This window comes from Equus asinus, chromosome 21 (assembly GCF_041296235.1).
Source record: "Equus asinus isolate D_3611 breed Donkey chromosome 21, EquAss-T2T_v2, whole genome shotgun sequence".
Lineage (NCBI taxonomy): Eukaryota > Metazoa > Chordata > Mammalia > Perissodactyla > Equidae > Equus > Equus asinus.
The window spans coordinates 58,415,074-58,557,641 of record NC_091810.1 but is presented as its reverse complement, the minus strand read 5'-3'; the positions used below and the strand labels follow the sequence as shown (position 1 = coordinate 58,557,641).

The following is a 142,568-nucleotide window of genomic DNA, read 5'->3' as shown; positions in this document are numbered from 1 at the left end:
CATACATGTGCCAGTTTATCTGTAAGATAAACTTTGGAAATAGAATTGCTGGATCAAAGAGCAAATAGATTTATAATTTTGGAAGATGTGGCCAAATTGCCTCCCTTAGGGATTGTATTGATTTCACCCCCCAACAACACATGGCAGTGCCCGTTTGCCTACAGTGCTGCCAATTCAGTCTTGTCATAAAAGAGTTTTCGGTTCTTTGACCATCAGAGAGGTGAAAAATGGTATCTCTGTGTAGGTTTACTTTGCATGTCTCTCATGAATGAAGTTGAGCATCTTTTCTTATGTTGAAGAGCTACTTGAATTTTTTTTCCTGTGAAGTTGTTTTCATGTCCTTTGCCCATTTTTCTGTTGGATTGGTTATCTAGTTCTTAGCACATCTTTTTGTTGTTGGTGCCGTCGAGTCGATTCCCACTCCTAGAGACCCTGTGTACAGCAGGGCAGAACTCTGCCCGGGCTCTTGCGCCATGCTCTCATTTTTCAGCGGTGTATCAGATAATGCTCTGCTGCTCTTCTTAGGGTTTTCATGGCCAGTTTTCTCGGGAGTGAGTGGCCAGGTCCTTCCTCCTAGTCTGTCTAATCTGGAAGCTCTGCTGACACCTGTCCACCACGGGTGACCCTGCTGGTATTTGAAATACCAATGATATAGCTTTCAGCATCACTGCAACACACAGCCACCACAGTATGACAACCAACAGATGGGTGATGTGGTTCCCAGACCGGGAAATGAACCCAGGCCACAGTGGTAAGAGCACCAAATCTTAACCACTAGACAACCAGCAACTCTTTATATATTAGGATAATTATCTCTTGGTTGTTAAATTAATTGCAAATGTGCTTCTCAGAGTTTTGTTTGTTTTTGACTTGTGTGTGGGTGATGGTTGATGTTGCCATACATGGGTTTTTGTTTTTTATGCCATCGAATTTCTCCATCTCTTCTATTGCTTCTAGATTTTGAGTCAGTTTAAAAGGCCTTCCTTATTCCACGATTATGAATTACTTCACCTGTGTTTTCGTCCAATTCTTGTAGGATTTCAGTTTTCTTACATAAAAATATTTGAAGTTTATCTAGGTACATCGCATGGCATTTATATCTAACTTTAGTTTTTTTCCAGATGACTCTCCAGTTGTTTTAACACCATTTTTTTAGAAGTCCATCTTTACCTCTCTGATTTGAAGCACCAGCTCTATCATATGCTGAATGCGTATGCACATTTAGATCTATTTCTGGGCATTTTCTTTTATTCCATTGGTTAGCAGGTCTGTTCATGAGCCAGTAACACACAGTTTTAATTATTCCAGCTTTCTAATATCATTAATATCTGGAATTGTTGGTCCCCTCTCATTGTTCTTCTATTTCAGTTTCCATGGCTATTCTTTCTTGTTCTTTTTTGATATGTACCTTAGAATTAGCTTTTAAGGTTCCAGGAAGCAAAATTGTTAATATTTTTATTGGGATCATTTTACATTTGTAGATTAACTTGGGGAGAATTGGTGTATTTATGAGACTGAGTCTTCCTGCTAAGCATCTGCTGTGTCTTTCCATTTGCTCAAGTCTTCTTTTGAGTATGCCATATGTGTTTTAATATGTTTGACATATGGATTTTGTACACTGCAAAAATGACCACAATTCTCCACCCCTCCCTGTACCCCTGCCCTCTGCAATGTGACTTTCCAGCTCCTTCCATCAAGAGATGGAGTCATTTCCTGACTTGTTGATTTTAACCAGTAGAATGTGGGGGAGGTGACACTGTGCCAGTTGTAAACCCAGGCCTCAAGAGGCCTTGTGCACTTCTGCTCTCGCTCTTGGAACCCTGTCCAGCCGCCACATGAGCAAGCTCAGGCTAGCCTGCTAGTGGGTGAGAGACGTGTGGCCTAGTTGCCCACATTTCCCCAGCTCAGAGAAGCAGAAGCCAGCCTCCAGAAGCGGAGCCCCCTAGCTACTGATAGCTGACCACAAATATGTGAGTGAGCCCAGGTGAGCCCAGAAGGACCACCCAGCTGAGCCCAGCCCAGTAACTGACCAACAGAATTGTCAGCTAAGTGAGCTTAGTAGTTTCAAGCCGCTAAGATCTGAAGTAGTTTGTAACAAGGCAAAAACTACCTGGTGCACATTATTCTTTTTAAGCTTATTTCTAACTGTTGTATCTTTTTACTATTGTAAAAGAGGGGTTTTGTGGCAGAACAGACCAACTATCCTCTAAGCCCATTTCCTCTTCCTCCTGGGCACACTCCTGTCTTCCCTGCAGTTGTGTTAAATGTGACTGCGCCCTAACCAGCAGTACGTGGGAGAAAGTGAACAGCCTCTGCCAGACTAGTCCATGTGAACCTCCTTGCCATCCTCTGCCCTGTCGCTTCCTCTGCTCTGTGGCTGGATGTGAGTGTCCAGAGCAGCCGTGGAAGCCACTTGGAAGATGACAGAGCCACCATCCTCCTGGCTCCCTGAATAACTGCATGGAACAGATTTCCCTGCTCTCCATTCCTGGTCCCCACCACCCCATGATTATGAGTGAGAAATAAACTTCAACTGTGTTGAGCCATGGAAATTTTTTTTTCCTTAATACAGGTTTTTTTCCCCCATCATATCTTAAAAAAAAACAAAACAGCTCTATCAAGATATAATTCACATACCATAAAATTCATTCTTTTAAAATGTACAATTCAGGGGTTTTAATATATTTACAGAACTGTGTAACCATCACTGCTGTGTAATTTTAGAACATTTTCATCACCTCAAAAAGAAATCCTTGGGGCCGGCCCTGTGGCCGAGTGCTTAAGTTCATGCACTCCACTTCAGCGGCCCAGGGTTTCACGGGTTCGGATCCTGGGCGTGGACATGGTACCACTCATCAGGCCATGCTAAGGCCGTGTCCCACATAGCACAACCAGAGGCACTCACAACTAGAATATAGAACTATGTCCTGGGGGTGCTTTGAGGAGGAGGAGAAGAAGAAGAAGAAGAAGAAAGAAGATTGGCAACAGATGTTAGCTCAGGTGCCAATCTTTGAAAAAAAAAAAAAGAAATCCCATATTCAATAGCAGTCATTCCATATTCCCCCTCTCCCAGCCCTGGCAACCAAAATCTACTCTATCTCTATGGATTTACCTATTCTGGACATTTCATATAAATGAATTTATATAATACGTGGTGTTTTTTGACAAGGTTCTTTCACTTAGCGTGTTTTCAGAGTTCATCCATGTCTTAGCATGTATCAGTACTTCATTCCTTTTTATAATAAGCTCGATAATATTTCATTGTATGGATAATACTACATTTTGTTCATCCGTCCTCAGTTGATGGATATTTGGGTGGTTCCACTTTTTGGCTGTTAGGAGTAGTGCTGCTATGAACATTCATGTATGTTACAGACTGAATTGTGTCTCCCTAAAAAAACCATGTTGAAGCCCCAACCCCCAAATGTGACTATTTGGAGTTGGGGCTTTTGGGGAAGTAATTAAGGTTAAATGAGATCATAAGGGTGGAGCCCTCCTCCAGTAGGACTGGTGTCCTTAGAAGAAGAGGAAGAGACACCAGAACTCTCTCCCCTCTCTTCCTGAGTGTGCACAGAGGAAAGGCCATGTGAGGACACAGCGAGAAGGCAGCCATCTGCAAGCCAAGAAGAGAGGTCTCACCAGAAGCTGAGTTTGCTGGCACGTTGATCTTGGACTTCCAGCCTCCAGAACTGTGAGAAAATAAATATTCATCGTTTAAGCCACCCAGTCTGTGGTATTTTGTTATGGCAGCCCAAGCAGACTAACATAGTGTACATGTTTTTGTGTGGACTTGTTTGCATTTCTATTCATTTCATTTCACTTCTGTTGGGTATGGAATTGATGAGTCATGTGGTAACTCCACGTTCAACATTTTGATGAACTAACAGACTTTTCCAAAGCAACTATACCATTTTACATTCCCACTAGTGGCATATGAGGGTTCCAATTTCTCCATGTCCTTGCCAACATTTGTTTTTAACTATCTCTTTGCTTATAGGTTATAGCTATCCTGGTGGGTGTGAAATGGTATCTTATGGTGGTTTTGATTTGCATCTTTCCAATGACTCATGGTGTTGAGTATCTTTGACCATTTGTATATCTTCTTTGGAGAAATGTCTATTCAGACCCTTTACCTATTTTGAAACTGCATTATTTGTCTTTATTATTGAGTTGTAAAAGTTCTTTACATATTCTGGATACAAATCTCTTATCATGTATATGATTTCAAAACTTTTTCCCATTCTGTGGAATGTGTTTTCACTTTCTTGATGGTCTTTTGAAACAAAAGTTTTTAATTTTGATAAAGTATAATTAATCTATTCTTTTCTTTTGTTCCTTGTACTTTTGGTATAGTATTTTTTAGGTTTTGGTGTTAGTTTTATATTTATTTTATAAACAGAATTGGAAAATTTTTCTTCTTTTAGGTGCTCTGGAACAATTTAAATAGTATTAGAAGTATTTGTCCTTTAAAGGTTTGGTAGAATTTTTCTGTGAAACCATTTGGGCCTGATGCTTTTGGTGATATGGGGTAGCTCCAGTCTTCCTTCTTAGCAGGAATTGCCAATTTTCAGTTGTTAAATACATCGTGGAATGTTTGGTTGCAATTTTCGTGTGTTTTGTAAAGGCAACATATTTTTCTGATGAGTTTTTATTTTCTGTAGGTAAGTTTACTGCTCCTTTCCACCTTTTTCCTAATAGTATCTTTAAAAAAAAACAGTATTATTGTGTACAATTTATGTATGAAAAGAAGCATCCATTAAAATGTACAGTTCTATGCATTTGACAGAGGCAGACCTAGACCTGTGAAACCACCACCACAATCAACATACAGACTCTTTGCATCACCCTCAACAGGTTTTTTGTGCCCCTTTGCAGTCTGTCCCTTCCTCCCTGCTGGACGTGGGAAACCACTGATCTGCTTTTTCACAACAGGTGGATCTGCATTTTCTAACATGTTATACAAATGGCATCATGGAATATGGACTCTTTTGTGTCTAATTCCTTTGCTCAGCGTGATCAGTTGAGATTCATCCGCGTTGGTGTGTGTATCAGTAGTTAGGTGTTTTACTGCTCTGTAGTACTCTGTGACGTATATACCACAACTTATCTCTTCACCTGCTTAGGGACAGCTGAATTGATTCCAGTTTTTGTTATTACAAATAAGACTGCTGTGAACATTTGTGTACACATCTTTCTATGGACTTACGCTTTCATTTCTTTTGGCTGGATACTTTGAAATAGAATGGCAGTGTCGCATGGTTATCTAATAGCATCTTGGTATGGATTCTGAGCCTGGGTTTTTTAAACTTATAGTTGAAAGGCTTGGATTTTATCAAATCAGCTATTTGCATGAGGGTCTTGTAGGAAAGAGGAGGGTAGGGAGAGGGGTCCGGGTAACCTTCCAGGGCTTGTAATCCAAGGACTCCCTGGTCTGATAGCCAAGAACTTTTCCCACAGACACAGCACGTCTCTGTAGCCACACCTCTTCTACCTCCCCAAACCCAGTGAGTTTGGGAGGGCCTCTAATCCAACCCCACACTCCCCAGGTCCCTTCCTGGTCACTGAACCAAGTGACACCTTGCTTCCTTCCAGGGTGACCTCTTACATTAAGGCTTGTTTTTGTTGGTGCTTTCTGAGAATTGCTAGCTCTGGGCCACTCTGGCCAATTTCCATGGCTTCTCTTTCCCTCTTACCCAGCAGTCATGCCTGTTCAATCTGGAGTTCCTGCTTGAGGTTGGGGGTGGGGGCGTTTCTCCTTCCACTGGGGGTATCCAGGATCTGCCACCACTGTGCACCTGCTGGCTTTGCAGTACTCAGCCTGCCTGAGGCTCTGTTCCATCTTGTCTCTTGTTGTCCTTGTAGGACTCAGGGTGGAGTTCATGTTCATGAGAATGGGCTGACAGTGACTTCTCCTGTCCTGATGTGGGTCAAGGTAAGCACAGGGAGTCCTGTCCCTCTCCCGTCCCCAGCAGACCTGGATCACTGGAAATTTTCTAGGAAGCCTGAACATGGCAGCTCATGAGACATCTCTTGAGACCAGGTCCTCATGGGGAAGTGGAGTCTGCATAGTTCCTAGGGCCGGACTCAGCCTCAGCTGGTGTCACTGCTCCTGAGCTGAGAGGATTCACAAAGGGCTTCCAGGTCCAGAGCCATAGCAGCTGGAAAGCCCTGCCAGTAACCATCTTTAAAATACCACAGAGCAAACCTTTCCCAGATACTCTGCAGTCAGGCCCTGTGGCCACCCTTGTACCCTGAGATCCAAATACAGCCCTAGGGGTCTTAGTGCTCAGCCCCAGAACCTTCATTCAGCTCCAGGGGCAGAGACACTCAGAATGGTGGCATATGACCTGACCAGTCAGGCTGAGACCAATCTGAAGCCAGGCCTGTCTGCTCAGGACCAACAAGAGAGGAAGATGCCTATTACCAAATCTAGGTGACCCATGGGGCCATAGGATCAGGGGTGTAGACAACACAGACAGGCATGAGAGGGCCAGAGGCTGCCTCCTATGCCACACGGGACCCAAGATCCTGAAACTAGAGGTCAGCCAAAGGTAGCACTTAATGTGTCTGCCAAAAGCTTTTCCAGTCCTCCAGTAACTGCTTAACAATTCCCTGTCTTTCTGTTAAGGTAACTAGTGTGATTTCTTTTTTGTCAGCCTGACCCTGACTCATACTGGAGGAATGGGGTAAAGGATGAATTTCCACCAGACAGGCTGGCCAGAATGTACTTGATAGGGCTGAGCTATACCAAGGGGAAGTAGTGGTGGGGATAGGGATGATAGGCACGAGTTGGTGTCTAGAGTCCCAGTGATGACATCAAGTGCTTCTGATAAGACAAAGCCTTAATTCTGGGGAGGTAGCAAGTGGGTAGAGAGCCAGACTTGGTATTGGGGCCAGGGTGATTTCTGATCCTCAGCAGCCCCCCAGGACTGGACCTGTCCTAGCTTTGCCATTCCCTGCTGCAGCTGTGCGCCTCTCCTCGCCTGAGGTTTGGCAGCAGAGCCAAGTTGGCAGCCACAGCCAAGGCTGTGAAAGGTGCCCTCCTAGCATAGGGTGGGGATGGCGGCTCAGGCCAAAGTTCCAGTGGCTTCTTTACCCTCAAGAAAAACCCAACCTGCGATGACTCTAATTCCTGATGTGAAATCCTAGAGGAAGTATCAAGCTCTGCTGGGCAGCACCATCCATCCCACCCATGGGGTCTTGCTAGAAAGGAGATTCCAACCAGATGGTGGAGGGTGGAATGAGGGGTTGGTACAAATGGCCACCATTTCTACCTGCTCCCTCCAACCTTGCACTCTTGGACACAGGGAGTCTAGGCCTGGATCCCCCTTCTGATGGGAGCCCTCTGCTTCACTCTTCATTTCTCCACTGCAGTGAAGTCATGTCACTAATATAGTGCGTTGGAAATGCAAAGAAAAGAAACCAAAATTTGAGTCACCTTGTTTTTGCTCTTCCTGAGTGCTTGGAAGTCACAAATTGGAGAAGCAAAGTTTGAGCATTGATGGTTTATGATTCTATTTATTTAAAATATATTTAGCATAGTTCACCTTTGCGTTTGATTGATGCCTGCCTGTTTAGTAAATGTATTCTGATGCTTACAAATCCCCAGCATCAGTTCCTCTTTCTCACCTCCGCCATAATGGCAAGCACTTACATTGCAATTTCAAGGCTTGTTTGCCTAATTCAGTGGTTCATCACAGTCACGGTGGATCCTGTTTTTCTTCCCAGGCTTTGGATATCATCTTGGAGAAGATGAAGACTTCGGGCTTTGACTTCTCTCAAGTCCTCGCCTTGTCTGGGGCAGGCCAGGTGTGTTTGCAGCAGCATCCATCCACCACATGAGGGCAGCTGTCTCGCGCAGTGGTGCCGGTGCTGAGGAGACGGCTCCCCTGGAGGGAAGGTGCTCGCTCTTGAGAACCACTGCACACATTCTGTTAGTAAAAATCGCTGCAGCCGTTTGACCTTGGAGGATGTATAGCTTGGCTCCTTGCAAAAAGATCTGAGACAGTTCTTACAATTAAGCACCGTGCAAATAGGACACTGGGTGAGGAGAGACTGGATAGAGGTCATCTAAGGGGATGGAGGAAGCATCTGACATGAATTTATTATGATTGTTTGGGGGCACTAAAATTGTTTTCTATTTCATGGAAGTAAAAGCAAAGTCAAAAATTATACTAATAATGATAGTAGATTTAGTAGTATAGATATTAGTAATAATAATAACAAAGAACATTGACTGAGCCTACTTAGTGTATGCCACTATCTAACTTAATCCTTATAACGATTCTACGAGGTGGTATCGTGGAGTGGTTAGCACAGGGGTTCTGGTCAGGCTGCCTGGTTTGATCCCCAGCCCTGCCATTTACAAGCAGTGGCCTGGGCTCATCATCCAGATTTCTCTTACCTCCATACCTTCATCTGCCATAGGGTCAATGTGAGTGTTAAATACGTAGAACAGTGCATAAAATTTTATTTAAGTTTTAGCTACGGTTTTTATTATCATTGCCATTTACATGGGGAAACTGAGGCACAGAGACATGATGTCACTTGCCCAAGGTCACATAGCTGCTAGGAGGGAGAGTCAGGACCCAAGTGCAGTCTCGTCCTCTGAATCACTTTGCTCCATGCTGGATTAGTTCATTTTCACATCCTTGTTAGAGAGCACTTGCTAATTTTTCTGGAGATGCCTCTTCTTCCCCTGACCTAACAGGAATTTATTGCTCCTGTCCTTGGTAAACTGGACAGATTCCCTGGGGGATCTTTTCCGCTTCTCTCACCTGAACCCTAGGCCTAGACATCCTCTCCCTCCTAGGCATTGCCCCCCTGTCCCTATGGCCCAGCGTCCCATGAACACCTCAAACTTATGTCCCAGACTGAGCGCTCTGTCTACCCCCAGAGCTCCTCCTCCTTGGCTTCCCTTTCTTGGGGCATTCTCTCTATCCACCCAGGACCACGACCCAAGCGTCATTCTTGACTCTTCCGTCTTCCATCCCCTCATCCATCTAGGGGTTCCCCACGTTGATTTGTACATGACAATGCATCTACCATCTCTTCTCCACCTCTGTTTCTGTTGCCCCAGGCCTAGTACCCATCATTTTCCTCTGGACTCTGCTACAGCCTCCTTGCCTCCAGCCTACTTCTCCATGACTCCCACAGGCTCTTTCATACTTTCATCCCTGGCCACGTCACTCCCCTGCTAATCTAGAGTTCCCACCATCTCCAATATAAACCCCAACCTTCTAAGCATGGATGTCAAGGCCCTGGTGCTCAGGCTGCCACCACCCACTCCAGCCCCATCACCTACCTCCTGCCCCAGCCTCAGGCCTGCTGCTTAGAATACCACCCTTCCTTGTACCTGCCAGACACCTCAGGTTACTGTCTGCATGGAGTGCCCACACACTCAACTCTGGGATCCTTTCCTGATCATCACTTCCACCTCTCCATCTATACCCCGAGCTGGTTAGATGCCCATCCTCTGTGTTCCCACGGCCCTGTCACTGCACCTCCAGGGTTTTGTAATTATACATTTGTGTCTTTTTCCCTGACTCAATTCCAATATCCTGCAGAATAGGGACAAGACTGCCTTATTCATCTGTCCCATGCCTGTCATGATCTAGGTGCTAAATAAATGTTGTTGAATGAATGAATAAGTGACTGAATGAGTGAATTTCAGGTAATATTATGAGTAATATATTTAAATGCTATTTTACAAAGGCACCAAAATCCAGACCAATAATTGTTTCTTGGACCCTTACTCCAAGTTTTGCGGTGGACAGGGCAGAGTTCCTCCCCATTCTGTAGAAATGAGACCCAAGTCTGATAAAGGTGATGAGCTCTGTGACTGAGAAGTGGTAGAGGCAGGCTTGGAGCCCAGTTCTTTGGCCTGTGGTCTAGGGTCTTTCTGGGTCTCCAGGAGGCTGTGACACCATTGTGTGACCACGTGAACATGTGCTTGGGTTTTTCCTTGACAGCAACACGGAAGTGTATACTGGAAGACTGGGGCCAGCCAGGTGCTGACAAGCCTGTCACCAAACCTCCCGTTGCATGAGCAGCTGCAGGTAACTGGGCATGCTGCAGGAGTCAGGGAAACTTCTGTAGACGGGGGACAAGGGCTCCGAGCCCTGTGGGCCCTGAAGTCTGGGGCTTTTTTGCATTGTCAGGTGTGTAGGCAGGTGGCTTGGGCAGTAGTCCTGTAAGCATGGTCTGCGCTGCCTCCCTGTGATGGACTTACCTGGTGTCTAGACAGAGGGCTAACAGTCCTTATCACACGGATCCCCTCCTGCCCAGCATGACTCGGGCAGGTTCTGCCCTCACGAATCTCCCCCTGGGACATGATGCCTCCCAGGGATGCTGGGAAGCCAGGCTCTGGTCTCTCCTTTTCTCCTGGGCTCTAGATGGCCCAGCAGAGCTTCCCTTTGCTGCAGCTGTCTTCCTTCCATGCCCATCTGTAGTGTCACCTGCAGTGCTCCGGCCCCCTCACCAGAACCTTCAACCTCGACCTTTCTGGGGAGACACCCCACTGAGCCAGGCCGAGGTTTGGGCATGCAGAGCTTGTCCATGCATCTCCCAAGGTCACATCTAAGAAAGAGGCGCTCACACCTGCTGTGATGGGCGGTGTCACCGCCAGTGCTGGGGTGGCCCCCAGAATCAGCAGGCAGAGCTCAAGCCTGCGCCTTTGTCTCTTCTCTCCAGGCCTGTTTCTCCATCAGTGACTGCCCAGTGTGGATGGACTCCAGCACCACAGCCCAGTGCCGCCAGCTGGAGGCCGCTGTGGGTGGGGCCCAGGCTCTCAGCTGCCTCACTGGGTCCCGCGCCTATGAGGTGGGCAGCGCCCGCCATGGGCTGGGGACTGGGGCACGTCCGGGGAGGAAGGTCTGGTTGCTGTCTCTGGTCCCTTCTCCTGGGTGTCTAGGAGGACACAGCTGGTGACCTACCCCTATGGGGATCGCATGAAGCTGGTTGGAGCCCAGGACTAGGCACTCTGGCCCCAGGTTCTGATCAAGGCCATCCTGCCTCCCTGTGCCACCCATCGAGCAAGGGCAGGCCTCCTCTTGTGTGTTCCCAGGTCGGAGCTGAGGTGTGAACACGACTGTGCTCCTCGCATCAAACTGCTATGTGTGGGGGTAATGATGGCACCTCGATTTCAGCCTCTCTAAGCTGGGGGTAAAAATAGGACTGACATTTTGCATAGCTTTGAAGCTGAAAGGAGTCAATGCATGTAAGACACTTAGTGCAGCTCCTGGCAAAGTTTTAAAAAAAAGAAAAGAGTGCCTCTTTCCTGCTGGCTTCAGCCACGGTCCCAGGGGTGGCTGTGACTGGCCCAGCTCGGGTTGTGCAACTCCTCACTGGAGTGGAGGTTTGGGGGATAGGGCCAACCCTACTTGGGCCACCTGAGGTAAGAAGAGTGTGGGTGAGGAAAGTGCCCGAGGCCCCTCACGGGTGCCCTTGTCGGTCACTGACGGCGCTGTGTGAGGAGCAGGGCTTGTTCAGGAGTGTTCGGGAGGTAGCAAACATCCCCAGATTGGAGGCTTTTTAAAAGCTTTCATTATACTAACTAATACCTAAAGTGTGCCACACTAAAGCCACTTTAGGGAATTGATCATTCCACTTACCATTTGGGTTTTTTACAATTTTCACTCTTTTTCCAGCGTTTTACAGGAAACCAAATCGCAAAGATTTACCAGCAGAACCCTGAGGCCTACTCACACACAGAGGTTGGTTAAACTTTCCCATTTGGTTAAAAGGCACAGGTGAATTCCTTTTATAATGCTTACTTTTAGCAAAAATACGTCTCGTATGCGTTGGCTAAAAACATTGATTAGCAGACGTTAAAAATGATATATTCAGTTTTCTTATTTTCTCCTTGTTAGGTTATTTCCAAAGAGGAGGGAAGGAGTGGAATTGTGGGAAAAAGAAGTCAGGGGCTTTCCTGTTCAGAAGGGGATGGAGGTCAGGATCAGGGTGGGAGCAGCGGGGACTGGGGTCTTCCTGGGTCCCCCAGAGAGGGAGATCTGGCTGCCCGTTAGGCTCTGTCCACTTGGTTTCCTGTATGGTTAATGCACATGGCTACCAGGCACTTGATTGGCATGGGGTCATTGTTTTCTTTGGAGATGTGGAAATCTGGACCGACGTGTCCCTAGCTGTGGCCCTTCAATCAGAGCCTGCGTCCCAGGAACGCAGATTCCTTCCTCGATCCACCATTGCTGAAAGCCAGCACTTAATGCCTCCTGAGAAGCAGCTTGACACCCTGGCTAGTGATTTTTATCTCAGAATAATTAGAAAATGATCAGCGCATGTTAAACCAAAGTGCCTTTTTAATCTTGGAAGTTAACATGCAGTTTATATTGAATGATTCAAGATTCCAGATTACTCTGCAGCAGTAGCCATTAACGTCAGTTTTGGGGGCCAAGGACAATGAAAAACTCACTCCACATTCTGTGTGTGCAACAGAGGTGGCCTGAGGGGCACAGGAAGTGATGGCATTTTCTCCCCTGTCCAAGGGCCATGATTCCCATGTGGACGCACAGACCCTCGGGCTGACATTTGAAATCCGTTATCAGTTCCCCCAGCTCATGTCTGGGGTCTCTGGCTTCCGAGGAGCCAGCTTTCATTTACATTCTTCTGAACCCTCGAGAGTATCTTTGTCGGTTCTGAGTCCTGTGGCCACACATCCCTCTTCCTTTGTGACTGGTTATAAAGACCACAGAAATAGAGGAAGGAAGTCAGGGCACCCCAGCGTGTGGAGTCCGGGTGGAAGACTCACTTTCCTAAGCATGAGTTTTTCACAGGGCTGCTTGTTTTTTGTCTTAGTTGAAATTGCAGTTTTATGGCCCGTCAGAAACTGCAGAGTGAGGTGCTCTCCCAGAGAGTCGGTTCTTGGTATTCCAGCTGCTCAGAATGCTCTTACTGGGGACACTCAGTCCCTGGCATTATGGGGGCATCTTGCTCCAAGTTTCCACTTCCCTCCCCAATTTAAAAGTCTTCTCGTGTTGTGTGTATGTGTCCAAAGTATTCAGTTCTTAGGATACACGGAAGTGAGTCATATCTCACTGTATTTCTTTCTTTTACAGAGAATTTCTTTGGTCAGTAGTTTTGCTGCCTCCCTCTTCCTTGGCTCTTACTCCCCAATTGACTACAGTGATGGTGAGCCTTCAGAATCCTGGGTGTGTGCCTGTAAAGCGGGTCTGTGGGCCTGTGGGTGTGCGAGCAGTGTGAGCCTCATCCACCCTGGGTGGGTGCCAGTCTTCCAGCTCTATCATCTGTTGCCTAAAAGGGAGCGTATTAGTTATCTTTTGCTGTGTAACAAGTGACCCCAACGCTTAGCAGCTGAAGACCACAAATGTTCATTATCTCACAGGGTTTCTGAAGGTCAGTAATCTGGGAGTAGCTTAGCCGGGTGTTCTGGCTCAGGATCTCTCATGAGTTGACAGGCAAGCTGGCAACCAGGACTGCAGTCATCTGAAGGCTCAACTGAGGCTTGAGGATCCACTTCCAGAGCTGGATGCCTCAGGTCCTCACCATGTGGGCCTCCTGTGGGACTGTTAATGACAATGCAGCTGGGTTTCCCCCAAGCGAGGGATGAGAGAAGGAGAGAGTGGCTAAGAAGAGCCTGCAGAGTCTTTTACACCCTAATCTTGAAGGTAACATACCATCACTGCTGCTCCATCCTACCGGTCACACCAAGCTAGCTAAATACAGGGAGGCAGGGACCTCACAAGGTGTGAACACCAGGACTCAGGGATGCGCAGGGGCCATCTTGGAGCCTGGCTCCCACAAGGAGTTATTTATTGAAGTTCTTGTTCACATTTGAGGAACTCATGAGAGTTGTGAGCTTCTGGAATCCAAACCCTGTCAGAAATAAACGTGAACGATCCCAGTGAGGAAGGAAAGCTGGGAGGAGGTTGCTGAAGGAACTCTTGGATGAGGCTAGTCTAAAAGGTTTTTGAGTAGAAGAGGAGAGCAGAGGGCAGAGCAAGAGCCCAGACCTGTGAAAGTGGCTTCAGAGAAGGGTCTTGGAATGTTCTGGGGCTCCTGGGAATTCACCTGAAGTTTTTGAGTGCTACTGTATGCCAGACGTTATTCTAGTTTTCAGGGAGAGAAAGTAAGGTGACTAAGGAGTGGTCCCCAAGTTTCACTCAAGGTCTAGAGAAGAAAGGTTTCCTACAGCTAGCTCCGAAGAACTCAGACTAGCAGAACCCTAAACCTGGAATCGCCTGTGTCTACCCCGGGGCAGTTAAGTGCTGCTGGGGAAAGTCCCACCGCCACTCCAGTAGGCATTCCAGAGGTTCACGTTCTTTAGCCTCAGCTGGGCCCTCCACTCCGCTCCCCTCAGTCTCAACTGAGAAGTCACCTCCTAAGTTACCAGCTGTCTAGCCTCCTCACATGGGCACGTGACTCCATCAGCGTCCCAGCCCAGCTCTGTCTGCTTCCACCTTGGCCCAGTGGAGGAGGAGGCCCCCCACCTGTGCTCTGAGTTCTCTCCCCTTTCCCATTCTCAGGAAAACCTTGCGAGAAGTGGATCGTCACAGGAAAGACTTAGCGAGCTGATCTTAGTGAGGAGCATGAGGAGGTTTAGAGGCATCTGTGGGCTTGCCTTGAAAAGTGAGATGTGATTGGGAAGTCCCTGAGGGCTGACCCATATCAGCACCAGGGCTGCCTCCAAGTAAACACCTTGAACCCCCGGGGACACGAAGAGCTGGTCCTAGTCAAGATAGTTCCCCCACTTCCAGGCCTTAGACAGCAGATTTCCAGACTAGCTGTGATGTTTGAGCCTGTGGGGAGTATTTAGAGGAGGTGGTGGGGCCATGTGTTTCCAAGGGCCCTGCCAGCCTCTGGTTCTCAGGTTCCAGAATGACCGAGGCACATTGTACACATTGCATTGGGAAAGAGCTCCAGGTACAAGTTTGCTGCAAGAGAATGATCTGCTCTCTGCCAGATTTTTGATTTTTACAAAAAGTCCCTTTTCAAGATGTTTCTGTTTCTTGTTTTCTTGCTTCCTTAGGTTCTGGAATGAATTTGTTGCAGATCCAGGACAAAGTCTGGTCACAGGCTTGCCTTGGTGCCTGTGCACCTCATTTAGAGGAAAAGCTTGGCTCACCAGTACCATCATGCTCAGTTGTGGTAGGTCCCTTTCCAGTGATGTGGCTCATTTAAGAGTCAACAGCTACTAGGGAAGCAGTGCAGTACACACACACACACACATATGCTCACACTCATTCATCCATTTACACATGGGATTTTCAGTCTAGTATAAGACAAGTCTTTGATGTAGTCAAAGCAAAATGTCTGGATCAGTGCCTTGCACTTAGTAGGCACTGGGGTACGTATATAGCTTACTGCCTCATGGCAGGGGGTGGGCGGGGACTTTGGAAGATTCCACTAGAAATTTATTAGAATAGGAAAAACACTGAAGTCGTAAGTTCTGGGTGATTGCACACCCTAAATAAAAATGCACAGAATGTTAAAATTTTAGGGCTAGGGACGACCACCGAAGCTTGAAGCAGGCAGTCTGGAGGAAGTACAAAGAAATACCAGCGAGCCTGGCAGGCACAGGCCCTGGCGCCAGACTGCTTGGGGTGGAATCCTGGTTCTACCACTAACCGGCTCTGTGACTTTCACCTGTGCCTCAGTTTCCTCATCATTTCCATTGCTCCTGGAACAATGGGAGCATTAATGCTTTCTATCTCATTGGGATGTTCTACAGAATAAATGAATTCATATATTTAAAGTGCTTAAGAGAGTGCCCGGTCCCACAGTAATATTAAAAACGTCTAACTATCGGCCTGGTGCTCCCATTCAGAATAGACACTGGCTCTGAACGACCTGGTTTCCCCTTGTTGACTGGATAAGTTCTTGGCTGTTCTGTGGGGGAAATGGAGTAGAGAGAGACCAGAGCCCTGCCCTCAGGGCCCTTTGGTGGGGAGCACATGCCACACAGCCAGAACAACCAGCAATCCTGGGTCGGACAGAGTGTTGGCTGTGAAGCAAGAAGGGTCCCTGAGGCCTGGGGAGAGTCGTGGAGCTGGGAGGGCTGGGCCAGGAGGAGGACCTGGCTATGGCGAGTAGTCCCTTTTGGGAGTCCCAGCCACTGAAGCACTTTTCTGAGGTCAACACTGACATGCTGAAAACAGCCTTTGTCACCATGAGCAGAACCTCAGAGCCACACCATCATCTTCCAGAGTGTGCCCGGAAGTCAGCTCACAGAGCTGGAGGAAGGGCGTCCTTAAGGGAAGAGAAGTTTGCTCTCTGGCCCTGGAGTCCCCTCCCCTACACTGCTTTTTTTGGTTTATTTTCCTTGGAGCGTTGATGTCTGCGCTTGCGTGTCCCATTTCTCTTAATCCAATTGCTGGGCTGATACAGTGTGCCTGTCAGGCACTGTCTGCTTCCGTGAGTTTGCAGACTGGTGTCCTCTTGTTATTTATGTGTTTATTTTTAATGCTATATCCAGAATTTGGAGGTCACAAAGCAAGTTCAGGTTGAGGATTGCTTTGTTCTAGCTGCCTTGAATCTCAGAAGCTAGTGGTCTTTGAGGTGGTGGGCGAGCTCATGTTTGCGGTTTCAAATCTGTGCTGGGCTCCTCTGGCGTTTTGTAAACAGCAGGGACCTCCCTGGTTTGCGACAGGGCGTGCTGGGACTCCAGGCTCAGTGACCTGGAGCTGGCGGCATTCCCGTGGCTGGCTGTGCCGGGCAGGAGGTTTGCCTCAGCAGTGTGTGCTTGCTTTTTCTCTTCAGGGAGCCGTTTCTTCCTACTATGTCCAGCGCTATGGATTTCCTCCAGGATGCAAAGTGGTGGCCTTCACTGGGGACAACCCAGGTGAGTAGCTTGAGAATTTCACTCCCTGAGCAGCCTGATGTGGCCCATGCTGGACATTTGAAGATGCCAGTCTGGCCTCTTGGTGAAGCCCGTCCGTGGCGGGGCCCCTCCTCCTGGCTGCCTGCCCCACTGAAATCAGACTCCTCGCACCTGCCCCACCTCGGCCCTGACTGCCCTTGGGAGCCACTGAGGACTGCCCTCCAGGTGAAAACTGATCAGCGATTAAGGAAGGCAGTTGTGCCCACCCCTCCTTAACTGCCTTTTCTCTTCCGAGCTAAACAGCTCAGTTCCTCTGTCCCTTCTCCTAGAACACAGTTTTGAGTCTCCACCCGGTCATTTGATCTGTAGGTATAACATTCCTCATCCACATGCCTTATCCCCTTCCCTGGCCTCTCCTCTTCCTCCTTCTGCTTTAGGGGTTCCTGAGGCTCGAGCCTGGATGGGCCATCAGGTCTCTGAAGAAAGGCCTGGTGGCCACGCTGATACCCCCAGGCTGCTGCGCCTGGACCCCACCCTGCAGCCCCTTTCCTAATGAGCCACCAATCAGGGTTGCCAGATACAGTAGCTACAAATATGGGACACACGGCGAAATTTGAACTTCACAGGAATGATGAATAATTATGTAGTGTAAGTGTGTCCCATGCAATATTTATGAATTTCAGCTAACAGATGATTTTTCAGTGTATGTCCCAAATATTGTTTCTCTGAAATTCAGATTTAGCTGAGCGTCCTGTAGTTTGTCTGGCAACTCTACCCTAAACTGCCATCCTAAGCAGCGGTCTCTACCCCAAGGCAGAGAATCTCAGGGGCGTGTAAGAGGTTCGGGCTGCTGCAGGGGTGGAGTCCGGGTCTGTGCCGTTGGGAGGCTACCTTCCTGTCTGAACCATCCTGCTTCTCTCTGTGGGCAGGGAACGTGGGACTCTCTTTCTTCTATTTACCCCTCCTTTTAAAAACATTTATTTTTGGTTATTTTGTGACTTCAGCCTTTCTTCCACTTTCCACATCCATTAGCCTCCCTGTACTTACCTCCTATTGGAGGGCATGAACATCAAAAATAAGTCAATGAGAGAGAGAGATGCATGTGTCTAGGAGTGGAGTTGTCTGCCTAGAAATGGAGCTGAAGGTCTTTGTTAAGACTCATCCATCATCATCATCATCATTATAATGATGATGGTGACTATTATACTCTGTATTTTCTGCAGTGTCTATGTATACCTTTGTGACCAGGGAGAAACATTTAAGTCGCTGCTTCTATCCCTGCCACCACTTCGAATAATGCTCGTGGTGTTCCTAGGTCTGCTTTGGGCCTGTCTGCTTTGGAGCTGAGGGCACGGTTAGGACTTCCCTGGCACACCTGTGGTTGCATCAGTGTCCTGGCTGTGACCCCTCCCTCCTGGGATGGCCTGGCTCTGGCATCTTGAGGGAACCCCCAGGAGCCGGACGAGGGCCCTCTCTGTCCCTGACAGTTTCTCTAGACTGTCACGCAGAGCCCTGTTGTCAAAGCCCAAACCCAAACACAGAGCAGGTTTGGGAGGAGGGTCCCCAGTGATCCTGGGCCAGAGGTGAAAGGGAGATGGGGACTGCTGGACACATGGCCAGGTTTCAGCATGGCAAGATATGCAGCCCATTGCTCTGTCGCCTGGGTGCCTGCATTTGAGAGACAGCTCCAGCGTGCATGTTCTGGTGCCCCAGGCTCCCAGGAGACCCTCAGGCACCAGTTCCTGTCAGCCCTAATGACTGGGAGGTCCAGCTTCCCTCAGAAAAGAATAATCAGTGTAAAAACACCAATTCAGGAAAATTTCAACATTTTGTGGGCTACGTCTGTCTTCCTTTCAAAATGAAAATAACTTTGTTAAATCTCATTAGGAAAACGTCTCTTCTTACCTACTCCATCAACTAGAAGAATGTCAGGGAGAATAGTGGGCCTGCTTTTTAACCACTGAACTGTGAGCTTCTGGGTGTGTTTGAGCAGGAACAACAAGGAAGCAGCTTTCTAATCCTTTCTCTTGGACTTTGGTTTCAGGCTGAGTGTTGGATATACCAGGCAGGTAGCCCTCAGCTGGTCCCTCCCTAAGTCTGACCTTCAGTTTGCTGCTGCCTTAAATAATGCATTAGTTTCTCCTTCATTAAAACAAGAGCAATAACAAGCACACAGACTAACGAAGCCTCATCATGCTTTTTTTCTTATTCACAAGGGATACTTCAGAAAAAAATTTTAAATACTGACAAACTAAAAGACGGTTATAAAAAACCATCCATAATCCCTTAACCCAGAAAGAGCTACAGTTACAATTTTGATGGCTCTTCTTCCAGCTCTCTTTCTGTGCTCATAAATAAACATGTTTTATTTTAACCAACCCAGGCAGTATTTTTGTACAGCATCATTTTAATGGTTGTCTAGGGTTCACTTGTCCCAGCATTTTTGCTTCCAGTCTCCTGTGGATGGAGGTTAGCATGGCTTCCATGTTTGGACGATGCAAACAGTGTTGAGATGCACATCGTGTCTTGTCCCTTGTTCCTGTAGGATGATTACCAGAGTTAGGATTCCTGGAGCCAGGGCTCTGATACACACTGCTGATTGTACCTCACCAGCAATGTCAGTACACCTGTTTTTGCCCACACTTCTTCTGCTCAGTCATTCATTCATTCACTCGATGTTTAGTGAGCATCTGCTGTATGCTAGGCCTTCTTTCAGTTCCAGAGGACCTCAGTGAACAAGGCAGATAAAGGTCGCTGTTGTGGGCCTGACGTCTCAGGGGCACAGACAGCCAACATAACCTCGTCCCTTCCATTCCGCTGGGGTGGAGGGCAGCCCCTCACTCCTGCCTCGCCTTTGTCTTTCTCTACCATGTGCATCCTGCTGTCTTAGCTTGGCCCCCTTGGTTCTCTGCACTCCTGGGAGTGTCTGACGGTAGGGAGTTTGGACCCCTTTAGGAGAGGCTTCCCAGTCCAAATCAGAGGTCCTGACCATAGGGACCCCATCTTCTCACCCCTGGGACTTTCCCTTGGGGCCTCCTGAGCCTCAGCTTACCCTGTTCCTGCCTCTAACCTAATATGTGGGTGGGGGTGAGAGGTGGGGGTTGCGCTGCCATCTAGAGGGTGACTGTGGTTTGCTTTGTGGTTGCCATGTGACCTCCACCTAACCAGAGGCTCCCTTCAATTCTCAGCGTCGCTGGCAGGCATGAGGCTGGAGGAAGGTGACATTGCGGTAAGGAGACTTCTCACACTCACAGATGGAGTCAGCTCTCTCTGCCCTGAGGACAAGGGTCCTGGGTCTTGGCAGCATCTTTGCTGCCTATCAGAGGGTCTGCTGGTCCCAAAAGGCAGCTGAGGGAGAGGATAGGGAGACCCAGGCCCCAAGACCTGCCCACATCTGCTCTCTTAGAAGGTCACTTGCCTTTGCTGAGCAAGCAGGTTCCCTGCCTGCCTTGACAGTGGCCAGTCTTGGTGGGTACAGTGGCAGAAGGGTCAGACATTGGGCCAGAGGATTGTGAAGTCCTCAGATAAATAAAGAAGACATAACCCATACCCTGCTGGGTCTAGTGGGAAAGTCATTTGGGGAACCAGTTGTCACCTAAACCATTAGTTAGGTGCAGTTTTGGTAAGTTCTAGAAAATCGGCCCACAGGATCCATGAGAGCCTGAATCCCAGGAGCTGACTTTGGACTCCTCTGGTGTAAGAGGGTCAGAAGAGCTTTCTCCGAGGAAGTGGCATTTAATCTGGAGGTCTGCAGCATGAGGAGTGAAGCAATGGAGGTCTGGGTGGGTGGAGCGGGGCAGAGACTGAGGCCTCACCTCTGCCCGTCTCTCCCCAGGTCAGCCTAGGCACCAGCGATACCCTGTTTCTCTGGCTCCAGGAGCCCACGCCCGCCCTGGAAGGCCACATCTTCTGCAACCCGGTTGACACCCAGCACTACATGGCGCTCCTATGGTAGGCTAGGTGGGGAGGAGGAGGTGCAGGCACATCTGGCACCATCTGGAGCACCCTGTCATTCCACCACTCAGGATCTTGTGGGCGGCTGAGACCCCATGGACTCATTGGGTCTTGCTGACCACAGAGCTGGGTGAGGAAGAACCCAGGAACTGGAATTCCCCCCAAACCCAGATCCAAATCACATCCCCAACGCCTATATCCTCTGTGGCCTGGGGCAGGCCCCATAGCGTATCTGAACCACACTTTGCTCATAAAGTTGAGAGAATAAGAGATTTACTTTATAGTGTTGTTGTCACATGTCTGGCACATGGTAGATAGACCTTCAACAAATTGGAGTAAGCACGTCTTGCTTCCTGACAGTTCTCATGGAAGGGGTGTGCTCTGTGTCCTGACCACAGGCCTTTGGAGACCTACTGGAAGCTACTGAGGGTGGTTTCTGAGCCTCCAAGCCCCAGGAACCATTGGAGGATATATAGGTCTAGTAAATACCAGCCCCCTTCCATTGTCCAGGTGGTACAGTGTGTAGAAACCACAGCTCCTTGTCTCTCCCTGGGGCTCCTTTGTGGTAACCTTCTCTGTAAACAGTGCCCAAGACAAGTGCGTTTTGCAGTGACTCCCAGGCATGTGTGCTGGGTCTGATACCTGAGGGAGAACCTCAGATCCCTGCCGTGCACTGGCTGGGGGTTGTGGTCCAGCCTGACCTGCAGCCTCTCTAAAAGGGACTCTTCACCGAAACACGTGGATCCAGTCAGCAAGCAGTGGGTCCCTCTCTCAGCATTGTGTGCACTTCTGCAGCTTTAAAAATGGCTCCCTCATGAGAGAGAAGATCCGCGATGAGTCGGCTTCCCGTTCCTGGAGCGAGTTCTCTAAGGCACTGCAGTCCACAGAGATGGGGAACGGTGGAAACCTCGGTAGGCTGTTTGGTGATGCCCAGGCCTGTGGAGTGGCAGCAGCTGCTGGTGAGAGGGACAAGGCCGAGGGTCCCATGAGTAGAGGCTGAGGGCTGTGGAGAAGCCAAAGGGAGCCCTGTCTGTCTACACTGCTGCTCCATGGGCCTTATAAACTAGTGTGAGACGCCATGATCTGAGTGAGGTCAGGCCAAGAGGCTGCTCTTGACTGCTGCTCCAAGTGGAAGATCAGGCCAGAGTTGCATCTTCTGTTCCCTTCGAAGCCCCTGGTGATAACATCAGAGATGGCAGTCACAGCACCTACTTTACCCTGGTGAATCCCCATATGCAGCTTTCTGCCCCGGACACAGAGTTCTGTTAGGAAAAGTGCCCAGCATCGGGGGCAGGCCTTGGTGAGCAGGGAGGGGGTGCACCTCCCTTGATCAAACCCGTGCTGGTATGTAAGGGTTAGTTTGGTGGCTGCCTCCTAGCCTGGGCTGCCAGGTGAGGCTAGGAAGAGTTCTCTCTAGGAAAATCTAGCCCAAGCTTTCAGGTGCTGCTGGAGAAAAGGAACTGAGAGTATTCACAGGTCTCATGGCAGACAAGAGGGGCCCTGGGGACAGGGATATGGGGTCATTTCACCCAGCTCTTTTCTAAGTCTTTGAGAAGCTTATCTTTTATTTTTGACCACTGACAGCTAATCTCTTCCTGGTCTTATTTCAGGTTTTTATTTTGACGTAATGGAGATCACCCCTGAAATTGTTGGACGTCATAGGTTTAGTGCAGAAAACCGTGAGGTATGTGTGTTACTGGTATTGGAGCTGCATTGGCTCCATTTTTGAGGATTAAATTTAACAATTGCCTATCAAATTATGCTACTTTTAGGGATCTCATTTATTCACTCTGCCATTGATAAAACAAACACTTTTGATGTGCCAGGGTGCATTTTAGATGCTGGGGAATCAGCAGGATCTGAGATAGGCACCATCCTTTCTCACAGAGAGAAGTCAGAACACCTACGGGTTCTCCCTGAGCTAACGTGCTCACAGTGACTGCCACTGAGCGTCACAGAGCCTGTTTCCTTGGCGAGCTTTATCCTACACCTCCTGAAACTCACAGATCTCCAGATCATGAATTTCTTCCCGATTGATAAAGGCTCTGGGATGGGAGGCACTCACATTTGCCAGTATTTATTGAGTGCTGTTTAGTTCTAGGCACTCTTTTGGTGGTTTTCTGTATCTTCCTCATTTACTTCTCAAAGCAACTCTGTGATGTAGGTATTGTCGTCCTCTTAATAGATGGAGAAATTGAGACCTAGAGAGGCTAAATAATGCACCAGAGTCACGAGGGCCTAGGTGGTGAAGGGGGTCAAGCCCAGTCTTCTCTGGCCCTAAGCCGCTATTTTATTTCCCCTCCACCATGTGACCTTTCCCAGGAGGTACTCGTTTCACACCCGCTGCTTTGATTGACTTTTCTGTGAAATAGTTATCAGAGAGTCATCACCACATTTTGGATTGGATCTGAGAGATGTTTCTGACCCTAATAAATGTGTGGGCAACTTCAGTAAGTCACTCTGTCTAGTAACTGTACCAGTTAGAGTTGGCATTTGATTATATGGCTGATGATGACATTAGATATTGGATTATAAATGGAAAGCTTTATATAAAGTGTAGGGGGTTCATCTTGGTCTTCTGATGGAGGATCAATTTGGTTTCTGTTGTCACAGAAGATATGCCTGTTCTCTTTTACATAAACCCATCTAGGTTTGTCAAGGAGAAGGTAGTTTTGTTCATTCGTTCCTTTGATCAACAGATATGTATGATTGGTGCCAGGCATTGGGGACACATGTGGTCCCCACTCCACGGAGCTCATTGTCTAGGAGGGAGATGGGCAGTGAACAAGTGAATGAACACACATACGATTACAGTGTGTGATGTGGCTAGGAAGGGAAAGAACAAAGCGCCAGAGAAGAAGTGGGGGGTGGGCTGGGGGACTTGCCCTAGATGGGGTTACCAGATGTGGCCCCCCTGAGGAGGTGGCCTTGAGATCGAGACTTGAAGGATGAGAAGGATCCCACCATGGGAAGAGTGGGTAGACTTCCAGGCAGAGGGAGCAGGTTGAGGATATGAAAGTAGGTGTGTCACGTTGGAGTAGTTCTTGAGAGAGGGAGTGACAGCATCCATCACTGGTCTCAGGGGCTGGAGAAACAGGCAAGGGTAGAGTTGATCCCCGTCATTGTCAGCCTGAAGGACACTCCATGGTTGGGGGTTCTCAGCATAAGCTCCTGGCTGTCACTGAGTGAGTATCCATGACATAGACTAGGCTCCGTTGTCTGATTCAAATATTATAACCCTAAAACACAGGTACCACTATCACCTCAGTTTTCTTAACAAAGAAAATGAGGTTCAGCAAGATTTAGGTAACTTATTCAAGGTTGCAGAACTGAATAGCTGAAGGCAGAACTTGAACCCTCAGCAGCCTGAGACTGAGCTCTCTGATGCTCTGACTCCCCACAGTGATCCACACGTGAGGCTGTGAGCATGTGTATGTGAGTTGTGTGTTTATGTGAGTGTGTATGACAGACAAGAGCCCAGCTATGCATGAGCTCCATTAGAGGCCTGAGTCATGAGTTCCCAATCTGGGCTGTTGTTTAAAAAGACAACACACACACAAATGCACACACACACATACACACAACAGACACATGCGTGAATGGACAATGAAAGTTCTTCACTCTGTGCCCACTTTCTTCTGGAGACAGGTGTCAGCATTCCCCTGGGATGTGGAGATTCGAGCACTGATCGAAGGACAGTTCATGGCCAAGAGGATTCATGCCGAGGGCCTGGGGTATCGAGTCAGTAAGTGAGCTGCCGGTGGGCTGTGTTCTGGGGTGGGAGCCCTCACATCTTGAGGTGCGTGAGATCCTTCAGGCTGGGCCTAGTGGGGCATTATCCGTTAAGGCTGCATTACTGGGGCCCCGTGCAGGAGGGAGATGGAGGCTGGCCCCTGGTGATGAGGCGAGAAAGTGAGTTGAAGGGTCACTTGTGGGCAAGCATAGCCCAGGAGCAGGTTGTTCCTGCTTCTCTGCTCTGTCCCAGGAGCCTGATCTCCTGACCAAGAACTGTAGGACTTAGAGATCTGTCTGTAACCCTAACCTCCAACCTGCAGACTAAATGTCCCAAGCTCTGGCCATGTCTAAGGACATGGGCAGTGCCGGTAGGAAAGGTCTGGGCTGGGGCCATGACTGGACCTTGGCCTTCTGGCCTGGCCAGCCCCCATCTACCTGGGGGATAGAGTTCTGGACATTTCAGTGTGGACAGGGAAGAGTGGGGATGTAGAGCCACTGTCAAAGCTGAGAGGTCTGGAATGGAGGGGCAGAACCAGGGCCGGGAGGTGCTTAGGGGGAGAAGGGGATTTCTAAGAGCTTGAGCTCTGGGATGGGCAGCTTTAGGAGGTCCGTGAGTTCCTCTTACAGATGATGTTGGAATGGTCTGGGGGGTCTGCAGGGAGGTTGGAGTTCAGGTTTCTAAGATGTGTTTGTCCCTTTGGGCCAGAGCAGTTGTCACTAGAGAAGGTAGAAACCCCTGAAGCCTCTTTGCTTGAGGGCCTCCTCATGATACTTTCAGGACCACCCAGGTTCTATATAGGGTATGTTTCATGTCTTTGGACCAACCAAGGAAAAGGATACTACAAAAGTGAGCATTAGGGGGGCCGGCCCAGTGGTGCAGTGGTTAAGTTCACACACTCTGCTTTGGTGGCCTGGGTTTCACAGGTTAGGATCCTGGGCGCTGACCTATGCACCACTCGTTAAGCCGTGCTGAGGCAGCCTCCCACATACAAAATAGAGGAAGGTTGGCTATAGCTGTTAGCTCAGGCCAATCTTCCTCACCAAAAAAAATCGCATTGGGTAAACCTTTTTGAAAACCTGTTAGGCAGCAGGTACTAAAACTACATGCACACTTACCCAGCAATCTCACTGCTCAGGGAACGCATAACAGAAGTATGCATACATGTCCTCTAAAGACGTGCGAGAGAACACTCATCATGGCGTTGTGCCCAGTAGCTCCACACTGGGAACAGCCCAAGGCCCACTGATAGTAGATAGGATAAATGCATTGTGGGGCGTTCATGCAACCTGATACTACACAGAAATGAAAACGAACCAGCCCCTACCACTCGCAACAAAATGGATGTATCTTACAAATGTAACTTTGAGCCAAACACAAAAGTACGTATGGCAGGATTCCGTGTACATCAAATTCAAGAACAGACGAAACTATTTCCTGTTGTTGGAAGTCAGGACAGTTAACTGTTGCCTTTCAGGAGGGGACCTGAGAGGGCCTCTGGGGTGCTGACGATGTTCTGTTTCCTGGGTTACACAGGTGTTTAGTTTGTGAAAATTTGTCAAGCTGTCAGCTTACGATGTGTATGTATGTTTTTCAGGATGTGTGTGCTCAAGAAAAATTTTTAAATAAATAAAATGAGCTTTATAAGAATTCTCATTCCTCTCCATCCCACCACTCAAAGTGTAAAAAAATTCCCCAGGGGCCGGCCTGGTGGTGCAGCAGTTAAGTTCGCACACTCTGCTTCGGTGGCCTGGGGTTCGCTGGTTCAGATCCCGGGTGCGGACCTACACACTGCCTTTCAAGCCATGCTGTGGCAGGCGTCCCACATATAAGGTAGAGGAAGATGGGCACGGATGTTAGCTCAGGGCCAGCCTTCCTCAGCAAAAAGAGGAGGATTGGCTGCAGATGTTAGCTGAGGGCTGATCTTCCTCAAAAAAAACAAAAAACACGCAAGAAAAATTCCCCAAAGGTCTCCAAAGACTTCAGAGTTCTCCAAGAAACGCAGTTGGGTGTGCAGGGCAGGGATGGTGCTGAGGTCGGCCCTGAGTGCCTGGTATGAAGGGGCCTCCAGCCATCAGGAGGGGACACCCTAGGGGACGGCTGTCCCTGACAGCCCCCTGTGTAGGCAGAGGCAGTGAGAACAGAGAGGCCCTCCTGGGCTCGGAGGGGCAATGTGATTATGTCATCATTCCCAGCCTCTAAAGTATTTCTCATGCAAAACAGCATAAAGTTACTTGTCCTCTTAGCAAGCTTAAAGGCAGAATCAAACCTGTCTTGCCAGCTTGAAGTAAGACTGGTGATCATGATAATAATAGCTGCCAACATTTATTGAGTGCCTATTGTGTGCCCAGCCTGGTTCCTAAGCACTTCATCCTTATTAACAACAGTGCCTCTGAGATGGGTACTGGTATTACTGCTGCTTCACAAAGTAGGAAACCAAGACCCAAAGTGTTAAGTCACTTGCTTGAGGCTGGCAGAGCTTCTGAACCAAGCCAGTCTGGCTCCAGACTCTGGGTTCTTAACCACCAGGCTACATCTGCTTTATGTAAGGAGTGATTGCTCTCTCAGTGTTTAGACACCATGAGACACATGCACCAGCTGGGCTGGGCTAAAGCCATGGTCCGTCTCAGCTTGTATTTCTATGTATATTTCATTTTGTTTGTGTTGATTTGTAAAATCAGTAAAACCTTATGATATCAAGTTTGGAAAATAAAGAGAAGAAACCTACATGTACTTATAATCCCATCTCCGCTCCCCAACCACTCGTACCATCTGGGAGTTCATCCAGTCTCCTTTACGAGCTTATTTTTGCATAACCATAGTCCTATTTCCTTTGTACATACAAACCCAAAAGTTCGTCAAAAGTCTTCTTAGGGACTGGCCTGGTGATGCAGCAGTTAAGTTCGCATGTTCTGCTTTGGCAGCCAGGGATTTGCCTGTTCGGATCCTGGGTGCATACCTACACACTGCTTGTCAAGCCATGCTGTGGCAGGCGTCCCACATACAAAGTAGAGGAAGATGGCCGTGGATGTTAGCTCAGGGCCAGTCTTCCTCAGCAAAAAGAGGAGGATTGGCAGCAGATGTTAGCTCAGGGCTAATCTTCCTCAAAAAAAAATTTTCTTTGTGGTGCTTCACTTCATGCCCAGCTGACTTTCTCTACAGTTGGACACAGAGGATGTCTTTGATTTTCCAACGTGGAATCACACTAGAACATCCTCCCATGTCCTCGATCGTTTCCTTAGGGGGCTGACATTCCTTCCCCTTTTCCAGTCCAGACACTCTCTTAAAGGCCAAGGGTGAAGATGGGGCAGGCTGGGAGGCAGCTGCAGGGGCTTACAACATTTATTTGTTTTTAAATACTCGTGTAGTAAAGGACTGCCTTTTTGTTGTGAAAGAGTAATGCAATACAGAAATAGACAGATCTAAGCACTGTGAGACTCCGGAGGTCTCCCTCTGCTTTCCTGCCCTGCCCCTGGCCTCTGCATCGCCACTTACACAGTAGCCAGCCGTGGAGGGGTAGGCAGGACTGGTCTGCATTTGGGGCTCCTCCAGGTTCAGGTCCACTGCACTAGCCAAAACACAGTTGCTAAATGTTTGAGAGGTTTCTGTCTCTCATGCCAAAGTTTCCTGGCCTCTAGAGTCTTAACTCCACCTGTCTTACACTACCTGGGTAAGTCAGGTAGTATAGGGCTCATCTCATCCCCGGATTTAATTTATTTAGAATTCTTTGCATTCACAGCTTTTTGATAACTTTAAATAAGAATGTTTGTTTGTTTGTTGATTCAGCATTCTCTCACTGTTAGAGCATAAGGGATGTTCTTTCTTGACTATCTCCATTTTAAGTGGAGGTGGAACTATATGTTTATTATTTTTTATTGTGAAAAATATCATGCATACTGTCGAGTCTATGCATCATACAGCTAATTGTAAAACATACTAGTAAGTCAAACACCTGTTTCTTGAGCACTTTGGTTAAGAAATAGAACATTTGCCAGACCTTAGAATTGCGAGCCCATCTTCAATTGCAGGCCCATCTGACCCTAGAGGTAATTTCTCTCCTGATTTTTGTATTGTCATTCTCCTGAGGTTCTTTATGGTTTTCCTAGTTATGTATGCATCCCTAAAATTACCTCATTTTGTTTGCCTGCATGTGAACTTCATGATATATGGAATTATACTGTATGTGTTCTTATGTGACTTGCTTCTATAACAGTGTTATGTTTATGAATCCATCATGTGAATTAGTGTGGCTGTTAGCTCTTAACTCCACAGCACTATGGTATTCCATCACAAGATTATACTACGACTTATTTATCCATCCTTCTGTGATACACATTTGGTCTTTCCAGGTCACTATTATGAATAATGCTGCTATGAACAATCTTGTAAATGTCCTTGGCTGATTTTTCTTAATTTCATCTCTTTTCCTTTTAACAAACATTGGTAGTAAACTGACAATCTGAGTACAGATTCTATTTTTAGAATTTTTCGTGTTTGTCTAGCACGATGTTCAATTTTTTAAATCAAATACCTTTAGGTAGGGCCTGCTCACTTGGGTGCCACGACGTCACCCTCTGTTGTCATACACTAGCCTGGTCCACTCAGTTACACTGTCCTCCTCACCCCTGAAGGCATCTCCATTGTTGACACCTGGGCCTAAAGGCTCTACTTCTTTTTCTAGTAATTACCCTTAAAATTTTAACATAGATACTAAAATGTATAGTTTTTGATCAACATTTAGAATTTGTGTCCTGTTCAGTAATTATATTTTCCACCAGAACAACACATTACGTTCCCTCTCTTCTCTCCTTTCTTCACCTCCCTTTTTCTGGTTCCAGAATGTTACTGATTTGTGTGCATTTAACATCAATAATTATGTAAATTACACATTTGGCTGGTTCCTTTGATCAGTACTTTTTATTATGTCATGCATCTAACTTTTTTTGAATTTGTATTTCATCTTTCACCTCAGAACATCCTTGGCTAATTCTTTCATGTAGAGATGGGAGAGTGTAGAGGAAAGACCTCTGACTGTATGAAAATATTTTTGTTTTGCCTTCACACTTAAAGGCTCTTATAAAGGAAATTATAGAGATAAAAATATCTGAGTTGAAAAATATTATTTCAGAACTTTGAAAATAATGTTCATTGTTTTCTGACTTTTAATGTTGCCAATGAGAAGCCTGATGCCCATCAGAATGATTTTTTTTCTCCATAGAATCTTCTAGAATCTTCTCTTTCTCCTTAGAATTCTAAAATTTCTTGATTAATATCTAGGCATAGGCCTTATTCATTCATTGTGCTGAGCACTCATTGGCCTCTTTCATCTGGGGGAATTTATTACATTATGTCTTCCCCTCTATTTTCTCTGTTCTTTTTGCTAGAGTTCATATAGATTGGTGGTTTTCAACAAGGGCAATTTTGCCCCCGAGAGGATATTTGATAGTATTTGGAGACGTTTTTGGTTGTCCTAAGTGGGGAGAGCTACTGGCATCTGGTGGGTAGAGGCCAGGGATGCTGTTAAACACCCTACGATGCACAGGACAATCCTCCACAACAAAGAATTGTCTGGCTCAAAGTGTCAATTGTATACCGAGGTTGAGAAATTCTGTATTAAACCAGATGTTGGCCCTCTGGTCCTAATTTCACTGTGCTTTATTTCATCATGGAACTTGTCACCATCACGTCCTGTTTTGTTAATTTATCTGTGTGTTGATTGTCTGTCACTCCCCAACTAGAATATGAGCTGTCTGAGAGCAAGCATCACAGCTATCTTGTTAAACCACCTCCTGCCAGTGCTTAAACTGCTTCCGGGATATAGCTGGACTCTCCCTAAGTCTTTGTAGAATGAATAAATGTTAAATGGAGAGTGATCACTATGTCTTCTAACTTAATTCTGTCTCTTTGTTTATCACTTTAAGTGGTAGGGAATTTCCTGGATTGTATCTTTCAGATTATTAGTCAGATTTTGCCAAGTTTAGTCTACTGTTTAGCCTTTCCATTTATTTATATATATTCTTTGTAATCATAGATTGTTATTTCTTGTGTCTTGGTTCTTTTTCATAATGGTTTATTCTTGTTTTATTGAACTCTGTACATCTGAGGATAAATCTTAAAATTTTTCAAATTTGTTCCCTGATTTCTTTTTCTTAGCTATTCTGTTTGTTTACATTGATCCTTCTCTTTCATGCTCTTGGTTTTTCTCAGTTATCTTGGCTGTGAGTTCATAGTGCTGAATGAATAACTGGGTCTCCTAGTGTAGACAGCAACTCTCGGTGTCCTTTTCAGGTGCAAGGTCTCTTCTCCCAGTGGGCCTCCCCACACCTGCTCCAGCAGAAGGGCTGCTTGGAGAGGCTGCCTAAGTAGATGGGAGACAACAGAGAGATGTAACTTGAGGCCTGTGAGCACTGTACAAGCTTTTAAGCTGGAGACCTCCTACAAAGTCTCTCCAGATGCCAAAATCAGCAGGATTTTGTTCTAGTTGGAAGATGAACCCAGCTTATTTATCTGATGGGCGGAGTTACCTTCCAAGTCTGCGTCTTTCCGTGTCTGCCATGGCAGTTCAGTGTGACTTCAAGTTCTACTTCTCTCTCAGGCCCTCCAGGTGTCCTCCCCAGTTAGTAGCTCACTTTTACTAGAGGGTAGGTCTTTAGCTTGAGGTCAGATGCTGCTTCTGCTCAGTGTGAGGGGGTGGAGAGAAGAGGCTGAGAGTCTTAGGATCCTGAAGTCATTAGGTTACTCTCAGCAGCAATACGTGAGGGTTCCCACATCCCCATCAACACTTACCATCAAGCACCTTTGAATCTTTTGCTTATCTGGTGGGTGTAAACTGGTATCTCAGTGTTGGTTTAATCTGTGTTTCTTTTTTTAATAATGAGTTTGAACAGCTCTTTGTAACTTTGGTTTTTTTCCTTTGTGAATTGGCTGTTTATATCCTTTCCCATTTTCCCATATTGGATTTCTTATTGATTTGCAGGAGTTTATTGCACACTTCGAATATTAGATCCTTGTCAGTTTTCTGTGTTGTAAGCATTTTCTATCAGTTTGTCTGTTAACCTTATTTATAGTGTCAGCAACTGAACAGAATTTTGATTAAGTTAAATTCACCAATTTTTCAGCTTCAATTTTATGCCTTTGAGATATTATGTGAGAGGTTTTCCCCTATTCCAGTGTCACAGCAATTTTGTTTTACATTTTCTATTCTTACTGTAACTTCTCTGTTTAGGACTTTGATCCATCTTGAGTCCCCCTTTGTGAATGGTGTAAATTGGGATCCAGTTTAATTTTTGCCCCCATGGTGACCCAGTTCTGTTTTCCCCCATTACTTGTGGTGCCCTCTTTATTGTTTATCAAGTTCCTATATATACCTGGGTCTCTCTCTGCACCCCCTTTTTCACTCCGTGGGTTTATTTGTCTGTTCTTGGGACAACCTGTATTGCTATGACTTTGCAGTATGTCTGTGTTAGTCTACTAGGGCTGACGAACCAAGTACCACAGACCGGGTGGATCAAACAACAGAAACTTATTTTCTCACACTCATGGAGGCTGGGAGTCTGAGATCAAGGTATCAGCAGGGTTGGTTTCTCCTGAGGCCTCTGTCCTTGGCTTGTAGGTGCCTGTCTTCTCCCTGTGTCCTCACATGGTCTTCACTCTGTGTGTCCTAATTTACTCTTCTTAGAAGAGCACCAGCCATATGGTATTAGAGCCCACTCTAATGACCTCATTTGAAGTTAATTACCTCTTTAAAGAGGTATCTATCTTTACCTCCAAATACGGTCATGTTCTGAGGTACTAGGGGTTAGAACTGCAACATATGAATTTTTGAGGGACATAGTTCAGCCCATAGCAATGTATTAATAATATGTAGTATAGCAATTTACCCCTTCCTACTTTTCTTTTTTTAATATTGTCTTAGCTGCTTATGGGTCTTTATTTTTCTGTAAATATTTTATAATACGTTGGTTCAGTACTGTAAAAATCCAGTTGGAATTTTTATTTAGGTTGCATTGAATTTATAAGTTAATTTGAAAAAATTGACACTTTTATAATGTTAATTCATACTCATCCAAAACTATGGAATATCTTTTAATTTATTTAGATATTCTTTTTTGTATTTTAATAACAGTTTCAATTTCTTCCTTTGAAAAAAATGAATTTTTTTGAATTCAAAAACCTTTGAATTCAAATTCACATTTTTTGCTAAGGTATTTCCTGGCTACATTACATTTCTGGTTACCGTTGTGAATGGTAACTTGTTTTCTATCATATTTACAAGTCGATTATTGCTAGAAATGCTGTTGATTATTGTAAGTTGATTTTCTGTCTGGAAACTTTATTAAACTTTCATTAGTTTGCCTATTTTTAATTTTTCTAAGTAGATGGCTCATTGTCTGTAAATGATGGTAAAGTTTTATCTTTTCTTTCAGTCTTTATACATTTTCTTATTTTTGTTACCTTGTAGCATTGACTAGTATAACTAGTACTATGTAACAGTGTATTAAATAGTATGACTCTTTGTTTTGTTCCTAGTATTAGTTATCTATTGCTGTGTAACAAATTACCTCAAAACTCAGCAGCTTAAAACAACAGTGAACATTTATTATCTTACACAGTTTCTATGGGTCAAGAATTTGGGATTAGCAAAGTTCGGTGGTTCTGACTGAGGTCTCTCCTGAGACTGAGGTCAATATGTCATCTGAAAGCTTGACGAAGACTGCAGGATCTGCTTCCAAGGTGGGCCAGTTCACATGGCGATTAGCAAGAGGCCTCAGTTCCTCACCTTGTAGGCCTCTCCACAGGACCACTTGAGTGTCTTCATGACATGGCAGTTGGCTGCCCCCAAAGTGAGTGGTCCAAGATAGAGTGATCTACAACAGAGCAAGGCGGAAGCCTCAATGTCTTTTATGACCTAGTCTTGGAAATCACACTCCATCATTTATACAATATCCTACTGCTATCGAGTAAGCCCAATTGAATGTGAAGGGGAACTGCATGAAGGTATGAATATCGGAAGTCAGGGGTCATTTGGAGGCCATTTTTAGGGTCTGGGAGGAACACCAGTCTTAAAGAGAATGCTTCTAAATGTTTCTCTTCAGAATGATGTTCATTGTAAATTTTGGATATATGGCCTTTATCAATTTAAGTAAATTCCCTTTTATTCCTGGTTTGTTGAGAGATTTTGTTGTTTAATGATTTATAAAAAGTGAAGACAGTAAGAGGTGGGTGGGGCAGCAGCTTTACAGAAGATTACATGTGACAAGGCTGCATGGACAGAGCCAGCTTTGAGTCTCTCCCCCAGTCCCAATGATAAGCAAGAGGCGTTGGCCCAACACAAGCCCTCTGTGGCTGAAGAACTCTGGAAAACAGCCTTTACTGCCTTGGGAGACTTGTCACAGCTGTTTTTTTCTGTTTTCTTGCAGTGCCCAAGACAAAGATTTTGGCCACTGGAGGGGCATCTCACAACAGAGACATCTTACAGGTAAGTGCTTGTAGCAGGCCCTGCACTAGGGCCTCCTACACGTCTATTACTTCTAAGAGCCAGACACTCAGCAATAAGGATTGCCTATGTTACCACTCCTGAAGAGATGGGGGGCTCACAGCTCACACTCTCCCGGGAAGCCAGCTCTATTGCCTTACAGCTCACGCTGTGAGCAGGTTCTCTCTTATACTTAGGTGAAATCCACTGCCCTGTATAACTCCACTCTCTGATACCAGCACTGGTAGGAAAGTGCCTGTCCTACCACATGGCAAACCTTCTGACATCTAATGCCAGCATTCTTGTCTACCTCAAGGTTTCTCCCTTCCAATGTAAACATCTCTAATTTTCCGTTTCTCTTGTAATAGAGTTTCTAGACTTTGTCACTGTCTTTCTAGTCCTCTGTTATGCTGGAAATATATGACCAAAGGTGGAGTCAACCTGCAGATGTCTGACAATGAGGCTATCACATCGTGAGGCTGTCAGTATTTTATTGGAGTACTGAGCATTTTTGGATATAGCCTCATGCTGTCTTAGCTGTTTGAGTAACTGCATCAGCTGTTGACTTGTAGTATACCTGACTTAGGTAAGATTCTATAGAAGCAGAGCCTGAAATGGGAATTTTTATACAAGTGATTTCTTGGAGAGTGCTGCCAGGAGAAATGGATGCAGGTAGGTCAGGGGAAGAAGGAAAAACAAGGATGTGGTTTTAGCTGGAGTCAGCTTCAGTTCCATCCCATGGGGATATCTGGAACATGAACTATACCACAGGCTTGGTTCCACGTTGAGTAAGGGGGCCAACTGGCTGCCCTGGGGAGAGGTGAGAATAACTTCATGTGAGAGGCAGCCTCTGTTCATCCAAGAGCAATTCTTTTGAGGAAGGGCATCTGTGAGCCATCAGCAATACTCACAGCATCTGGGGGAGGGGCGCACACTGGTTCAATGAAGGGGATCCAGATGGAGCATCAATGGCATCTAGTACTACACTACCTCTGGTCAACTAAGACTCCCAAATCTTTTCCATGTGACCTCCTCTTAGTACAGGTCCTCCATTCTAAATTCATGCAAATCATTTTTGGAACCTAAATGGAAAAGTTTATTTTTATCCCCATAAAACATGCCTTTGTTAGTTTGGGTTTGTTTGGGCTTGTTATATTAGTCTGATACCCAGCCATCTCCACTCTGACCCTTTGCTAAACATACTTCCTAAGTCTTCCTCCTTGTCTGTGATAAAATGGTTAAACAGTGCAGGGACAAGTTGGAGAGCTGTGGCCCTCCACTAGAGACTTCTCCCAGGTCATCCTGACCCTATTATCACCGGGGTGGCATGGCCAAGTGTATTTCCTTTAAGGCAGTAGAGGTGAAATGGAAGGCATCAGGAGACATACGAAGAAGGAGCCTGGAAAATGCATGCCAAAATGTCCGTGTTCCCTCTGAGGAAACTCTATTCTTTCCAGGTGCTTGCAGATGTGTTTGGTGCCCCAGTGTATGTCATAGACACCGCCAACTCAGCCTGTGTGGGCTCTGCATACCGAGCATTTCATGGTAGGTCGATGGATGGGGGACAGATGCCTCTGGAAGAGGTTGGAGCACTGGCTGGGCTGAGGAGGCTAAAAGGGGAGATTGGGATGTTCCCATTCTTTAGGGCCATTGGAGTCTTGGGGACATTAGCTTTATTTTTCTCCAACCCAAATCCTCTGTTCCTTTATTCTCTGCTTAAAGTGGGGAAAGAGAGACAGGGTCCTAATTGAATGAGGCCTGGTCAGACTGAGGCGTAGCACAGGGACATTTTGAAAGGACACAGGGAGTGCTTGAGGGCACACAGGCATGGGTCTGGACAGCTGGTGGGCAGGAGAGATGGATGACGTCCAGAGCCATCTTTTCAGCAAGAACAGGAAGTTGAGACAAAGGCGAAGGCTTCAGAGCCAAGCAGTCCAGGACCTTGGACAGCTCCATGGGGGGCCCATTGCTCTCAAGGAGGCCTCGCTGAAACTCCGGATAACACAGGAATCTCCCCCATCTAGGCGAGTTCTGGCCGGAGCAGCACATGCCCACAAGGTCGTTCTTCCTCCTACTGTTCTCTGCCTGTTCAGGCTGCTCCTTCGGCTGCCTGTGTACATCCAGGGCTTTGTCTTTTCCCTCTAGCAGTTCCATTCTTCATGCGTTTACTCTTAACTTTTTAACACACTTATTTAAACTTATATTTTTCTATCAACATTGAGAATTAATTAAGGACCATAGCCTTCTCTTAATAATTAACCTCTTACTCTTTTATTCCCCTCTCTCTCCACCCTCTCCACCTCACCCCACCTCACTGCCACCTCCTGGATCACCTCCAAGATCATTGGGCAAGATTGTTGCGTTTTCAGTTAAACTTTACATCATATTGGCTTTTATTTGCATTTACCGATGAGATTTTCTTTCTTTCTTTTTTTGAGTCCCTGCAGTTTGTTTCTCCTTCTTCATTTCTATGCTAGTTTTGCTGGAATATACAACCTAAGTAAGTTTTTAAGAGAGAATTCAGTAGGTGATCATTTTCTGAGGCCTTATATGTGCAGTGAGGGCTTTGTTCCACCCTCCCAAAGAATGCTACCTTGGCTGAGCAAAGGACTCTAAGTTCAAAATACTTTTTCTCAGAACTTCAGAAGCACTGTTCCATAATCTTCCAGCCTTCAGTGTTGCCCATGAGAAGCCTGGGATCTGCTTCCTATTCCTCCTTCTGCTGAAGCAGGAAAGCAATGACCCTTTAGGGACGCCACTGCTCTGCTGCACTGCGTTTCTTTTTTATTTTCCCTTTTCTGTGCCTATTTAGTTGTCAGAGGTTGCCTGCGGTACTGCCCTGCTCTGCCTTAGAAAACCAAAGCCTGGGCTAAGCCCTAGCACAACAGTTCCCACCCCGAGGCGTGTCAGCCACTTTATTTGGAGATCTGGGGATAAATCTCACACGCAGCCAGTCTGTGGATGAGTGAAGAGAGGACTATGTCTTTTGATTGGGTCTTCTGCTGGCCACCCCTCCCCTCACCCCAGCCGTTCATCCAACAGCTCTGAACTGGGATATTCCATCGTTCAGTTAGAAAACTGGGCCCCACATCTTCAGGGGGCCCTCCTTCACTCTTGGTGGTGTTGCATTTCCCTGTCAATCTGATGCTAATCCTTAAATTGCCTGGAAATTCCTCACTGTTTCTTGTCTACCTCTGGCAAGCTTTCCTCTTTTCCAGCCCTGCCACTCATTTGCTTGGTGTTTATTGAGTGCTTCCTTTATGTAGGCAGTGTGCTAGGCACCAGGGCTCTGCTGGAGACTCAGTCCCTGGCCTCACAGAGCTTCTGGCTCAGCAAGGAAGGGACCTTAAACCAATCTGTGGCCAGAAATTGTGAGAAGTCCCCTGAGGAAAGCAGATGGTACTTAGGGCTGGAGGGTTAGGGAGCCTCCTGAACAAGTGATATTCTTAGCTTCAGCTTATCTGAGGAGAATAGAATAGGTATGTGAAGGGAGGGGAGAAGAGCATTCTACATAGTGAAAAGGCTCTGAGGCAGAAGGAATTGTAAGAATCCCAGGGTGACTTGAATGCGGTGAGTGACAGGGCGAGTGGAGCAACGTGAGGGAGGAGCGGCAGGCGGACTCTCCCGTTCTGTCAGATGTCAGGCGTTAGCCTCTGGTTCTGTGACAGGCACTATCACAGCAAGCGAGACAGACGAGGCTTGCACTTGAAATTTTTCTTTCTCTGTCTTTTTTTTTTTAACGTTTTATTGAGGCACAATTTATGTGACATAAAAATCACCCAATTTTATGTGTGCAATTCAGTAATTTTTAGTAAATTTACTGAGTTGTGCAGCCATCACCATGGTCCACTTTTAGAACATTATGTCGCCCCAGAGATAAAATGCTGTTTCCAGTTAATGTCCTGCATAATGTGCACTGATATGAAATGAGCCTTTCCTTCTAGGCCTTGCAGGTGAAACAGATGTCCCCTTTTCAGAGGTTGTGAAGTTAGCCCCAAATCCCAGATTAGCTGCTACCCCAACCCCAGGAGCTTCTCAGGTAAGAGACCATCAGAATTTAGTCATAGCATTTGCATTGTGAAAACCAACTAGGTTCTTTTTTCCAAAAGGTAAGTTTTTCTTTGTTACCTACCTTGAAGTTGATGTGCTCAACTAAAGGGGAAATTCTACTTTTTTTTTTAATTGTCAAGGAAGCAGAGGAAAAGAAGCCAGGTTGTCAACTGAGATTCACAGGTCCTGCTGATTTTATAGCCCCAGGGGTCAGATAGATTGCTGGGCATATCTTCATTGCTCCGAATGCCTCAGGGTGGGCCCTTCCATTTCACCCAGTTACAGAAGCCACTGAAACACTCTTCACCTAAGCACAAGACGTGCTGGGTTTCTAGCACTCAGATTGGAAGTCTGGATCCAAGACAGTTGTTCAGTCACTCGGGCCAGGAAGTACCTATGATGTCAGATCCTACTTATTACGGGTTGGATTTCCCAGAAAGCAGCCTCTGAGATGTGGATTAGGATGCAGGAGATTTATTAGAGGGCGCTTTTGGGATCTACATATGTGGAAGGAAAAAGGAGGAGGCAGGACTGAGCACAGGAGGAGGTGACCTGCAGTGTAATCTCACTGGAGCCCTCAGCCCATCCTGCAGGAAGTTCTTAAGCTGGGATGACCCTTTAGAGTTTTACCCTGTTGGGTGAGGGGGCCAGGCCTTTACACCATGGGGTACCATGTCAATCAGTCATTGTATGCAGGTCACATCAGGATGGGGTAAGGCAGCTCTCCTTTAGCTGAAACAATCCCCAAAGAGGGCTGTCAGCTGAGGGCTGGGAGAATAAGTTCTTCCTTTCTGAAAGGCAGTCTGGGTGGTATGCCACACATCCACTACACCACTCTTCCTGTTTGTGGAAGGTTCTTGCAGCCCAGGCGCAGAGGCAGCACAGACAGAGCGCTTTATTACTCACAGTACAGCAGGCAGCATGAGCTTCATGCTTGCATCGGTTTTCCTTGGCCCTGAAGTGCATGGGATGATGTGGAGTGGGCCCAGGTAGATATGTGCACACGCTATGTCTGTGTCACAACTGAGGGACCCCGGGCTTAGGAAACCCCCAGCCTTATAAAGGAGCTGCAAACCTGCCCAACTTTTGCCCCCAAAGGAGATATTATCTTTATTATCCTGGTCAGCAAACAAATTTTCTCTCTGCCCCAGAGGGCAACACTCTCTCTGTCTTCCAAGACTGTTTGCTATAAAAACATCCTTAAAAAGATAGTCTGGAACTAAAGCTGTCACCAGAGGTATAGAAACACCATGGAGAATTATCTCCCAGCATATCTTGGAGCAGAAGCTCATGCTTTCCAGGTGACCAGATAACCCACATGTAGGTATGCCCAAGCTTCTATTATTTTCTGTTGTGTGTCCTTATGTTTGATGCAGCTCAATGCAGTGGAAAGATCCTACATTGAGATAAAAGGTCTTTGGGTTCTGATTCTTATTCTGCCTCTCCCTCACGATGTGACATTCATGTGACCTTGAGCAGCACTCCTCATCTCTGAACCTCTGTTTCTTCATCTGTGAGGTGGGGACAACATCTCTCCTGCCTTCTTTTAACCTAATTGTGAGGCTTAAAAAGAATCCTTGACTATAATGGCTTTATTATGTAACAGGAAGGCTGAAGGTAGTTGCTGGTGTTGGTTCAGTGGTTTAACAATGTCAGGGCTCTGGGTCATGTCCCTGAAGTTCTCCAGATCAGCAGTGGACAGTGGGAACATCAGGAGAGCCACATGTGCCATTTTAAATTTTTCAGTTGTCTCATTTTTTGAAAAGGTAAAAATAAATGACTAATTTTAATAATGTATTTTATTTCATTCAGTATGTGCAAAATATTGTCATTTCAACATGTAATCAATACGAAAAATTGCTAATGTGATGTTTTACATTCTTTTTTTTGTATGAAGCTTTTGAAATCTGGTGTGCATTTTGTGCTATAGCACTAGTCACGTGTCAAGTGCTCAAAGGCATATGTAGCTTGCGGCTGCCATATTGGAGAGTGCAGCTCTAGATGTTTCCAGAATGATCACAGGATGTCTGCAGCGGCTCCAGACATCGTGTCTCCCCACAACTGTCTTCACTGGTGGGAGTCAGAGCATGGCCTTGGCAGAGTCTCTCCTCACACACTTCTTGCTCATCAGGGAGAGACAGATGGGTCTGTACCCTCAGCTCCCCCACAGACGACCACTTGGTCATCTGGTCAGCCTTGGCTGTAAGAAAGGCTGTGGTAGGGTCTGGCTCTTTCGTCCTTTCTGGAAGGTGACCAGCAAGGAAGAAGGTAGTTGGGGAGAGCTTTAGGGCAACAAATGGCTGCATCTGCCACATTACAGATAGCAAATACTCAGTGTATGTACCGCCACTGTCCCTGGCTTGCCCATGACCAAAGTCACTCACAGCTCATGGAACTCTTTACCATTATATCCAAGTATAACCTTGGAATCCTTCTCAACACCAGTTTGCAAGCAGTGACACTCTGTCATTTTTGGCGTAAGTGACCTATTTGAGGACTGGACTGTAAACTCTTCACAGCAGGGCAGCATCTCTGCTTTCTGTCTATGGCAGCTACAGCAGTGCTGTGCTGAAGGGGAAACTCAAAACAGCAAGAGTGTTTTCTTTCTCAGCTCAGCTAAATGTTGGAATTTCCTCCTTGGAGAAGAAAATCAAAACCCCTTCCATCCTCTGACGACATTCACAGAGCTGCTCCAGCTGCACCAAGAGTGGCCCTAGTTGCATAATCAGTTACTAAAGTATTTGATGTTGGAGCTAATTAAGCCAAATTAAGAAGCAATGGGATTGCCATGAGCTGCTAGTGATGTTTATGAGTCCCAAGGAAATCTGAGTCCCTCGGTCTCAAGTGTATCTTGTCTGTAAGACAACATGTGCTCACCTGAAGTGTACCTACATTTCTACAGAGCCACAGGCAAAAACAGCTTTAAAAAAAAAGGAATGAAGGATAAGAATGTGAGGTTGTATTTCTTTCTGGTCTTTTGTCCCTTGTTGGTTTTGGTTTATTACACAGCACACTGCATATATAATTTTTTATCCCGTTTCTTTTAAAATTCTGCATTACAACATAAGTATTTACAATCTTAAAAATGCATATACACATTATTTTTTATGACTGTAATATTTGATCTGGCAAATGAAACATAATTTACTTGACCATTTGAGAATGGTTGCTTCCAGTTTTTCAATTATTATAATTAACCCCGTGTGGGTAAAGGGTTAACAAAACCTTTTCCTATTCTGCATGAGAATTTGACCTTTGCTTAACTTTTTTTTTTTAATTTTTATTGAGTTAATGATAAGTTACAATCTCGTGAAATTTCAGTTGTACATTATTGTTTGTCAGTCGTGTCGTAGGTGCACCCCTTCACCCTTTGTGCCCACCCCCACCCCACCTTTCCCCTGGTAGCCACTAATCTGTTCTCTTTGTCTACATTTTTAAATTCCTCATATGAGTGGAGTCATACAGAGATTGTCCTTCTCTATCTGGCTTATTTCACTTAACATAATTCCCTCGAGGTCCATCCATGTTGTTGCAAATGGGACGATTTTGTTCTTTTTTACAGCTGAGTAGTATTCCATTGTATATATATACCGCATCTTCTTTATCCAGTCATCTGTTGATGGGCACTTAGGTTGTTTCCACGTCTTGGCTATTGTAAATAATGCTGCAGTGAACATTGGGGTGCATAGGACTTTTGGAATTGCTGACTTCAAGCTCTTTGGATAGATACCCAGTAGTGAAATGGCTGGATCATATGGTAGTTCTATTTTTAATTTTTTGAGGAATCTCCATACTGTTTTCCATAGTGGCTGTGCCAGTTTGCATTCCCACCAGCAGTGTATGAGGGTTCCTTTTTCTCCACAACCTCTCCAACATTTGTTACTATTAGTTTTAGGTATTTATGTCATTCTAATGGGAGTAAGGTGATATCTTAGTGTAGTTTTGATTTGCATTTCCCTTATGATCAGCAATGATGAACATCTTTTCATGTGCCTATTGGCCATTCGTATATCTTCTTTGGAGAAATGCCTGTTCATGTCTCCTGCCCATTTTTTGATCGGGTTGTTTGATTTTTTGTTGTTGAGTTGTGTGAGTTCTTTATATATTATGGATATTAAGCCTTTGTCAGATGTATGACTTGCAAATATTTTTTCCCAGTTAGTGGGTTGTTTTTTTGTTTCAATCCTGTTTTCATTTGCCTTGAAGAAGCTCTTTAGTCTGATGAAGTCCCATTTGTTTATTCTATTGTTTCCCTTGTCTGAGAAGACGTGGTGTCTGAAAATATCCTTTTAATACTGATGTCAAAGAGTGTACTGCCTACATTTTCTTCTAGAAGCCTTATGGTTTCAGGTGTCACCTTTAGGTCTTTGATCTATTTTGAGTTTATTTTGGTGAATGGTGAGAAAGAATGGTCAATTTTCATTCTTTTACATGTGGCTTTCCAGTTTTCCCAGCACCATTTGTTGAAAAGACTTTCTTTTCTCCATTGTATGCCCTCAGCTCCTTTGTCGAAGATTAGCTGTCCTTTGGTTAACTTTTTAAACTAGGTTTCCTTTGGGACTTATTAAAAATGGATAATAAATTAATAAAATTAATTACATGTCATAAAATTAATAAAGAATGTCACAGGCAACATTACTTATGTAAAAATGGCCTTTAATTGGGAAACTGCAGCTGGAGTAGGAAAACCATAAATACCTGATGGGAAGTCATACTTAGTGCTTTCCTGAGTGCAGTGACGTCTCATGGGCATGTCTCTTGCTTATGGAGTTGTTACAAGAGATAGACCTGTGAGACACAAAGTTTCAAAGCCAAGGTGGTTCTTGCACCTGTTCAATCTGGATTTCGTCTCCTTGTACCTGAGCTATAACCTGGGGGGCGGGGAGGGGAGAAGGCAGGGAGATGAAGAGACCCTTTCCTGGACACCTGTGCAAACTGCTATAGGGACCACTACATGGTCTCCCATTGAAGAGGAGCGCCTGCAGCTACTGTGCCAACAGGTATGTTTCGCCAGTGTATCCTTTTGAGGGCCAAGGTGTGGCCCATGGTAGTCTTATGAGTCTCAGTGTTTAGTGGTGTCTAAGAAGGCCCTTGGTTGGCCTAGCACCCTACATTTAGGATTATTTCCTTAGGAGAGCTTTGCAGTAGTAGCATAATTAGGTCAAAGGCAATGGGAATTTTTCAAGCCTCTTAATACAGATGTAAAGTCAAGTTTATTTCCAAAAGGGTTGCACCACCAACTTCCACCAGCTGTGCAATAAGACAGCCATTTCCAAGTACCTTCATCAGAATTTTTTTTAATTTTGTAGATTTGGTAACAAAAATTTGCTTCTTGTCATAATTTGCATTAAAAAATATCTTAAACTATAGGTTTGAGGACTACTAGCATTTTGTCTTTTGTGAATTGACACTTCTTTTCTTTTTTTGCCTAGCAAAAAAATTAAGTTGCAAGTAAATGGGATGTAAAATTTTAAAATTGAAAGTTGCAAAAATGTGCAAGAGACACCTCCCCCTCCCCATTCTAAACTGTTCTTTCCACCCCCCAGGTCTACGAGGCCCTCCTCCCACAGTACGCCAAGCTCGAGCAGAGAATCCTGTCCCAGACCCGGGGGCCTCTGCAGTGAATTCTACAGGCCCAGGTGCCCCTGTTAACCCTGCCTGCCCAGACTCACTGATCTACTTGGAGATGGGGCCCTGGACAGTAGGGATCTTCTTCCTTGTTCCAAGCGGCCCTGTCTGCCCACCTGACTCCTTGCAGCGTTGCAGCCCTGCGTGGGACCACCTTGAAGTCCGCCTTAGCACATCTTCCTGAACATAAATGGGCTACTTGTATCCCTGGGCCCTTGTGCCCAGAGCTGGAAACCATCTCTCTTTTCCTGTCTTTTATCCCGGGAGGCAGGATAACACTGAGTCTGGGATATGTCCAATAAAAATTATGACTTTCCCCTTTTGAAGCCCTCCTCCATACCCTGACCCACATTTCTCCCATCCCGTAATGTGACCCCACTGTCCATCCTCTCTCCCACACCCTGACTCTTCAGCCATGTCTCTCCCACACTCTGAGAAAAATTGCCACTGGTTGAGAACCACTGACCTGGAGACTTGATCAGATGCATATGTGATCATTTTCCTTTTTATGTAAGACATCTTCATACATGGTGTTATATTCTTCCATCAGGAGGCACATAATGCCTCGTTTTCTCTCTTTTTCTTTTGATGCTGAACTGGCTCCATTACTTCACTCAGGATATAATTTTGTTATTCTTCATTTATTATCTGGGATTCTTCTATCTGAGAAACATCCCCCATCCAGTTATCCAGTTGGTATTGTTTATATAGGCAAGGCAGAATAGATGGATTCTTTCCTCTTTATTCACCAGTTTTCAAAATAATGAGTTGGTTCCCGAACATCCTCTTATAGCAACTAGATTTTTATTTTTAGTATTAATATGATACATTTAATATTTTGTCTTAATCCATTGTAGTAATTATTCTTAGCCTGTCTTCTTTTTGATAGCCATTGTCTCCAGCTTTTCTCCTGCTTTCCTGATCTGTAATTCATTCTTCTTCTTCAGTGATACTTCCGCTCTGTCTACTCCTTAATTGTTGCTAGGCCCCAAATCTCTGTCCTCATCTCTCTTTCCCTCTCAGTCTATCCTCCCTTGTTGGATGATTTCATGTATTCTTGGGCATCAACTCCTACTTATATACCAACAACACCCAGATCTGTGTCTCCAGCCAGAACATTCCTTGGCATTCTCACAAGGGTACTTCAGATTCCACTTGTCTTCCCTTGCCCTTCCCCAAACCTCATCCTCCAGAGTTCCTCTTTCAGTGAATTAGCACCACCATCCATCCATTCATTCAGGAACCCAAACCCAAAGCTCAGATATCTTCCCTCCTTCCCACCTCAAATCAGTCACCAAGTGATCTTGGTTCTTCCTTCTAAATCTCTCTTAAAGCAATTCCTTTCTCTTCATCTCTCCTGTTTTACTTTAGATCCCTTATTGCTTGCTCAAATCATTGCAAAAGCCTCCATAGGAAGTCCTCTGTGATCTACTTCCTGCAAATCTTCCAGGTTTTTCTTCTGTCATAGACCTTGTCTCAGTTGGGACTCTGGTTAAACCAAACTGCTTGTGGTCTCATCCATAGTGGCAAAATGCTGCAAACAGGTATGAGACCTGGTGGATCAGAGCAGTGGCTAGTGGGAGGTCAAAAGGAAGGAGTTTAGAAGGTGAGTGGGACCAGAGACGTCACTTCTGAGAGATACGAAGTCGTCTAGAAAGGGAGTGGTGTCCCAGGCACGCTTTGTGGGTGATAGGAAAAAGGGAACAAGAAGCTGAAGATGACAACCCATCAGATACAACAGCAAGTCAAAGATTCCTAAGAAAATGGATAACTCCCCCCACCCACTAGCTGGACATTGCTTATTAAAGAAATTTTATATTATTGACCAACAGAAAAGGGCGCTCTTGGACCAAGAAACAGCTACTGAATCTGTTCCCCATTTTGCTTCTGCTCCCAGAGTTGCCTGTTGTTGCTTCCCCTATACATCAACATAAATGGAAAAAGAGGGTAGTGACATCAGCATCATGGTAGAGTGAGTTGCTCCCTGTCTCTCCCCTCTAAGTTACAACCAGTAGGACATTAAGAACTACAAAGTCCTAGACAAACAAAGGACTCCGCACAGCACACCAGAATGCCTGAGAGATCCATATGTCTATACATCTGAAGGTGGGTGGACTGTACCTTGTGGGGGCAATGGAACCAGAGAAGCAGTGATGGCAGCTCCTGAGACTGGAGGCTCCAGGAACTACAGCAGTACCTGTGACCCACTCACCTCCCCCTTCCCCAGCGGTGGTGCCTGTGACCCTGGCCCTCTCAGCAGTGGGGGCTTCATCCACGACCCCAGTGCTGCTGGTAGCAATGGCAGTGCCTGTGACCTAAGGTTCCAGGAACCACTCTGGCACCCAAGACTAGAGACTCCAGGAACTGTGGTGGCACTCGTGACCCTAGGAACCCCTCCTGCTGTGGCACTGTCAATGTCAGTGGCATCTGCTACCCCAGCACCCCCAGCAGTGGTGGTGACACCCATGAACCCAATGCTCCCAGCAGTGGTGATGCCAGCACCCCCAGAATACCCAGGAGCAGCTGTGTAGGCAGGGCACAGCAGCATCAGTGGCTGAGGCTACAGTAAGCCTGGTAACAACAGTGGAGCCCACAGCCATGGTTCCCCTAGCTGCAGTGGCACTCATAGCAGCAGTGCCTGCAGACCCACCAAAGCTGGACATAGTGGAGGTGCCTGTGACTCTGGCTCCTGCCATAACCTCCCCCTCTCCCTACCACAGTGGGGAAACCTGTGACCCAGGCAGCCCAGAAGCAGCAGAGGTTCCTGCCAGTCTGGTGACCCCAGTGGCGATGCCCACAATTGCAGCGACACTATAGCAGTAAGGCATCAGCAACCTTGGAGGCATGTGAAGCACAACAAAGGCACTGATGATACCTTTGACAGAGGCAGTGGAGGGTGGAAAGTGCAGGCTCTTAAATACAACCAGAAGCAGCTCAGAATCAAAGTAAACAAAGCCTTACCTAAATAAGAAAGGTGTTTGCTATTATAAGTGCACTGGCAGAGGAACAATTCATCAAGCACCATGAGAAACTATAGTAACTTGATATCACAAAAAACAATGACAATTTTTGAGAAACCAAACTTGAAGTCATCGAAGATTGTGATCTAACTGATAGAGAATTCAAAATAGCCGTCATGAAGAAGCTCAGTGAGCTACAAGAAAACTCAGGAAGACAGCTCAGTGAGATCCGGAATAAAATTAATGAACAGAAGGATTACTTGACCAAAGAGATTGAAACTCTAAAAAAGAACCAAACAAACTCTAGAGCTGAAGAAATCAATAAAAGAGAGGAAGAATAAAGTAGAAAGCATTGGAAGTAGAGGAGACCATATGGAAGAGAGAACTAGTGAGCTCGAAGATAGAAATCTAGAAATGACTTAGGTGGAAGAAGAGAGAACTAAGATTTTTTAAAAATGGAGAAATTCTATGAAAAATATCTGACTCAATTGGGAAAAGCAACAAAGGCATAATGGGTATTGCAGGAGAAGAGGGGGAGAATGGAACAGAGAGCTTATTTAAAGAAATAATAACTGAGAACTTTCCAACCCTGGAGAAGGAACTGGATATACAAGTACATGAAGCTAATAGAACATCTAATTATCTCAGTGCAAAAAGACCTTCTCCAAGGCACACTATATTAAAGTTGTCAAAAGTCAGTGACAAAGAAAGAATATTAAGGGTGGCCAGAGAGATAAAAACAATAACCTACCAAAGAACCCCCATTAGGCTATGAGCAGATTGCTCAGCAGAAACTCTGCAGGCCAGGAGAGAATCAAATGATATATTCGAAATATTGAAAGATAAAAATTGTCAGCCAAAAATACTCTATCCAGCAAAATTATCTTTCAAATATGTAGGAGAAAGATAGGCTCTCCCAGACAAACCAAAGCTTGAGGGAATTCATAACCACTAGACCTGCCTCACAAGAAATCTTGAAAAGAGCTCTTCTACCTGAAACAAAAAGGCAAAGGTATGCAAAACTTTAATCAAGATGATAAGTAGATAGAATCAGAAAATTGCAACTCTCTATATCAGAATAGGTTAGTAAACCAATTATAACAAAGGTTCAAGGGAAAGAAAGTATTAAAAATAGCTATAGCCACTTCAATTTGGTAACAAACAATACAAAAAGGGATACTTTGTGACAAAAACATAGAAGGGGAAGAGGGAGAGGATGGGGTCTTCATAGGTGTATGCAGATAAGATGCTATCAGCAGAAAAAGCACTATCTCATCTATGAAATCGTTTTTATACAAACCTCATGGTAACCACAAAACAAAAATTCGGAGCAGAGTCACGAAACATAAAAAAAGAGGAAACAGAAACATTACAGAAAATGATGAACTGAAATGGCAGAAACACAGGGAAAAGAAACAAGGAAAACATAGAGCAACCAGGAAACAAAAGATAAAATGGCAGTATTAAGTCCTTATATATCAATAATCACTCTAAAAGTAAATGGATTGAATTCATCAATCAAGAGGCACAGAGTGGCTGAGTGGATTAAAAAACAAGACCCAACAGAATGCTGCCTCCAAAGACCCTTCTCAGCTCTAAAGACAAACAGGTTCAGAGTGAAGGGGTGGAAGATGATATGCCAAACAAATGGCAACCAAAAGAGAGTGAATGTAGCCATGCTTATACCAGACAAAATTGACTTGAAGCTAAAAAAGATGAGAGACAAAGATAGACATTATATAATGATAAAAAGGACAATCCATCAAGAAGACATAACATTTATTAATATATATGCCCGTAACATAGGAGCATCAAAGTAGGTGAAGCACCTATAAACAGACCTAAAGGGAGAAATTGACAGCAACACAGCAATATCCCACTTACATCAATGGATAGATCATCGAGACAGAAAACCAACAAAGAAAAGTGGCCTTAAATGAGACACTAGACCAAATGGACTTAATAGAAATATATAGAATATTCCATCCAAAAGTAGTGGAATATACATTCTTCTCAAGTGCACATGGAACATTCTCAAAGGTAGACCATATGTTGGGAAACAAAACAAGTATCAATACATTTGAGGAGATTGAAATCATCAAACATCTTTCCTGACCACAATAGTAGGTAATTAAGAAGTTATCTATAAGAAGAAAGGTGGAAAGTCACAAATACGTGGCAACTAAACAACATGCTACTGGACAACTACTGGATCAAAAGAGAAATAAAAAATACTTGGAGACAAATGAAAATGAAAACATACCAAGATCTATGGGATGCAGCAAAAGTGGTACTAAGAAGAAAGTGTATAGCAATACAGGTCTACCTCAAGAAACAAGAAAAGTCTCAAACAGTCTGGCACTACACCTAAAAGAACTAGAAAAAGAAGGACAAATGAAGCCCAAAGTCAGTAGAAGGAAGGAAATAATAAAAATTAGAGTGGAAATAAATGAAATAGAGGCTAAAAACAATAGAAAAGATCAATGAAAGTAAGAGCTGGTCCTTTGAAAAGATAAAATTGAAAAACTCTCAGCTAGACTCACTAAGAAAAAAAGCGATAAGGCTCAAATAGAATCAGAAACAAAAGAGGAAAAATTACAGTGGATACCACAGAAATACAGAGGATTATAAGAGAATACTATGAAAAGCTGTACACAAATTGGATAACCTAGAAGAAATAGATAAATTCTTAGAGTCATAGAACCTACCAAAACTGAATCAAGAAGACATAGAGAATTTGAATAGAGCAACCACTAGTAAAGAGATTGAAACAGTAATTAAAAACCTCCCAAAAACCAAAAGTCCAGGACCAGATGTCTTCTCTGGTGAGTTCAACTGAACATTCAGAAGATTTAATAATTATCCTTCTCAAACTTTCCCAAAAAATAGAAGAGGAAAGGCTGTTTCCTAACTCATTTTATGAGGCCAACATTGCTGAAACCAGACAAAGACAACATAAAATGGGAACATGACGGGCCAGTATTGCTAATGAACATAGATGCAAAAATCCTCAACAATATATTAGCAAATTGAAGAGGACACTACATTACAAGGATCGTACACCACAATCAAATGGGATTTATTCCAGGGATGCAAAGATGGTTCAACATCCACAAATCAATGTGCTATACCACATTAACAAAATGAAGAATAAAAATCACATAATCCTTTCAATAGATGCAGAGAAAGCATTTGACAAGATTCTCTGTCCATTTATGATTTTAAAAACTGAATAAAATGGGCACAGAAGGAAAGTACCTCAACATAATAAAGGCCACATAAAACAAACCCACAGCTAATGTACTCAATGGTGAGAAACTGAAAGCTCTCCCTCTAAGAACAGGTACAAGCCAAGGAGGCCCACTCTCACTACTCTTATTCAACATCATATTGGAAGTCCTAACCAGAGAAATTAGGCAAGAAAAAGAAATTAAAGGTATCCAAGTTGGAAAGGAAGAAGTAAAACTGTCACTATTTGCAGATGACATGATTTTATATACAGAAAACCCTAAAGAATCCAGAAAAACCTATTAGAAATAATTAACAAATACAGAAAGTTGCAAGGTACACAATCAACATACAAAAGTCAGTTGCATTTCTATACACTAACAAACTTGCAGAAAGAGAAATCAAGAAACAATCCCACTTGCAATTGCAACAAAAAGAATAAAATAACTAGGAATAAATTTAACTAAGGAGGTGAAAGACCTGTACTTGGAAAACTGTAAGACATTGTTGAAAGAAATCAAAGACACAATGAAATGGGAAGATATTCCATGCTTATGGATTGGAAGAATTAACATAGTTAAATGCCCATGTTACCTAAAGCAATCTACAGATTCAGTGCAATCTCAATCATAATCCCAATGACATTTTTCATGGAAATAGAACAAAGAATCTTAAAAATTTATATGTAACAATAAAAGACCACAAATAGCCAAGGCAATCCTGAGAAAAAAGAACAAAGCTGGATGTATCACAGTCCCTGATTTCAAAAGGTACTACAAAGCTTTAGTAAACAAGACAGCATGGTACTGGCAGAAAAACTGACACACCCAGATCAATGGAACAGAACTGAGAGTCCAGAAACAAACCCACACATTTATGGACAGCTAATTTTCAACAAAGGAGCCGAGAACATACAGTGGAGAAAGGAAAGTCTCTTCAATAAATGGTGTTGGGAAAACATGCAAAAGAATGAAAGTAGACCATTATCTTATACCATACACAAAAATTAGCTCAAAGTGGATTAAAGACTTGAATGTAAGACCTGAAACCATAAAATTTCTAGAAGAAAACATAGGCAGTACACTCTTTACTTTGGTCTTAGCAGTATCTTTTTTTAAAAATATGTCTCCTCAAGCAAAGGAAACAAAAGAAAAAACAAACAAATAGGACTACATCAAACTAAAAAGCTTCTGCACAGCAAAGGAAACCATCAACAAAACGAAAAGAAAACCTACCAATTGGGAGAAGATATTTGTAAACCATATATCTGATAAGAGGTTAGTATCTAAAATATATAAAGAATGCAACAACAAAAAAACAAGCCAATCAAAAAATGGGCAGAGGATCTGAACAGACATTTTTCCAAAGAAGACATACAGGTGGCCAACAGGCACTTGGAAAGATGCTCAATATCACTAATTATTAGAGAAATACAAATCAAAACCACAATGCCTGTCAGGATGGCTATTATTAAAAAAGCAAGAAATAACAAGTGTTGGAGAGGATGTGGAGAAAAGGGAACCCTTCACTGCTGATGGGAATGCAAAGTGGTGCAGCCACTATGGAAAACAGTATAGAGATTCCTCAAAAAATTAAAAATAGAACTACCATATGATCCAGCTATTCTACTTCTGTATATTTATTCAAAGAACATGAAAACAGTAACTAGAAAAGATATATACCCCTCTGTGTTCATTTCAGTATTATTTACAATAGCCAAGACTTGGATGCAAACTAAGTGTCCCTCAGTGGATGGATGGATAAAGATGATGTGGTATATATGTACAATGGAATGCTACTCAGCCATAAAAAAAAAAATGAAATCTTGCTATTTGTGACAACATGCATGGACCTTAAGGGTATTATGCTAAGTGAAATAAGTCAGATGGAAAAAGATAAATTCCATATGATTTCACTCACATGGAAGATAAACAAACACACATATACAGAGAACAGATTGATGGTTACCAGAGGGGAATGGGGTGGGAGGAGGGCAAAAGGGTAAAGAGGCGCATGTGTGCAGTCATGGATGGCAGCTAGACTTTGGTGGTGAACAGAACGTAGTCTCCAGCGAAGTTGAAATATAATGATGTACACCTGAAATTTATATAATGTGATAAGCCAATGTTACCTCAATAAAAACGGGGGGGGGGAAGAAAAGAAACTCACTCTATCAATATTGAAAGAAAATACAGTAAGAATCACAACTTTCAGCTAATGAAAATGCTACAAATTTAAAATGAACAAACAGAATAAACTAACAACATTTGAACATGAATTTTAAAATAGATGAAACCAATAATTGTGGATATGAAAGAGTACCACAGGTAAGAAATTCAAAAACTTAAAAAACCAACAGGCATATGTGAAAAGAGAACTTAACCAAACTAGGGAAAGATTTTGAACAAAAAGATAAAATCCTTATAGATCTGAAGACTAAATTACAATGTATCCAAATGAAAATAGAAATGACTGCAAGTATAGTAAAGCCTGTAGAAGATAAGAATGAAAAACAGCAAAAACAACATAGAGGAAGAGCTGAAAAGGCCCAGAAAGAAAATGATAAAGAAGATAGGCAAAGAAAAGCTAACACAGGTAAAATTGAAGCTCCTGAAGCCAAAAGATAAGATAATGAACAGAGTTAATATTTAAAATTGTACCCCAAGAGAAATTTCTGAAAACAAAAGAAGACCTGAGTCTATATCTTGAAAGGGCCTATCTCATTACTTAGAAAATTGACCCAGGATGACCAATGGAGATATATCCTAGCAAACTATTACACTTTGAAGGTAAAGGAAAAAAACTTTTGTTTTTTTTTTTGGCTTAGAAAAACTAGGCCAAAAAGACCAAGTTTCTTACAAAGCAAAGAAGATTAGGTGGGCATCAGACTTCTCAAAAAGCAGGTAGCAATGGAGCAACATTTTCGAGAAACTCAAAGAAAAAGAATGAACTAAGCATTTTGTATCCAGCTAAGCTGTCCTTTAAATATCAAGGATATAAAAAAGGTTTAATCATACAAGTGCTCAGGAAATGTTGTACTCCTGACCTCTTAGGATTCTACCAGAAGATGAGCTTCATCCAAGTAGGAAGTGACTGGGGAAACTTCAGCAAAAGGACTAGTGGTGAGCACTGAATATCTTTAGTTATAGATTTAAGACCAAAATGAAAGTGGAGACAAGGGTGGAATAGTATCAAATGGTATATGCTTTGATAAGGTAAAAGTAGCATAACTAAAATTAAGAAGAGGGAGAGGAAGAGAACAGAACAAAGCTCTTTGTTGCAAAGCCAATATGTGCAAGGCAAAGAATATCATTTAAAGTTGATGAATCAAATAGTTGAGGCTTAAATAAGGGAAAAGGGGGACTGAAAGCATTATATAAATGTAATAGGGTAGTATAAATAGTATAAAGATAATCACTAGAATAAACATGCAAATCTCCCTCTATCCCCAAAGACAGAATAATAAAGGCAATAGATCACATAGTGGAAAACCCAGTAAATGTAGTGTCATACACACAATAAATATAAGGCCAAGCATATGAGTCAAATTAATAAATGAAAGGACTCAACTCATTTATTTAAAAAAAGAGTTCAGATTGGCTCACAAACCAACATCTTATTGTCTGTTATTTACAAGAGCCACACCAAAAATAAGTATCCAGAAGGGCTAAAAATTAAAGGGATGGGGAAAGATATACCAGGAAAATACAAACCATAAGACATAAAGATTTGATATTGATATCAGACAAGGTAGAATTCAGGAAAAAATTAGACAGGACAAAGAAGGACACTATAATACTAAAAGCCAAAATTCACAATGAAGATATATGAGTTAGGAATGTTGGAGCCTCAACTGGTTTGTCAACTTTAAATGATATTCTTTCCCTCTCACCTATAAATTCCAACAGAATTTATAAAATGTATCTTCTGAATATATATTGAACTTTGCACCTTGATAGTAGAGAAAGCACCTATTATCTTCACAAATGTTGACCATTTATTATACCACAAAGATTTCCACAAAATAGAAAAAGTATGATCTTCTTTAATCACAATACAATAGAATGAGAAATGAATAAAACATTTTTTAAAAGTCCCACCTGGAGAAAGATTTTCTATGAACCTGTTCTTGGGGCAAAGGAGAAACATAAACCAAAATTTCAGAGCTTCTAAGAAAGTGGTTGGTAGTGAAATATATGGGACATAATTAAAGCATTGATAGGTGAAATATACTTAGCTTTAAAAAAGTGTAACATTGATAAAAATAAAGGAATAAAAGTTATGCTTTAGTTGTTGTTGTTTGTTTGTTTTTTTGAGGAAGATTGGCCCTGAGCTAACATCTGTTGTGAATAATTATGGCCATGAGGGAAAACAGAGAGTTTGCAGGAATGGCCCCAGGTGCTTCCTTCCTCATTGTATCCATTCACTTTGTTGCACAACTTTGCCATGCTCTCCCGTTCTGACTCTTGGGTTGGCAGTGTGACTTGCTTTGGCCAATAGGGTGGTAGTAAGCATGATGCAAGCCGAGGCTTGAAAATAGCTGGCATGGTTGAGTTTTCTCTTTCATGGAATAGGACCATTACTATAATAGTATGACTGGGAGGATGGCAAACATGGAGCAGAGCCTGGCCATTCCAGATGCTCCAGTCAACAGTCAGTTGAACTCTAGAAATGTAAGCTAGCTCAGCCAATATCAGAATCACCTCAGTTACATGAGCAATAAACCTTTTATTGCTGTAAGCCTCTGAGGGTTTGTGGTTGCTTAGTAAGTACCATTATTGTAACAATAGATAACTGATACAGTACCTAATCTCATAAAGACTTTACAAAATAAGAAACTACATATCAATCTCTTACTAATATCAAAGAAATTATCAAATTTATCAAATATAAGCAGATTAATTAATATCAATAAAATCTCAAATAAAATATCAGCAAACAGAAACCAATAGGGTATTGAAGATGTTATATCATGACTGAATACAGTTTATTCCCAAATGCTTCGGTTTTCGGAAATCAGTGAATACAATTCTCCATTTTAGTGGATCTTAGAAGACAAACAGTTTGATTATAACTGCCGAAAAGTTCTTTGACAAAATTTAACACTTATTTCTGATTTTTTTAAAAGACATGATATAAGGCAGCATGTACTTAATGGGGAAACACTAGAGTCATTCCTGCTAGACTCAGGAATAAGTCAAGGAAGTCTACCATCTCCACTACCATTAAATAGTGTATTAAATGTAGCAGCCAATGCAATGAGACCAGAGAGAACCAAAGCATAATAATAGGAAAGGATGAGAGAGTACTTAAGAGAATCAGTGCTAAAACTAATGCATGTAATAAGAAAACTCAGTAAAGTGGCAGGATATGAAGTTTTAATATAAAAGGATTAGTGTTCACGTATACAACCAATAAGAACTATGTGTTGTGAAGGACAGGAGCCCAATTACAATAGTAACAAAAAAGTTAAAATACTTAGAGCTAACATTTGAAGTTTTGTTTTTGTTTTTGTTTTTAGCTGAGGAAGATTCACCCTGACCTAACATCTGTTGCCAGTCTTCCTTTTCTTTTTCTTTTTCTTTTTATGTGAGCCACCACCACAGCATGACTGCTAACAGATGAGTGGTGTCGGTCTGCACCCGGGAACCAAACCCAGGCGGCCAAAGTGGAAAATGCTAAACTTAACCACTACACACTTAACACAACCACTGGGATTGGCCCTGAAGAAGATTTTAAAACATTCCTGAAAGATAAATAGACTTGAGCAAAAGGATACTCAGAATCACAAAGATTTAATGTGATCCAAATAAAAATACCAAGCTTTGAGGGGCAAGTTGCCTGAATCTAGACAAGGTGATGCTAAAGTTCATTTGGAAAAACATACTAACAGAAAGTGCTAGGAAAACTCTGAAAAAAGTCTTCAGTGAGGGCAGACTGGCTCTGTTAGGTAATGAAACATATTTTAAAGGTTCTATTTTTAAAAATGTGGTATTGGTTAAGGAATAGACAGATAAATAGGATAGAATAGTAAGTACAAAAATAATTGTGTGGACATGTAGTAGATGAGGAAAATGCCAGTTCAAAACACAGAGAAAAGATAGACTTTTTTTTTCAATTTTTTTTATTGAGTTATTGATAGGTTACAATCTTGTGAAATTTCAATTGTACATTAATGTTTGTCAGTCATGTTGTAGGTGCACCACTTCACCCTTTGTGCCCACCCCCCACCCCACCTTTCCCCTGGTATCCACTAAACTGTTCTTGGTCCATAGTTTTAAATTTCTCATATGAGTGGAGTCATACACAGATTATCTTTCTCTTGCTGGCTTATTTCACTTAACATAATTCTCTCAAGGTCCATCCATGTTATTGCAAATGGAATGATTTTGTTCTGTTTTGCAGCTGAGTAGTATTCCATTGTATATATGTACCACATCTTCTTTATCCATTCATCTGTTGATGGGCACTTAGGTTGCTTCCATATCTTGGCTATTGTAAACAGTGCTGCAATAAACATTGGGGTGCACAGGACTTTTGGGATTGCTGACTTCAGGCTCTTTGGATAAATACCCAGTAGTGGAATGGCTGGATCGTATGGTAGTTCTATTTTTAGTTTTTTGAGGAATCTCCATACTGTTTTCCATAGTGGCTGCACCAGTTTGCATTCCCACCAGCAGTGTATGAGGGTTCCTTTTTCTCCGCAACCTCTCCAACATTTGTTGCTATTAGTTTTAGATATTTTTGTCATTCTAACGGGTGTAAGGTGATATCTTAGTGTAGTTTTGATTTGCATTTCCCTGATGATCAGCGATGATGAGCATCTTTTCATGTGCCTATTGGCCATCAGTGTATGAGAAAAGATAGACTTTTTAATACATAACGTTATGAAAACTGGATAGCTGTATGGGAAAATACAGAATTAGAATCATGCCTCATATATGCCAGAATAAATTCCAAATGGATCAGAAATCTAAATATAAAAATCAAACCATAGAAGTCCTAGAAGAAAACATGGATAAATAAATTAATTTATAATCTGGGAGTGGGGGACGTCTCTCATGTCTCAAAATCCAGAAGTCAAAAATATAAAGATTCATATATTTCACTACATAAAAATTAAAATTTTTTTGTCATGGTAAAAAACCCATAAGAATAATCAAAGGACAAATGGCAACCTGGGAGAAAATATTTGCAATTTACATCAAAGACATAGGGCTAGTCCTCCCAAGATATAAAAAGCTCTTAGAAAAGAAAAAAGGCAGAAGCCCAATAGAAAAATGGTCAGAAACAAACAGCAGCAGCAAAATATGGACAGTTACTAGAAAAATGCAAATACTTTTAAAGCATATTTAATGCTGAACCTCATTCATAATACCATTTTTCACTATAAAGTTGACAAAAATCCAAAAGTTTGATAAAATACTCTGTTAACCGAGATAGTGAAGCTGAGAGTAGTGCAGCTTTACACACTCCTCTTTGTGGAGGGGAATTTGGCAACATCTTAACAAAACTAAATAGGAAGGCGATCTAACAATTCTGCTAGGAACCTGCAAAAAGACCCAATACAACATATAAAGCAATATCTGTACAAGATTATTTATTGAAAAACTATTAATAATAGTAAAATATCTGGATAAAAGCAAATATTCATTAATATAGGACTGTTTGAATGGATTATGGTACATCCACACTATAAATAAGAATGAGGAAGATCTTTATGTGCTGATGTAGAGTGATTTCCACAAACATGGGACAGGTTTCCGTTTAGTTCTTTAATTACCCCCATAAAGTTTTATAGTTTTTAGTGTACATATCCTATAAGTGTTTTGTTAAATTCTTCCTTAGTTATTTAAGTACATTAAAAAATTGTGGTGAAATATAAATAACATAGAACTTACCATTTTAACCATTTTTAAGTGTACAGTTCAGTGGCATTAAGTACATATGCGATGTCCTACCGGAACGTTTTTTTCCCCAAACAAACTAACCATTAAACTGCAACTTCTATTCCTCCTACCCCAACCCCTGATAACCACTATTCTACTTTCCGTTTCTATGAATTTACCTGTACAAGGTACCTCATGTAAGTGGAGTTATACAACACGTGTCCTTTGGTGTCTGGTTTATTTCACATAGTATAACTTTTTCAAGGTTCATCCATGTTGTAGCAAGACTGAATAATATTCCATTGTATGTATACATCATATTTTATTTATCTCTTCATCCGTTTATGGACATTTCAGTTGTTTCCACATTTTGGATATTGTGAATAATGCTGCTATGAACACTGCTGTACAAATATATGTCCCAGTGCCCGCTTTCAATTCTTTTGGGTGTATACCCAGAAGTGGAATTGTTGGATCATGTGGTAATTCTCTTTTAACTTTTTGAGGAACTGCCATACTGTTTTCAGCAGCTGCACTGTTTTACATTCCCACCAGTAATGCACAGGGGATCCAATTTCTCCACATCCTTGTCAGCAGTTGTTATTTTCTGTTTTCTGTTTTTTGTTTTTGATAATAACCATCTTAATGGGTGTGAAGTGGTATCTCAATGTTTTGATTTGTATTACTCCAATAACTAGTGATGTTCAGCATATTTTTTTGTGCTTATTGGCTATTTCTATATACTTAATGTTTTCTGATGCTGATGTAAGCATATTTAATTTTTCACTTTTCAATGGTTTATTGCTAGCTTATGGAAATACTCTATGGTATCATTTCTAGCATATAGAAAATGATTTTTGTTTGATGTTGTATCTCATAATCTTACTAAATTCACTTAGTAGTTTTTGTAGAATTTCGTACTAGTAGAATAAGTAGGATTTTCTACATATGTCATCTGTGAAAAAGAGATTATTTTACTTCTTCCTTTCCAATCTTTATTTTTTTTCTCCTGACTTATTACAATGGCTAGAACATTCAGTATAATGTTGAATAGAAGTGGGGAGAGTAGCCATCCTTGCCTTGTTCCTGATGTTAGGAGACAGGTTTTTTTTTAAACTATAAACTGCACGTTAGCTATAACACTGCATGTTATCTATAGAGAGGGAGTGTGAGAGAGTGTATGTGTGTGTGTATCTTCCTTGGGGTTTACTGAGATTTTTGGGTCTGTGGAATTAGTTTTCATCAAATTTAGAAAAATTTTGGCCATTCTTTCTTCAAATATTTTTTCTTTATTCCTCAGGATTTCAGTTAGATGTGTTAGACAATTTGATATTGTTCCACTGGTCATAGAGTCTATGTTCCCTTTTTTGCAGTCTTTTTTTCTCTTCATACTTAATTTGGGCTGGTTCCTATTGCTATGTCTTCAAATTCATGAATCTTATTTTTATGTAGTGTTTAATCCACTATCAATTCCATCCAATTAATCTTTTTTAAAAAAATGATTATATTTTATCTCCAGAAAGTCCATTTTTAAAATATTTTCATCCTCTCTTCATTATGTTCATATTTCCCTTAAATATTTTAGCATATTTACAATAGCTTTTTAAAAATCTTTTACTGATAGTTCCGTCATCTCTGTCATTTCTTTCTGTTTCTGACTGATTTTTCTCCTGCTTATGGGTCACATTCTCCTACTACTTCTCATGTCTAGTAATTTTTTATTACATATTGGTCACTGTATGTTTTTTATCATAGAGTGCCAGATTTGTTGAATTCCTTTAAAAAGTGTTAGACTTTTGTCTGGTAGGTACTTAAGTTACTTATAGTCAGTTTGATCATTTCAAGGCTTGGTAATGTGGGTTTACAGTGTCCTTTATTCTAGGGCTAATTTAGCTCCACTACAATGGAGTGACCCTCTGAGTCCCAACTCTGAGTGTCCTGGGTGTTCAGTGAGGACTTTCCACTCTGGCCACTTAGAACCAAGAACTTCCCTATCCTGTGTGGGTTCTTGGAGCTATTCAACTTATAGTGCTTCTGTCTTTCTTTCCCTCACCTCATGGAGTTTCATTCTATGTATGTGAAACATAGAATTCAGCAAAAGACCCAAGGAGACCCCTCTGCAGATCTGCAGCATTCTCTATGCAACTCCCTCCTCTCTGGTACTCTGCTCCTTAAATTTGCTGCAGCCTTCCTGACCTCCAGTCTCTCTTCCTGTCCTCAACTTTACAAGGTTGCCAGCCTCTGTTTGGGATATGCTCCATACCTTGTGAACTGGAATTTGTCTCCAGGCAGAAAGCAGGAGCAATCCTCAGGCTCACTTCATTTGTTTCTCTTCTCCCAGGGATTACAGCATTGTACAATGTCCAAAAATAGTTGCCTCCTATATTTCATCCAGATTTCTTATTGTTGTGGCAGAAAGTATGGAGTAAAAAAAATCTTATCCAGCTCAATTTCGGTTCTACTTCAAGCAGTTTTTCCTCAGTGTAGGAATCTGCCCTAAAAGGGAGTCCTGGCTGGTCAGTTTTAAGAGTTCACAGGGCCACACGGTTCCAGCTCTTTCTGCTTTTTACCAGAAAAACAGAATGCATTCACTTGCTATTGAATTGGGGAAAATCCCTCCCAGTTTCACCTACTGTTCTTAAGTTATTGAGCTATGCTTTCCAATGAATATCTCTTAGCTATTTTGGGGTTCTGTGGTTCTTGGGTACCTCATACACCCTGTCATGTTCCTCAGCTTCCCCTCACACAGATGCTAGTCCATGAAGCTTTTGTTGTTGTTGGTAGTTTATAGTTTGTCTCCATTTGCCTGTATTTTGAGGGAAACTTTGTCACCTAGTTTTATTATAAAGGTACATGGACTTTCTTTTTGTTGGTTTATTTTTCACATAGCTCTGTGTTTTGATGTGAGAATTTTGGAGTATTCAAAAAACTATGCAGCCACTAACCTAGCTGCCATCGTCTCAGAATCTGGTAGAAGTTTTAAGAGCCAGCAGGTAATTTACCATGCTCTCTTTGCCCTGTCTCTGCAAGAGTAGAAGCATGTATCAACATGTAGTTTCCAGGGGCTGGCCCCGTGGCCTAGTGGTTCAGTTCACTTTGGCACGTTCCACTTCCACAGTCCCAGTTTGGTTCCTAGGCTCAGACCTACACCATTTGTCTGTCAGTGGCCATGCTGTGGCAGTGTCCCACATAAAATAGAGGAAGATTGGCACAAATGTTAGCTCAGTGACAGTCTTCCTCAAGCAAAAAGAGGAAGATTGGCAACAGATGTTAGCTCAGGACGAATGTTCCTCAGGAAAAAAAAAAAGGTAGCCTCCATTAGCCTTTCCCCCTGAGTTATTGCAATGAGTACTTCTTGCTTGGTGACCCACAATGGATTGAGTGAGAAATAAATTTTGTTGTTTTAAGCCATTGAGGTTTGAGCATTTTCCATTAGTACAGTATAATCTAATCTATCTTGAGAGTTAGAGAGTGTCACCTTTCCACTCAAGCCAGTTCATTTAGTTGACCTCAGGGTAGTCACCATTAAGTAAAAAGAGGGGGTGGGGAGAAGAAGTATGGGGGCAAGGAAGAAAAGAAATAAACAGTTTGAGAACTATGTCTAGGAAATAACTCTCAGTGTTGTTGATGGTACATAGAACAGATTGGAAACAAAGAGATAGCTTACTAAATTTGGGGGAAATTGTATTGCCAAAGAAACCTTGCACACACACCCCCCATTAGTGTGAATGGTAATGCCCTGAAGTTTAACGTGATACTGCTGTACCTATATTATCCACTAATATACGTTTATATGTATTATCCCATATTTCTCACAGTTACCCACTACAGCATATCTCTTAACCAGAGCCTCTCAGAAGCTGAGGGAGTTTCAACTACTTCTATTTTTTTAAGTGAAGAAGTTTCCAGATAAAATTACAAATTGTGGTTACTTTAAGAGTTTATCTTGCCAAATAAATGCATTAACTCTCACAATAAAATGCCTTCTAATTATACAGATATCAAGTCATATTATAAAGCTGTAGTTTCCCATCTTCTTTCATTAGCTTGATACTGAAGGGTACGATGCTCAATTGTTTCTTCCCAATTCCTTGGTTTCCAACCTTGATCACTGAGGAAGGGAGAGAGTAGGGGAAGAGTGGTCCTAATGATGAGGATTTTAGGCTGGTTAATTTTAAAAAACTGCAGATGAGAAGCAGGCTCTGAGGACTGGAATTTGCTTGCCCTTGGAGAGATATTTGCATTTGTGAAGGAAGGGGGGTATGACCTTGTAGGGACCTGAAATTGGCCACCCCAGGATATGTCTCTTTGGCATTGGGACTGTTTGGGGCTGATTGCTTTTGATAACAGGGACAGCGAGGGAGGCTCTGGGGAATGGAACTTGCCCTTGTTGGGACACATTTACATTTGTAAGGTAAATCTCTATCTATAAAAGGTGCCTCCCTCTCTGTACCAGGAAGAAGAAGGGAGATGACCTTGTCCCTAGAAACTCTTAATGGGGAAGGCAAGAACTTAAGTTGGTTGCTGTCTGGCAATCTCATGTAACTGATTTAGGGTGGTGGCTTCTAACCTTTCTAACCTTTACTTAATCCGATTTGATTCTTGTCTAAAAGTCATGGGATCACCCAAGGGCCAGACCCCACCTGCACTGATACCATTTTAACTTTTTTTCATGTTCTTTCCTTTGTCTTGTAAAGAGATGACTCACATACCCATGCCTTATAAAATTAGCCCTAACCCGCAACTCGGGGCAGCAGCAGCGGCTCTGCCTGCCCATGGGTCCTGTCCCCATGCCAGCGGGGGCAGCAGAAGTGGCAGCAGCAGCAGCTCTGACTGCCCTTGGGCCCTGTCCCCATGCTATTCCACACTATTCTCTAAATAAAAGAGCACTACTGCCAGATCTTGAGAGTCTAAGAAATCTTTCTTTCGACTCCTCGGCTCACCGACCCCGCATCACTAACACACAGAATGCCTGAACGGCAGAACTCCCTGCCATAAGTTCTATATGGACAATTGTTTTTTTTTTTTTGCCTTTCAGCTTCCAGTCACCCCCATATCTGATATTTAGTATACTTGTAGTTCAAAAGAACAGAAAACCCAAATCAAACTTGCTTTTCAGCTATCCATCATCACCTTTTTCAACCAGCCTAGTATTTGCTCAATGGGCTCATGAACAAAATGTTGGCAGAGACAGAGGCTAATCCCATAAACTCAACAACATGGATTTCAGCTCTCCAGGAGAAGCAGGGGAAGAGTATTCCAGCAGTGGCAATGGGGATTGCAGGGGCTCTAAAGCAGAAACAACCTTAATGTGTCTGAGGAACAGAAAGCAGGCCAGTGTGTCTGGCTGATAATGGTGAGATGGGAGAGGAAAGGCTGATTACGTAGAGTTTTGTTAGCCATCCTAACAGGAAACCACGGGAGGATTTTAAGAACGGGAGTAATATGATATGAGTTCCATTTTAAAAAGATCATTTCAGTTGCTGTATGGAAGATGAATTATAGCCAGGCAAGAATGGAAGCAGGTGAGCAGTTACGATCCCTTTCAGTTCACTGGTGTTTCAGTGGTCCAGATGAGAAATGTGGGTGCTGATAGTATATGTGGAAATAAGTGGCTGGATGGTGGATATGTTTTTGAAGCCAGCTTGTTGATAGACTGAATATGGGAGGAATCAAGAATGACTCACAAAGTTCTTATTTGGGCAATTGGTTAGTTGGTTGTACCACTGATTCAGACAGGGACAACTGGGGGAGGAGTAGATTTATGGGGAAAATAAGGAATTCTCTTTTGGCTAGGTCAAGTTAAAGATGCCTGATAGGCTGCCAAATACAGATGTCAAGTAGGCAACTGGATATACAAATTTGGAGTTCCCAGAGATGTCAGGGTGGAAAACAGAGGGGTGTTGGCAACTTGGACCACAGGGAGCCCTTACTGTGATCCCTGACCTGGTGTGGAGTAGAAGAGAGGAACCAGGAAATCTAATTGTTGGCACATGGATTATAGTTGATACCTTTCAGTAGGGAGGAGGCAGTGATTTATCTTCCATAGAAAAGATACAGTCTGGATATGGAGCTGCTTTCCCTGCCATTGTGTGTCTATCAGTATAGCCTCCTGTGGGATTATCAAATATCTTATACACAGCCAAGGTATCCCATACTACAGTGCTTCTTGCTCCGCACACAGTAGCATTCAATCCTGTGTTAGGAGGCCTATATAATGAATGGGTCACCTGTAGGGGTTGTGGCAAGGTGGGGCTGTCCTTTTCTTTTTTTTTTTTTTTAAAGATTGGCACCTGGCCTAATATCTCTCTCCAATCTTCTCTTTTTTTTTCTTCTCCCCAAAGCCCCCCAGTATATAGTTGTCTATTCTAGTTGTAGGTCCTTCTAGTTCAGCTCTGTGGGACATAGCCCCAGCATGGCCTGATGAGCAGTGCCACGTCCGCGCCCAGATTCCAAACTGATGAACCCCGGGCTGCCCAAGCGGAGCCCACGAACTTAACCACTCGGCCATGGGGCTGGTCCCTAAACTAGAAAGGACCTTTAGAGACCCAGAAATCTTTCTGGGTAGTGACTCCAAAGTGTGGTCCCTGAGGTGTTTCTGGTGCTTTGGAAACTGGGGGTGGTGAACACTCATTTCAACTTCAGTCAAGGCAATATACATTCTATTTGGTGGACTTTTACATAGCTTTTGTTTGAAGAAGATTTCTGCCATTTAAAAACTGCAAAGCACAGGAGTCTAACGTCTTCGCTTTCTGTGTGAGGAAGCTGAGGCTCAGAGAAGTGAAATAACTCAGATTTCTAGGCGCCACTTCCCCCCGGCTGCTTGTGCCCTGCTCCTGCCCTACTCCAAGAAACGATGTGGCAAGCCAGGAGAAGCCTGAAGACAATTTCTGTATCCAAGGATCCCGCACCTCATCCCTGCACTGTGATGGGCTTTCTGTTTTTAGCTGGGAGCCCCATCATGACCCTCTCAAGCTCTGGAGAACAACGGGCCCCCAAAGAGGAAGCTGGTGATGAGGAGGGGAGCCGGGCCACTCGCTAGACAAGATCTTCCACTGTGGGGACTGGAGACAATTGAGAACAATTGGAGGTGCAGATTGAAGTGGCGGGTGGGTGGGAATTCTGACGACCACTTGGGGTAAGGATGGGGAAGCAAGTTGTCAGAGGCCCTTTTTCACCTTCTGCTGCTCTGCTGGACGGGGCTCCGCGCTCGCTCCCTCGGATGGTTCCAACTACAGCATCCTAAGCTGTCCCTTTGTGTGTGGGGGGCGGGGTTGCAGACGTCGGGGACCACTTGTCATTTCAGAGAAGTCAGCCTTTTTCTGCTGATTCGTTCGTTCATCAATAAAGACACGACTCTCCTATGGTTTCATTGTGGCCCTTATTTCACAGGTGGGTTAACGGAGGCGCAGAAAGGAATCCAGGCCAGAATCTGGGGGCTGTCCACCCACTCCGGGGTTGCAGGGCAGCACGAGTTCGGGAGCGTGGGCTCCAGCGCGCCGAGCAAGAATCTCAAGTGCGGCGGCCACGGAGTCCCGGGGCAAAGCGGTACCGCGCGCCCACCCCTCCCCGCAGCTCCGCGGTTTGCACGCCTCCTCCCAGAGGGCGCGCGCTGGGGGCGGGGCCTCCTTGTTGTTGTTTCTCTGGGGCCCCGCCCCTGAGGGGGGCGCGGACCACGCGGCTGGAGGGCCTGCCTCCCCTCCCCCTCCCCCTCCCCGCCCAGCTCGCCCGCCTCTTTGTATCCAACATCCGGGTTTCCCCGCTGGCTCGGCTCCGCGGCCGCGGCTCAGGAGCCATTTTGGACTCGGTTCAGATCCCCTCCCCCACCCCTCCCCCCGTTCATGGCCCCTCCGGACTCGGCCCCTGCGCCCGGGGCCCGGGCCCAGCCCCGCCGCGCTATGCCCAAGTCGGGCGCGCCCCGGCCCGCGCCCCGCCGCCGCCCCCCGGCCCCTGCGTCGCCCCGGAGCCCGGGCCGCAGCCTGCGCCGCCCGCAGCAGCCCTGAGCCCGGCCCCGCCGCCCGGCCCTTGGAGCCTGCACGCTGCCCGGGGACGAAGGCGCAGGAAGCGCGTGGGGAAGAGACCTAAGGAAGGAGCGGGAAGGACAGCGCAGCCGCCGCCGGGCCCTGCGCGCCCCTGGAGCGCCGCGCGGCCCTGTCCGCGGGCTCCGGGTGTCCGCGGGGCGGCGCCGCGGAACATGACGGCGCCCTGGGCGGCCCTCGCCCTCCTCTGGGGATCGCTGTGCGCGGGTAAGGACGGGGCGCGGCGTGGGGGACGCGGGGAGGGCGCGCGGGGCCGGCCTCGGGCGCCGCGCGGTGTTTACCAACAAAGGGCGGCCCCGCGGCCTCCTCGCCGCGCCACCTGCACCAAGCTTACACCTCCCGGGGCGGGGACTGGGCGCCCCGCTCGGGCATCTTGGGAGGACGATCCTGTCTGTGCCGCGACCTGCGGGGCTCGGGTTTGCGGGGGCGACCCCATGATGGGGGCGGGACCTGGAGCCCCAGGGTCGGGGTTCAGGCTACGCGAGCGCGTGGAGCCTAGAGAGAGAGAGGAAAACCCGAGTGGGCAAAGTGGCCAAGCGGGGCGGGCAGATCTAATCCAAGGTTGGCGGGATTGTAGGTTCAGCAGCGGCTGGGGGCAGAACTGCGCGACCCTCAGAGCCACTAGGTGTTGCGAAGCGAAGGGGGCTGCTTCACCGAGCCCGGCGGAGTCCTTTGCACCCCATCCCACCGACGTCTGCGTCGTGTTCCCCAAAAGGCGGGCCGTTGGCACCAGCTTCCAACTGCGCCCGCTCTCCCTGCGGCGGGCCCCAGGACACGAGGTGCAGCCGCCCCGCAGGACCGCTTTGTTTTGGGCGCCTGGGAAGGGAGGTGGGGCGAGAAGAAAAGCCAACATGTTTCTGGCCTCTGGGAAGCACGTGGCGGGGGTGGCTGACCCCGCGGGGCTAGGGTTTGGCTCGCGTGTGTGTGGTTGAGGGTGTGTGGGTGCAGCTGTATGCACGCGGAGTTTCGCCGGAAAAGCGCTTTTCCCCCAAGGCCGAAGCACTGATTTTCCTCTTCTAGCGGTGCTGGGGCGCGCCCCGCGCAGGTGTGTGCGCAGGGGCGGGCTATGCGCTCCGGTTTAGATGGCTCCGGGCAGCCCTGGGAAGCGTGCGGAGCTGCGCGTTGAAGCTCCAGGGAGAAGCCCGGGGCAGTCGGCGCGGCGGGTGTGCGGCAGCCTGGGAGCGGAGTCCTGCGCGTCTTTGTTCCCAGCCCCCATTACACATGCAGCGCGGGTTCCCCGCCGCCCGCGGTGGCAGCAGCGCGGAGTCTGGGAAACCCGCGAAGGGCGGGGCTGGGCGTGCAGGGGCGGGGCTGGGATCCCCGCGCGGCTGCGGGGGTGGGGATCCGGGATCTCCAGCCCTTCCTTACCCCTGCTTTAACCGCCTCGTTTGCAATGTGGCGTCGCTCAGCTGTCCACACAGAAAGCAAGCTAGTTCTCGGTGTGGGGATTGGAGCTGCGTAGCCTGAGTGCAGGGTCTAGAGGACAGAGACCTTCTTATTGTTTACCTGGGAACGATGTAGGAGGGGACATCGTGGCTCTTTTGGAGCCATTTTCTGTGTGGTAGAAGCAGTGGTGATGGTGTTGAAGTCTTTCCTCTCTCTGCTTTTAAGTGCTGCTTTGAGATGCTTTTTCCCAAGATTGAGAGCTCTGAAGTGAAAGGAAGGCATTGGTCTCTAGGGGGTGGTGGCAGCAAGCTGATTTGATAGGCACGCAGCAGCCAAGCTGACTGTCTCTAGATCCCTCCTAGAGGTGCCTGGGGTCTTCTAAGCCCAGGCCTGCAGAAGGGGACTCCAGGACAGGACAGCCTCGGACCTGGAATCTTCTCCCTAATTGTTTCAGTCTGGCCTCGCCAGTCTCACCTCCCTCCCTGATTAGGCAGGGCAGGGTTGGATTGGGCGCCTGGAAGGACTATATTTCCCCTCCTCTTCTCTCTGCTCCCCCCTGCTGGCTTGGGCAGGGCTGAGCAGTGTACCCTGCAAGGTGGGGCAACTGGGGTTAGACTGGAGTCCCACGACCTGCTTTCTTGCCCTGAGGTCACCGGGTATTTCTTGTGGTCACCCTAGCTGGTCTTCTGGTGGCCACTGCCCTGACCTGTGAGAATTTTGGGAAGAGCTGCTCCAGGCCCAGGTCGGGGCAGAGCTGGCCCTCCTGTTCCTTTGACTTCGTGAGTGCCCGTCCTTCAAGCTCCTGGCTTGCCATTTAGAATTACCCCCACCTCCTGCAGCACACGGTGCCCTTGTAGAAGGAAGATCTAGGATGGCCCTGTCCGACAGAAATATGGTGTGAACCATGTATATAACTTAAAGCTTACTAGTAGTCGTGTCAATAAAAGGAAAAAGAAACAGTTGTTTTTTCTAGGGTTGCTATAACAAAATACTTTAGACTGGGTGACAAACAGTAGAATTTATTTTCTCATAGCTCTGGAGGCTGGAAGTCCAAGATCAGTGTGCCAGCATAGCAGGGTTCTGGTGAGGCCCTCTTCCCAGCTTGCAGATGGCTGCCTTCTCAACTGCAAATATCTTCATCCTGGGTATTAGGGTTTCAGCATATGAATGTTGAGGGAACATAAGCATTTAGTCCCTAACAAGGTGAAATTAACTTTAATGATATATTTTATTTAGCCTAATGTATATAAAATAGTCTTTTCAATATGAAATAAATATTAAAATAATGAGGGGCGGGCCCCGTGGCTGAGTGGTTGAGTTCATGTGCTCCACTTTGGCGGCCCAGGGTTTCACTGGTTCAGATCCTGGGTGCGGACATGGCACTGCTCATCAAGCCATGCTGAGGTGGTGTCCCACATAGCAGAACCAGAAGGACCTACAACTAGAATATACAACTATGTACCAGGGAGGGGGGGCTTTGGGAAGAAGAAAAAAAAAAAAAAAGATTGGCAACAAATGTTAGCTCAAGTGCCAATCTTAAAAAAAAGAGAGATTTTACATTACTTTTTTTTTTTATTGTCATTGACATCCAGTCTGTATTTTATACTTAACAGAACATCTCAATTTATACTTTCCCCATTTCAGGTGCTTAGTAGTCACATTTGGCTAGTGGCTACCATATTGGATGGTGCAGTCCTCGAAGAAAAGGGGGAATTTGTGCTGTAATAATGGTACATGGTGCCATTTGGCTCTTGCTTTGCAATGGACATCCCAGACACACATCTGTGTATCCCACAAGAACTCCTGACATCTGTCTCTGTACTTGGGGTTCGGATCAGGGCCTTTGGGGGCAGAGTGAAGGGTGTTCTGAGTGGAATGTCAGGAGCCACGGGCAGAGAAGGAAGACCTGCCTCCTTTCTGTCCCATCAGGAAGTTCAGGCCGTAACTGCCCTAAGCTGTCCTCATAGGCTGGCTACTCTCTGACCCAGAGATGTCCATTGCTTTGGAGGAGAAGTGTGTGTGTGATGAGTGAAGTGATCCTCAGGCCCAGTGTGGTGGTAGCTGACAAGGACACGGGCCACAGAGCCACAGGCCATTGATGCTCTTCCCCAGGGAAGGATGTCCTCTGCTACCTGTCCTTGTACCTGCTGGGCACTCCAGGCTCTCCCTTTTTGGCATGCTGGCCTGCCCTTTGGGAGGAGTGGACACCCTCCTCAGCTCTTCGAGGCTCTTTCAAGGTAGATGGTGTGAGAAACTCACCCAGCTTCCCAGGCCCTACAGCTGGGTGAAAACATAAGACCCAGAACCCCACGGCCTCCCACAGCTTGGGTAGGCCTCTCTGGTGTACTACCCTGCAGGGTCTTTCTGGGCATCAAGAATCCCCAAACAGTACCTGGACCTCCCCTGGCACTTCACCCAAGGAACTTCCTTTACAGGGAGCCCAGTGAAGAGCCCCCATCCTACACCATGGTGCTTTGTATCACTGGCCCCTCTGAGAGTCTGATGAAAGCTGTGGATCCTTTCCCCAGGAAAATACTAATAAGAGACTGTGTGTGTGCATGCATTCATTATGCATGCACACTTGCTGTTTTGCGCTGATACCAGGAACCTGTAGCCCCCTGGATTGGACTCGGTGAAGTTCTGGCTGGCCTGCACATACCCGCTGTACCAGTCCTGAGGGGCACCTTGCTGGCCTTTGCGGGTACACTGGGCTTGTTACCACATTGATACCTCTACTTACCCTGTTCTAGCCACTGGACATGACTTCTACTTTACTTCTGCTGTTTGTGATCCTGCCCAATGTTCACATTCCAGGCCTGATCCCCTCCTCCTCCAGGAAGCCATCACCTGAGTGCCTGTGCATTCAGCCCCCTGCCTGGGACCTCAGGATACTGCAAGTGGGAACCAAGGGACATCAGGTCAGAGTTTAGATCCTCTTGCAGATAATGGCCTGTTACCACAGTCTGGGATCTAGAGGCTGAGGGGGATCTGGCCTGGGTACTGCTTTTGAGAATGACACTGAATAGACAGCCCTCAGGCAGGTCCTGGCTGGGTAGACCTCGTTCTAGAACAGACTTTCTCAGCCTTGACACTGTGGACAATTTGGACCCAGTGATTCTCTGTTAGGTGTGTTTGTGGGTGTGGTGGAGTGGTGGGGTTGTGGTGAGAGCTGTCTTGTGCATTGCAGCATGTTTAGTAGCATCCCTGGCGCATACCCACCTAAATGCTTGTAGCTCTTCTAATCCTGACAACCAAAAATGTCGTAGGCAGAGGGCGTGCAAAATCACCTCAGGTTGAGAACTTCTGATCTAGAATGTTCTCACGGTTTAAAGAGACACTTGTGAGAGGCGGGGTTAATGGCTACTGTCTGCACCCCTCCCCTCCCACCGGATTCGGGATGGGAAGCTGGAGATTCCTGCTCTGATAAACCTGCTCAGCGTGTGAGAGTTTGGTTCGAAATTAGTGCTTCGGGAGTACCCGCTGGCCCCGGAGGAGAATCCTGGCGTCCTTGAGTTTTCCCAGCAGTGGTTCGGGTTTCAGGGAGGCGGTGGTTGTGGGTGGGCCGGGCAGCCCCCCCGCCCGCTGCTGCCCGCGCCCGCGCCGCGAGGTCTGCGCTCGCGCCGCTCCCTCCCGCACGCGCAGAATGTCTGGAAGTGCCTGTTGCCGGGGCTTCCGCGGCGCCCCGCAGCCCCGGTCTGCTCAGCCGGGAGCCGCCGGAGTGGGGGCGGTCCGCGGCGGCCTGCAGGAGCGCGGGCGGTGGTAGCAGGACGCGGGCATGCCCTTTCCCCCGGGCGGGCCGGCCGCGCGGCGCCCCGAGGAGCCGCAGCGGCTGTGGGCCTGGAGCCCCGAGCCCGGGGACGCCAGGGCAGGGGGGCAGCCTCTCCGCAAAGGTATGGGCACCGGTCTCTACCCTGGCCCCAGGGAATTGGAGTGCAGGGCGCGCTTCCCTGGGGACCTGGGGAGGTGTGGTGGGCAGAACGGCCAGCGCCAGCGCTGCAGGCCCTGACGGAAGGGGTGATCTCTGTGGGCGCCTGTGTGTTGGGCCTGGCAGCCTTTCAGCACCCGTGTTTGTCCTCCACTCCTCCTCTGACCGACACCCAGCTCTGCTAGGAACGGCTTTCTGAGGGGCTCTTCTCTGATCTTGAACTCAGCAAGACACAGCTTGCTGCACTGGGAACTGACTGGGTTCTGAGGCTGGAGGAAGCTGCCCTGAAATCCTCAGTTTCCCAGTTCTCCACATCACTGTTGTGTGAAGTGCTTATTTTAAAGAGTTTCTTGCTGGAGTTGAGGCTTCCTATTTCCATCTCTTTGGGGTCTTTCCAAAGGGAACTTTGTTGCCTTCTCAGAATTCTTTGTCTTCTTTCCTTTCCCTCCCCTTCTATCACCATCCTTTGTTCCAGAATAGACACCCATCCCCTCGTTTGGGGCTTCCTTTTGGTCTTCACCAGACTCCCAGGTCCAGCCCAGCCCAAGAGGTCCCTGTTCCTTGAGGTGCTGGTGGTGCTGCTCCTGGATGCTCAGGTTGCTGGGTGGTGTTGAAGATGGGGGAGAGGAGATGCTGCTGCCTTCTTCTGAGTCTTTGTTTTTTGTTTCTGAGTGATGTCTGTGTGAGACAATGATAGATACTGGAAACCAACTGACACTGCAGGCTGGGATGGTCACGCAGGCCAGGATTGTTTGGGGGTCAGCCATGCCTCCTCCTGGCCCAGAATCAGTCATGCTTCCTGCCTGTGGACTGCCCTGTGCTTTGCCCTGGTACTTCCAATCTTGCTGTACACAGACATGTTCAGAGTGTCTTAGGCAGCCCTAGCTGAGTGTTTTCATTCATGGACATGTGATTGCTGGGAGCGGGTGTTGGAAAGGAATCCTGCCCCACTGGGCAGATGTATGGTCCTCCTCCTGGGGGGACCTTCTCTTGGGGCTTGGCCTGCTGTACAATCAGTGGGACTTCTCTCTGACCAGTTTCTGGGCTGGAGCTGAGGTGTTTTGTGAGGTGAGCTCATGTTCTTGTTTGCAAACGTTCCTCTGCCGACTATTTCAGTTCCTCTCTGACAACCAAGGAGTCTAAAATTAGTTCCGGGGAAGGAAAAGGAAGGCTGGTTGGAAACCCAAGCTCTTGGCTGGAGGATGGAGGAGGCTGCTTCCCGGGATTTGTGGCCGAGCTTTTCGGAAGATGTGACCAGACCAGCTGTTGTCTGTCCATCCAAGGAGAGGGTGGGGCCCCTCCTTGCCTCTTAGACTTGAACCAGTGAAAGCAAGAGGCTGACTTGGAAGCTGACTTTCTTGAGTGTTGATGACAGGATGTTTTTTCTTCTGGTTTATGTAGTGGTGTACAATGTTTTCAGGTATGAGGACAATGCCTTTTAATGTTCAGCGTCATTGACAGCCCTCTTTTCCCTTTCCCCCGCATTGATTAAGAAAGCATGCATGAGTTCTCAGAACCCTTGGCTAGCAGCCATGGGTTAAGAAACCCTTACTTTATGTACTTTTTGGAAATTTCCTTCTCACGTAAGTTTTGACATTCCCTTCAGGTGCTCACAAGCCAGGCAGACCAGGGCCTCCCTCGGAACTGCTGGCTTAGGCGGTAGGTGGCTTAGAGGGGAGCCCTGTGGCGCAGGGCGCATAAGGAGGTCCAGCATCTCTGTGCTCTGAGGACATAGGGGATCAGGGTTCATCTGCTCTGGGGCTTAGAAAATAGAGGGGCAGAAAATTTAAAGAGGTGAATTCTGGTTTCCTTTCCCACCTGGCTGGCCCCTCCTGTGAACCCCCCATGTGAGAGTGTGTCCTGCAGGGCCACTCAGGGAAAAGAGAGCCATGGCAGTGCAGTCTTATCTACCCTATCCTGAAAAACCAGTCTCAAAACTCCCCTCACCCACAGGTCTCCTGGTTAGCCACCTGGGGTGTACTTGGGGCAGTAGAGTTCACTTTGGCCATCACTGCTCTTCTCGTTTTAAATTTTATTAATTTTTAGCTTTACAAATAATATATATAAATTCAATTGCAGAAATTTAGATGTTACAGATAAAACCGGGGTCTCCTTTATCACCCCTGGCCCCATTCTGAGTCCTCCTCCAGAAGTGAGCCTTCTCAGGTTGGTAGATATCCTTCTAGATATTTTACCATCTATAGAAATATTTAGAGAAATAGAGAGGGTTTTTTTTTTTTTACCTAAAATTGTATTGCTCTTTTCAACATTTAAGTGATGTATAAAATAAAATATCTATAGAACAGTGTGATTACCAGAAGTGACAGCTTGATGAATTTTCACGAATTGAATATGCTCATGTAATCAGCATCCAGATCAACAATCAGAAATTTACTAGCCACTCCCCTCCCACCCCCTGCCGTCTCTTGCTCCATTCCAGTCTCTACCCCCTAAACCCCTAAGGGTAACCACTATCCAGACTTCTAACAGCATGTGTCAGTTTTGCCTGTTTTTGTGCTTTAAGTGAATGGAATCTTACAGAATGAACTGTTTTGTGTCCATCTTTTCTCACCATGTTTGTGACTTGCATCTGTGCTGTTGCATGGCATGGCTTTTTAAATTCAGAGATATGTTTTGGCAATCTATATATGGATCTACCTCGATCTTTTCAATAGCTGTGTGAAATTTCAAAGTTTGAGTATAGACTCCATTTTATCTAGTCTCCTATTGATGGGCTTCCTGATTGTATATAGTTTATACAGATTGTTTCTCAAGGATAGGTGACAAGAAGAGGAATTTCTGGGTCATATGACATGTATATTTTAAATTTTAATAGATACTGGAAAATGACTATACTGTGGTTTGTTTGTTTCTTTTGAGGCTACCCAGGTGACGGCAGTGGGGGCAGAAGCCAGTTGAGAGGGCAGGTGGCCCTCTGCAGCAATCTCTGAGCACTTCTTCCCCTCTAGAAATGCTAGATTACAGAATGTAGGAATAGCCCACTTCGTGAAGGGACAGGGAGAGTGCTCGCTGCTTCTGGCCTAGTGTCTGAGGAGAGCCAGAGAGGCTGCTTCCCGTGTCTGAGTCTCCTGGTTACTTTGCTTACATAGGAGGGTAAGCAGTGGGCTAGCAGGATGTGCTGGTCTGGGTTTGAGATGGAAGGAAGTGCATGCGTGTGACTGTATGTGCTCTCTCACCATGCTCCTTTCTGCTTCCGCCCTCCAGAGAGACTGAGGCACTTGCTGAAGGTTTTGAGGAGCTGTGTGTAACAGGGCACTACTGGTGAGCCCAGTGTATTTGACAAGATCTTGGCATGGCAGGATCCTGATTTCACATGTCATGATAGTGGTGGTAGGGGGTATCGGAGAAACCTGTAGAAGAATTTCTAGTCTGGTGAGAAGTTTCTCATGATAGAAGGGGCTCTGGTGAGCTTCAGTTCCTGCCTGAAGGGTGTGCCTTGTTCCCTTGCATAACCTTCTGCCATGACTGGCTGAAGAATTAGGGAAGACAGTTTGAGCTGACTTGTTCTCCAGGGTGCCTTCTTTGCTAGACTCCTTCTTCAGCGTGCTATCTACTCTTTCACCACTGTTTTACTGGGATTCCCTGTGTAAGCCCACTTGGCAGGTCCTGCTCTTCGATTTAGGTGACACTGGATTTGTGGTACTGTTTCTAGTATGACTGATGTCCCAGTCCCCTTTCCTACATTGTACAGGTGATGTGCACTGTCTGTGTATTGGTCTGCTAGGGCTGCCGTAACAGAATATCACAGACTTGGTGGCTTAAGTAACAGAAATTTATTTTCTCACAGTTTTGGATGCTGGAAGTCCAAGATCAAGGTGCTGGCAGCGTTGGTTTGTAGTCAGGCCTTTTTCCTTGGCTTGCAGATAGCTGCCTTCTTTGCTGTGTCCTCACATGGTCTTTTTTCTGTGTGTGTATATTCTTGTTGTCTCTTCCTCTTCTTTTAAGGACACCAGTCCCATTGGATTATGGCCTCCCCTAATGACTTTGTTTGACCTAATTATCTCTTTAAAGGCTTTATCTTCCAGTACATTCACACTGGGGTTATGAATTTTGAGGGGGACATAGTTCAGGCCGTAACAGTCTGAAGTTATAAAGTTGGTTGAAAGTAAATTCTGTTTTCCTCTTGAGTTACACTTTGAAATGGAAGTTACCTTTTTTCAGGACTCTGCTTTGGGGTCTGTGTTGTTCTCAGTTAACACTTCCCATGGGCAGTCTTATCTACACTCGTGAGCGCAGTTTCTATGTATATGTAGAGGTAACCCCTTTGGGTGGTTTAGGGTCCTGAAAGTATGTCTAAAAGCTGAGTGAAAACTAGATATGGACACTTCCTCTTTTGATTATCAGGACCAACCTTTCTGAAGGCATCTGGAAAAGATGGACAATTTAAAAAAACTTCTCTGGTTGAAAGCATTGTATAGCTAAGAAGATAGTAAAGACCTACCAGGCCAGGATCTGTGTGAGAACAGAAGCCCTGAGTGGGGACTTTGACATTTGAGTCTGTTTTCAGTCCTTCCATATGAGCACCTGAGAGGCTGAGCCTTGCATCTGATAGCCTTGTGGGGCTAGGAAGACAGGAATTGCAGTTCTAAACGGGGGGTGGATGTAGTGAACCCCTCCTTTTGGGTTAGGACCCAAAGGCATAGGGGTGAGGGGGAGCCAAAAGAAGACACACTCTAAAGTTTGATTAAGATGTTCTGGAATTAATGGTGCCCTTAGCTGCCTGCCAAAAGCACCTGTAACATCATTCTAGGAATATTACATCATTCTAGGCCTCAAATTATTTCTACAAACAATTTTGCACATATAATAACTGGCTGGTCATTTAAAATAAATAGCCAGCAGAAACATCACAGTTGAAGTAGACCTGGATGAGCTCCAGATTGGAGTTATACACATACTGAAAAATAGCAGTGCTCACTATAATCAAGGAAATGAAAGTGGAAATTTCAGAAGAGAGCTATAAAGACATCTAACAACTGAGCCAGCCCTGGTGGCCTAGTGTTTAAATTCAGTGCACTCCACTTCACCAGCCTGGGTTTGGTTCCTGGGCACGGACCTACACCATTCTGTTAGCAGCCATGCTGTGCTAGGGGCCACATACTGAAAAATAGAGGAAGATTGGCATGAGTATTAGCTCAGGGTGAATCTTCCTCAGTAAAAAAAAAAACAAGCTTATATATATATATAAAGCAAGCAAATGAAAAATCTGTTATAGAACTGACCTGTAGACCAACAGAAATTAAGAACTCAGTGAATCATTTTATCAGGAGATTAGGTGCAACTGAAGAGAGAATTAGTGAACTGGAAGATAGATCAGTAGATAATATACAGACTGAACCATGGAGAGACAAAAAGGTAATACAGAAGAGCAGGAAAGACACATAGAGGATGAAGAGAGAAGGTCTAGGATTCATGTAATCAGAGCCACAGAAATAAAGGACAGAGAATGAGGCAGAAGACATTATAGCTGGGAACTTTGCAAAATGAATGAAAGATATTAAGCCACAGATTCAAGAAGCTCTGGTGAACCTGGATAAGATATATAAATTCCACATCTGTTTCTATCACAGCCAAACTTCTTAAAACTAAAGACAGAGAATCTTAAAAAACAGTCAGAGAAAAAAGCATTGCTATCAAAGGAGCAATGGTTGTATTGACAGCTAACTTATCAAAAACTGTGAAAGCCAGAAGACAATGGAATGATAGCTTTAAGTGCTAAAGAAATAATTGTCAATCTAAAGTTCTGTATCAAATGAAACTGTCATTCAAGAATGAGGATATCAAGTAAAGGGGGTGTTCTTCAGGCAGAAGGAAAATGATCTAGCTGGAAGGTCAGAGGTGTAGAATGGAATGAGCAACAATGAAAATTATAAATATTCAGACATTTATTTTATGAGAGAAGTGTGTTACTGAGTTTGGAATACACCTAAAAACAAACCACATGACGGCAGTGTTATATGAGCATATGGAATGGAGTAAAAATGGAATTTAACTGTTCTGAAAGTTCTTACGTTGTCCTTCGGAAAGAGGGTGAAACTAGCAGCTAATGTGAGATTTTGATAAGTCAAGAAGGCATGCTGTAATCTCTGGATAACCACTAAAGGATAGAAAGATTATAACTTTCAAGCTAATAAAGGGGGAAAATGGAATAATAGAGAATTCTCAAATTGAAAAGAAGACAATAAAAGAGAGATAAGGGAACATAGAGTAGGAGAGATAAATAGAACTAATATCCCTAATGGACATAAGATGCAAAAATCCTTAAAACATTCACAAATAGAATCCAGCAATATGTACAAATAATAATACATCATGATGTTTTGATCCCAAAAATGTGTTGTTGATATAATGATTGAAAAATCTAATCTGCATGTTCACAGAGTAAAGAAAAGCTATAGTCTTATCTCAGTAGAGTGCAGAAAAAGCCTTTAGGGTTTAATCTTTAGTTAATCCTGATAGTAAAACAATTTGGAAATGCAAAGGATTGAGAAAAGCCAAGGTTGTCTTGAGGAAAAAGGTGTGCCTACTGGATTTCAGGATCCGTTGTAAAGCTGCAGTAACTAAGATGGTAAGCTATTGGTGCAAGATAGCTAAATAGACAATGGAATAGAATAGAAAGTCCAGAAATATATCCATGCCTATATGGATGCTTACTTTAAGAGACAGGAGAAACAACACAAGTTGAGAAATGGACAGTTTTTCCAATAAAAATCAAAGCATTTCAGTTTTGTTTTTTTTTTTTTTTTTGTGAGGAAGATTGGCCCTGAGCTAACATCTCTTGCCAGTCTTCCTCTATTTTGTATGTGGGATGCCACCACAGCATGGCTTGACAAATGGTGTGTGGGTCTGTGCTCAGGATCTGAACCTGTGAACCTTGGGCTGCCAAAGTGGAGTGTGCGAACTTAACTACTATGTCTCCAGGCCAGCCCCCAGTTTTTTTCTTTTAAGTGCTATTTCATTATTATGGGAAATTGTTTCAATATTGGGGAGTACTACTAATTGGTGGGGCTTCAACAGCGGAGTAAGTCAGCCATTTTGGTGTCTCCCTGTTGTAGAATTTCATCTTACAGCCACTCTAGCTTATGTTGGCGTGATACACTTATTTCCATCTATTTACTTTCAACCTGTTTTGGTGAATTTTTTATTTCAGATTTTCAATTTTAGAATTTCCGTTTGGTTCTTTTTTTACAGGTTTTATTTCTCTGCTTAGATATCCTATTGGTGCATTCTTTGGAGCATGTTTTCCTTTACTTCCTTGAGCATGCTTCTAATAGTTACTTTAAACTCTTTGCTAATTGTGACATCCGATCATCTTAGAGTCAATCTCCATTGATTGTATTTTCTTGAGTATAAGACACATTTTCCTATTTTTCATCTACTCTTAGATTAGATTTGAATGTTGTGAATGATAATTGTAAAGACTGGATTCTGTTATGTTTATGTTCCTCTCAAAAGCATTGCTTTGTTTTTGTATTAGATAGTTAAAATGACTGAATTAAAAATCTTTCTTCTGTGATGGGCAGCTGCTGAAATATCTGTTCAATTCTTTTAGGCTTACTTGGGTGCTTGGAATGTATTCTCTGCCTGCGTAGTTAAGGGTCAGCCAGAAATTTGAACAGAGTTTACATGCGGACTGAGGCTTGTACCCTGGACCAGCTGTCACCCTGTATGTCTTTTACTCATCATCTTGAAGATACCTATCACTTAGCTCCTGTGTTGGACTTTTGGGTTTTTGTATCCTCTTTCTTTGTTTACTCCCTCATTTTTGTGGAGCATATCCTTTAGTACCTTTTGAGAAAGGGTGAATAGAAGGTACATTTTTGTGATCTTGCTTTACTCACTACAGCCTATATGTTTCGTTGATAGCTAACTGAGTATGGGTATTTATAAATAGGAAGTCTTTTTCCTTCCAAATTGTGAAGCACTGTGCCATTGTATTCTAGCATCCAAGTGTTGGCTACTGGAAGTTCAAAGCCCTTCTGATTCCTAATCCTTTATAGCTGACATTTTTCTCTTGCTAGACATTTGTTGTAGGGTGTTTTCTTGTCCCCACTGTGTTGTGAAGGCACAGTGATTTTCCTTAGTGGGGAGGCCTGTTTTTATCCACTGTGCTTGTCTTTGATTTCTTCCTTTTTGTTTCCTCTTTCTGGAACTCCTGTTATTTACATGTTGGACTTCCTGGACTGGGCCTCTAAATTCTTTGTCTTTTCTCTTTTTTCTCCTATTTTCTGTATATTTCTGTGTTTGCTCTACTTTCTTGTGAGGTTCTTTAATGTTTTCTTCTTTTTTTTTTTTTTTTTGAGGAAGATCAGCCCTGAGCTAACATCTGCTGCCAATCCTCTTCTTTTTGCTGAGGAAGACTGGCCCTGAGTCAACATCCGTGCCCATCTTCCTCTACTTTATATGTGGGATGCCTACCACAGCATGGCTTGCCAAGTGGTGCCATGTCTGTACCCAGGATCTGAACTGGTGAACCCCAGGCTGCCAAAGCAGAATGTGTGCACTTAACTGCTGCGCCACACTGGGCCAGCCCCTTTAATGTTATCTTCTAATCCTTCTGTTGATTTTCATTTTTTCTGCCATCATATATATGTATTTGTACTTTCTGAGAGCTCTTTTGTTATCTAGTCTTTTAACAATGCCATCCTATTCATTTTTCATGGGTGCATTGCCTTTTATCTCTCTGAGGATATTGATATAATTTTGAAGTTGCTCATCTCCCTGAATAATCTCTGTTTTCTCCAAGTTGGTTTTTTTCTGTTTTTATCTCTGTCTTTCAAGTAAGTGACTTTCCTAGACTTGTTCATGTTTAGGGATGGTCCTGAATACTGATTGAAAGCTCTGAGCTCGTGAGTGGAATGTGCCAAATGTAGGATGATTCCATTGGGCTGTTTTTGAAGCTAGTTAGATTCTCTTGAGAAGTATCTTCTGTTTTCTATTTGGTGGTGGGGGGTGGGGATGTGTATAGGCCTGGCTGCTAAAATTCTGGGAGCCACAGGAGCAAGAGAGCTAGGGGTTTCTATATTTGGTATATTCTGTATTTCTCTTGTTTCAGTGTGGTACCGTACCCTCGAGTGTGCCTCCTCCTCCCTGTCCAGAGGTTCTCTGTTTTATTTTCTGTAGAAAATAACCTTCTGCTCTCTGCAGGGTCAAGGGAAGGATGGCCTGCAGCTGTGGTGAGTGGTAGTAAGATCAGAGGATCTGGCTGCCCCTTACCAACCAACCCTTCTGTCTTTGACTCATCTTACCCCTCTCTTCCAAAGATAGCTGGTGCCACAAATTCCTGAGTTTTGGAGGATTCTGTGGTGCAAATCATACTGCTTCTCACCTTTCTCTGCAGCCAACTTAGGAGTCTGTATGATCACTGACCACTTGAGTGTTTGCTTTCCAACTCCAAAATGTTATTTTTCTGGTTCTCTCCCGTTCTCTTTGTCCTTATGGGTTTATGCCTTAAAAACTTCTTTGCTGTAGCTTTAGTGGGATTACAGGAGGGAGCAAAAGTAATATTTGTTTATAACCCTTGACCTTTACCTAGAAGCTCTCTCTCCAATATTCTTCAAAAATGATGGTGTCTGGAGAAAGGCAAGTATTATTCCAGAGAATGGACCCCACACCTTGTATGGGAGGATGGTGCCAGGGACTTGTTTATAAAGTCAAAGTTGGAAGTGCCTTGAGGGGACCTGGCTTGATTCCTTGTTCCTAGGCTGGACTTCTGAAGGCAGATAGAGCTCCTTCTGTCACCCTTGGAAAGTGCTCCTGGACTTCCATTTCTGGCAATAGTAGTGAACAAAACAGCTGAAAAATCTCCTCATGTAAGACATATAGAAATGCTGGAAACAGTATAATAAATATCCTTTTTAAATGCATATGCATAGCTGCATGTATAAGGAAGTAAGAGAAAAGCAAGAGGAAGCTGGAAACTAGAGGTGTACACCTCCACTAGCTAAAGTTGTTGCTTCCTGGGGGGACTTTGCCTCTCTCCATAATTTAGAGATGCAAGTTTAGTAGCAGTGTGCAAGGCACGGGAGACAAGATGTGGAATTGAGACTGAGGCTCTCACATGATGGGACTTCCACAAAGTTATACCCTCAGTGAAGTATGGACTAGAAGAAGCATCCTTTTGCTGACAAAATGGATAGTGAAATTGTTTGGCTTAGGTTGCTGGGCATCAAGTAGTTTCCCTGAGAATTTATAACCATAGTGCTGTGCTTCCGTGAGCTTGCAGTTGAAGCTTATACCATCTTTATTCTCTGGGAACCTCAAAGTTGAGCAATTAAAGTGATTCCAGGTTGGTAATGTCCTAGTGAATTTGGCAGAAACAAAAATATATATGATCTCTGGACGGTTGCCCCCTCAAACTTGGCCTCACATAGTCCCACAGGAAAGGCCCTACTGAACATAAGGTCAGTATCCAGAATTCCAAAAGACAGAAGGAAACAAGATACCATGAGTAAAAATTATCAGAAATAACAAATGGTGGAAATAGATGTTCAAGAAGTTAAATTGTGGAATTATAAGATAGGGATTTGGAAGTATGACAAAGAACAGAAATATCAAAAATTTACCAAGAGGTTTTTTAAAATAGAACTTATAGAAGTTAAAAAATAGATCAATTGAATTTATAAATTAAGTAGAAGAGCTAAACAGTGTTTAGAGCTAAGGAATTAGACGCAGCTAAAGAGAGAATTAATGAATTGGAAGTTAGGCTCTATGGAATTATCTACAATGGTGCTTATACACGGAATTGGAGAATGTGAAAGCAGACTTAGGGACCGGGTGGAATGGGCATGTCTAATGTACTTGGGATAGAAATTTCAGAATCATAGATTGGGGAAGTGCAATAGTTAAATTGATAAAAGCCAGGAATTTTTCAGAATTGATAATAGACGTGAATCATCAGATTGAAAGTATATTCTTCTAAGCAGTATAAATAAATTTAAACACATGCTTAGACACATAGCTTGTAGAGAAACTGCAAAGAGATTGTCTTTTCCCCCCTGGCTACCTTCGTACATAGAGTATGTACAAAGTTAAACTAATACCAGCCTTTTCAGCAACAATAGTAGAAGCCAGAAGATAGTGGAATAATATTTTCAAACTACCGAGAGAATATAACTCAACCTAAAAGTTCATGCTCTTCTAAATTGTCAGTTAGGAAAAAGGGCAAAATAACATTTTCAGAAAAGCAAACAAAGGCTTCTCTGCCTAAAGGTCTTTACTGAAGGAAGATGTCTTTCAGGAAGGACAGTAGTCCTGGAAGGAAGAGGAGAGATGCAGGAGGAATGAGTGAGCAGACAAGCTGATAAACATGTGACACATAAGAAAATATGACTATAAAACACAAATAATATCTGCTTTGGGAGGCAGAGAAGAACCACAATAACAGATTAAATACTGAACACAAGTATTATTTTAAACTAATTAAATGTAAATTAGAAGGGGGTAGTGGAGTAAGAACAATTAAAGTTCTATGAGGGATGCTAGAGATGTTGATTGACTTTAGGCTTTTAGCATAAATGTACATATTAAAATTTAAAGGGGTAAAATAGAAATAGAGTGCGTGAGTTCTAGACCAGAATAGGATCAGATATGGAGTTAAAAAAGATAATCCACTGGTGGTAGCAGTAGAGAAAAAACAAATTTAAACATAGAATTAATCATAAATGTGATGGGATTCAATTCTAGGTCAAAGACAGTGTTAGATTGAATGGGGCAAAAATACAAAAACATTTAAAGTAAAAGTTGGAGAAAGATAAATTGGGAGAATACTAACCTCAGGAAATGTCATATAGCTATGTTAGCATCAGATAAAGTAGACTTTTTGGTAAAGAGCAAGTGAACAAATGAAGAGGGTTACTATATAGTAAGGAAAGTTTTATTATTAAGAATATTTAAAGAATTTCTACGACTCAAAGGAAAAGCAACCTGACAGAAAAATGGGAAAGGAGGTGAACAGACAGTTCTCAGGAGAGGCTGATAAATGCAAAAAGATGATCAGCCTCACAAGTCATGAGGAAATGGGGCTCAAAACCATAATACACCATTTCACACTGATCCAGTTAGCAAATGTCAGGGGTGAGGGCATGGCTCAGTGGGGCTGTAGTCTGTTGGGAAAATCAGTTGATACATCCACTTTGGAGAACAGTTTGATGGCATCTAGTGAGTTGGAGATGCTCATACCCTATAGCCTCTGGGTGTATATCCTAGAGAAATGCCCACACATGAGCACAAGAAAACACTAAAAGGGGCTTCGAGAGGCTTCTTAGTGGCAGTGCTTAAATCAGAAACGTTATAAATAACCCGAAAGTCCAACAGGACGATGGATACTTAAGTTGTAGTAAGGTCGTACCATGGCCTGATGCACAGCACCGAGTGTGAATGCACTGCAGAGCTGCTGGAGGGGCAGCAGAGCACGTAAAGGGCTGTGCTCTAGCCAGGCTGCCTGGGCTTGATGCCTGGTTTTGACGCTTAATAAATGACTTGGGTAAGTGACTTCACTTCTTTGTGCCTCAGTTTCCTCATCTGCAAAACAAGGACCCTCACAGGGTTGTCATGAGGATTAAATAAGTTATTATTGGTAAAATGCTTATTATAGTGCCTGCTAGGTGTTTGTTAAGTCAGTGTGTATCAATTTCCATGGCTCACAAATACATGGGTGAGGGGGCAAAAAGCAGATGTGTCAGAGATTGTGTTTGGCTGCTAGAAACAGATACTCGAGTTATTCGTGTGTGTAAAAGAAATTCGAAGACAAAATGTGGGTACGTTTTGGATTCTTTGCTGCCCCGTTGTACATATGTTCCACTCTACAATGCCTTCACATTCAAGTGTGTGTATGTGTCTCTGTCTTTCTTACACACTAGCCTTTCTGCTCGTCCCCTTCCCCCTCCATTTAGATTCTCTGAGTTCCCCCAGCCTCCCCCCGACCCCCCACCATCCTTACTCTGCTTGTGGGGAGGATGGTGAAGATGCTGGTGTGTGGATTGGGGGAGGTGGAGTCATTAACACGGATACCGTCACTGGGACCCCTAACCTTTAGGTCTCCAGGCCCTCCTTGGCTCCTCTGGGGGAACCTGCTGGGGCGGCAGGTGCTCAACAAACTGCAGGGCTGCCTTCTAAGCAGGGAGGGCTGGGGAGCTTAAGGAAGGAGCCTCCTAGGAAGGGAGCCTGGCTGCCGTCTGCGGGGAGGTTACCCCTCCTCTCTGGGCAGAGCTGGAGGCTGGACAGTGAGGGAGAATGCCAGGTTCCCTCCGTCGTTCTCACTTGGCTACCTCTCAGTGTAGAGGCTTCTGGGAGGGGGCCCCTCGGTGTGCTGGCAGAAGGGGCCTGAGGTGGCGGGTGGCATTTCTGTCTCAGTGCTCCACAGTGCCTACTTGGCTGGGGCTGGGCACCTACCCCCTGGAGAGGGCAGGGGCTCCCCAGGGGCCTCCAGGAGCCAAGGGTGGAGTGCCATGGCCCAGTGGCTGCTTGGGTCTGCAGTTCCTCTGGGAGATGTTGACTGGGCTGGACGCACCCCAAGACCAGAGCCTGGGTCCCCAGGGGAGGCGTGGCCACTTCAGGTTTAGATCCTCTCTCCAAGGCTCGGCCTTAACCACCCCTCACTTTTCCACCCATCCGTCACTCTTCCCTCTCCCCATTGCACTTGGAGTCCCTCAAAGGCAGGACCCTGGTCAGATTTCCCCCTTTTCTCCCCACTGCATAGAGGGGTGTGTCCAAGGCTGACTGGACTGGGGAAACAGACCTCCGGAGTGCTTGTCCTGGAGTGTCAAAACTTAGGTCCAGCTCCCTGGAATGTCAGTTTAGAGTGGAATCTGCATGTGTTTTTTTTGGTGGTGGTGTATGTTGAGGAGTGAGGTTTCTCTGTCCCGGCTGGACTGAGGGCTTGGGGAGCACTGGGGACTTCTTTCCACCAAAATGTAGGCCCCTGGAACATAGGGACTGACTCTTGGGGACACTGCCACTTATGTACCTGGTTCCTATAGATGCCAGTGGTTGGGTTAGCTGTGGCTCAGGGATGTAGCGAGCCCCTTGCCCAGGTGTCTGGGGTCCTGCTCCCCTCAGGGCTGTGAGGCAGCAGGTATGAGGGGGCACGCAGCACCCCGTCTTAGGAGCACAGCTTCCTCTGCCAAGATGGATGAGTGGGCTGGAGGTCGGGGGAGTGGGCACTCCTGTGCATGGGTGCCCTGGCTCCATGAGTGTAGGCAGGAGCCCTGTGTCTATTAAAAGGCAGCCTGTGGTTGGAGTGTAGCCAGAGGCTATAAATAGCTGAGTGTATGCAGAAGCAGAGCGCCAGGGAAGAGGGAGGAAGTGGGGAGGCCCCAGCATCTCCAGCTGGCAGCAGAACCCGGTATGGTATGGGAGCGGCATGGAGTTTCTCAGTCTCCCCAGGTCCCCCCTTGGGCTCTAAATGCAAAGCTCTTGCAGGCGTGGGTATGTACACTCCCGACTTGGTGGTCAAGGGGGCCTCCAGAGGGGCTTGTGTTAAGGGTTGTCATAGGTGGCAGGGGATGGGTATGGCTCTAATATAACAGCTAACATGCCAGCCATTATGTTAACCACTCTTAAAATGCATTAACTCATTTTGATCTTGGAAAAGGTACTATCCTTAATATCCCCTTTTCACAAGTGGAGAAAGAGAAACATGGAGTGGCTGGGTAACTTGCCCAGGGTCACACAGCTAGGAACTGTCAGAGCCAGGATTTGAACAGTCTGGCCAGCTCGTGACTGACTTTTTCTCGGTCACCTGTAGGAGGATCTGGCCAGATGGGGGTCCAGTCACATCCTGGACCCTTGGGTCCTACCTAGAGCCTTGAGATTTGGAGTTCCCAGCCCTGTGCACTTGGGTCCTGCCCATGGTGCCAGAGGGGTCCCTGCCTGATCAGTGGCCTGGAGAGGAGCTGGGCCAGCCTCGGGCCACGCTCCATGTCTGTCAACCTTCCTTGTTCGGGCTCCTAGCCTTGCACAGGGGGCTTGTTGCTTGTTGTCTGGGTGGAGGTGGAAACTCCTCTGAGGACCCTAAGGCTTGGGCTGCAGGCTGATTTCATTCCTCCTGTTGTCCTCTCCCTTCAAAATCCTGCCCTAGCCAGGAGATGACTGTGTTCTTCTGTCCATCCATTGATCTTTCTATCATCTGTCTGTCTGTCTATCATGTGTCCGGAACTAGCACTCAAGACACTCAAGGCTTCTGCCTTCATCAACTCTGCAGTCTTATGGGGAATCCTGACATTTAAAAAGCAATTGTCAAGCACATTTGTAATGTTTTGTTTCTTCCGTAAGTGTTCATTATGTTATTTTCTCTTGGGGATTATCTTTGGTTATATTATTTTTACACTTTTTGAATGTCTGAAATATTCCTTTATATAACAGCAGGTAGTTTGACAAGAATGATAAGTTAGGTGATGGAGGAGTTACAAGGGCCTGTGGAAGTAGAGGGTTGCCTGGTCTCTGGGGAGAGGGAAGAGCTGAAATTTAAAGGAGAAAGTGGGGAACATCTTACAGCGAGAGGTAGTCACTTGTGCTAAGTCAAGAAGCCAAGCATATTCAAGGGCCTGGCAATGTGGGGTGACTGCGTTGAAGAAGGGAACGGGGAAGAGCACTCAATTCCCTTGTCTGCAGCCTGGCTTGGGGGTCTGGCCCCACAAGTCTCAAGTCTCTAGGGACTCCCAATAGAATTGTTCCTGTGGATGCAGTGGGCCACCTGCTGAGAGAGGAGGCCCTGTGCATTCTGGACTGAGTGCTTTGCATAACTTAGTCATTGGATGCTGCTGCAAGTAGACAAGGGGCCTGTGGGCATTGTAGGTGCCAACCTGTGTCCTGGCCTCTGGTGTGCTTGCTCAGCTGTTGGTCTCCCATGCGTACCCTGTCCCGTCAGGTTCTTCTCTTAACTCTTAAGCCTTATGCTGGATGATAGGGCCTGGCTGGGGGAAGCCCATGTGTACCCCTGCATGAGCCCCTTTGTGACCCTTTAGGCCCTTCCTGTGGATGAGGCTGGGTCCCAGCTGCCTGGGTGGGCAGGACCACACTCTTTTTCTTCTTACTAATGTCCAAGTCTAGGTCCCATGGCATTAGATGGCTAGGGCCATGGCTGGACACTGGCATTCTGGTTGGGTGAGATTCTGAACCCTTAGGTTCTACCTGGAGATTTGAGATTTGCTGCTTGCCACTGGCTAGTCCCTCTAGAAGGAGCCTCCCATCACTCCAGGGAGATGCAGAAGGGGTAGAGTCTGACCAGAGAATGGCCACTCCTGTGGTGGGGGGCCCCTCCCACTTGACAGCCAGTCATTGTCCTTCTCCCTGGGGGTACCATGGGATATCAAGCTCTTTGCTCATGATGGACACTGTTAGAGGTGGAGTGGAGGGTGAGGAAGGTCTTGACACCTCCAGGATTCGGGGCACTTTGCCCCCCCGGTCAGGGTAGGGCCTTCTTCTTGCTGCTCCAGCTGGCCTTTCAGGCTGATGGTGAAGCAGGGCTCCTGGCTCTTGGTGGGCTGGCTAACTGTCCTTCTGTGGGGATGAATCTGACCCCTTCTTCCTCCTTCCTAGGGTGGGAATAGTTGTAGGGGAGACCAGCCAGGGATGGTGTCAGGTCACCAGCCCACACTGTGCCCAAGAAGTGTGGAGAGGACAGGAGGATGCTTTTTGGAGGTGCTGGCTTCCTCTCGGGTGTGTGCATGGAGTTCTGGCAGCGAGGTTGTAAATGCCACTGCCACCCTTGATCAGGGATGCCCTGTGAAGGAATGATGGCAGGGCACTCCCAAATGGAGGCTTGGGAGCTCTTCGGCCCAGGCCTCAGGTCTGGGAGTCAGAATCTGTTTCCTGGGAACCTCTTTTGGCATCTCCCTCCCGTTTCTCCTCACAGGGCTGTGAGGATCTTGGGGGCAATGGGGCAGATTTAGGGGCTGGGACTTGGGGGTTATTTTGGAGGTGATGGTGAGAAAGATGGATTTGGTGAATGTTTGAGGTCATATTTGAAGGGGCAGTTAGGGGTCTGGTGTTCGGCCACCTGGATGGCACTGGTACAGGGGGTGGAAGAGGGCACAGGAGTGGGTAGAGAGTGTTCACAGGGGTTCTTGGGGGCCACCCAGCTGGAAGGATCATCTGCTATCGCTGCTCAGCCACCAGTCAGCCCTCATTTTGCTTGGGGTACATGTTCCCTAAGGTGACTCTGGGAGCCTTACCCTGAACATGAGGGCCTGATTCTTCATGACCTTCTCTAGCCCTGCAGAGCACCAGGAGTGGTAGCTGGGTATGGAAAGGGCACTGGAGTGTCCTTGCTTCCCATCCAGTCTAGGAAGGGGCATGTGGGGGACACACCAGTAGTGTCACCCTGGGGGGCGCAGTGGCGAGTGTGGGATGAGGCTGAAATAGCAGAGGCAGAGGTGCCTGAGGTCTGCATCAGAATCACCTGACACAAACAGGGGTGCTTAAAAACATAGATTCTGCCCCCATTCTTACTGGACAGGTCTGGGGCTGGGTCCCCCCCCCCCGACACACACACAGTGGCTCTGATGGGCACTGGGGTTTTGAGGGTCCCTCCGTTAATTGCTGATGCAGGGAAGCAGCCCCGACCCACGAGCCTCAGGCATTGGTGGAGGCCCTTTTTGTGCATCTAGTCATCAGTCTGGCTGCATATCCATCCGTCCTTCCTTGGTGTTAGGTTTGCTGCTTTCTCCCTCTTAATTGGGCCTGGGGGCAGTTGCAGTGGGGAAAATAAGATGGGGGCTGGTGTTGGCTGGCACACAGTAAGCTTAGAGGTGCTGAATGGATGGGTGATGTGGGGTCTGGTACCTGCCACCCAGCCTCCCTTGGGTGGCCTGGGACCCAGGACAGGGAGCAGGGGTTTTCGCAGTGCTTAGCAGTCTCTCATCTCTGGGGGCACAGGTTCTGGGCGTGGGGAGGCTGAGACGCGGGAGTGCATCTACTACAACGCCAACTGGGAGCTGGAGCGCACCAACCAGAGCGGCCTGGAGCGCTGCGAGGGCGAGCAGGACAAGCGGCTGCACTGCTATGCCTCCTGGCGCAACAGCTCCGGCACCATCGAGCTCGTCAAGAAGGGCTGCTGGCTGGATGACTTCAACTGCTATGACAGGTACCAGTGGCCTGTGCCCTCCCCGCCCGGCCACCTCTCCTCTCAGGTCCACTGGGGCCCGCTGGACTGTACACCACCCCCTGGGCCATGTGGGTCTCAGGATGTCCATGAAACTGAGCCTAGCATTTAAGGGCGGAAGGAAAAAGACAAAGGGTTCTTGAGACAGCTTGGACAAGTAGGGATGGTGCCAGCGTCCCAGCCCTGCTGGAACTGTCTTTACCCTGCCCCAGTCCTGAGGAGGGCTCTGAATGTTGACCCTGGCTGTCCCTTCCTGACTTTGAGTCCCACTTTAGGGGAGGTGGGTTCACACTGTCCCCCGAGGGTTCCCCCGTGAGGCTCTTGGTCTGTGGGCAGGGGTTTGGCTGGGTGGGCTCCGGAGAGTCTCGCATCCTTCAGTCGAGGGAGTATATGGAAAATTATGTGCTTCTAGGCAGGAGTGTGTGGCCACCGAGGAGAACCCCCAGGTATACTTCTGCTGCTGTGAAGGCAACTTCTGCAACGAGCGCTTCACCCACTTGCCAGAGGCTGGGGGCCCGGAAGGTGAGGGGCCCGTGGGAGGAGCAGACTTGGGTCTCTCCTTGGCCCTGGAGCTCTCAGCTCCTGAGTTGGGTGGAGAGTGGCTGCAGGGCTCTCTGGTCTGGCACTGGAGGTGCGGGAGTGGGCGGGCTGTGTGACCCAGGGCTCCGTGTGTCCCCCAGTCACGTACGAGCCACCCCCGACAGCCCCCACCCTGCTCACGGTGCTGGCCTACTCGCTGCTGCCCATTGGGGGCCTCTCCCTCATCATCCTGCTGGCATTCTGGATGTACCGGCATCGAAAACCTCCCTATGGCCACGTGGACATCCATGAGGTAAGGTGGCTGGTTTGGGGCAGGGCGGGGGTAGAGATGGGGAGCCCAGGCCAGACTCTGTTAAGCCCTGGTCTCCCCCAGGACCCTGGACCTCCACCCCCGTCCCCTCTGGTGGGCCTGAAGCCACTGCAGCTGTTGGAGATCAAGGCTCGGGGGCGCTTTGGCTGTGTTTGGAAGGCGCAGCTCATGAATGACTTTGTGGCTGTCAAGATCTTCCCACTCCAGGTGTGTGTGTGAGGGGCTCTGGGTCCTCCTCCCCTCCTGTGGCCTGAGCTTTCCCACCCCAGGGCTGTCCAGGCCCTGTATAGGGATGAGAGAGAAATGGGCCCCATTGGGGCTGGTGAAATTTCATGATAGGGCTTGGGGAGGGCTTTGCCAAACCTCAGTCCGCTCTGATTTTCCAAGTTTTGTTTTTGACATCAGGTTCTGCTTAGAGGCCCTCAACACCAGTCTATCCCAAGCAGTTGCCCAGGACACATAACAAAGTCAGGCCCGGCTCTGCCTCTCATTTGTTAGGTGATACTGGGCCACTCACTCTCCTCAGTGGCCTCGTTTATAAAGCAGGTGCTGGCCTTAAGTGATCTCAGGGATCACTATTGGCTTGTGCTCCACCGTCTGGCTCAGTCCACGTCTTCTGCCTGCCTCCCTTACAGATGCCAAGGCTGGGGATGGGGTGGGGATGGGGAATGGGGTGAGGGTGGTGCTTCTGCTGCCGGGTGGTGTGGCTGCAGTGGGGTTTAGCTGCATCCCTGCCTCAGGACAAGCAGTCGTGGCAGAGTGAGCGGGAGATCTTCAGCACGCCCGGCATGAAACACGAGAACCTGCTGCAGTTCATTGCCGCTGAGAAGCGAGGCTCCAACCTCGAGGTGGAACTGTGGCTCATCACAGCCTTCCACGACAAGGTGAGCCATGCCCCGTGGAAACAGACTCCCAAGGTGAGGTGATCACTGTCCCGGTGGTGGCCTTCCACAGTAAGGTGACCCTGCCATACGTGTGGACATGAATGTCTACAGTAAGAACCCCTAACCCTGGGATATGTTCTTATGAATAAGAGTAGTGACTTCATGATTAATACCCCCTGACCCCTCCTAGCCTCATATACCTTCCATATCAATTCCAGCCTTCCAGCCATTGGTCCACAGAGGCAGCCCTCCCAGGGCTGGGCTGGGTCCTGTCCTATACCCAGACCCTGTGCCCAAGCTCTGTGCTGTCTCCTCTAGGGCTCCCTCACGGATTACCTCAAGGGGAACATCATCACGTGGAACGAACTGTGTCATGTGGCAGAGACAATGTCAAGAGGTCTCTCTTACCTGCATGAGGACGTGCCCTGGTGCCGTGGTGAGGGCCATAAGCCGTCTATCGCCCACAGGTACTGGGTTAGCAGTTACCCTCCCTGTACTTGACCTGGAGGTGCAGAGAGAGTTTGGAGGGTGAGAGCAAGGCCCGTTGGGGGGGGGGGTTCTAATGTCATAAACATGCCTAGCTGCTCTGTGGTGTGTCAGAAGCGACTGGGAACAAAACCTGGGCCCTCCTGGCGCTGCCCTTCCCCTCCTTCCTGTGTCCTGGGCACGACCTGGCCTCACCATCTTGGGTTTTGGTGTCCTCTAGTGGCCACTTGAGGAAGTGCTGACTTGATTACTTTGGCTCAGTGGTTCTCAAACTTTTTGGTTAGGATCTCTTTACTCTCCTAAAAAGAACTTTTGTATATGTGGGTTATGCCTGTTGATATTTGCTGTGTCAGAGCACACACATTCCATTAACTGTCGGAGTGATGACATCACATGTATATAAACTCTGGAAAACTCTGTACTCCTGAGAGAATGAGCTTAAAAAAGGCAAATAATGGATTATTATTAAAATAATTTTGACCTTACAGATCCCCTGAAACAGTCTCAGGGGCCCTCTGGGGTCCTTGGCTTACACCTGGAGAGCCGCTGTGTTACCTCCTCATCATACTGCTTACTAAATGGCAGGCCTTGCTCTTAACACTTAGAAACACCAGCTCATTTAAGCTCCTTACTGCCCTGTGAGGTAGGTGTTCATCCCTGTGTTACAGATGAAGGAACAGTAGTGCAGCGAAGTTAAGTGACTCAGCCTTATCTGGTTTAGTGTGGTTCTGTGGCTCTGAGGGAGGGGAATGAGTCTCGAATTCTAGAGTTCAAAGCTGAAGGGCCCCTAATGATAAGAACGTGAATGACAAAGAATGAATGACTATGAAATTGCCATTTTGGTAGGTCAAAAACGGTTGAAAGTCAACTTCTCCATACGGTTCACCCTAACGGTAGTTCATAGTAAGTGTGCCAGGGGTGGCCCTAGGCATTGTGCTTATTGTCCCCAGTGTAATCCTCACAGCGAGGCTGTGCCAGGCACTGGGGAGACTGAGGACCCAAAGTGGCTCTGTTAGTTGAAGGTGGAGCTGAGCACACGCGCCAGCACCCTGCTCTGCCCCTGCCTTCCTGGTGGGCTCAAGCCCCTTGGGCCTGCACAGAAACCCAGGGAAGTTTATTTAAACTTCTGTTCTCACTCACATTCCAAATATTGTAAATTCTTCTCAGAAGACTCACATCCCAGGCCAGTATACCTGCCCTCAGCCCCTCTGAGAATGCAAGGGCTGGCCTTTGATTCTGTGGGGACTGGGATGGGGTCTGCCCAGTCTGCTGTTTCTTGGACAGCTCTGGTGGAAGTGCAGTTAGGGATTCTCGCCCTAGTGTGTGGGGGAGTGTCTTAAAGCTGCCTGCCTGTGTGGCTTCCTGGACTCGACGCTGCTCCCCAGATAGGGTGGGATGGCCTGGTCTGGGGTCTCTGGGGGCTGTAGAGCACAGGCTCCAGTATCTTGGGAGCCATGGTGGGAAGCCAGGAGTAGGGTGGGTTGCACCATGATGTTCAGCTTTGTCTTGGTCCACCTGTCTCCACAGGGACTTTAAAAGCAAGAATGTATTGCTGAAGAGTGACCTCACGGCCGTGCTGGCTGACTTTGGCCTCGCTGTTCGGTTTGAGCCAGGGAAACCCCCGGGGGACACCCATGGGCAGGTAACAAGCCTCAGGGGGTGCAAAAGGGGGGCGGGTCCAGGGATAGACACTGCGCTTCTGCTCAGCTGGCACGGCACAGGGGCAAGGGTCACCACGTGAGCACAGAGCTGTCTGAGACCTCTGAGAACAATGCTCTCGCTTCCCAGTGGGGAAAGCAAGGCCTGGAGGGCAGCAGAGCTTCCAGGCCAGTCAGCTGAGAAGCCCAGATTCCTGACTGGAGTTTTGGCCGCTCATCTTTGTAGTCTCAGTCTTTCTGTCACTGTTAATTTTTAAGTATTCTCCTCTGCCTTTTGTTTTTGGTCTTAATCTCAGTAAAATACACATTGTCTGTGGAGCCCCTTGTGGTGCTGCTCGAGTAAAGAAGCAGCAGTTCCGTGTTAGATTACTGCTATCTCAAGTGGGTGATATTTTAAAATTATCATTGAGGTATAATTTACACCGTGACTTCTCATGACCCTTCCGTGAACGTGGCGAATCAAGATTGCCGTCGTTGTTGGTGTCCTGCTCTGACCTCTGCCGTTCTGGCCCTGTCTGGCGCACACAGGATGGGGCTCCGTGTCCAGCTGTGAGTGCATTTGTGCATGGTCAGTGACTCTTAGACCCTCCCCTGTCCTCATGTAGGTGGGCACACGGCGGTACATGGCCCCTGAGGTGCTTGAGGGAGCCATCAACTTCCAGAGAGACGCCTTCCTGCGCATTGACATGTATGCCATGGGGCTGGTGCTGTGGGAGCTCGTGTCCCGCTGCAAGGCTGCCGATGGTGAGTGGGACAGGAGCCCTCAGCATCCTGGGTGTGGGGTGGGGAGCAACAGGACCTTGGGGTAACCCTGCTGGGCCCTCTCTCCCCCCCAGGACCGGTGGATGAATACATGCTACCCTTTGAGGAAGAGATTGGCCAACACCCGTCACTGGAGGAGCTGCAGGAGGTGGTTGTGCACAAGAAGATGCGGCCCGCCATTAAGGATCACTGGCTGAAGCACCCGGTGAGGGGCCTGGGTGGCAGGAACCTAAGACCAGTGGGATGTGGGGCAGAGAGAAAGGGTGCGTCAGGCAGCAAGACAGTGCCTTCCTCCACAGCCAGGTCAGAGGCCACTGAGTGCATTACCTCCCTCCCACCAGGGAAGTGTTGGGGAGGTTCAGTGCTCTGCAGTACTCTGGCCTCGAGTTTGGCCCCAGAGTGATGGGGCCTGATAGTCAGCTCCCTCAGGGTCCAGGTTGCCCCCCTGTGGATCACTTTGTGCAGTGGAGCCCACTAGTCCTGGGCTGACGCATTTGGGTTTGAATGCTGATTTGCCAATCAGTAGCAGAGTGACTTTGGGCAAATTGCTTTATTTCTCTGAGCCTGTATCTCCTCAGGGTAGTAATAGATTTAATAAATTGCTTGGCAGGATACCTGTCACATAAATGCTTCATGTGCCTTAGCTCTGATTAAATATTCTCTGTTCTCTGCCTTCATCATTTTTTGGATGTGGGTTGAGTTGTGTGGCATCTGGCCTCCTCCACTCTGGGGATACTCTACTAAAGACCCCAGCCGTGTAAACTGTTTCTTATCTTAAAAGGATATTTGCCTTCAGCTCCATTGAGCCTCTCCCCCTGCCCATCCCAGAGTTAACTCAGAAAAAGGACAGGCTTGAGGCCACTGGGGGCTAGCACTCTACCATACCTACCATCAGGGGTCACTCTTTGGAGGCTAAGTTCAGCTGCCATGCTGCTCCCTGGGACCCAGGGCTGCAAATGGAGAAAATTGAGGCATGGGGAGATGAAGGCTGGGCCAGAATCTGTATCGTCTGCCTCAGACTTTCTCAGTCTCCCAAGGCAGAGATGCTGGGGTGGCTGGTCCAGTTCCTTGAGGAGGAGTCCAAGGTCCAGAGAGGTCTCAGTGTGGCCTGGTGCTGAGCAGGCCAGAGAGCTCCTGGGTGTGTGCATTTTGCCCATTCTGCTGCCTTTCCCGGCTCCACACAGTTGGTTCCAGCACAAGGTGCCACACCATGTTCCCTGGACTCTAGGAGGTGTCCCATGGCCTGTGGGAATTTGTAGGGGACAGAACCCTGCTCCACTCCCCACTGTGACTGAACTGCTGCACTTTGGGCCCATGATTTGGGCTTCACATAAGATTTTGTTTGAATATCACTGCTCCAAGGCAAGCAGCTGTGTCTGCCCCAGGAGGGGCCTGGGTCCCCCCTCCTTTTTCCTATGTTGAGGTTCAGTGGACCTTCTCTTGGGGCTGTGGAGGGAGGCCAGTGGGCTTAGGATGGTGAGTGCCACAAGCGAAGGCATCCTCATTCCTGCGTTTTTCCCCAGTCTCCTGCTAATTGGCCTGCTGCTGGGGTTGGGACCGGTGGGCTCTGCCTCATCCTTGGCAACATCATCAAGTTTGTTGTCCCCATGCTTGTCCTCACTGAGGGGCACTAACAAGGGTGTCTTTTTCCTCTCCCTACCCTGTTGTGCAGGGCCTGGCCCAGCTCTGTGTGACCATTGAGGAGTGCTGGGACCATGATGCGGAGGCTCGCCTGTCTGCAGGCTGCGTGGAGGAGCGGGTGTCCCTGATCCGGAGGTCGGTCAACGGCACTACCTCGGACTGTCTTGTCTCCCTGGTGACATCCGTCACCAATGTGGACCTGCCTCCTAAAGAGTCGAGCATTTAAGCCCAGGACACAAGTGGATCTCTAGACTCAGTGGATCTGAAGAGGAAAGGAAAAAAAGTTGTGTTTTGTTTTGGAAATCCCATAACACCAACAAACACATAAAATGCAGCTGCTATTTTACCTTGACTTTTTATTATTATTATAATTATTATAATTATTATTATTAATATTATTTTTTGGATTGGATCAGTTTTACCAGCACATTGCTCTACTGTATCGCAAACAGCAGACACGTCAGCAGGCGTTGAGGTGCTGAGCTGTGAATGCAGAACCAGCGCCATGCTGAAGAGCCTCAGCCACCTCCTGTTCTTGGGGTTCATTTTTCCCGCTTTCTCTTTGTTTGTTGTCTCAGAATCTGTGACACAAAGAAACCCATCTCCTGTCTTAGGAAACTTAATGCTGCAAACTCTACCTAGAGGAATCTTTGAAGACTGTTACATAAGAACACACCTTCCTCAAAAGAGGAGTTTCCCTCTGCCCTTGTCTCCCTCCTCCCTCCCTTTTATTGTGTTTTTCTCCCTTTTTAGACAGTGAGTTTAAGAAACAGCAGATGTGTCTTTCACGGATTAACGGGTGTTGTCCTGACCGAGGAAAAACTGGGATGAGGATGAGGATGGTTTGGACTGGAGCTGGAAGGGGAGGATGGAGCTGGGGGTTGGGTTTGGAACAGAGCTACACTGGACTCGGGCACATTCGGAGCAGCATCCTTTGCTATGAGGCTACTTCTCAGGTAACCAGGAATCGAGGGGAAGGACCGTGTGGAGGCCGAGCATTAATGGCAAGAGAGAGGTTTGGAGAAAGTCCAAAAGCAGGTGGCTCTCACCCACCTGCTGGCCCTGACCAGTTTTTTCCACTAACTTGGGCTTGGGCATAGGACGAAACATTTTTCTGTCCTATTTTAAGGTTATATAAGGGTAGAAATCATCATGGTTTAGTGAGTACATTCTTCATAAGACTCAATGCTATAAATATCTGTAATGGAGGAAAAGTTGAAATATGTTACTTCCTCCTGGAGCAGTTCAGGGAAATGCCCACAGGGGGCCCCCTGCACAGCCAGGGTAAGAGGATTTCCTAGGTGGGGCCTAGCAAGGTCTGCCTCTCTGGAGACGCTGAGAGTCCTGCAGCACTGGCTCTGCCCCAAGTGGTGACATAAATGTCCCCTATATGTGGCTCGTGGGCACGGCTTTCTCCAGACCCCTTAAAGTGGTGCATATTCTAAAAACCCTTTCTCTATTATGCCATAACCTTGCTCTAGTCAGTGAATGTTCCTAATGCTGCTGTTTCAACATTTGAATTTTTTTTAATTTATGAAACACGCAAATTTTTTTTTTTTTTTAAACAAAACACACACATTCACATATACACACACGCTTTGCTATGTGGCTTCCGAGGTTTAAATTTTGAAAAGTAAAAGAATTAAAACTTCACGACCACAGACCACCTCAAACCAGAAATACCTCAAAGTTTTCTACTTGTGTAAGTTTTATTATATATTTTATTAGTTGTGTTGTCTTGTAGTAAGTATATTTTAATGTAAGTTGGCTTTTATGACAAGAAAGTTTAAAAGAAATAGAGAAAAAGAGAAAAAGTTGGAGTCTTCTAGGGAGTGCTACCATGTTTGTTTGATAACACGCCCTTGTAAATAATTGTCATCACTTGTAGGTTGGCTGTCTGGGCCGAGTCTGGGCATTCATCACTCTTGTTTGTAAAGGCTTTTCCTTCTGGTTTGTTTAGACGATTTTATTTAAAAACTGGATCTCTTAATCTTGAAGGTAGGCAAGTTGGTGGGCAATGGGGAGAGGCTGACTTGGGTGAGAACGGGAGAGGGGTGCCTCCTCTTGGGTTATTTGGAGGTTCAGATGTTTCCCTCAACTTGACTGGTCGATGTTCAGAGTGACAGGTAACCCCACTTTAACTTGGTAAAACGGTGGCCCTTAGAGACCCGGATGAGGTAATTTTGCTTGAGATTTAATTTCTTAAGCAAATTAGTAGCAGCGATAGTGGAAGAGACCTGTAGTATCTTGGTGAATCTGCACTGTGACTCGGGCAGTCTGTGCTAGGGTAGCGTATCTGGAGTGGGGAGTTCTCAGCCCTGCCCTGGAGTTTGCAGTCTCAGCGCTGCACGCACCCTGAGCCGCCTGCTTCGCGCTCAGCATGCTGTCTGCGGTGTCTGGGGCCTGCCACTTGGGTGTATCCTTTTCTCTGTGTGTTTGGGCACAGAGTGCTGTGGGAGGTGAGTTTTCCTCCCTCTCAGAACTCAGTTTTTGCGTCGTGGGTCAAAATGTGAGCTGGCCAAGGTGGTTACAGGGACAGGTTTTTGTGTTTTTGGTATGTTGTCTTTTTCTTCTTCTTCTTCTTTTTTTTTTAACTATTTTGTGCTGTGGTATTTTTCTTCCCTTGGAATAATTTTTAACAGCAAAACAGGCCTTACAGCAGTTGCTTTTCTTTTCCACATATTTCTTTAAGAAGCTTTAAAATATTTATTGAAAAGTGCCATATCTAATTTCTTTAGCTTTCTCCTCAGGCAGTACTGGGCATCTCTACTTTTCACCCTCAGAAGAAACAAATAAAGCACTAACAAATGTAGCTGATTTACCACAGGAATGATCAGGTCACTGGTCCTACCCAGTGTGGAATACTAGACCCCAGACTCTCCGTTTGGTTTTAGATTTCCTCTGGGTGATTTTTCTTTTGTGTGCAGGCTTGATTCTTGTGAGAACAAGTTTTGCCCTGGCTGTGAAGGGTTGAGCTGTGGCCCTGATGTGGGACCTGCTGGTTAGGATGCAGTACAGACAGGGCAGGCCTTCCTGTCGGCCTGCATGCCTTTTATCTGGGTGGGCTCCCTTCTTGCTGACCCTGTGCTCAGCTGCTGTAGCACCCCTTTGCGGCCTTGGCACCAGAATGGCATATCAGGAAATGGTACCTGTTTGGTGTGGCCAGGGAGAAGGGAGAGTCCGGGGGAGTCTGTGCCAGTTCTTTGGGCTTCAGGCTGCCCTTTCCCCAGGTGCTGTGGTATAAAATGCACCCGTCAGGCAGTATCCCTGACTGCTGCTCATGGCTAGAAGAAGGTGAGTGATCTTTTTCCAAAGCATGCCCCTGGGAGCCTGAGTGGGTCTTTTGCCTCAGATCAGCTGTTTGCTGTCATGTATTCTTTGGGGAGCAAACCATCTAGAGCCCTGGTTTGTATTTATTGGGTTGTAGGGCCTCTGCCTTTGCTCTTCTCCACAAAGGTTTCATGTGATATCCACTTAGGAGAAGCTCAGATAACTGCCACTTTTGTTTCCTCCAAACTCGGTGGAAGACTGGTGGGAATGGAGTCTGGCATCATTTTCTCTGCCCATGGGAAAGGCTGCTGCATCTAGGGTAGGAGTGTGGCCAAGCTGGGGGAGAAAAGTGGCCAGGGCTCCTTGCTCCTTCCTTTCTAGTGCACTGTCATCCAAGCAGCCTCCTGGCTGTGGGATGGGCTTTCAGGGAGAATGTGTTCTCTTTGAAAACACTCATGATGACTGTGGGAAGACATCCCTAGCCAAAGAAATCCAGGAATGAGTAAGAGAAGGAGGAAGCAAGTGGGGACAGAGGTCACTGGGTCACACTGTCCTACAGAGGATTCTTAATGACAAGGGGGCCAGAGGAGGCCGTAGACATAGTCATTAGAACATTCTGGGCCTGGCACGAGCCGGCTTTTCTCCTGGGACTGTTGGTCCCTATCAGGAGTCTTTCTTTGAGTGAGTTACTCAGGGTGAGGGCTGCAGATGGACCGATCTTAGGAGAAAAGGAGACTTGGCTGTGAGGGAAAGTGGTGAGCATCAGCAGCCTTTGTTGTTCAGCATGGCCTTCCTGTCCTCTTGGCTCTTGGTAGGTGCCCGGAGGGATCAGTCCTGCCTGAGGAGGGCTTCCCCGTGTGTGCCAGCTGCTTCTGACTTAGAATTCACCTTATCTGGACTTGGGGCATTTGTACAGAACAAGAAGGACCTTGTCCAGCCTTGAACATCTTCAGGAGGCTTGAGCCCCCCACTCATTTTCTCAGCCAAGGGAAAGGCTTCTCACCTCCAGGCCACCGAGATAGTTCTTCCACTGCCCCTAGGGTCCAGGCCAACTCTCTTGTCATGGCTTCTCATGTCATGGTTTAGAAAGCAAAGCAGGTGATCTTTTACTTCTGCTCTGTCACCTTTCTCTCCAATTGGCCATGTTCTTGCTCCCTGCTACCCTGCCTCTCTGCAGTGGGTGCTTGGGCTGTGTGTGTGGTGTTTCCTTGGTGGCAAGCCCAGCTGTATATTCAAAGTCCACCCTGTGCTGTATGTGGCTCTGAAAGCCTGTTACATGGCCACTGTGTTCTGAGCCATGAGGGCAGGGAAGTGGCTATCCTATCCAGGGTGGGAGGACTGGGTGGCCCCCTTGCAAATGGAATTTTGCCTTTTTTAGAATGCATTGTAAATTCCCAGCACCTATTGATAATAGAAGGATTTGATGTTTTGTAGTACTATGGTAAACATAAGTATGTAAGTTTTTAGAACTGGTACTAGAAGTCAAATAGTCAGGCATTATTCCTGAGAACTTGGCTCACTAGAACAATATCTAAATTGGAAGGCATTTTCCAGGAGTTAACTTGGTTTGATCGTTAGTACCAGCTATTTCAGTAACCTGTTGGGTTCTTAATGGCTCATCTTTGGAGAGAGGCCAGGCATGGTTCCCATTTCAGGGGTACTAGACCTTTCCAAGAAGCACAGTGAATTTATTCATCTACCCTTCAAACAGGGTGAGCAGCCAGAAAGGCAAGGGCACGGTGGCTTTTTCTCATTTGAGTGACATGAATTCTCCTCGGTCAATGGCTGTTTACATAAGCTGAACTAATAAAATACTCAGCAGCTAATGTGTTCAACCTAGTAATGATGAGTTTAGGTCTTGATCAACAGTAATCTTTTAGGTAAAGAAAGTGGCCCAGTAATTCACTTGATGTTTATCTTCTCAGTCTAGATTTGCAAATGTTAAATGAATTCAGGGTTATACACATAGTTCTTTAAGTAAGATTCCTGGTAGTTGATTTGTAACCAGCAATCCACATATGAATGTATCCCAAACCTTTAAAAGGCTTGGAAAAGTTTTTTAAGATAATGATTTAGTTTTGTAGGAAAAAGAAATCGGAAGTTTAGAACACCACTCCTTCCTAAATTTAATTCAGTTGACTCAGCCACATTTTAAAAACAGTGAGTGGGTCCAGGAGACCCATAAACTATCATCAAAGTCCAAATTATCTAGGGATATTTTGAGTATTCCTGTTTTATACTCATTTTGGGTCCACCGTAATGGTTTGGATAAGGTTTTGAATTTAAAGGATTTACCACTATTTAAATTTTTACCAAGCTTTTACACTTTGTGACAGTATCTTCCAGGTGTGAGTGAAGCAGGACTTTTTGATTGTGGTACTCCATGTATCCCTGTAGTGCCCAAACCAGTGATATTTTATTTGCTCCTATGGCAGCTCGTAGAGATAACAGAAGTGGTTTTTCCTCATGAATTAAAAGGCATACTCTCTAAATGCCAGTGTGCGCTGATGGCCCTGCACTCCCCTTTTGTCTCCAGGGGTGTCTTTGGATTGTCTGGGGCCTGGGCCATTCTGAGAGCTACTGCAAGCCAACTACAGGACGCTAAAGAAATGCACACACGGACATATGTGTGTTTGCAATGGATCATACAAACATGCGCTCTTCTGGACATCTACAGAAAAGTGTTACATTCATTTGCAAAGTTTACATTTTTGAGCTCACAGTTATGAAAAATAAGACCCATTATCTAATGCTTTTTGGGCAGGTGAGGATGGGTTTTTTTGCAAATGGATGAGTTCTTTCTTGAGTCTGGGAATTTCTGCTGTTGGTTGGGCATGGGCTCGTTCCCTGCCTGTCCCAATCACGTTTGCATTGGAATGTTTTTAGGTAGCATTGTAAATAAAAAAATAGGTTATATAATAGAGATACGACACTTGAAATTTTACTTTAAAAAAACCTATAGCTCTACATATATATTTAGTTATATCACCTGACAGATTCTTCTGCACAGTGTCGAGATTGTTTTATACCACAGATTATTTTTATAAAGTCTAGTGAGTTTGAATAAGAATGATTTTGTAACCAGAATAACGAGCTTTACCTTTCAAGATAAACATACACTGGAGTGTGAGTGGTGTGGCGTTTCTACTTAGTGCCCATGTGGATTCTCATGATACACTGGCAGACTGGAGTCCATTTCTGGGTCTTGTTTGGCCAAAACTCCACTTGTGGCTGTGTAGGACAGTGATGCTTCAGTTCGGCTCTTGAAGGTTGGGACAAGAGGGGATGGGGAGAGGCGAGAGGAGCCTGCAGTATGTTCTACATTTGCGCTTCCTCTGAGATTTCTTTTGAATAAAGGGTTCTCAGGTTAAAAAGTCGTTTGTAAGCTCCTGCCCTAGGACGTGGTAGTGTGAGGGTGTTTTGGGGAACAGAAATTGTATGGGGGTGCAGATTGGGGTGGGTTGGGACTAGAATAAGAAATAGGCTACAAACATTTGAAATGAGGGTTTAGTGATTTGAGTAATCCACAAAACTGAACTATTTAGGACCAACTTATCTAGTTTTCAGGACAGAATTTCCAGTTGAGAAATGATTTGGAAAGGGAGAGGGTGGAATGGGTAGTATGTGGACATGGTGGTCAAATTAAATGGAGAGCTGCCAGCTCCTTTGTCCTCTCTGCTCAGGGCAGTTTGGAGGTGAGGGTGGTTGGCCAGGAGCCCGTTGAGGGAGCTCCGAACCCTGTAGCAGCAGAGCATCTTTCCAGTGTTGACACAGGTTTTCCTGCTCTTCCTACAAAGGTCAGCATCACTGCCATGATAGGAAGGTGGCCTTCATGTTAGCTTTCTATTTGGGGGTAGAGAGTGGATGGTTATTTGGGTGAACCTTTTTGATGGGGATTTAAGGGAAGTGGATAATGAAGCTGATTGTTTCTATGTGTAATTGCCAGTCCGGAGGTCCAGCTGAAGGCCTGTCCCCCAGACCCTGCCTGCTGGCTTTTCAGGCTGCTGTGCCCAGTGGTGCACTGGTTGGGACAGTTTTGTCAGGAGAATCCCTAATGTGTCATTTAAAACCAGCTGTGCTTTTTATTCAGTCTGATTTAGAGTAAAGTTTTACACTTTACCCCTTTTATACTTGGAATAAATTTAGTTTCAGCAGATCCAGTAGCACTCTGGGAACCAACCCATTGGTCCTTTCCCTGTTCCCCATGAAAGAACATTTCTCTGCTCTCTAGCCACATCTTGGAATGTAATTCTGTTGTGCCTTTGTTTTTGTCACCTGGCTCCCCACAAAAGCAACTGCTGTAAGCTTTTTTCTACTGGTATTTTCTAGCCCCAAACCCCACCTTTTTGCTTTTTTCCAGCTGTAATTTCTGGATGCAGTTCTGTGCTCCAGGTATTTTAAGAACCAGTTACCTCAGACCTCGTGTTGAACAATGTCACCATCTGGGTCCTCTCAATACTGCAGGCTTGTAACATACATACGCGGGAACCCTGCCAAGTATGGGCACTTCTTTGTTTTAAAGTAAAACTCTTCCCAAGGACTGACAAAGGGGCTTCTGGCAAGCTCTTAACAGCACTGTGGTGGGATGGGTCTAGAGCGTCATCTGAACGGTGCTTCCTATGTTCCTCTTTGAATTCTGCCATTTTCAGTATTCTCATGTCTGAATAGGCAAAGTGATTCAATTGGCTGGTCTTGCACACAAGTTAGTTCCAAAGATGAGCTCTTTGTAACACATTTCCAGTCACTAAAGCTCAAATGTAGAACATTCCTTTAAATGGCAGGATTAAAAAACCCACCATCTACCACGGTGCATTTTGGGAAGATGTCTGTAGCATATGTTGCTGTGAAATTAGGCCTTGCGGGATATGGCTGTTTGTCATTTTGATGTATTTTAAATAAATATATATATATTTTTTAAAGAGCCTTTTTTACCAGTTCAAGAAGTTTAATTAACCAGCAGTCACCACATCTGAATTTTTGTCTCTGGGGCATAGATGGCAGAACAAGATTAAAAGTGGTAACTCAGTCATACAGGCGTGGGCTGCCTGCCTGGACTGTCCCGCTGACTGTGGACATCAAGGTCAGTGTGTTCCAGTGGGTCCGGACTCAGCCCTCAGGGTGTTTGGTCTCCGCCCTGATCAGTGGACTGTTGACTTCAGTCCCTGCAAGTGCTTTAGCCCAAGTGGGGTTTTCTGAGAGCACTGCCACGAGTTAAGTGTATGTTTAGCCAAATAATTTCTCCGTAAGGGAAAAGCGCGCTCATCCAAATTTTACCAGCAGTGACAGAGATGAGAGTAGGAAAGATTAGGCAACATCTGGGGCTTGATTTGGAAAGTGTCTAAGTCATTGTCAAAGGCTGTCTGGGAGCCAGTGACCATACAGAGATTCTTAGGAGACCTCATGGGAAAGTGTTAAGACTCCTGTGAGGGGAAGAATTGTTAAAATGCCAGTGGCCTTTTTTCACCATTTCTTCTAGAATTCTGTAAAAACGCAAAGAAAATTGAGTGGTACTTGAGAATTGAGGGTGAGGGTTACCGCAGATTAGAAACATACTTCTAGATTTCAGTTCCACACCACAAATCCACACAATGCCATTTTTCAACTGTACAAAAGAATCTGCTTATGAATTTGACGTGATCCTGTTAGTGTCAAAGGCCAAATTTTTCACCTGTTAATATTTTTCCACATTTGTCCTTGAATCTGAATAACTTTATACAGTACTGTAAATTTAACTTACATCGAGTTTGATGTCAATTCTTGTGAAAAGAGCTTCTGCATGTAACAGACACACAGTTAAAGAACACAGCAGAATACGAAATTTGCAGGACCAATTTTGGAACTAACAGCAAATGTCACCTCTCATTTTCCATCTTATGTATCAGTTTTACCAGCTACTTCTAAATTTGTACATTATTTGTAAGGAAAAGAAGGAAAACCCTAAGACTTGTCTAACTTAGTGGAGAATGTGTGTGTTGGGTTTAGGATGGATAGCGAAGTCTTATTGAGCTGTCTTATCTAACTTGTATATAAAAATTGTAATTAAAAGTTTGGATTCACCTGTTTCTCGCGGTTTAAAAATGAGTAATTGCAAACTCTGGAAATGTGACTAGTATATGATTTAAGGCTGTAGAAGTGAGGAAGCTCTTCAAGTGCTAAAACTAAAGACTTAAAGTTTTTGGCTCAAATTCAGTAAGTATTGTTTGTATATGTAATAGGTCACTTTTCACCCTTGTAGCTATAAAATAAAAATTTTGTAGAACAGAAATAGCTTGTACTACTGAATTAACAAAAGATATACTAAAGTATCATGTTTTAAAATATATATATATACAGAGTTAAGCTTGTTGCTGTCACCCTGTCTGGATTTGAAAGTGTGCTGATTTATATATATATATATATATATATATATATAACACACACACATATATATATTATATACACGCACACATCTAAAATGGCCAAAAGCAGACATCTGTGTAATTACAGTTGCAAAATGAAGACATTTTGGAAAGAGCATTGTATCATATGGTTCATTCATTTGCAGTGGATCTTTGTTCCTTTTTACTGTGGTAATTTTAGAAATGAGTGTCAAGTTTGAAATTAGATCTGCTAAGTTGGGGTTTTGCTGTTTGAACTCTGCACTGGGTCCTCAAATAAACCGATGTGAATGTAGTTTTTTCCCCCTGTGTGAAGGAGCAGCCACACCCCAACAGAATAGGAGGGAAAATCTAGAGCTATTTCAAGTTTTATCTTTTTGTATATGAAAATAAAATAATAATAATAATGAAACCCTGTTGTCTTTCTTAATCACATGGCAGAGGATTGATGTTTCTTTTCATGGGAATTACAAATAAATAAAATGTTGTTTCCGACTTACAGGGCCAACTTGAACACTTCTGTGAGTTCGTGCTTGGTACACATCAGTTCTTAATGGTTGACTGCCTAGTCTCCCACCATCCTGCAGGGCTGGAGCTCAGCACAGGCCTCCATTTTTGCCCTTCCCAAGCTTAGGACCATGTTGGAGACATGGGGCTTCTCCTAAATGGCCTGTACGAGGACTCTGGATAAGTTCCTGCAGGGCAGGTGTCTGTTTTCCAGATCTCCAAGATCCTGCACACACACACACACACACCCACTCCTATACTTCGCAGAATTATAGGACTGAGCAATATTTTTGTAAGTGGAGCAGAGAAGCCTAGAAAGTAAGTTATATTCAGGACTCCTGCAGGATACAAGCCCTGCCATTCCAAACATGGCTGAGTACCAGGGTCACTTGCTGAGCTATTAAAAAATATACTTATGGGGCACCACTCCAGATCTGAATCAGCAAGCCAGGGCTCATGTTTTGGAGTTCCTGACTTATCTCAGGAAATGAAAACATGGTTCCCTGCTAATAAAATGATGATGATAGTCTCTACTAACTGACAAAGAAAATAGGAAAATCCCAGAAATCACCTCACCACTTTCTGCAGTAACATAAAAGATTTTTTTGGCCCATGACTAATATTTGCTAAGTGAAGAAACACCAGCTTTGAAGCCTTCGAGTGGGGTTATTTAATGCCTTTTATTTACCCTTTATTATGAGGATTAAACAACCTGCTTGGAGCTCTTGGGGAACAACTTTTGATGAAAGGGCCCTTGATTTAGGGACCAGTTGTCCAGCTTTGGGCCCTTTTTGCTCTTTCAGATTTAGCAAGTTCACCTTTCATTAGTGAGTGCCCCTAATGACGAGCACAGAGAAGGAGACAAAGGCAAAAGGCTAACATTTTTGAATGAGGACTTTGGAGCTACAAACACTGGAAGTTTGGACCGTGGGGTCATCTGGTAAAACGTTTCCTTCAGCAAAGGCTGCTTTCACCCAAAGAAACGACACAGAAGCTGCTGCATAAAACCAGGCTTGCCCAAGTGAGCAAGTAGAAGAGGGCTCAAGAGCCATTCAACCTGCCTCAAGTACCCCTGTGGAACGCTAGGGTTCCCCCTGATTACAGTTTTAAAACTACTGGTCCAGTCACTTCACTTTATGGTGGGCAAACAGGCCCAGAGGGAGCTACTTACACAAAGTCAGGCAGCCCTTCCAATTCTTGACCTCAGGCCCAAATGTGGGGTTCACTGTTCCCAAATACAGGATCTGGATGAGGAAGAGTCACCTACCATTTATCTTTCTCTTTCTAGTGTTTGGCATGGGGCATGGCACTTAGGAGGGCCTTGAGAAATACCTCTTAAGTGAATGTGTGTATTTAGTAAATTCTGGTGGAAGCTGCTGGAGTAGCTTTGAAACCTACAGATACCAGTATTGCCGGGTTGTATTTATCAGGACTCTTGGTTGCAAATGACAGAAACCATTAAACAAGAGGGGGCTTTACTGGAAGGATCCTGTGGCAAGTGGCCAGAGAAGCCTCAGGGAAAGGCAGGATGTGCCTGGGCTTCAGGAGCCTTGAAAGTTGGGGTCACAGCTGGGGTGACAGCAGTGCAGGCCTTCACCTCTGTCTCAGCATTTCTTCCACTGTTGCTCAGTGCAAGACCAGATGCATCTGCTCCTTTGTCTACTTAGCAGGAAACAAGGCTGTACAGTGCCAGAGTTTCATGTTACACCTTTGCTACCTGGAGAGAGTTCCAGATCCAAAATCCCTGGAAAGACTTGGGTTGACCTAGCTCAGCCAGTTAGGGTCAGAGGCCCAGGGGATTATACAAGATGACTTCTGGAGAGGTATGCCTGGGAAAGGGGTATGGAGCCATGAAGCTGTCTAAACAATGTCTACCCTTTTTCAGTTGGTTGTTAGAAATGGCCTCTTGCTTAGTGACCTAAGTCCACATGGAATGCTGGGGATTGCGCTGCAAAAGGAAGAAGATCCATCTATTTGTCAGTGGGAGTGCATATATCCTTCCTTTGTCAGCAGGCATTCAGCCATCTGGATTTTATATCCTATCAAGATAAAGTAAAAATGACTCAAAAGTGGCTAACATTTAGAGAGCACTTAACATGCCCCAGGTTCTTTCCTAAACGCTTTTACATGGTTAATATCCTTTAATCCTCGCAAGAACCCTATGGTCTATTATCCCCATTTAAAAGAGAGGAAGCGGAAGCCTAGAAAAGTGAAGCAACACATCCAAGGTGGACCGACAGTGGTTGGGTGAGGATCCAAACCCCTTGCACTTAGGGTCCTAAGCCACCATGGCTTGTCACCATACTGTCTTGTCAAGAAACTCCTTAGCAGGTGCAAAGCTATTTTTAGAAGTTAATATTTGTATTACATGTGACTTCAAAGCCAGGTGTCATCAAGATAGCCAATGTGGCACAGGTTTTGGAATCAGACCTGAGTTGGAATCTTGGCTCCAGGGACCTTAGTGTAACCATGTGCAAGTGGTTTACTCACCTTTTAAGTGGGCCTAGACTAAAGGTATTTTCTTCTCAGGATTATGTATGCACAGTACTGAGCCCTAAAGATGTCATGCTCCCTCATCATCCAGTCAAGTGGACCAGGGGTGAAGGTGGGATTGCTCGTGGGCCTCAAAGTTTGTCACCAGGGGGCGCGCGAGGCCCTCAGCGGAGAGGCGCGTGAGCTTGCGCTCTGGACCTCCGGCGTCTCCTGAGAGACTCAGGCCACGGCGACTCCAGATTGCGCATGCGTGTCTTGGTCCCGCGGTTGTGATTGGCCTTCACACCTCAGACCTGGTATGCGCATGCGCTGTGGCAAAAGGCACGTTGCCTTGGTTAAGATGGCTGCCAAAAGTTTTGCTTCCCGTCTCAGAGGCTCCCGGCACCTTTTGAGTGCCTTCGTGGCCGGAGCTGTAGTGGGCGCCGCGGGAGCCGGGTTCACGGCCGTTCAGTTCCTCCGGAGTCAGGGCGCTGAGGCGGCGTTGGCGGTGAGGGAGCCCGGCGGTAAGTCTGGGGCCGGCTTTTCTTTCCCGGGGTTTAGGGCCCGACTTCTTCCTCGGGCGTGAATCTTGATCCTCGCCGGGCGGCTCTCCATCTGCCTGGCTTTGGGTTTTCGGCCTTCCAGTCTCCGGGTTTGGCCTCCTCTCTCCACCTTGAGTCTCGCCTGCCTCCTTCACGTACACTTCCTTTCCGTGGAATCTTCATTTTCTCTCCTTCTGCCCCCAGAGTATTTATCACGATTTGTATGTTTTAATGTCTGGGTCCTCCACTAGATTGTTAGCTCCTTAGGAGCTCGGACTGTGTCCAGTTTAGTCTCCACCGTGTCCACAGCACGGTACTTGGTACACAATTGCGTTCAATAAGTATGAATGAATGACTAAGTTAACATAGTTTTATCAGATTAGTTAATTGTCCTCATTTTGTCATCGTTCAGATGAAGAATACCTGCCAGCCCTTCTTTAAAGTATATGTCATCACGTTACCAGGGGATACCTTATATTTGATAAAGAAAATGAATTCACGCTCCTTTTTACGCTTTCCCCGACGTGCTAGTTTAACTTGCTCCTTCTGATACTGGGCATTTAGCAAGACACCTCTGATGGCTTGAAGACTAGAGAAGGCATCAAGAGAGGATTATTTTGAAATTGACTTCCAGTTAAACGCGTGCTGGGTTTCCCTCGCTAGGAAAAACGGTACCAGTTTTACCACTGTCTTGCTGCAGCACACGTCTGCTTCAGTACCAGAACATTGAGGAAGAGTGTCGATGAATAATGATCTTTTAAAAAAAATTTAAAAGACTGTGCTTTTGTCCCCTCGCTATTAAAAAGTGATGAGTAGGTAGGCTCTTTCCTGTTCAATCATATCAGTGACAAGTAGTGACGGGAGTTTTTCCTTTACTTCTTTGGTATACACAGTACTTTGTGGGGCAGAGATTTGGAAATTTTATGTGAAAGACCAGTAAGATAAGGTCCTTATTTAAAAGTTAATGAGATAGCTGCAGTTTATCTTGATGTAACTATACAGTTGATCATAGACAAAGCCAGTATTTTGCCTGTTGTGTCTTTCCTCTGCTTTGTAAGTACTTGCAAAAATGAGATGTCCTGGTCCATTAGACTTTTGAGTCAGTCTTTTGTTAAGTCTCACTCCTCTCCCTTTACTTAGAATTTTTTGTTTCTAATAATAGTCGCTAACTATTTCTTATTTTTGTTCTTTTCCCCCTTTTTTCCATTTTTAGGTTCTGCAGAAAAGGCTCTCTTGGAACAATTTGGATTCCCTTTAACTGGAACAGAAACTAGGTGTTACACTAATCATGCTTTGTCTTATGATCAGTCAAAGCGGGTGCCTAGATGGGTTCTTGAACATATATCCAAAAGCAAGATAATGGGTAGGTGGTTAGAAGTAAAGGCATTGATGAAAGATGTTTCCAAATTTAGAACAGGGATTATTGATAATCTCAACTTTTTTTCACATTACCGCGCATTTAGAAAATGATGATGTTTGTATGGCTTACTAGATAAATAGACCCTTCCTGGCAGCCAGGGAGCCCCAGACCCTTCCCAGCTGTCTCAGGGGCTGAGAGGATCTGTATCTTCACACACAAATTGGAGGCTCTGTCATAAATATTGCTGCAGTGAGCACCATTCATTACCTCCACAAATATTTTTTAAGTGCCTACCATGTGTCTGGCACTGTGCTAAGCCTTCGGGATATATCAGTGACCAGAGTAGATGGTCTCTATCCCGCTGTGGCACTTTGAGTTGGGAAGGGGGTGGGTTGACCTATCAAACAAATAATTGTGAATATATAATTACTATTGATAATAACTGTTCTGAAGGAAAAGTGATTGCAAGTTGGATTAGTATAATTAAGGAACAGTAAAGAATATGATAAGAGATTATAACAGGAGAACCTGATTTTGATTAGCGAGACTTCTCTGAGAAAGTAGCCTGAAGGGGTGGCTGGCTAGGCAGAGGAGTTGAGTGGGCCATGAGATGTGGAGAAGAGCATTCCAGGCAGAAAAAAAAGCACCGTTGCATCTTTGAAGGCCCCAATGTGACGAGTTTTGTTCCTTTAGGGAACTAAAAGAAAGCCAGAGTGGCTGGAGCAAGGGAGAATATGATAGGAAATGAGACTGGAGAGGTAGGCAGGTGTGTAAGTCTGTTCATATGTCCTTATGTCTTGGTAGATTCTTGTAATTAAGATGACCAGATCTTGATATTTAATGTCAAATTGGTTTCTAGATAGATTATTCCAATTTACACTCCCATCATCACTCTTTGTCCTCGTCTCTCCCAACCCTTACCTATAATGAGTATTATTGAGCTTTACAAGTTTAATAGCTGATTTCATTTGTGTTTATTGGTTACCGGTGAGGGTTAATATTTTGTGAATTACTGTTTTTTTGTAGATTATTCTTACCGTTTTCAGTTGAGATAATTCTTTTTTGAATTGATTTATCAGAGTTCTTTTCTATATTAAGTATATTACCTTTTGTTATAGTTGTTTAAGTCCCATTTTGTTATTTGCCTTTTAGTTTGCTGTGTGGCCCACAAATTGTTTCTTCTCTGCTTTACAATGCATGCTATGTTTCTGTATATTAGAATGGTGATGTTAAAATGTGAATGTGTCGTTTCTAGAGTGCAAACCAACCAGCAGAATAGCAGGAAGTTTGGAACGTGCTTGCTGGTGGAGGGAAACTGATGCAGGTGTAAACTTTATCATAGCACCTGAGAGTTGATTATAAGTTTACGTCAAGAGAAATTCTTGATTTAGTCTCAAGTTTAATGAATTTCCTTTAAATACAGAAATATTCCCAAGATATAAGGAACTTTGGCTTTACTAATTTTATCGTGCTCTTAAGTTATCATTTTCAGAGGCATATGAGGAAAGCACTGCATTTCATATTGTAAATCCTGTGAGCTGTGTACTTTTGAGGCGGTAAAATAATGTTATTTGAGAACAGGAGCAAGATACCTGTGATTACTTGATTTCAGTGTAAAGAGTCTTCTGTTTTCAGTAATGACAGACTAAATTATTCAGACTTACTCTCCTGCTAAAAACAATGAGAAATGTTATTCTCAGTATGTAAAAAGTATAGAGAAAAAAATCACTAAGAAAGAAGAGGAAGAGAGCCAGCATGATAGTGGTGAATTGCCAGGCCAATATCTGGGTGAAGGGCAACATCGAGAAAGGCAAGGGCAGTCCTGGCAAACCAAAGCCGCGTTTCTTTTGTTCTGCAGCCTTACAGGGTGAGGGGGACTGAACGCCAGACTCAAGGCTCACCAAGGTGGACTGTCTAAGATATCCTCCCCATATGTTAACCTGGAACCCCAGAGAGCTGCACCCTCGGGGAAGGACGAACCAGCATTAATCTGCCTGTCTACCACAGGGGACTTATAGAAGGTTGTCTTGGCTCTGAGCAGGGAAGGGTCAAAAGGAAAATAAAAAGCTTATTCCAGAGAAGTTGAGGCCACAGACTGGCTATGATGCAGACTTGTAGCCCAAAGCCATGTAGCCTGAATAGATCAAGGAACCTTAAGCCCTGAACTTGGTTTAATGTTGTCCTCCACTGGTTTGCCTCCAGACACTTGACAGAAGTAAATTTACGTCCTTTCTCAAGGAAGGCATCTTCATCCTAGACCTTTGGAAATTCCTACAAATGTTTTTTCAAGGGCAGTGAGCACCAGGCAAAGATAACCAGGCATACAAGGAAGCGATTCCAATGGTAATGACACTTAGAGAACTTTACTAATACTTATGCTGTGTTACCTGTTCTTTTTTTCTCTTCTTTTCTTTTTTTGAGGAAGATTAGCCCAGAGCTAACATCTACTGCCCATCCTCCTTTTTGCTGAGGAAGACTGGCCCTGAGCTAACATCCGTGGCCATCTTCCTCTACTTTATATGTGGGACACCTGCCACAGAATGGCTTGACCTGGGATCCGAACCAGTGAACCCTGGGCCGCAGAAGTAGAACGTACAAACTTAACCGCTGTGCCACCGGGCTGACCCCCAGTTATTTTTTTTCTTTATGAAGTGATTCTGACAAGCTATATATTAGATGCTTTGAACCTGGGGATCTGATGATTTTAAATTTTCCTTGGCTGAATGAAATGACATTGGAATCAGTGACTTCATTGATCTCCATTTACACTTTTTTGAGTAGCGGCCTGAGTATATTCCATTTTTCCTCATAATTTTTGTAGCTTAACAAGATCTGTCCTAATGACAGTGGAGAATGTAGTGTTAGGATTTGCTGATGTCTACAGTGGCAAACTATTCTTGAGGTATCAGAATATAAATAAAATTGAGATTTCTTCTCTCCCATGTGGTACTCAGATGTTTTATTTCAGGAATTTCTGGGTTGAGCTCATAACCTAAATGTTTGTTTTGTCATGGCTTAAGAGGCAGTAAGCAAGATAACAGAGACACTCTCCCCCTGCCCTAGGCTATTCCTGCCCAGAACAAATTGTTTTGTGTCTATATATATCCATTATTTCAGTACATACAAACTTGTCAAATACAGTTGTACGAAATACAGTACATAGAGGTCTTTTTAAAAAGCAAGAGTTTATTTAGTAGCTGAGCTTTTTATACAGTTTAGCTATTTGGTCATTGTTTTTACTTAAATCCTATCCAGGCATTTTTCCTTTAACTTAAAAGGCCAGAAACAAAAGTATATGAGATAGCTACACTGTATGAAAAGCATTCTTTCCTAGACTAGGCCTTGCTAAATTCAGATGAAGTATCTGAACTATCCCAGGAACTTGAGACATGCACGCAATCACTAACTACTAGCTGCTTAGAGAGATACCAGCCAGCAGCAGCCAGCTTGCCTTGCTTAGAGAATCTTGAGGGATGTTTGTCCACTGACAGCTTACCCATTTTGTGTGTTTTTCTTCAGGTGATGCAGACAGAAAACATTGTAAATTCAAGCCTGATCCCAACATCCCTCCAACCTTCAGTGCCTTAAACGAGGACTATGTTGGAAGTGGGTGGTCACGAGGACACATGGCTCCAGCAGGAAATAACAAATTTTCATCTGTAGGCATATTTTTGGGAGGGATGGGAATGTGGGGCTGGTATTATGCGTCCCATGGGACTTGTAGATTAAAAACTTAGGAGCCAAACCTTAAAATTTGAGACTTTCCATATTCTATTTTGTATTTTTCTTCCTGACTCTAATTCCGTTTTTTGTTCAGATGCTGAGACATTGTTACAGGTTGAGTGAGGAAAACTAAATGCTGTGTAAAAGGGAACTGGAAAGCCACTAGGAGCTAAAGCTACTAATTTTTATTTTGAAAAATTTCAGACATGTAGAAAAGTTGAAAAGAGTACAGCAAAAATATTTTGACCTGTAGAAAAGTTGAGAAGATAGCACGGCAAACACATTTTAATACATTTACCTTACATATGCATGTATATGTATATTAATTTTTTTAAAAACATGGACAGTAAATTGCACACATCATAACACTTCATTCATAAATAGATCACTCAAGGGATTGTATCATCTAAGAAAGAAGATATTTATATATATGATGAGAGTATCATTATACCAAGAAATATGTGCAAAAGTATTTTTGTATGTGTAAAATAATATTGTCTAATATACAATTCATGTGTGCCAAATTGTCCCAAGTATGTCTTTTACAGCTTTTTTTTGATCCAGTATCCAGTCATGAATCACATAGTATGTTTAGTTGTCATATCTTTCTAGTCTCCTTTAATTTAGGATAATTTATCTGCCAGAAAAGGAGAGAAATGTCTTTTATGGCATTTACATTTATTTCATGAAGTGTAGGTGATTATTAATGTTAAGATAGTGGTTCCCAACCTTGGATACTCAGTAGTCACCTGGGGAAGTTTTAAAAAATCCTAATGGCCAGACCTGTAACCCAAAGCAATTAAATTAGAAACTGGGGGGTGGAACCCTGGAATCAATATTTTTTAAAGCCCTAAGTTATTCCACCATGCATTCAAGGTTGAGAGCCACTGCTTGAAGAGAAGGTAATTGGTAGCTTTGGCAGTATAGATCGGTGAAAGGAAATACAATGATAGAGCCTTGTATTTATGGGTCAGAAGTGTGAAATAAATGAACACATGGTGGCCAGGAATGCAGAAGAACAAGAAATTTTTCTCTGCCGCTTTTGAACTAATATGTTTGTACTCTACTACTTAATAAAATTCTTGAAAGTTGACCTTTACCAAGAAACCCTTTGCCAGAGGCTTAAAACCAGAATTTACCCTTTAGCTTTATATTGGAAATGTTTAGTTCTTCGAGTCTACATAGGTTTGAATTTTATAAATGATAAAGAAAGCTAGCATACCAAACTACTTATTTTGTTATAGTCCTTATTTTGAATAATCATTATTGAGCTTTCTGTCCTGGAATGGCTCTGGCTTTCATTTATCAAAACAAGTAGTCACTGTAATTGCCTAGAGCTCAAGTATAAATAAGGAACTGTTTTTCTGTGTCTGCTTTGTAAAATCTCTCAAAGAGGAGGACATTTCAGTGCAAGTTACTATTTTAATTTCTTTTCACAGAAAGCCATGGCTGAAACATTTTACCTTTCTAATATTGTGCCACAGAATTTTGATAATAATGCTGGATATTGGAACAGGTGAGGGGTGAGAGTTTTTAAAATGTGATTCTGTGGGAGAATGTACTAGTGTGTCCGTCAACTGTTTCTGTCTTTGTTTTTCCAAAGCTTAAACTACTAAAGGTACGTACTTTGGACTAGGTTTTTCTTTTGCTATATTTCAGGAGTACGGTTTTCTATGGGAGTACAGACTTCAAAACATAGCCAGCCATTTTGATCATGTTTACCACTGATCAGAAGTCAAGTTCTGGAAGAAGCTACTCAAAATATTATTACTGAGTCAATAAAATATTTTTGAATTTGTCCAGAGAACACTATATTTTTCCCTCCTCCTTATTTCAAGAATCAAGAGTTGCAGAGCTTTTTTTTAAAAAAAAAAAAAGTTTTGGTACAATTAAACATAACCATTAACCAGTTTTTGATAAAACCTAACTGTAAATTCATCTGGACTTTCTGCGTTTTTTGGATACTTTTTAAGCACTTCTGTCAGGGGGTACTGTCTAAGCATCTGAAACGAGTACTGCTTGAGGTTGTTTCAGGCTGTTGTGTTTTCAGGCTGTTGTGTTTTCCCCACAGTACTTTGTGGTTTAAAGTAATTAAGAGAGCAGCCCACACTAAAAGAGACTTCAACGATTATTAGTCACGGCCCACATTTATTTCATCTACATACGCTCCCTTTCCCCTGCTCAGATTATTTTAAGCAGGTGAAAAATATATAATTTTATCTATAAGTATTTCATAAGTAAATATTTTTAGAAGATTTAGAAGGACTCTTTTAAAATATAACACCAGTACTGTTATTGCCCCCAAAAAGTTTAATAGTACTTCCTTATTAGCAGTTTTACAATCAGTCTTCAAATTTCCCTGATTGTCTTTAATTTTTTTAATCTGTAGGTTTACCTTCCTCTGTTTTTTTTTCCCCTTGCAAATTATTTGTTCAAGATCTAGGATGTTTGTCCTATAGTTTCCTTTCCATCTTCTGGCTGATTGCATACCTGTGGAAACATTTAACATTTTCCTTTACCAAGGGATATATTTTTGGGAGGAAAAATTTACCTTATAATTGGGCATACATACTATAAGATATAATAATGTTGATTTTACTTTTTAGATACAGAAACTGAAGAATGATGACATGCATTGTTATCTCTCATAAATCTCTTCGACTGCAGTATAAGAAAGTGCATATTAAAACTACTTGCCATTTTTATCTAGTAAATTACCAAAAACAGTTTTTAAGTGATAAGTCCAGTGTTGTAAAGATTGTTGTGAAACTGCTGTGGCATATTTTGGAGTTTATAGAGTAAGTTGATACAGTCTCGTTAAAAATATTAGTTTGATATATAATCAAGCATCATTAAAATATTTATTCAATAAAGTAATTTTGGCCCTTGAAATTTATCCTAAGGAATTAATACAGTGTTACATTATATAAGAAATGTTAGGATAAATCCAGTTGTCCCACAATAGGAATGGTTAAATAAATAAGGTATAGCAACTTATTGGAATGATATATAATTCTTGAAAAAAGTTTATTTGAGAACTATGACATAGAAAAATAAGAGAAAATAAAACAAAATTTCAGCTTTAAAATGCATGCTAAATGCACATAGGAAAGTGTAGATAGTTATCTTAATTGTGTGATTTTTAAGTTTGTGCAGTAAGAAACTGGGACAGTCACTGCTTATGTGCTTATAATGTTTGTGCAGTATTCTCTTGTTTACATTAATTTCTTAAATTCACTATTCTTGGTTTCTTTCCTAGGAAGTTGATATGGTTTGTTTCTTCTCTACATATATGTCTGAGAACATCATACATATTTTTGCCTTGTTTTTCAGAATAGAAATGTACTGTCGAGAACTGACAGAGAGGTTTGAAGATGTTTGGATAGTCTCTGGACCATTGACCTTACCTCACACTGCAAGTGATGGAAAGAAAACAGTTAGTTACCAGGTAGGAACATGTTTTAACATTCAGGCTTATGTTGTTTTTATGGGATTATAATCTCATTCTGTATTCTGTTTTTGATTTCATTTATTCAATAGTATTTATTGAACACCTGTTGGAATGATTGGCATAGAGGATATAGTGATGGATTAAAAAGCAACCATTGCCTACAAGGAGCTCACAGCTTATAGACATGCTGTTAATGAATTACCTTAAATTGGGATATGCTGTAATAGAGATAAATACATGAGTGAAGTGGAGTGACGAAAGGCTGACTAGCTCTATTTGTGTGAGTTGGGAAGACTTAACAGAGGAAGAGATTTTTGAGCTAGATCTTGACAGGTGAGTAAGAGTGAAGTGTGTCAGGAGGGGAGCATGGAAATTCCAGAAGATGGAACAGTATGAGCACAGGATATTCGTCATCAACAGCGTAGTTCTGGGGTTTAGGTATTGTTGATAAAGACTTGAGCTTATGGTTCAAGAAAGTATGGGTGGCTCAAGAGGGATGAGGATTTCTACAACAAGTAAGACAGGGGCCAGATAATAGAGGGCTTTGTATTCCATGAAGACTTGAATTTTCATGTTTAGACACTGAGAAGTCATAGATTTGTTTTAAACGTGAGAGACAATTTATTTGTTTTGGGTTTTATAAAAAGTATTCTGGCAGCACTATGTAGAGAGGTAGGTGAGGACGGGGATGTTGGAAGGAGAGGTTTGAGGCACGGAGGTGAATTGGGATATTACTGCAGCAGTCCTGTGGAAACAGACATGGCTGAACTCAGGCAGTTGCGGTGAGGATGAATAAATACAAGAAAGAGGAACCATGAATTAGCTTGTTGGATGAAGAAGAGGAAAAAGTTCAGGATAACATCCAGATTGCAATGAGTAAGGGGAGGAAAACTTTTAGATACTTGGATTTTTTAAAAAGAAGATTTTTTACATGCAAGATATTTGAAAACTTTATAGACTGAAGGAAAGAGAGATTAAAGATATGAGAGTATAATTAGTGGTATGAGAGCTTTAGACATCTAATGTTGATGTCTAAAATTGAGGATTCTGCCAAGAGGGTGGCTGAACTGATGTACTGTGAGATCTACATAGGGTGGGAAATGAAGTAAAGTGAGGAGGAACAGGTGATAGCGTATGTGAAAAGAGAGGGATTGAAGGACTTCCCAGTAAGGTCAAAGAGAAGATGTATTTGGAGGGAGCACCTGGCTCAGCTCCAGGAATAAAGTAGATGTTTAATAGATGCTGGTTAGGTTAAATGATTACTTAAGAAAGCCTGTGATAAAATTGAGTGACCTGAGAAAACGGATTTAAGAAAGCAAAAACAACTTTAAGGTGTATTCTGTCCCACTTAACTTGCTTATTATCAACTGCTCTGGATCAGATGTGCAGTGATATGTAAGTATTCAAAGTGTTCACATAGGTGCTCACACCCTCAGAATATTCCAGCAGTTCTTATGGGAGGGAACGAGTGGCAAAGGAGTCAGTATTTTAAAAAGATTAATTTATCTCTTCTGATCAACTTGCTAACTTAATTTTAGTATTTTTTTGTAATGTTAGAAGAAAAAAATAGCTTAAAGCTCCCTGTATTCTCTTATTTTTCAAATATTAATTATTCTTGAGCTTTGTTAAATTCTCTTTACTCTTACCATTGAAAAGGAGGTTCTCTTTTAGAAGCTTTGACTTCTAAATGTCAGGTGATCAAATTACAGTTATGAGTGTACTTTGTTTTCATAAAATTGCAAAATTTATGTGACTAACTTACTGTGTAGAAGAAAATTCATACAAAATTTAAAAGGAAAAATTAACTAGCATTAAATTAAGAGCATTTCACTAAACAGTTTTTTTGTGTGGATACTTCTGTTAAATATGTGTTGGCCAAATGCTATAGTGGAAAGTATATTGTTTTTCTTAAGTTGGATATAATTTTTCAAAATATAACTTACAAAAATGTTATATATCTGCCAGCTCATTCTGCTGAAAGGGCCTAGAAGTGGCGATACGTTACTAGCAGTGAGTGTACCTTGAGACCAGATCTTGGTTTCTAAAAAAACCGTTTCCTGCTGAAAGAACTCAGCATGTGGAAAAGTGGCTGATTCCCTGGATGGTACAGAGAACTACAAAATGGAACATCTTGTGCCAGAAAGCAAGGAAGTGTTCAAACAAATCGTGGGGACGTGTCAAAAGGACACAGAAAGTAGCTTGAAGGAACTCCAACTTACTGTGTCTGGGACTATTTGGTATCAAAATAAAATGGACTATAGACCTGTTGAATTAAATGAGAATCCGTACATTTAATAAGTAAATAAATACATGGGTGTAAAGGAACTTCTACGTCTTACCATAGAATGTCAACTAATACATTTATAATAATGAAAGAGTTAAATCATTTTGCAACCATCATGGTAATAAGTGATTCGGACAAGAGTTATCAGTGGATGCTAAAAATAGTGCAAGTTTTATGAGGAATAGGACCTTTATGTAGTTAAAAGAATCTCCCCTCAAATTATTAGTAACAAAGCGAGAAATGATAACTTTGTAGTGGAGAAACTCCTCCTTAACAAAGTGATCAAGGTTAATATTGCCAGTAATGGGACTTACTGATAAGCTGCACTTCCTGGTGTGATGCACTAAGGCTACGATATTGCTTCTGTGATATTTCTGCCAAAAAAGCGTAGCATTGAATCTCATCATGCAGAAATATCAGACAAACTCCAGTTGAGGGACATTCTGTGAAACAGCTGACTTGTGCTCTTCAAAAATGTTAGTGTTGTAAAGGACAAAGGCCGAGAAGCTAACTGTTCCAGATTAATGGAGACTAAAGAGTCATGAAAACAAAATGTGTGATCTTAGATCAAATAAACAAAAGTTGCTGAAAAGGACGTTATTGGGACAATTGGCAACGTTTGAGGGCTGTAGATGAGATAATTGTATTTTATCAGTGTTAAATTTCCTGATTTTGAAAATCGTACTGTGATTATTTAAGTGAATGTCTTCTCTTTTAGGAAATACATCGTGAAGGATGTGTCTAGGACTTAGTTTCAAAAGGTTTAGGGAAAGCAAAAGAGAGTGATAAAGCATGTTGGGCAAAATATTAACAGTTGGCGAATCTGGGTGCAGGGCAGACAGGTGTTCTTTGTGCTATTCTTGCAAATTCTAAATTTGCAATTAATTCAGAATGAAACAAATATATATATATATATTTTAATATATCTTTTCTATGCTAGAATTCTTTTTACACTGGAATATATAAAACTAACCACTAAAAAGACTTACCTTCTCCTAAATAGTTTATCAGCAAATGATATTCAAGCATATTCAAGTAGCCTTAAAGAGAGTTTTAAAAGGGACCTGTCAGCTCTCCTTACCCTAATTAGTGTCATGGTGATGAAATGTTGAGAGCTGTCGAGATCAGCTTCCTGAAGAGTATACTTTGAATAATAATAGTCTTGTTTTTTGTTTTTATTTTACAGCTTTATTGGACTTAGGTCTTTTCTTTCAGATTCTGGGCCTCTGAACCTATATCATTAATTTTCTATGTCTGTGTTAGTTTATAGGATCTATTCATGTTCACACTGGCAAATCTTTAATTCAGCAAATCTTCAAGCACCTGTCATGTGGGAGGAATGTATATAGAATTGTAAATGAGATGCCTCAAACTACATTCTTGATTACTTTCTCCCTTCTTTCCTGTATTTTACATTCTAGGAGTCATCTCTCTCTCTTTCTCTCAATTTCTTTGAGTCAACAACTTTTATCAATTCTCTTTCTTAACTTTTACTTAGATTTTACTGAAGCTCTGAACACCTGTAACATTGCAGAGGCCTCCAGTGTCTCTGCCTCCAATTCTGTTGGTTCCAATCTATCTGGAGTCCAGAAATCATGACAGAGAAAGTATACATTTTTACTTTTCTCATCTTCAAAACCATCAGAAATAATACCAAAAGAACAGAAAAAGAAACATCATTTATACTGAAATCAGGAAATGTCTGTATTCTTATATCAAAGAACTTCCAATAATATCTAAAAAATACAGTACCTTTGGACTAAATTATAAAAAGATATTAATTTGACATGTCTTCTCTTATCAAAGCATGGGGCAGGGTACTTGAGTTAGTAAGGAAGTTGCAGAAGGGCCCCACCAGTAGCAGGTCACATGAGAAACTTCTTGTGCCCTACTTGGAGTTTATCCCTTTACCTTGGAATAATAGGACTGGCAAGGCGATTGTAGTCATGAAAAGCACAGATTTCATGTCAGATCTGGCTCGTATCTTTGTTTTTATAATTACTTGCATTTGGTCAGTTTTATTGGCAAAATTTGGATAATAATAACATTTGCCTCATTGGGTTATTAGGACCATTGTTTGCTTGGTACCTGGCAAATAGTAAATGTTCAGTAAATGTTAGCTGCTATTATTTTATTCTTTTGGAGGCTGACTCAAAAAATCTCAGCAAGATTAGATCCCTGAAGAAAATGAAATGCTGTCTACAAAGTGTTGAGGTAAAAAGATGTGACCCAAGAATTCATTACTCAGATTTGTTGTCATTAACACATCAAGTTAATGATAGAAAGGTGATCTCTCAATATGTTAAAACTTCAGAAATATAGCTACCTATGTACCCTTCCTGAAAGTTACTTTAGATGTAATCCAGTTAATTGAAAGATGAAACAAATAATAAAGAATTCACAACATGGAAAAACTTTAAACAGTGAATCCATTTATGGCATTGTCTTTTTTTTTAAAAAAACTTTTTATTAAGATTATGATAGTTTATAATCTTGTGAAATTTCAGTTGTACATTATTGTTAGTCATGTTGTAGGTGCACCACTTCACCCTTTGTGCACTCCCCCCACCTCCCCTTTCCCCTGGTAACCACCAATCAGTTCTCTTTGTCTATATGTTTAACTTTCACCTATGAGTGGAGTCGTGCAGAGTACATCTTTCTCTCTCTGGTTTATTTCACTTAACATAATACCCTCAAGGTCCATCCATGTTGTTGTGAATGGGACGATTTTATCCTTTTTTATGGCTGAGTAGTATTCCATTGTGTATATATACCATATCTTCTGTATCCAATCATCTGTTGATGGGCACTCACATTGCTTCCACGTCTTGGCTATTGTAAATAATGCTGCGATGAACATAGGGGTGCATGGGACTTTTGGAATTGCTGATTTCAGGTTCTTTGAATAGATACCCATTAGTGGGATGGCTGGGTCATAAGGTATTTCTATTTTTAATTTTTTGAGAAATCTCCATACTGTTTTCCATAGTGGCTGCACCAGTTTGCATTCCCACCAACAGTGTATGAGGGTTCCTTTTTCTCCACAACCTCTCCAACATTTGTCACTTTTTGTTTTGGATATTTTTGCCATTCTAACAGGTATAAGGTGATATCTTAGTGTAATTTGGATTTGCATTTCCCTGATGATTAGTGATGATGAGCATCTTTTCATGTGTCTATTGGCCATCCCTATATCTTCTTTGGAGAAATGTCTGTTCATGTCCCCTGCCCATTTTTTGATCAGCTTGTTTGATTTTTTGTTGTTGAGCTGTGTGAGTTCTTTGTATATTATGGAGATTAACCCTTTGTTGGATATATACCTTGTAAATATTTTTTCCCAACTAGTGGGTTGTTTTTTTGTTTTAATCCTGTTTTCCCTTGCCTTGAAGAAGCTCTTTAGTCTGATGAAGTCCCATTTGTTTATTCTTTCTATTGTTTCCCTCGTCTGAGGAGTTACGGAGTCCGAAAAGATTCTTTTGAAACTGATGTCAAGGAGTGTACTGCCTATAAAACAGTGAATCCATTTAAACATAGAATGAAGTCTGATAATTACTTTTACAAAACATTGTGATAGACATTATTCTTGAAATAAAGCTACCCAGTGTATGAAATGTAATGATTTTATAATAGACAAAGATAAAAATCAAAGAATGTGCCAACAGCAACTAGAGGATTACAGGGGAAGTGGAGAGAGAGGAGCAGCAGTGTAAGTGGACTGATTTCTTCGTCTTCCATAGGGGCTGTCTGCACACTGTTTCAAATCAAGCTGGTGGCAATAGAGAAGATGCATGCATATGTAAAATTATAAAGTGAACACTAGTAGGACCAACTCTCTCCCCTAACAAAACAAAGCAAAACAAAAACAAAGACTGTATAGCAAAAGATAGAAAACTAAGAAACTTTAAAATAAGATGACAGGGCAATTATATAACAATAAATGCAAATGTAAGATACTCCATTATTGAAAATAAAACTCTCAGATTGGATCAGAAAATTAAAGCCAACTAATTAATCAACTCAGAAAGATTAAAAGTTAAAAAAATGGGTAAAGATAAACCAAGCAAATCTAAAACAACAAGTAAACTGGGATTATTATATTACTGTTACACAGTGTTGTGTTCTAACTGCTATGCTTGTGTGCAAGCAGTTGCATAGCATCAGCGTACATAAAAGCAAGTACTGGTGTAAATAATACAAAAAGAAACAGGATTAGAGTAATATTGGGAGGTTTCAATGAGCGTCTTTCAGTTTGGGACAAATATTAGGTGAAAAATACTCATTTATACACATTGTCCATACTTCAGGCCACAGAGAAGCCTCAAATTTCAAAAAGTAAAGTAGCATAGGAGTTATCTGTTTCAGGAAGGCTTTCACCGATGAAATGACCTAGGATTATTCCTAGCTTATTGTGAATGTTCAGTGTTATCAAATGCCTTTTAAAACATCTAGATGTCAAACATTGATAGATCGTATGTTTTTCCAATTTAATCTTTATTATAGTGAATTATGCATATAGTCTTTTTATGTGATGTAAAATATATATAACAAAATTTACTATAGAATTCCACAGCATTAAGTACATTAACATTGTTGTGTAATCATCACCGTCATTCATCTCCAGAACATTTTTATCTTCCCAAACTGAAACTCCGTATTTGTTAAACAGTAACTCCTCATTCTCTTTCCTCCTGGCCCTTGGCAACCACAAATCTACTTACTATCTGCATGAATGTAACTCTTCTAGGTACCTCACATAAGTGGAATCGTACAGTATTTGTCCTTTCGTGTCTGGCTTATAATGCCTTCAGGGTTCATCCATGTTGTAGAATGTGTGAGAATTTTGTTCCTTTTTAAGGCTGAACAGTATTCCATTATATGTATATACCAAATTTTGTTTATCTCTTGATGAATGTTTTCCACCTTTTGGCTATTGTGAATAATGTTGCTATGAACATTGATGTACAAATGTGTGTTTGAGTCCCTGCTTTCAGTTCTTTGGTGTGTATACCCAGAAGTGAAATTGCTGGATCATATGGTAGTTCTGTGTTTTAATTTTTTGAGGAACTGTTTTCCATAGTGGACGTACCATTTGACATTCCTACCACGAACAAATAGAGCCTTAATGTTAAACCACTCTTGCAATTTTAAAATACCTTACCTGGTTTTGGCTCTTTTGCCAGTAGTTCAGGAATTGGTGTTATATCGCTGTCTGTAGCTAGAGCCAGGGCCTCCAGGTTGCATTATTCCTGATGGCCCCATTTACTGTGAAGTTGGCATAGCCCTCAGCCTCAGCTAGGGCACAGAGTTTTGTAGCCAGAGCAAGGGCATTAATGAATAGAAGAGAAGGTGACAAAGATTAGGCAGAAGCCTGTCTTTGAATAAACTTAGTAGATTTGGACTCTACTTAGTAAGACTGGTACCAGGTTCAGGGTAATACCTGTGTCTGAGTTTCCCTGTATATTAGTGTTATATGTCACTATGCTCTTTGGACTGTGATCTAGCTGGTACATTACCCGTTACAACACAATTCCATGAAATAGGCCAATTTGGGAGATTTTCTTTGTTTTGTGGTTTTTTATGGACCTCAGTTGCAAAGGGTTGCTGAGTTATCACACTCAGTTTATGGCACATTATTGTCATTGATTCCTATTAGATTCTCTTGATATTTTTATATTTCTTGTATTCACTTTCTGCTTCATTTCTCACTCCCCAACCATTTACTGTGTGTCTTTGTGTGTTTTTTTCTTTAAAATCTTGAGAGAAGTAAAGACTTCCTAATCATAATCCTACTAATCAGGAAAGTCTTCTGATGGAAGAATCTGCTAGAGAGGCCCACATGTTTCTGGATTTAGGAGACGCTGCTCTTTTTGCTGTCAAAAGGCGTTTATTGAATGACTACAGGCATACGTTGGAGATACTGCACATTTGGTTCCAGACCACCACAGTTGGAATAAGACCATAAAGCGAGTCACAACTTTTTTGGTTTCCCAGGGCATATAAAAGTTATGTTTACACTATATTGTAGTCTGCTGAGTGTACAATGGCATTATGTCTAAAGAAACCATGTACACACCTTAATTATAAAATACTTTATTGCTAAAAAATGCTAACCATCATCTGAGCCTTCAAAGATTTGTAATCCTTTTGCTGCTGGAGGGTCTTGCCTCGATGTTGGTGGCTGCTGACTGATCAGGGTGGTGGTTTCTGAAGGTTGGGGTAGCTGTGGCAATGTCTTAAAATAAGACAACAATGAAGTTTGCTGCGTTGGTTAACTCTTCCTTTCATGAATGATTTCTCTGTAGCATGCGATGCTGTTTGATAGCATTTTACTCACAGTAGAACTTCTTTCAAAATTGGCGTCAGTCCTCTCAAACCCTGCCACTGCTTTATCAACTAAATTTATGTGATATTCTAAATCTTTTGTTGTCATTTCAACCATCTTCAGAGCATTGTCACCAGGACTAGATTCTTGGGTCTGGCTCTGTGGTGCAGTGGTTAAGTTCATGCACTCTGCTTCAGCAGCCCGGGGTTCACTGGTTTGGATCCAAGGTGCGGACATGGCACTGCTTATCAAGCCGTGCTGTGGCAGGTGTCCCACATATAGAATAGAGGAAGATGGGCACAGATGTTAGCTCAGGGCCAATCTTCCTCAGCAAAAAGAGGAGGATTGGCAGCAGATGTTCGCTCAGGGCTAATCTTCCTCAAAAAAAAATAAATAAATAAAAAAGAAATCACCTTGTTTTCTCATCCATGTGAAGCAACTCTTCATTCATTAAAGTTTTGTCATGAGATTGTAACAATTCAGTCACATCTTCAGGCCCCACTTCTAATTCTAGTTCTCTTTCTCTTTCCACTACATCTGCAGTTATTTCCTCCACTAAAGTCTTGAATCCCTCAAAGTCATCCATGAGGTTTGGACTCAACTTCTTCCAAACTCCTGTTAATGTTGCTATTTTGACCTCTTCCCACGAGTCACAGCTGTTCTTAATGACATCTAGAATGGTGACTCCTTTCCAGCAGGTTTTCAATTTACTTTGCCCAGATCCATCAGAGCAATCACTGTCCATGCAGCAATAGCCTTATGAAATATATTTCTTAAATAATGAGACTTAAAAGTCGACGTTACTCCTTGCTCCCTGCCCAGCAGACTAGATGTTGTTAGCAGGCATGAAAACAACATTGATCTCACACATCTCCATCAGAGCTCTTGGGTGACCAGGTGCATTGTCAATGGACAGTAATATTTTGAAAGGCATCTTTTTTTCTGAGCAGTAGGTCTCAACAGTAGGCTTAAAATATTCAGTAAACCATGTTGTAAACAGATGTGCTGTTATCCAGGCTTTGTTGTTCCATTTATAGAGCACAGGCAGAGTAGATTTAGCGTCATTCTTAACGGTCCTATGGTTTTCGGAATGGTAAATGAACATTGGCTTCAACTTACTCACCAGCTGCATAAGCCCCTACTGAGAGAGTCAGCCTGTCCTTTAAAGCTTTGAAGCCAGACACTGATTTCTCCTCTCTAGCTATGAAAGTCCTAGATGGCGTCTTCTTCCAATATAAGACTGTTTTATCTACATTGAAAATCCACTTTGTTATTTGATGTAGCCCCTTCATTAATTATCTTAGCTGGATCTTCTGGATAACTTGCTGCAGCTTCTACATCAGCACTTGCTGCTTCCCCTTGTGCTTTTATGTTATAGAGCGGGCTTCTTTCCTTAAACCTCATGAACCAACTTGTGCTAGCTTCAGAGTTGTCTTCTGCAGCTTCCTCACCTCTCTCAGCCTTCAGAGAATTGCAGAGAGTTAGGGCCTTGTTCTGGATTAGGCTTTGGCTTAAGGGAAAGTTGTAGCTAGTTTGATCTATCCAGACTACTAGAACTTTCTCCATATCAGCAATAAGGCTGTTTTGCTTTCTGATCATTTGTGTGTTCACTGGAGTAGCACTTGTAATTACCTTCAAGAACTTTTCCTTCACATTTACAACTTGGCTATCTGTTTGGCATGAGGCCCTGTCTCGGCTTTCGATATGCCTTCCCCACTAAGCTTACTCATTTCTAGCTTTTGGTTTTTTTTTTTTTTTGAGGAAGGTTAGCCCTGAGCTTACATCTGCTGCCAACCCTCCTCTTTTTGCTGAGGAAGACTGGCCCTGAGCTAACATCCGTGCCCACCTTCCTCTACTTTATATGTGTGATGCCTTCCACAGCATGGCTTTGCCAAGCGGTGAGTAGGTCCACATCCGGGATCTGAACCAGCAAACCCCCTGCCACTGAAGCGGAGCATGCAAACTTAACTGCTGTGCCACCAGGCTAGCCCCTAGCTTTGATTTAAAGTGAGAGATGTGCAAGTCTTCCTTTCACTTAAGCACTTAGAGGCCATTGTAAGGTTATTAATTGGCCTAATTTCAATATTGTGTTTCAGGGAATAGGAAGGCCTAAGGAGGGGCAGAGAAGGAGGGGAACGGCTGGTTGGTTGGTGGAGAGTAGTCAGAACACACATTTATTTAAGTTCACCGTCTTATATTGGTGCAGTTCGTGGTGCCCCTAAACAGTAATAATAGTAACATCAAAGATCACTGATCACAGATCACCATAACAAATATAATAATAATGAAAAAGTTTGAAAAATTGCGAGAATTACCAAAATGTGACACAGACACAAAATGAGCAAATGCTGTTGGGAAAGTAATGCTGATTGACTTACTCGACGCAGGGTTGCCACAAACCTTCAATTTTGTAAAAGACATGCAATAAAACGAGGTGTGCCTGTATTTGTGCAGACAAAACTTAAGCTCCTGGCCTGGCTTCTGCCTAAGCAGACTTCGCAAGGACCAGAGCCATTCTTTGATTCCTAACTTATGGGTGTTGTTAGATGCTGACCCAGACACCAATCTTTCTATCTCTGTTCTGAGCTTTTGGCTTTGACTATCATGGACTTGCTAATAGGGGGTGTGAGAAGTGACAATCAGGGTGTTTTGTATGTTTATACATACAAAAACATGAGTTTATATACACCCATAAACCTATGATTTCTAAGGTTCTTTTTTTCCCTTTCTCATCCACAGATACTTAGAGATAGGTGCCTTTCTATTAATTGTAAAGCTTTTGAATCTATTTTTCATGAATTATATGTTGTTAGAAGTTGTGAAGTTAGATACTTAAATATCGTTTAATCTTGATGCTTTTTTTCCCTCATAGCATTGAAGCCGTAATTGCCAAACAATCTTTTAATGAGCCTTGAATTTAAACTTTAAAAATTTATTGTTATGTGGGCCAGCCTGGTGGTATAGCAGTTAAGTTCACACGCCCTGCTTCAGCAACCTGGGGTTCACTGGTTCAGATCCTGGGCGCAGACCTATGCGCTGCTTATCAAGCTGTTCTGTAGCAGGCATCCCCCGTATAAAATAGAGGAAGATGGGCACAGATGTTAGCTCAGGGCCAATCTTCCTCAGCAAAAAGAGGAGGATTAGCAGGGGCTGTTAGCTCAGGGCTAATCTTCCTCAAAAAAACAAAACATTGTTGTTATGGAGCTATATGTGCATGGTAATGAAACCGTTAAACCTTAAAACATTGAACTACATGACATCGTAATGAAATTCAAATAGCATAAGAGGATACAAGATGAAAAGTTAAAATCTCCTGCTTCTGGTCCCAATCCCACTGGCTAGTTTTCTAGTTCTGGTGGTTATTTCTATATCTCAGAGTAATGGGTGCTAAACTATATTTCTTAACTTTGATTTGTCAATTTTTAACAGTCTCTTTTGGTGCTTTCTCTGTGAAATATATGAATTTTGTTTAGCTCTCTTCACACACTGTTCTAATCTCTGCTAGTCACATTTTTAGTTCTTGTGTTGGTAAACTGTATATCATATACTTTACGTAGTATACTTAAACCTTTACTTCTTGATCTATCACTTATGTATTATGAACGTTTATAGCTTTTAAATTTGTATTTGCTAACTACACTTTAGTTTGAGCTTTGCCTACAGCAAAGGTTGTAAACATAGGCCTCCTAGGGTACATCTAGCCCATAGAGATATTTTATTTGGTTCACATAGTATCTTGTTTTTTAATTAGTTGGTAATGTTTAAATTGGGAGATTTCACATAAATCCAAATTTTAGCTTCTTTTAAAAAAATGAGATGACTCGATCACTCTTGCATATATTCCCATCGGCACCATTCACTAGGTGAGAGTTGGCAACTTTCTCCATAGATTGAGCACATGTTCTTCAATTCCCCATAATCCTCATCTGGCCTATTTGATCCATTTACATTTCCTGTCTAGCCCTTGTTGGTCTTTGTGTTTTATAATCCTGAGTCTATTGAAAATATAAAACCAGCATTTATAGTATTATGAATGTATAAGTAGAATATTTGGACCTGTAAAGAAGTAGATATAATACTATATCATTAAGTCTCTGCCACTTGAGAGAGAAGTATTAACCACAAGCAACAAAAAACTGAGAAGTAGAAAATAAAGGTGGCAGTGTCTTATAATTGCTATTTTGAAAAACATAATGATAAGCTTTTACTTTCTAATTCAGATCATTTAACCTTACCATCATACTATTTTTTAAAAAGGTAAATCAGTGTCTTGAAGACATCATTCTTGGAGCCTTCTGGTCTCTGTTTTAATTTGGACTACTTGTTTCCTCCCTTCCATCCCTTCTTTCCTCCCTCCCTTCTTTCCTTCCTTTCATTCAACAAATATTTATTAAGTTCCCACTGTGTACTTGGCACTGTTCTGAGTGTTTCTGATACAGCAGTGAACAAGGCTGTATGTTATGTGGAGCTTACATTATAGTGGAGTAGATATACAGTAAACAAAATGCCATATAGAAAAATAAAACATGGTAAAGGCTTGTGGTGGGAGTGGAAAAGAAAGATAAGGTAGGCTACTAAGGGGAAGTGACAATGAGCAGAAACCTAAGTGAAATGAAGGAGTAACCTGTTTGAAGAGTTTGCCAGCAAGCACAAAGACACGGGTGAGATTTAGCTTGGCATGTTCAAGGAACAGCAAGAACGCCAGTGTGAGTAGAGCAGAGTGTGCACTGAGGAGAAGTAGGTAAATCAGAGAGGGAGGCAATGGGAAGAAGTCTGGGTTGTGTTGAGATGAGATGCTCTTGTAGGGTTTGGATCAGGACGATGGTATAATCTATTACATTTTTAAAGCCCAATTTGGCTGCTGGATGTAAAGAATAGAAGAATACGCGGACTACTTAAGGCGTTAATGGAGTAGTCAAAATGAGAAATAATAATGACTTGAACAGGATAGTGGTGGTAGAAATGGTGAGAAACGGTCTGATTTAGCATGTGCCTTGCAGGTGGAACTGATAGGACTTCCTAATGGATTAGTTGTAGAGTAAGAGGAGAAGAGTCAAGGATAAAACTTAGGTTTTTAGTCTGAGATGAAGACCAGAGAGGAGCAGATTGTGTTTTGGCTGTGTAAATTTGAGATTATTTGATGTCCAAGTGGAGATACTTACAAGTGGAGTAGGCAGGCTATGAGTTTGGATCTCAGAGGAGAGGTTGGAAGTGGAGATTTGCAGGGGAGTGGTCAGCACAAAGATGATGTTTAATGCTGTGATGAAATCATGTAAGTGACTATAGAAGGGAGAACAGATCTGAGGTCTGAACCATGGGGTACTCGGACATTTAGAGGTTGAGAAGAGGAGGATCCAGCAAAGGAGACAGAAGGAGCAACCTTTGAGGTAGGAGGAAAATCAGGGGAGAGTGGTGTCCCGGAAGCCAAGTGAAGAAAGCATTTCAAGGAAGGAATGATGGGGTGAGAACTGATCATTGGCAAACTCAGTAAGCTGTTTTAGTTTTAAGTCAGCTGCGCATCTGTCGTTGTTTCTTTTCATTACACTCCTAGCTTAGGTACACTTTATCTTGACACCGCCCCTCCTTAGATTCCTTTTTTTCCTGTTGTTGGAGTACATCCTCAGATTCTTTCTGGAAGAGTCATTGGATGGCAATGTCTAAGTCCTTGCTTGTCTGAAAATGTCCTAAAACTCTGGCAGTGAGACTCAGGAATCTGCATGTATGACAGGCTCTCTAGAGCAATTTTGTAGACACCTTAAGGTTTGAAAACCATTTCTTTAGAGAGAATTTTCTTAGTTTCATCCTGGAGGCAGGACAAAGGCCTGCTACTTTTGTTGGTTGCACAGTAATTCTGTAGATGGGTTTTTCCGTCTCATCTTGATTTTTGACATCCTTTACTTAGTGGAGCACAACTTAAGGGGCTGTGAAAGTCTTAGTTTTGGCTCCTTCCTCTTTGTTTTGTCTAACAGTGTCATCATATCCATCTTCCGGAAGGTCAGGGCTCTTCTTAGTCCAGTAATATACTACTCTGTCATTCTCAGCACTTTCATGAATGTGTTTATACCTGTTTACTGCCTGTGTATATATATTTTTTTACTTGGAGGGAGGGAAGAGCAAAAGCCTGGGCTCAGGTTGTCATCTTAAACTGGAAACTCACTTTAATCTTTATTCATTAGTTTTTTGCACAGCCTTAGCAAAGCAAGTTGATATTTTTTAACATTTTATTTTGAAATAATTCCAAATTTATAGAAATGTTACAAGAACAATAGAAAGAACTCCCCTATATCTTTTCTTAGATTCATTAGTTGTTAACGTTTTGCAGCATTTGTACCCCCTGATGCATACACCTATTTTTATTATTTTCTGAACCATTTGAGAGTTAGTTGCAGATATCTTGTTCCTTTCCTGCTAAATACTCCATTCTCTCACATAACCACACTATAATTAGCAAATTCATGAAATTCAACATATAAGAATATTATGCAGTATACAGTCCATATTCAGATTTTGCCAGTTGCTCCAATAATGTCCTTCATACCATCTTTTTTCCCTGATTTAGGATGCAATCCAGGATCATGCATTGCATTTAGTTGTGATGTCTCTTTAGTCTCCTTTAATCTGGAACAGTTAGTTCCTCAGCCTTTTTGTCTTTAATGACGTTGAGATTTTTGAAGAATACAGGCTAGTTGTTTTGTAGTATGTTCTTCAAATTGGGTCTGCCTGTTGTTTCTTTATTAAATTCAGTTATGTTTCTGGCAGAACACCTTAGCACTGATCTTGTGTGCTTCTCAATGTATCACATCAGGATGCACATGATGTCAGTTTGTCCTGTTATTGATGATATTAACTTTGATCACTTGATTAAGGTGGTGTCCTCCAGATTTCTTCACTGCCGTGTTACCATTTTCCCCTTTGAAATTAATCAGTAATCTGTGGAAATACTTTGAGACCATCTAAGTATTTTTTTCCTCTTCAAACTTTTACTCACTAGGTCTTAGCATCCATGGATGATTCTTGCCTGAATCAGCTATTGCTACTTTAGTTGCTAAGTGACGATTTTCTAATTCTTACTCCTCCTACATTTATTACTTGACATTCTACTGTAAGGAAGAGCTTTTCCTTCCTATTTATTATCAGTGTGAACTCATGGGCTTTTATTTTATTCACTGAGTTCTAATCAGTTTACTGAGTATTCCTTTTGATACTCAAATTGTCCCAGATTTGGCCAGCGGGAGCTCCTTCAAGCTGTCTCCTGTGTCTTTTTGACTCGTCTTCATCATATTTTTAGCACTTCCTACTTCCTGACATAACACATGATGTTCCATACTCATCTTGGCCAAACTCTGAGGTCAGCCATTTCTCTAAGGAGCCATGATTCCTTTTAATGGGGGGGAGATTGGTGTTTAGAAACCAAGATCTGGATGACAAGTTGATTCTTGAGTGCTCGGTCTGCTGTTTGGCTTGTCATGTGTGTTCACCACATTTATTTTTAGCCTTTTATAGTGGTGGAGAGCCCCAAGGAACATAGTACACAAATTCTATTGCCTTTAGTGGCTCACTGTTGGGAAGGCCTTTTTTCTCCATCTTCAATGTTCCTGTGTTTTTTTGAGAAGGAGATTTATAGACCCTGGTCATAAGAAAACAACTAACTGCGTTTGTGTACGTGTATGTAAGGTTGAATGTTGATAGGGATCTATATCCTTGGAGAGGCATATAGTTTTTCATCGTTCTTGGAATCACATCAAAGTGACATCTACTTTTATATATTTATATTTTTCACTAACAGTTTCTCTGTAATAATATGGCTTTTGTTAGATTTGGCATTATTTTTCAGATCAAACTTGATTTCAGGTGGAATTTTAAACTTAAGAATCTTTGGTATATCTATTAACATGAAAGCAAAATATGATCCTTTAGTAAATTAAACTGAAAACATTGTCTCAGAGCTTGCCATTTTAAGAATGAAGGTGGGCTAAAAATTTTATATGTATGCATACACATATAAACACATATAAACGTGGGAGGCAAAGCTAGGCAAGGGGAGGAGATAGGAAAACGTAGGATATGTGCTGAGAAATGGTAAGTTCCTCAGATAGTGGGATTAGAACATTCATGTGGGAAAGGAGACAAAAATGAAAGGAACAAGCGGTTGGGGCCCAGTGGCAGAAATCTTGAATGCCCAGCTAAAATGTTCAGGCTGTTTTCTAGTAATTCATAATAAGACAGTTACGGATAAATCCATGTCCTTAGTGATGCTGAGAAAGAGGACACAGCCTTATCCAGCCCTAGAGACCAGTTTGTTCCTCTCAAGGAATAAATGTTTGAATTGTGAATTCCTGTTTCCAAGGGAATGTCTTGCAATTATATATGGCAGTTCAGAATGCCTGGAAAGTGTTTTGTTTTCTCAGGTCCAGCCATTTAATATTTATTGCTTGTTTACAACTACACCCTGAACCTTATTTTAGGAGAATGTAGCTAATAAAAACAAGGGTATTTATTTAGTTTTCTCTCTAGGCTTTGAAGCATATTTGTGCATACTTTGGAGGAAGTGAAGCAAATGAACTGATATTTATTGAGAGCCATATATACCACACAGTATGTCAGTAGCTTTATACATGCTATCTCAATCAGTCCTCAGAAACAGCCCTTACAGAAAAGTAGTGGCAATCTTCTATGTTATACGAAGGAAATTGAGGTTTGGAGGGGTCAAGTCCAAGTCATATATGTAATAATTGTCAAAGGGGAGATCCAAACATTGGTCTGTCTGATTTGTTTGAGAATTGCCAATCATTCAGAGCATTGTTCTTTGAAGCTCTCAAAAGTCTATAGTAAAGGGATTCTGTGCTCTTTAAATATAGAAGCTTAAGGCCAGGAGGTGAAGATGGTTTGGATGGAGGGCAGTTACAAGTGATATTTGCTAGCATGCAAAAATAAGAACAGAAAATGGGCCAAGAGGAGGATTCCTTATAGCCAGGCAGAAATGTCTGTTAGAATATGTAGGAAAGGAACACAGCATCATAGGACTTGAGTGAATGTGAGCCTAAGGGAAGATTAGTAGCAGTGATTTTATCAGAAGTGAGTCATCTGACAGCTCTAATCAGAATCACCCCCTTTATTATAGCTGAGGTCATCCATGTGCTTTCCCTGATGTGCCTGTTTCAAGAAGATATTGATTCCAGACAAGTGAAACATACCTGAAGATTCTGGCCTGAACATTATAATTGACCTGACAAGAAAGTGAGCTTCAGATTTTACAACCTGGTGGTGGTGGTGGTGATAAGGTTAGAAGTACTTAACAGTCTGTGTTTCCTTCTATGGCATTACTTTCTAAACTTCCACCAGTTCCTGGAGGGGAAGGAAATTGAAAACATGCCAGCAGGGATCTTGAGGCATCACCTGAAGTGATCAGGGAGTAATTTTTTTGGAAATCTCCTGTTTTGTCTTTAGGCAGATCTTTTGTTTATTTCCATATCTTCTTGTTTCAGTTGAAAAGTAAGTTATTTTACTGGTTAAGTATCTCCTTACCAGTAGATAATCTCCAGGTAGAACTGACTGTCTGGGAAGATGGTGTTTGTTTTACTGTGACTTTGCAGTCTCCCCCCTTGCCCAGAGCAGGGACCCCCGTGCCAGAAGCACTGTCTCCCAGGGTTTGCGCTGCTGCACAAGCACTTGCAGAGGCCTTATAGCTAACACAAGGGGCTGGCCACATTGCTCTTGACTTCCCATGCCTTATGACTCCCTCACTTTTCTTGTTTCTCTGTCCTCTCAGGTATGGATTCCCTATTTATCACACCATCGTGGTTTCTTTCTTTCATTTGATCGGCATGACATTTTACGGGCTTGGTCTCTTGATGTGTCCAATAGTTTTATTTTTGGAATTGCTTTTTTTGTCTTACTAGGGGAATGTAACCAAATATATCTGTCTGATTCCAGCAGGTACATATTTTTTCCTCATGATGCTGCTTCATGTTTCATTTAAGGCACAATTGCTGTATATATGACATGACAAATGGCAGACTTAGCCTGGGTATGTTTGTTGCCAGTCTCTTCTGGCACTGAGTCAGCATGAAGGCCCATCTCTGTGTGTGCGGAGTTGGGAAAGCGGGGAGCAAATCATCATTTCTGTCTCTTGGATGGAGGAAACAAGCTCAGGCTAGCATATACGAAAACTAACTTCAGGTCACAAATGAGTGCCAGCTTTATGGCTGTTACATATATTGTATTTTCCAGTCACTCCCATTTGATTTCCAGTTTTTGTTACAATCTTGACAAGAGTTCAGTGCTTTTTGGTAATTTAACAGCAGCGAGGATTTCCTTTGTAAAGTATTTTTATACCTAAATCTTATATGAAAAGAATTGTTGTTGCTTTACTGATACTAAAGACTTGGTTCATGTTAAGCCCTCACATCCTTTGTTCAGGGCTTTGTGTCCAACCTGGTTTTTCCTGAAACTTTATTGTCTGCCTTGCTTGATCTCATGTTTCCATACTCTCCCTCTGCAGAACTGTCTTTTGTACCAAGTGAAATTGCATCCCTATCTTTTGAATGGCATTCACCACATAAATAGCTTTTTACATAGGTTTTGCAGATTTTTAAATCTTTTTTTTTCTTTGTAACTAATCTGTCTTTGTAGCTTCCTGACTTTTCTATGAGATAGGCAGCATGGGGATTGTTATTACCTGTTTTATGAAAGGAGAAAGAAGATACCAGTGAATGTAACTTGCAGCCTAGGGGTAAAGCCAGACTTGACCAGGTCTCTGGGGTTCCAATCCACTGACCCATTCTCCTTCAGTATCATAGTAGTTTCTAGAAACATTTTCTGAAATTCTCCCAGTTTTCCCAAAATTGGGAAAAATTTATTATGTAGGTTGAGTTTTCTACAAAGAAGAAGATAGCTCTAAAATATTTTTGGATTTTTATTTTAAATCTTAAATTCAAGTAAGAAACAATCAGTTTTCTGAATTTCCAAATAGGACTGGTCCCTATATTAGATAGGTTAAAGATGTTAACTTCCTTAGAACAAAACAGACTGAATCAGAGAAGATAGTGAGTGGCTAACTTTTCATTTTTCTCTTTATTTCTAGGGATAGTGTTTTACTCCTCTTTGTTGAAATATTGTGAGAAGGTCATGGGTGGAAGAATCACACCTTGTGTTCTTAGAATTTCTGTGTCCATGAGGTTTCTCAAAAATAATAATGGAGGTCCTCTAGCTATTGTGAGAGTTTTTGAAAACCTAGTAGAAATGGTGCATTTCCATGAGGTAAAGCCATGACTCTTAAAATGTCAAAATTGGCTGGAATTTAATGAACCTGATTAGAAACCCTGGTTGGCAGCAAATGGACATGACCAATTAATTATTTTTGAAAATTACTATTTGTTTGTAGACAAAGAATCCATGAGGAGAGAAAATAATCAAGTAAATGGTCTCGAAGCCTCATATTTGGTGTCTGAGAACTGTGCTGCAATGATGGAGGATGTCCACCAGGTGGCACCAAGAATTTGCTTAACTATGGCTCCCTAGTTAGTGCCTGGAACACATGGAGCCCATTTAAACTTCTCCCTTCCTGTGAACTATGGTTCGACTACAGTTGTACCCTCACTTCGGGTCCTTGACTTCCCCTGTACCCACCCCTTTAATGCTGTTGCTTGTGCTCTGTCTTGGCATCTGACCACATTCTGCCTAATGAAAGATGTGGGTTTTGACCCCTTCTCTAGATGGAAAGCTTCTTGAGAGCAGACACTAGCTGCATTCACTTTAAAGTGTCTTCCCTTCTTTACAGTTATGTGCTGTATAGTGATGTTTTGGTCAATGACAGACCACATATACGACAGCGGTCCCGTGAGATTAGTCCCGTATACCTTAGGTATGTAGTAGGCTGTACAATCTAGGTTTGTCTAAACACTCTCTGTGATGTTTGCACAATGATGAAATCGCCTAATGACACATTTCTCACAACATATCCCCGTCGTTAAGCAGCGCATGGCTATTTCCAGCAGTGCCAGGCATAGGACCTCTGAGTTGCACCATTGAATTACCATCTGGTAGTGATCTGTGGACTAATTGTGAACCTCCATAGAGTTCACCTTCAGTATATTTTTCACCTGAGAGAGTATGTTTATTTTCCCAGTTGCATAAATGGCTTATTGGGGTGGGGTGGATTTCATGTCTGTAAGTTGGGTAGTTTCATATACTTTAAACTCCGCCCTGACCAACCACTTTCACTAACTTCAAAGACAGTTATAGAAAATCATTCCTGTGGATGAGTCGGTCTTCCCTGCATCCCTCTAGTTGGTCTTGGCAGTGGGACCTTCATGCATGCCAGATAGCAGATGGCCATGGAGTTCTTAGGCTGTGTGCCATGTAGGTAGGAGCTTGGGAAAAGCAGAAAAAAATCTTTTGCAGATCTCATTCCTCTGCCTTATCTGAGCTCCCAGCAGGACTTCATGTAGCAGGCAGGTTTGATTAGGAAGTAATGCCCACTCTTACCAAGGAAGGCCCAGGGAGGAGCAGTAGTCTTAAGAGTGCATTGTAGTTGGATTGTGTCATTTTACTGGAGACCATTAAGGAAATGGATGTTCAGTTTTTCTTTTTCAGAAAACAGATATGGCTTTTAAGCCAATTGGAAGGAAATTTGAAAAGATTTTATAACAATGTTATTTCGTTATTACAGCCATCCTACACAGGCAACCAAGTTGTTTTCAGGCCCCACCCTGACTCTGGCTTCTTCATTGTGTAGATACCATTCCAGAGTGTTTGATTTGGTGACACATTCAGAAGTTCTGTGTTTGATAGCAGGCCCAAGAGTGTGCAAAACTCTGAGCAGACAACATTTACATTTACTTTAGTTAAAAAATGAACCACATTCTAGGTGATATTGGAGATAGTAATACCAATGTGGTGTGTCTGACTGCTTCTCTAAAGTCTCTTTGTTTAGCTCCCTAGTGAATTTGATAAACTAAGGCCATATTTTTATTTCTAGAGCTGGGAGTTCCCAAGCTGGCAGTTTTGACCTTTGAATGGTTAGAGTACCGTAAGTTCTGATTATGAGATGAAGAGAAAATGACAGCTTTTCTTGTCCATTAAAAATCCAGGACTCACTCATGGCAGTCCTTTGTTCTTTGTCTGCAAACAGAGCAGAGAAGGTGACCTCTGCTCTTTGGGATGGCATTATTTTAAAGAATGATCAGAATCTACTTGTTAGGTGCTCATCTCTGTGAATCTATATTTTGGTTTATTATTACCTTTGGCAGTTGAATTTAAATTCATTGGGCTGGAGTGGGGTAGCTTATAAGTGTATTTTCAGAAATGCATCTAAAGTCTTTCGGGAAGAATTTGGGATCTGGCTAGCATAAATTAACATTGCTAATATGACTGCTTTGTTTCTAGGTGATTGGTGAGGACAATGTGGCAGTCCCCTCACACCTTTATAAGGTGATCCTGGCTCGCAGAAGCCCGGTGTCGACTGAACCTCTGGCACTAGGTGCCTTCGTGGTGCCCAATGAAGCCATTGGCTTCCAACCTCAGTTAAGTGAATTCCAAGTGAGCCTTCAGGACCTGGAGAAGTTGTCAGGACTGGTGTTTTTTCCTCATTTGGATAGAACTAGTGATATCAGGAATATCTGCTCTGTAGACACCTGTAAGCTCCTGGATTTCCAGGAGTTTACTCTGTACCTGAGCACAAGAAAGATTGAAGGGGCCCGATCAGTACTCAAACTGGAAAAGGTCTTGGAAAATTTGAAGAATGCAGGGATTGAACCAGATGATTACTTCATGAATCGCTATGAGAAGAAACTAGAAGAACTCAAAGCTAAGGAGCAGTCAGGAATGCTGGAGAGAAAGCCATCTTAGTTTTTATCTCAGAAGATGTGTGATATCATCTGTGGTGAAGCAGGCGTGCCCTCTTCAAGCTAATGTATTTTAGAGGGCTTGCTTTAAAGAAATGATGGAACTCTAAATTGAAGATAAAATTTCTCCCTAAATGATGAAAAATCTAAAATTTTCTGGTCAGTATTTTATTTGACCTAGGAACTGATTATTAAGGAAACTGTCACACCTGCAGAGGGAGGGCTGATCTTGTGTCAAGTTAACAGGAGGACTGTGTCCACAGGCTGACACTGTGTTTGCGTCCCTCCGGATGTATGGTATGTGAAGGCATTTTATTTTTGTGTCTCCAAATTGTACCATGTGTTTGATGTATCTGTCAGGCTTCTTGGAACCCAATATTGTACATTTTCTTTCCCTAGCTCCTGAGTTGATCTTAGAGCTTTTAGAAATCCTCTATGCATTATCCTGCCCACATGTATTATATATTTATTTCTTGTTCCTCCTCTTGTGGACCTGCCTTTCCTCCACTTCTGTCATATAGAAGCACTCACAATTATGTTTTCTGCTCACTTAGTGTGTTCTGTATGCTGAGCTCAATGTATTATCTTACAGTGACCCTCTGAGGTAAATACCGTGGGTACTTACTGCACCCATGAGGAAATTGAGGCTTAGATACCTTGCCCAAGGTTCACCTTTACAGAGAAGTAACCCACAAGGTATGAGGCATGCAGGGCTAAGAGAAGAAAGACAGCATGAGGTAGATTCAAATCTTTCTTGACACAGAGACTTCTGACTCAGAAATAACACACCTATGTGGGTATCTGTGATCCCGGAGCCCGCTGGGTTAGAGGGTCTGGTTTCTTGTCTGCCATCAAGCCAGAGTGTCCTCTGGCTTGAAGCCTCCTTAGCTCTTTAGGAAGAAACAGTCACAGGCATTTGAAGAGGACAGTGCTTTGTGTGGTTCATCAGAGGCCCTACTTGCCTCCAGGGATGCAATTCTTTTAGTGACTAGATGGTGCCAAATTGATGCATTCTTTTTTTCCCAAGTGAGCTTTTTGTTCCAAAGATTATGGAGCCTAAGAAGGGTGTGTGCCCACAGATCCACCAGCCCATGATTTGCTTGCTTTGTGCCTGCTTGGCTACCCAGGGAGCATAGGGCAGTTGGTGCTTTGGACCAAAGACCCAATGACAGTTAGGTCTGGAGGAAGCAGTGGCTGTTTTTCTGAGCCAGATCTCTAGATTTAGGTTTATGCAGAATCCTTTCATAGGCCATCATAAGTATAAGCAGTAAAATATCTTAAATAGGGCATAGGAACTTGTCGAAATGTGTCTCATCACTGCTCTCTTTCCAACTGATATTACAAGAACAGTTTTTGTGGCGTTGTGTTTGTCTCACAGAAATGCTGAGGCTTTACAATAAAGGTAAGATGATAATGATTGATCTCTTCTGCTCCTTTATTTGGGTAAAAAAAAAAAGAAGTTGGGTGGGTGGGGTCAGAACTCTGTAGCCTGATTAGTACCATTCTGTTTTATCACACTGTTCCCCATTAGCTTGTGCCAGTCCTTCTCAGGGACAAAGAACCAAAATGTCACTGTGACCAAAAAATCTGTTACTTTCTCTCCTCATTGGAGTTGTGATGGTGGGACCTGAGTGTTCCTCCAGGAGCCTGAGGGGGCGGCTCTGTGGGAGAAGTCCTGTACCTACCACCCATCTCTAGAGGCTCGCCCCCATCGTCTTTCCCCCAGGCCTGTCACTGTGCTTTTTTCTGACCTGAATTTCCAACAGCCTTCTCACTCCTGCCTCTCTGCCTAGATGGTGGAGAATCTTTATTTCTAGATCAATAACTGAAAGTGTTTTATGTTTTTAGTTCCTAAGAAAAATGCTACCTGCTCGTTGTGAAAAATAGAGGTAACTGCTCATAATAAAAAAAATGCAGTCTCCCAATCTTTATATGTAAACGTTTTGTTTGTATACAATAGCGATGCTTGAATTGTCGTCTCAACACTTCCATTAAGAATTCTTCCAAAACAAACTTTAAAATGTAAGTATTGAGTAGAGCTTAGATCACTTCAGCCTCCCCTACTGGGACTGCTGGTTATTTGGACTCAGATGCAGCTGATCCCTAGGCCTCTCCCCAGTATCAGGTGTGTCCCTCTGATCAAAGATGCAAGCACCTCATTACCAAACCTGAGCAAATCACCATCCAATTGGTCCCTCCCTGGGTCTGGGTCCAGCCAAATTCTTAGGCTGAGCCTTGGACTCTGCCTTCTGTTCTGTTTACGCACAGGGAGTACCTGGTCCGAGAGAAAGGCTGCTGTACAAGAATGGCTGGTCTGGGTGGGCTGTGCTGCTGGAAGCCCTCATCTGTGGGTGAGGGAGCTCACTCCCTAATGTCTTTCCACCCCCGGTGACATCTTTATTTTGAGACTCCAGGCTCTGGTTTCTGGATTGAGGCTGTTTCACCAATATTGTATGCAGCAAAGGTGGACCTTGTGCAAGTGGCAAAGGTAGAATGGGTGAGCTAGTGCCTTAAATACCTGCTAGCACTGGCACCTTGGCACCTTGACCTTCAAATAACTGAAAACCTCTGTTGCTCCTTCAGGCCTTTGAATATCTGCCAGCTGGAGAAACATAGTCTATTCATGAGAGAATAGCTTCCTGCAGAGCTGGGCTCAGCCTGCGACCCTGCTCTTAGAATGATCCTGAATATTGCCATGTCACCTGTGTTCCCTGGCCTCATTCTTGTGACTACATAAATGTCATTGACATCAACATCACAAATCTCAAACTTTCTTTCAGCAGCCCATCGCTGACCCCATCTCTGCACCCAGAATCTGCTTTTCTGTTCCCTGCTCACTCCTTCACTCCTCCACCCTGTGTGCCCTTCCCCATTCTGGGCCGTCCTGCACACTCCACCTTCCTCCTTGATTCTCACTCTTTAATTCTAGTGGAGATGGTCAGAGGTGAGCTC

The 142,568-nt window shown here is 44.0% G+C and overlaps 3 protein-coding genes across 9 annotated transcripts in view; all 3 read left to right on the top strand.

Annotated features, from left to right (window-relative positions):
* Positions 1–43,948, top strand: part of XYLB (xylulokinase) — a 57,968-nt gene extending 14,020 nt beyond the window's left edge. Inside the window, exons 1-18 of one of the 3 annotated variants that reach the window (XM_070492619.1) lie at positions 3,576–3,691; positions 5,863–5,932; positions 7,729–7,809; positions 9,972–10,058; positions 10,693–10,821; positions 11,649–11,714; positions 13,071–13,143; positions 15,002–15,120; positions 16,732–16,813; positions 19,981–20,021; positions 20,628–20,743; positions 21,542–21,705; positions 22,357–22,430; positions 24,395–24,491; positions 33,899–33,957; positions 35,412–35,499; positions 37,899–37,993; positions 43,551–43,948. In XM_070492619.1, coding sequence (XP_070348720.1) covers positions 5,921–5,932; positions 7,729–7,809; positions 9,972–10,058; positions 10,693–10,821; positions 11,649–11,714; positions 13,071–13,143; positions 15,002–15,120; positions 16,732–16,813; positions 19,981–20,021; positions 20,628–20,743; positions 21,542–21,705; positions 22,357–22,430; positions 24,395–24,491; positions 33,899–33,957; positions 35,412–35,499; positions 37,899–37,993; positions 43,551–43,628 — 1,461 coding nt within the window. In that variant the 5' untranslated portion in view covers positions 3,576–3,691; positions 5,863–5,920 and the 3' untranslated portion in view covers positions 43,629–43,948. Of the gene's footprint in view, positions 1–3,575; positions 3,692–5,862; positions 5,933–7,728; positions 7,810–9,971; positions 10,059–10,692; positions 10,822–11,648; positions 11,715–13,070; positions 13,144–15,001; positions 15,121–16,731; positions 16,814–19,980; positions 20,022–20,627; positions 20,744–21,541; positions 21,706–22,356; positions 22,431–24,394; positions 24,492–33,898; positions 33,958–35,411; positions 35,500–37,898; positions 37,994–43,550 lie in introns of those variants that run through there. The other 2 variants (XM_044754833.2, XM_044754832.2) reach the window with 2 other exon arrangements.
* Positions 43,949–65,513: 21,565 nt separating this feature from the next.
* ACVR2B (activin A receptor type 2B) lies at positions 65,514–95,821 on the top strand. 4 transcript variants are annotated; one of them, XM_014859602.3, is made up of 11 exons: positions 65,772–65,955; positions 88,958–89,165; positions 89,596–89,705; positions 89,864–90,015; positions 90,097–90,240; positions 90,774–90,917; positions 91,236–91,384; positions 92,931–93,045; positions 93,667–93,805; positions 93,898–94,028; positions 95,496–95,821. In XM_014859602.3, the coding sequence occupies exons 1-11, from the start codon at positions 65,904–65,906 to the stop codon at positions 95,688–95,690; spliced, it is 1,539 nt and encodes a 512-aa protein (XP_014715088.1). In that variant the 5' UTR covers positions 65,772–65,903; the 3' UTR covers positions 95,691–95,821. The 4 variants fall into 4 exon arrangements, with proteins under 4 accessions (XP_014715086.1, XP_014715088.1, XP_044610514.1 ...); XM_044754579.2 differs by lacking the exon at positions 65,772–65,955 and adding an exon at positions 70,770–71,024 and having other exon boundaries at positions 89,888–90,015; XM_044754578.2 differs by lacking the exon at positions 65,772–65,955 and adding an exon at positions 70,770–71,024.
* A 12,589-nt stretch (positions 95,822–108,410) lies between these two features.
* EXOG (exo/endonuclease G) lies at positions 108,411–141,033 on the top strand. 2 transcript variants are annotated; one of them, XM_014859604.3, is made up of 6 exons: positions 108,411–108,614; positions 109,846–109,995; positions 113,512–113,651; positions 115,155–115,231; positions 117,049–117,163; positions 139,159–141,033. In XM_014859604.3, exons 1-6 carry the CDS (start codon positions 108,416–108,418, stop codon positions 139,618–139,620), a joined length of 1,143 nt encoding a protein of 380 aa, XP_014715090.2. In that variant the 5' UTR covers positions 108,411–108,415; the 3' UTR covers positions 139,621–141,033. The 2 variants fall into 2 exon arrangements, with proteins under 2 accessions (XP_014715090.2, XP_014715091.2); XM_014859605.3 differs by lacking the exon at positions 109,846–109,995.
* The last annotated feature ends 1,535 nt before the right edge of the window (positions 141,034–142,568 follow it).

What these genes read in the sequence shown, in the direction of transcription:
- ACVR2B (XM_014859600.3), top strand. Translation starts at nt 65,904, where the DNA reads ATGACGGCGCCCTGGGCGGCCCTCGCCCTCCTCTGGGGATCGCTGTGC. An exon ending in AAGCCGTCTATCGCCCACAG is followed by an intron (nt 91,385 to 92,930) that starts GTACTGGGTTAG and finishes CTGTCTCCACAG; the next exon opens with GGACTTTAAAAGCAAGAATG. An exon ending in CGGGGGACACCCATGGGCAG is followed by an intron (nt 93,046 to 93,666) that starts GTAACAAGCCTC and finishes GTCCTCATGTAG; the next exon opens with GTGGGCACACGGCGGTACAT.
- EXOG (XM_014859604.3), top strand. Translation starts at nt 108,416, where the DNA reads ATGCGCTGTGGCAAAAGGCACGTTGCCTTGGTTAAGATGGCTGCCAAA. An exon ending in GGCGGTGAGGGAGCCCGGCG is followed by an intron (nt 108,615 to 109,845) that starts GTAAGTCTGGGG and finishes TTCCATTTTTAG; the next exon opens with GTTCTGCAGAAAAGGCTCTC. An exon ending in AGAAAACAGTTAGTTACCAG is followed by an intron (nt 117,164 to 139,158) that starts GTAGGAACATGT and finishes CTTTGTTTCTAG; the next exon opens with GTGATTGGTGAGGACAATGT.